This window comes from Tiliqua scincoides, chromosome 3 (genome assembly GCF_035046505.1).
Source record: "Tiliqua scincoides isolate rTilSci1 chromosome 3, rTilSci1.hap2, whole genome shotgun sequence".
Lineage (NCBI taxonomy): Eukaryota > Metazoa > Chordata > Lepidosauria > Squamata > Scincidae > Tiliqua > Tiliqua scincoides.
Genome location: NC_089823.1, coordinates 181,165,543 through 181,309,721, shown reverse-complemented (window position 1 = coordinate 181,309,721; position 144,179 = coordinate 181,165,543). Strand labels below are relative to the sequence as shown.

The following is a 144,179-nucleotide window of genomic DNA, read 5'->3' as shown; positions in this document are numbered from 1 at the left end:
TCCTGCCTTAATATTCTGTGTTGCAATGAATATTCCATTTAAGAGATAACGTGTACATCCGTCTAAATACATCTATAATCCTTCACTATGAAATATGCCTAAAATGACCCTATAATGTGAATTCTGCTAACTCTGAATGTAAAGAAACAATACATAAAGCAATGAACATGGACAATATAAGAACGTGTAAAACAGATGCTGAAAGCACATTCTCTGTAGGTTCACTTAAGAGTAAGTCCTTCTGAATTCAATGGAACTTGCTTCCTGGTAAATATATTTAGGATTGAGAGAGATGGCAATACTTTTTACCTAGGTGGAAGACTGGTCTTCTGTGCTTGTCAAAATAATGATAATAATGATAATGATAATGATAACAACAACAACAACAACAACAACAAGGTATTTATATACTACCTTTCTGGTAATCAGATTAATCCTCTGACTTTATTCAAGGCGGTTTACAAAGGCAGGCGTTTCTAAATCCCTCAAGGGGATTTTTACAATCATAGAGGTTCTCTCTTTCAAGAACCAACAACATTTCAGAATGGATCTTCCTGGTTTGGTCTCACTTCTGGCCTCCAGTTTTCCTACACACGCTGGCAAGCAGCTCCATCTCTCACATGGAGGGCAGCCAAGACACTTCTTGCTCACACCAAGAGCAGGTGGAATCACTCAGCTCGGCTTGTCATCTGCTTCAAGTTCTTACCATTCTCAGCCATTCAGGGAGCTGCCGGTGTCCTTCTGAAGTTATCTTCGGGCTAAAGGAGGCTTTACCCTCTAGACCAGACCTCCTGCCAATAGGACTACTGTGTAAGCCAGTGTATTAAAAATCAAATGCATATTTTCTTATTATGGCATTAAAAACAATTCAAGTGGTCAAATATTCTTGCACAAGTTCACATTGTATCGAGAGAACACTGGTTTCGCTTGGAGCTTCTTTCTTACTAGTTGAAAACAGTGAATGTATTCAATACTACGTATCATTCATTGGTACTTTTTCAGAGTTATCTAGTTTAAACTACAGCAAAAGTATAATTCCTATCAGACTGCAGGTCGGTCCCTCATCCCCAAAGTGGACAAGAGAACTCTTGACATATTTTCAAAGTTCCAAGGGCTGCAACTCATGTAGGCTTGTACTTTAGTGCTCTCTAGTGGTTGAGAATGCTATCCTCTCCTGAAGGAGAAAAAAATTATAAGGCACTCATCCTCTTGCAAATGGGAACACTTTAAACCTCACCTGTGTATAGCCAGAAGGCCAATTCACATGACCATTTTAGGATTATGTTTTTGTGTTCTAGCTGGGTTGTTTCCTAGATTAAACTGAGTACAGGCTCAGCAAATTAGTCTTATCAACTGGCTGTTGAAAGATCAAGTCACTCATTTGTACACAAGTTAGGGACATTGTTTTCAGAGCTCAACACCATGGAAGCAGAACAGACTTGTGGAGGCGGATTCATCATGCATATACAGCCAGTGTCAAATAACTGAATAAAACCAAACAGTGAAATGAAGAAATGCTTTATGTTTAGTCATTGGCTCAGTAGTAAAGTAGCCTATTCTCTGACTGATAGTCGCATTCCAAGATGTCAGGCAAAGATATATTCCAAGAATTTGACTTGAGATGGACAAAATGGGATTGGGGGTTTGATTCCCTACCTTGATCCAATATTCTAAATGCTCTGAGTTGAATTATTAGTTCATCTATGCTACAAGTTATATTGAGTGAGCAGGGCAGAGGTCACTCTGAGAAAGAAACCTGGGAAAGCTGTCTGCTGTATTTTATTTCATTTACTTTTGTCATCCTGCTGTGCAATCAAAATTTCCAGAGCCGCTTACAAATGCATGGATACCTCTGAGATTTTAATGTCCACACCCTAAACATATTTGTAATTCTTCCAAGTCATGGGGTGGGGGAAGATAACTTTTGCAAAACAATCCATCCTCTTGATTTTTTAGCACTTGATTTTAACAAGTACTTCATCAGATTCTGTATCAAAGTGTGGAAGGTCCTGAAAGGTCCTGAAAAGGGACTAGGTAAAATTAATGCCACACCTGATAATTGCTGCATACACTGGCCCTGGCAGGCAGGTTGGGCTGTCCCAGGTGCTTACTAAGTTGTATGGAGCCAATGTGCATCCTACAGGTCACAACCTTTGCAGAGACCTGTCAATGACAGAATGTGCTGATGTCATGAACTGACGTCTTCAAATTTGTGATTGACTCCAGAAAACACTGCAATTCCAAATCTGCCACAATTGTATTCTGGTTAGAGCTGACCCTTTTCATAGACAGAGAAAAGAGGAGCCTTGGTTGATTTGTGGAGCTTCATGAAATCAGGTAACATTTTTGGGGGTGGCTTACCTGTATGGGAAGTAACGTAGAAGCATGTCTTTTTTGCTAACAGAAAACTCAGCTTGTTTGTCCCAGAATGCACTAGGAAATGATGGCAGCAGCATTTAAAGCACTGCTGCTGCAAGTCATACTTGACAGTTGCCTCTTACCAAAATCTAAAATTAGATCTTGTGGACCGCTCACAAATTGTCAAAGACTTGTCCCAAATCCATGCCAACACCCTGAAATTTACCAAAGGTATATTTGGTAAACATATTCAGGCCAGCATGAATTTATGGTGTCAATGCAGCAATCAGATACAGTGAATTGATGGCCCAATCCTACCCAACTTTCCAGTGCTGATGCAACTGCAGTGCTGCCCCAAGGTAAAGGAACAAACATTCCCTTACCTTGAGGAGGCCTATGTGACTCCCACCCCCTACTGTAGGATACAGCACATGCCCCATTGGCACGGCTGCACTGGTGCTGGAAAGTTGGATAAGATTGGGCTAAGTGTGCATGGTTGCATTAAGCACACTTATGCTTCCAGCTTCCAAACTCTCCCCCTTTTTTTCTTGGACAAGGAGAAACATTGCTGCAGGCTTGGCTTTAGAGACCTGCCAGAGGACTGTGTATAACACCGTTTGATAAACCTGTTGTATTGCCAACACCTGTGTAAAACCTGAGTAATCAAGTTTTAACTGACAGCGAAGTGTAAACTCAAAGATCTGGTCCATATACCACTGGAGGGTAACTTGCCAGCCACTCATAACATGCATCTTTTCTTCCACTGTGCTATGGACCAGTTACGTGTGGAAATCATATGTAAGCAATTCTACAAGTCTAAAAACTTGAAATTAAATAAAGCAGTACAAATTACTTCCACCACCTTTGCTCATTGCAGAAAACCACAATTTGCTATGCTGGATGAAGCAGGAATTAGAGCTGCTGAATAAGCAATCAAGCATGGTTTTCATCTTAATATATGCAAATGCGTATATATAGGTGACATAACTTCCTCAATCTACTTTGCCCTTTATTCAGTTCCCCTTCCAATATTTGTATTTCTAGTATCACCACTGCAGTCTAGTAAACCCCAGGATCAGAGTACAATGACACCCAAGCCCAAGTGTAAGACTTAAATAGATTTACCAACTATTATAGTTCAGAATCATACAATTTAAACCAGTGATATTAGTTTAATCAATGCCTATTTTAAACAATCCTTAATGGGATGTTCAGTGATTCACTGTATCTTTTCAAATGGTCCAAGTGTTGGGTTTGGACAAAGAAGGCCTGGGTCAAAGCCCAACTCAGATATTAAGCTTATAGGTGACCTTGGCTCAATCACTATCTCTCATCCTAGCCTACTCACAGGGCTGTTGTGAGATTAAAAGGGGGGACAAGCCATATCCCACCGCCCTGACCTCCTTGGGGGGAGTTGGAGATATATAAATGTACAAAATGAAAATAAACTACAGTAACAGGATGTAAAATCTACAGTTCTTTTGAACAGGTCTATCTCTGAACCCAGTATCATACAAATGCATGCCTATTTTCTTCATGCAGATCAATAGATGTAACACCCTATTTCTCAATTCTGTAAACAATTTGCCTACTTAAAATTTTTCCAGCAAAACAAAATAACTTGCAGTGGCAAATAGAATTATAGGTCTGAATCAAAACAAGGCACAAGCAACATCAACCAGCAGTGTTGTGTGCTTGGGATGCTGGCCACACACAGAGAAAAAGAGGTTCAGTGGCTCAGGCTTCAGAGCATGACAGAGAGCAAAATCCCCCAGTGTACAATAATTTCAGACAAATCGGCAAAATTCTCTGCAATTTCCCAGAGTGAGTGCTTATGGAACAGCCTAAACATGTTCCATTCCAAGATTCTGAGTTGTTTTCATGGGAATCATAACTTCACAAAGAATGTTGGGAAAATGCTGTATTTGTGAACACATAGTTTAGCTGTCTTACAGATTAATAATGGAATAATACAAACAGAAAAAACAATAATCCAAAACAGGAATAAAATGACTCTGGTGCAATTTACATGTATTACTCAGTGGTGTGATGCTTTGGACCTGAGAAATGAATGCGAATGAAGCAACTATGTGAACTGTCCAGAGAGTGGGTCATGGTTAGGAAGAAAGACCCCTGCTAACTGGGCAAAGAAGCACCATTTAGAGTGGTCCTCCTCTTACATTTTGCAACTGTCCCTCAATCCAGCATTGTCTTTTCCATTGGTTCTTGTGGGTGTCTCTTATGCATCTCTTTTAGATTGTAAGCCCTTTAGGGACAGGGAACCATTTATTTACTTCTTTAGCTTTGTAAACTGCTTTGCAAACTAATTTTTGCTGAAAAGTGGTAAACAAATAAGTGATCATAATACAGGTCGGCCCTTTTTATCTCCGATTCAGTAACCGTGGATTTGATTTGGTTATCTGTGGGTTCCAAACCTGTGGGGTCACCCGACCTGAACCTCTGGTCGTGTCCAGAGGAACCTCAGAATACCTTCTCCAGGCATTTTAGTGCAACTTCCATTTCTCAGAGGAAACCGGAAGTGACATTTTTATGCCTTTATAAGGTGTTCTGAGGCCCAGGGAAGCCCCGCGCATATCAATTTGTATTTAAGGTCCAGCTTTCTCCTGTTTCTTTAAGATGATGATGCAGCACACTATGTGGGTCAAACTATACATTATTTTATGCATGTGTGCTTGCAGCTTCATGCTTGTTTCTTCTATATATAAAGAAGAAAGTAGCCCAAATTCATGGTAGCCCAAATTCATATTGGGAGTAGGGGAGGGATTTAAGACCTTTGCTCAGCCATATTGCAATCAGGGTTGTCCCAGTCCCCGGCCCCACTGCATCAATCACCTGACTTGGGAAAAAAATTCCTATTGTTGCCATGGAAAATTTTTTCCCCAGGCAAAACAGGGAACCAATCCAGATTGAGATTATGGCAGGGCAAAAGGCTAAATTTGCTCCATGCCTCTATTTTGCTCAGATGTAAGAAGGGCACAGATCCATACACATGTGTAAAGTAGTTTACACATATTCCTCAATGCCGTAGGCTCATGTCACTGTGAGAGTATGTGTTTAGATAAATTGTAGGCAGATATGTACAAAACTGTCCTCAAACATGTTTTGCTTTCTCAGAAAATTCAAGTGTCAGATGGATTTCCCACATTTGGATATCATTAAAAAGTTCAAGCTTGATTTTATTTTTAGCTAGCTAGCTATAGCTAGATAGAGGGATGGAGGGTTTAATTTGTCCCACGTACGTCTGCGGATGTCCAGAACAGGTGCTTGGAGTCACCCGTTGGCTGGATAAAGGCTATCAAATTGAATCTCAGTCCATAGAAGAAAGAAGTTCTGTTGTTCTGCTTGATGTACAAGAGGTGTCATGGTGCCAGTGCCTTTCATCAGCTTCAGCTGATTCCCATGAATTCCAGATTGGATTACTGTAATGCACTGTGTGTGGAGCTGCCCTTGAAGTATTTAGAAATTGCAACTGGTTCAAAATGCAGTAACCAGGCTCTTGACTGGGACTGGTCACTATGATTGCATCATCCAATGCTAAAAGAGTTGCACTGGCCACTAGTCACCTACTGCAGCAATTCAAATCCATTCAAGTTGGGGTTTATTTGTTACAAACTTGGGATCAATTCAGGTTCACCCATATTTTCTTAACGTTCCAGTTCAGTTCTCCTTCAGACACCCTGAAAAAGTGGTTTGGCAACCAGTTCAGATATATTGACCTATCTTTTGGACAGATAGAACCATTCTGAACAGATTAGATACATTTTGTATAGAATAATATCATCCTTGCAATGCAATTTGGTAAAATTAATATAACTTGAGGGGTAAAAAAAAATACTGTTATTTTGTTATTTTTCATGGCTTTTTACAAAATATACACAAAATAATTTTTTTAAAAGACAAAGCAATCAGACAAATGAGAACTTAGTGCCTAATTGTTGAAACACTTATTTTGAACAGGACTTCACTTTTTGTTCAGGAATTTGGTTCCAGTCCAGGTTCAAGGCAACCAAGAAGTTCTGGTTCAGTGGGAAACAAAAAAAAAAAAAACTTATTTTGGGTTCTGGTTTCAGGTTTGGCTCAACTCTCTAATTCTAATCCTAGAGGGAACCATTTATTGATTCACAGTCCAATCCTATGCACGTCTATTCAGAAGCAAGTCCCATTCATGTCAATAGGGCTTACTCCTAGGAAAGTGTGTATAGGATCGGGTTGTTATTTTGCTATATAACCACTCTGTGAACAATCTTTTGTTGATAATAATATTCTGAAGCTAGTTCTGTAGATTCCAATTGGACTAATTTCCAAGTAACTTTGCCTAGTATTTCACTCTAAGCTGCTTCAAGTCATTTCCAGTCCCTGATTTGATCTAATAAGGCTACTGCAATATCCAACTTCTAAGTTCCCAAACTCAGTGGGAAGTTTACCCCATGTTCACTGACAGCAGTCTACTCCATTGTTCATCTAAGCACATCAGAAATGTGTTCAAGTTCATCTCTTTTATAATTAAAACCTTCTGTCTTCAAGTTTTCCAAGATAAGGTACTGACAGATAAGCCACTCTCTGAGCCACTGACAACTCTTCTTATGTCTTTCTTCCTATCATCCTACATCCACCACAAGCCATTAGCTGCTTGTTCAATTCCAAATTCTGTCTTAGGTAGCACATATCACAACAAAGCAGATGCTCAGTCCCATTGCAATCCACGTATTCACGATTGATACACTTCCCTGAATGGAATTGCTCAACAAAACCATTTTGTAACTTGGCAAAAAAAGACCAGATTAATAGTTAGCTGTGTGCTAACACAGACTCTGACCCATCTTCTACAGACAACAGAGAGGCTGTCATCAGCTCTCTCTCTCACACACACACACACAATGGGTCAAAGCCTAGACACACCTAGGGGCACACTGCTGCTTTGTGTGGGTTCTCTCACTAGCAGCACTGCACAAGGTGCACTGTTCAGAAAGTGTGGATTACACTGAGAACAATGGCTTGGATCCAAAGGTGCCATTCATTAGTGGAAAGTCTCTTCTGCTCACAGAAAGGATGTTTCTGACTAACAGACATACTACATGTTACAAGAAATGCGCAACATGGCTCAGGGTTTTATTTGTTTGTTTTTAAACAACAACATGTGGGGGGTGGGGTTTGGGGAGCATATGGCAGCCAAAACAGGGCAAAATGATGGCAGCGGAGTCAAAATTCATGCATGGAACCAGTGGCATAGCTAATGAACATGTAGCCCAGTGCAGAGCTCAAGATTATGCCCTGGAAGTGATGTCACAACCGGAAATGATGTCACACTCAGGCTTTTTAAAAAGTGCAAATTGGGGGACAACCTGCCTCCTCCCCCCAGCAGTTCACCACACACTTGATCTGCCACCTCTCCCCAGCCAGTGGCATAGCTAAAACATCTATAAGCTACCTGGAATCAAAGAAGATTTTGTAGCCCACTCCATGACAAGATCAAATTTAATTAAGTAAATAAATAGAAAGTGTGCCCCTTATTGGTTAGAGACACTGTGTTGGGGTGAAGAGGGATGGTTATTCTCCCCCTGCTAAATATAAGAGGAGCACCACTTGAAAAAGTGCCTCTTTACACTTTTCCATTACATGGAAATGAGAGCTGACTCATATTAACACCTTAGTGGTTCCATGCTGTATCATAACAACATCTCATTGGCTCTCAGAACAATCAGTCTCATGGGTCAGTTTTGAGTTATAGAAATCCACTTTTTGTTCCATAAGGCAGTTGCGTTTTTGTTTTCTGGTTAATTGGCCATAACTTTTGATAGAATACAGATATTCAAATGGGGTTTGTTTCTTTGCTTTAAATTACCTTTCCAATGATGTATAACATGATGGTATTATTAGTACATACCAAATTTTTTTCACAATTTTGGCCACCGGTGTCAAGTTCAGCTTGTTGCCCCTGCTAAAGCTTGTTGCCCGGTGCAACTGCTACCCCCTGCACCCTCTTAGCTACGCCACTGCATAGAACACATTCAAGATTGGACCAAGGTTTTTTATATTGTTATTGTTATTGTTTATCTTATTTTTACTGCTAGTTCATCCTCTCTTTTTGTTGTATTTTAATAATCTTACAGCACAATCCTATTCATGTTTACTCAGAAGAACACCTCATGGAGGTCAATGGGATTTAGGGCCTGATTCTGTCAGATCCAGTGCTGGCACTCCATCAGTGCTGCTGGCCCAACTGTCACAAAAAGTGCTGTAAGGCACTTTTGCGCCAGAGTTACCAAAGTACTTCTGGTGCCGGGCCCAGCAGCAGTCGGTACTGGGCTGCGGTACCAAAGGGCACATGACGATCGGTCCCTGCAGTATGTTTTACCAAGCCCTGCTACCATATCCTAACCCCCTCCTGGACCGGGAGACCCCATGCAGGTCTCCTTGAATCTGTGCCCACCCAATAGCCGGCACAGATCTGAAGAGACCATTGAGTTGACTGGGTCTTGCATGAGGTAAGGGAACATAAATGTTCTTACCCCAAAGAGACCTGGCAGTGCTTTCCTGGCCCAATTGGATGCAGCAGTTGCCATTTCAGCAGCGCTGCATCTCTGGGCACTAGGAAAGCTTAGGATTGGGCTATTATACCTAGACAAGTGTGTATAGTAGTGCTTCCCAAGCTCCTACAAGGGAGTTGGGATCATTATAAGTTGTTGTGGGGGAGGGGGAAGGCATGAGCCCCAGGATCATGCTGTTGCCTGAAACAGGAAGGTTTTTTTTAACCTACCTGCAGTCCTGGGGAGCTGCAGGGAGCCCTCCACAGGGGTCCCCATGCCTGCAAAACCGTAAAAGAAAAAGAGAAGAAAAGGGCACTTCTGGTTTTCACAATTGTTATATAGTGGGTCTCACGCATCAGTAGACTTGATTAAAAGTTCCATCATAGTTTATTCATACTCCAAATGAGTTAAAATCACACACCCACATACACAAATACCCCAGATATATATACAACTCCAACAAGCCTACATCCCTCTTGACTGGACAGCCAATCACATATAATCTGTTGCTTTTCCCACAGGTGATAATACTCACATACATAACACCCCTTCCCCCCCAGGGTTGTTTAGAATCAACACACATAGTCCTCCAAATATCTAGGTCGTGTACGTTCTCGTACAGAGCGACGCAACACTGGGACTGAAGCCTCAGTCTCCCTTGTCAGCTCTTGAGTATTCTTTGGAGCCGATAATGTCACTGTAGGAGGACTCTCAGAAGGTGCCCTAGCATCAATGGGTCCAGGTGGAACTGGAGAAGGCTCCAATTCCTGAGATGTAACGTCCTGACTGGCACCTGCACTGGGCACATCTTGTTGTTGATCCCTGGGGACAGGGGACAATATCACTGGCGCTGAATCAGACACTCGACGACGCATCTGATCCAGATGACGACGATAAATCCTCCCATCTGGGATGGCCACCTCGTATGAAACTGGATCCGTAGCCCGAGAAACAGTCGCTGGAATCCATGCCGGGCCATATGCATAATTCCTGATATAAACTGAATCATCAGGACTGAAGCTGCGTACTGGCTCTTGTGTCTCCACAGTTGGCAGCTTATCAGTCGTTCTATCAGGATGCAATCTGTCCAAACGGGTTTTCAAACGCCGTCCCATTAAAAGTTCAGCTGGACTACGACCTGTAGTAGTACAAGGGGTCACTCGCTGGCCAAAAAGAAATGCTTCTAGCCGATGATCCCAATCACCCTGGATAATATGAGACAGAGATTCCTTAGTAGTCCTCACCATCCTCTCTACCTGGCCATTCGTGGATTGATGGAAAGGGGCTGATGTCACATGGCGAATCAAATACCTGCCTATAAACTCTTTAAACTCTGCAGACATGAACTGTGTAACATTATCTGATACGATAGTGTCTGGTAGTCCATGGGTAGCAAAAATCCTACGAAGGGCCCTAACAATTGCCCGAGAAGTCATAACTGTGACTGGTATAACTTCCAGCCACTTAGTATATGAATCAACTAATAAAAAGAAATTCTGGCCTTGAAATGGCCCTGCAAAATCTATATGTACCCGGGACCAAGGAGTGCGAGTGGTCTCCCACTGCTGCACTGGTGCTCTCGGGGCTTCTGGCCGGGACTCCTGGCATGTTCTACAACGATTTACCCATTCTTCTATGGCAGCATCTATTCCTGGCCACCAAACATAACTCCTTGCCAATGCCTTCATTCGCACAATACCCGGGTGATTTTCATGTAAAGCCTCCAGAACTTGATTTCTTAATTTTGGGGGGATAACCACTCGACTACCCCAAAGAAGACAACCCTTATGGGCTGAAAGCTCAGTCTGGCGAGTAACATATGCTTTAAACTCTGCATCTATATGGCCTCCTGGCCACCCCCTCCAAACCCAGTTAAGAACACAGGAAAGAATACGATCTTTAGCAGAAAACGAAGCTACAACAGAAGCATGTAATGGTGGTTCTGGGAGGGATTCTAGAAGCATAATACCATATGCTGGAGCCGGATCTGGTCCGGAAACAGGCAATGGCAGACGACTAAGAGCATCTGCATGTCCAATAGCCTTCCCTGGTCGATAATACAAAGAATACTGATAAGCTGACAAAAAAATAGACCACCGCAATATGCGAGGGGTCAAAATCTGTGGTGTTTGCTTATCAGGGACAAAAAGGCCCAACAGGGGCTTATGATCTGTTATAATGGAAAAACAACGACCATACAAATAATCATGGAATTTTTTAACCCCTGCCACTATTGCTAAGGCTTCTTTATCTATTTGAGCATAATTTCGCTCAGCTGGGGATAAGGTCTGTGAATAATAAGCTACAGGTGCCTCTCGGCCATCCTGCAGTTTATGACTAAGAACTGCACCAATACCATAAGGGGAAGCATCACATGCCAAAACCACAGGCAGTGACTCATCAAAATGAGCCAATAAGGAATTAGAAGTAAGTAGTCTCTTCACTTCTTGAAAGGCAACCTCCTGACATTGACCCCAAACCCATGGAGCCCCTCTATCCAAAAGGCGATGGAGTGGCTCTGCCACTGCCGCCTTATGAGGCAGAAAAGAATGGTAAAAATTTAAAAGTCCTAAAAAAGCCTGTAGTTCCTGCTTAGATGTAGGAGGTGGAGCATTCACAATAGCCCGCACCTTCTCGGGAGCAGGGTGTACCCCATTTGCATCAATAAGGTACCCCAAAAACTCCACCTTTGATGTCCCCAAAATACACTTCTCTCTTTTAACCCTTAATCCCACTGAATGAAAGCGACAGAGAACTTCCCGCAGACGACCAATAAATTCACTATCTGATGACGCTGCTATCAATACATCATCAAAAAAAGGAATAACCCCAGGTATTCCCTTCAGAAGTGTATCCATGAAATTTTGGAAAATTCCTGGTGCCACAGAAACCCCAAACTGAAGGCGCTTAACTTTAAATGCACCCCGGTGCGTCACAATGGTCTGGGCTTCTGCCGTATCCTCATCAACAGGCAACTGCTGATAAGCTTGAGCTAAATCCAATTTCCCAAAAACCTTAGAACCTGCAAGAGAGGTCAAGAGATGGCTAACAACTGGGACTGGATATGCATGCTGCTGCAGGGCCTTATTAATAGTACATTTGTAATCTGCACAAATCCTTACATCCCCGTTTGGTTTAAGGGGGGTGACAATAGGTGTCTCCCATCGTGCATGAGACAAGGGTTCCAAAACTCCCTGCTCAACCAGACGGTCTAGTTCTTCCTCTATCTTGGACTTTAGTGCGAATGGAACTCGCCGTGCCTTCATACGTATGGGCAACATAGCTGGGTTTAACTGTAAAGACACTGGGGAACCTGTATAACAACCAAGAGTTTCCTCAAAGACCTGGGCAAACTCTTTACAAACTGCCTCTAGATCCAGTTGGCCCATACTCTGAACCCCAGTTACCTGAATACCCAATGGGTCAAACCAGGCCAATCCCAGCAGGCTAGTACGGCGTCCTTCCACAACAACCAAATCCAAAAGCCCATCAAATTCTTTATAACGGACTCTAAATTTGCCCACACCCCGAACAGGGACATGATTTCCTTGAAAATCAGTAAGCAATAACCCTGCAGATTCCAACCGGGGACCATTTTGGGGGCAAAGGCGCTTAAGGGTATCCATAGAGATGATGGAAAGTGCGGACCCTGAATCTACCTCCATTTTACACGGGGACCCTTGAATCTCCACCATCACATGTATTTTTTCTCTAGTGGTCAACTTAATACTCTGCACAGGATAAATGGAAGTAGTATAAAGCTCCTCCTGAAGGATAGACCCTTGATGGATTTCTCTACTACTGCCCCCTACTACCAGGGGAATTCCCCCTGCTGGCTTACTGCGGCAAACTCGCGCTAAATGTCCCCACTTTAAACAATTTTTACATTTAAAATTCCTATAACGACAGTTCTGACGTTCATGTGCTTCCCCACAGCTTGCACAAAACCCCTGACTAGGCGTCTCAGAATCTTGCCGGACCCTTAGTCGGGAAGCTGGTACTCTATGATGGTTACTCCGTCTCAGTCCTTCTCGATGAATTTGTAACACCTCTCCCCTATCGGCACCTTCAGAAACAGCCTCCTCACAATGATTTACAGCTGGCTTAAGGGAGGGACATAATTGTTCTGTAATGCCCTCAGCTTTTTCGAAGGACAAAGCTTCTTTGAGAGCTCCTTGGAAGGTCAATTCCTCCTTTGCAAATAACTTCTGCTGTAGTTTTATATCTCTTAACCCACAACAAAATTTATCAAGGAGTGACTCATCCAAATTATGGAACTCACACCTCCATGCCAACTGACGAAGAGCAGCTACGAACACAGGGATGGGCTCCCCAGCTGCCTGATTTCTTTTGTAGAAGGCATGACGCCATGCAATCCGAGAGGGTAGAGATGAAAAATGACTTTTTAAAAGAGTCATAATGTCTCTATAGGAAGTAGTCCTTAATTCATTTGGTGCCACCAAACTTTGGGCAATTTCAAATGTGGCAGCCCCACAAACACTTAGCAGAGTTGCCCTTTTCAAAGCAGCCTCAGTAATTCCTCTTGCTTCTAAAAAAAATTCCAAACGTTCTGCATAATTATCCCACAGTTCAGGGAATGCAGGGTCAAATACCTCCATCTGTCCTTGAATGGCTATCGTTATCTCTCGTAATAATTCCAGTTGCTCAGACTAAATCCCACCTTCGTCGCCAGTGTTATATAGTGGGTCTCACGCATCAGTAGACTTGATTAAAAGTTCCATCATAGTTTATTCATACTCCAAATGAGTTAAAATCACACACCCACATACACAAATAACCCAGATATATATACAACTCCAACAAGCCTACATCCCTCTTGATTGGACAGCCAATCACATATAACCTGTTGCTTTTCCCACAGGTGATAATACTCACATACATAACAACAATGAAACCAGAAGTGCCCTTTTTTCCTTTTTTTTTTACAGAGGGCAACCTGCCCCTCCCCCCCTGGAGCCTCCAGGACTGCAGCACTGGGTGCAGGTAAATGTAAAAAACCCTCTCCCTACAGCAGTAGTGTAATCCTCGGGATTGTGTTGCTTCCTTCCCCATCTCAGTGCTTCCCAGGCAGGTGGGTTGCACCCCACCAGTTTGGTAATCACTGGTGCATAGGATTGCAGCCATATTTTGACAAAACTTCCAGCATTTAATATTCATGTGGAGAGGAGCAAGACTTCAGGATAGACCTCAAAGTGGCTTAAAAGATATTGCCCCTATTCACTTGAAATAGTCCCATGTACAATAGGGGAATTGACCTCTCCCCTGTTGCCAATGTACCTTCTGCTGTGTCCCCTGGAGGGTATGTGTTGAGTACCATCAGCAACACTGCCAACAAGCACTGAACACATGCAAGGTGTCTCCCTGCATTTTGAACAATTGGAATTTCAAAATCTGGGGGAAACCCCTCCAGGCTTTGAGCACTGCAGATAGTAATCCAGCAAGTAAATAAAATTATGCATATGCTTGGCACCTCATTTTCTGTTTGACAGAACCTGTGTATATTGATATGTTTTTATTATTGTTGTGAATTGCCTTGAGTGTCCTGTAGAGATAAAAGTGTCAGTTATAAATTTTTAAAACGTAGATATAAAAGTTGTGCTTTTTTTCAAAATTAAATTTTTACAGACTGCTTTGTTACATGGACATGAAAGAAGGGAATAGTAGCAGGGATGCAAAAGCTACAGAATATGACCTGGGATGCCCAAAACTCTATATAGAATTGAAATCACTGAAATTCCCACCCAATCTACCTTGACCTTTTAGCGTTTCCCCATATATATTTGATCTTTCTCAGTCTAATTAACACAGTCTAATTCTAATTCACATAGGACACATATACAGGTATGCATCATTTAACAACAGGGAGACATTCTGCTAGCCCCATCATTATGTGCATTCATTGTTGCCAGGCAGGGGCTAGGAGAGGGAAGTAAAGGGGGTAATTTGTACCCGGGCCCAGGGTCAAAAAGGGGGCCCAGGAGCCAAAGGAGGGGGCCCAGAAATTTCCCAGGATCTGACATTTTCCAATCTACTCAGACTTGTTGCCCACATGGGATGTTGGGGATACTACCATGAGCTTGTGGCTACAGCTACTGACAAGCAAATGTGCCAGGTGGAGGAATGTGTACGTGACACTCCTTAGGACATTGTTAAACCTGGGAGGAAACTGGCCTGCTGCAGTGACTGTTCGGCTTGTGGATCTGCTTACCATGAAGGAGTGTATAGGAGCTTGGACACAGCTGCAAGAATATAGCTGGTGCAGAAGCATGTTTTGGCACGCACAGGACACTTTTCATTCAAGTGTGAGCCTAAATACTATGATGCTAATTTCCTGCATGATTTTCTATATTTAAAAGATTTTAGAGAGACTCAGGAGTGTGTTTGGTTTTCTGTATTACTGCATCTAGCTGCCAATGCCACATAGGTGGGTAGACCTGGGCTCCAAAGACTTTCCTAGTTGTCTTCACCCTCCCCCATTCTGTTCCCCCGCCCACATAGTGCTCACCCAAAATAAACTTTGTACCCCCTGATAAAATTCTTCTCAGGGGCCCTGTTGCCAGGATAACCACTAATGGCAACCAGGTTGCACCCCAGAATGCCTTGTGGGACTAGAATACAGGAAGGAATGCAGTTAGTTCCATTCCTGCCTGAGAAATCATGAATGAAAAATGTGTGGAAAGTGCACTAATGGTTGAGCTGGCAAGGAAGGACTTAAGCAAGATAGCCCGGTGAGTTCAGTGGGACCGTTGTCGTAAATGTGGTTGTTCATTTGCCAGAACAGTGCAAACCTGTATATGTGCGTGTGCATATAAAAATCATTCTTCTTTATATTTGAGTTTTAAAGGCACATCAACACATAAACAGATATTTAAGCATTATTGGGCAGTCCTTACAGTCACTGACAATGATGTTAGCGTCATGTTTTGCCTTTGTCAAAGGAACTGTATGAATATTCATCGCAAAATAGAATTCTCTTAACACAATTTTTCTTGTAGCTATTTCGCATCTGACAGACATGATTATTTTATTCCTTCCTTTCGGAAAGAATGAGGGTGGGTAGTTGCAGACGTAGCGGCCACATTACCTGGGGTTGGATTTTGTGGGGGGGGGGGAAGGGTTCCTGTGACATTTGGGTGGCACAGAATCAGAAAGTTCTCATACAATATACAAGGTGTTTAGTTTTTTTTTTTCCTTTTCTTTTTACTAGAGCCAAAAATAGTGATAGAGGAAAAAGAAAATAAAGTTTCAAACAAGCAGTATAGGGTATGTTTATATATTATCTAACACAACTATTCATCCAGCTGCATGCTTCTTCTTTGTGACATCTGATGCAAAATGAAATTCAAAATGGCTGCCTTATTCTGGCTGCATTCCTTTAGGAATAAAGTTACACGGAATTCAGTGGAGTTTCATTCTCAATAAATATACATAGGGTCGGAAAATGCCCTATCTTCCAAAAGGGAAAGCGCACAGTTGTATAGCTAAGTGTATTGCCTGCTCCCTGGGAAATCTTTTTTTATCTCCCTTCTGCTCTTCCTTGGTACCTTGAGGTGATGGCCTCTAGGTTTTGATAACACTCACCTCCCCTGGAAACTGCTTTGGGTGGCAGCCTCTCCCAGCTATCAAGCCAAAGCCAAAAACATGGATCAGGATGTAAAGATGTGCCCCATCTCCCCCTTCCCCACCATGACTCACACGATGCAATCTCAGGCCCGTTCTTTTTCATGTGTTGCTCATCATCCCTTTAAAATAGCATTTTTTTTCCAATGCTCCGCACCAATGTGATGAACATTTTTCATGTATTATTAATGCTTTTCTTTGTACACTGTTCCAAAGAAGAAGGTTAAAAAAAAAGTTTTGATTTATTCCATACCTTAAACCCAATGTGACAAAACACTGAGATGGCAGCGGGCTCTTTCTTTCACCACGATTTGAAAACTGAACTTAAAAGTCTGGAATTACACTCAGATGCATTTCTCTCTTGTAATATTAACATTTTTTTTATTACCTGAACTATTTCCCCTGTCTCCCTTGACTCCCACAGCAGGGACTCTCATATTATTTCCCGCAGCGTTCCACCTCCACTTTCAGAGATGTGGATTTGAGGAGCTGCCCTACCGTTTATCAAAGCTTTCCCCTTGGTCATCAGAGAAAGAGGAAGAGAGGCTTGTCTAGTTTGGGCAGGTATGAAATTGTCAGCTTCTACTTTTTTCCCCCTGGCTTCTTCTTCTTCCTCTTCTTTGTATTGAGTTATCTGTTCACAGATGAGTAATCTCACTAGAACTGCTGGGATGATGATCTTCGTGCAGCACCTCTGGCAGCTAAGCCAAGGGCTCGTAATAGCAAACTATATTTATAGCAACACACAAATGCAAAACGGGGCATATGGTGGAGAGAGCCGCAGGATAAATGGCATTTATTGCACACCTTGAACCACCACACCAACTCTTTGGCCGCCGGTGGACTTCTGTCAAGAACAATTACCTCAGAAATTGGAGCAACCAAACCAATTTGGGTTGATGGCTATCTTTGAAGTATAAACCATTACAGAACATTCCCATTTTGTAAATAATACTAACAATTTTCCCATCAGGAAGAAATTCTTAATGGTCAGGGTAGTTCAGCAGTGGAAGAGATTTCTGAGTGGGGTGTTGGATTCTCCCTCCCTGGAAATCTGAAAGCAGAGGGTCAACAGGCACCTGCTGGAGATGCTCTAGGATGGTGGTTTTCAAACTGTGGGTCAGGACCCACTTGGTAGGTCGCAAACCAATTTCAGGTGGGTCCCCATTCATTTCAGTATTTTATTTTTAATTTATTAGACTTGATGCTCCCATGATATGTGACTGCATTTGGGGAAATATTACAGATCTATACTTTTAATAGGCTACTCTGCATATGCTTTTAACAATGATAGTCAATGGGGCTTACTCCTGGGTATGTGTGGGTAGATTTGCAGCCTAGGATTTTAAAAATTTTCTTGCTCAATGATGTCATTTCCTTTCATGACATCACTTCTGGTGAGTCCTGACAGATTCTGTTTCTAAAAAGTGGGTCCCGGTGCGAAAAGTGTGAGAACCACTGCTCTAGGAGAATTTCCTGCTATAGGCAGGGGGTTGAACTACATTGGGTACAATCCTAACCTCTTATGTCAGTGCTTTCCAGCTTTCCAGTTTTTCCAGTGCTTTCCAGCACTGACATAAGGGCAATGCAGCTCTGAGGTAAGGGAACAAACATTTCCTTACTTTGAGGAGGCCTCTGTGAGTGACACCCAACTGCAGGATGCAGGGCATGTCACACTGGCACTGCTATGCCGGTGCTGGAAAGCATGGCATAAGAGGTAAGGATTGTGCCCATTGCCTTGTATGTCCCATCCAACTCTATGATGCTATGTTTTTTTTTTCTCTCCAAATTGTAGAACTGGGGTCCCCAAATTACAATCCACAGGCCACATCCAGCCCACTAACACATTTTGACTTGTCCACTAAACCCAGTGGTATTTTAGGTACATGAAGCTTCGCTGCTCTTTCTTCCTTTTCACCTGTCCAGCCTGTCACCATGCAATTTCTTCCTCCTGCTGGATGACATGACTGCTGGACTGGGTGGCTTTTGCTGAAAGTCCAGCAAAAGTATTGTATTGTTATTTTCACTAATAAATGGGCAAAAATAGGGGGAGAGGGAAAGGAGAGGCTGTGCATCTCTCTCCTGTGAAGGAGAGAGATACACAGCAAGCAGCCACGAGGCTACACAAATATTGCAAATATTTCCTTCTGTTGTGAAAATTGTTAGTGTTATTTACAAAATGGAAATATTTTCTAAAATTGCCATTCTCCAGCCCACCACAATAGCAAGACAGAATGATGTGGAACTATAGCTGAAAGTCTGGGGATCTTTGGTGTAGGATCATTATTTCATCTCCTTCTGCACATAAACACTGGCATGGGTTAGAGGAATCATGACATACAATTACATCAACATCCAATGACAAATACTGATGGAACCCTTCCAGTGTTCTCTTAGCCTAGTGACAGCTGTGAACAGGTCCTATGTAGCTGGGATAACATTAAATAACCCATTGGAAGAGGGACAATTGTGCAGTTCTTATCCACAGAATTGGAACCACTGGCAAGATTGTGTCAATTTTTGGGTCAGGACCTGCAAAGCCAACCCCTCCCCCACTCATGTGGGTGGCCATTTAAATGTTGTCGTCACTATATAAGAATCACCCATGAATCAGCAGCTTCCTTATGATTCAAAGTGAAGTTTCAAGCCCAGTCAAATTAATCACCTGCATTTTAGTCAAATGCTTAAATCCATATACATTTTCAAATGATCATTCTGAAGGGGAGAAAGGGCACTTTGTTTGTAGCTGTGTGTTTCCCGTCACCATCTTAGAAGGAGTGTTCTCTCTTCTCTGACGGAAAAGGTGAAATAGTTGTTCCGAGAAGGTACCTGGTAATCAGTTTTTGTAAACACTTGTTTTAAATTTAATTTTCAAAACCTTCCCAGTTAATTGGGGTCTCTTTTTTAATCTGTCAAAAGATTTGAAATCAATTGATTTGACTGACCTTCCAATGAAATGTTGCTGTCCTACATGCGATGATAGTCTGTGTGCTGTTGGAAAGAACTGATAATGTCTTAGAGCAGAGTCGGAGAGAGGTGCTTTGTTGTGGTTTACACATGGTGAAGTCACAATTAAGTACTGAATTCAGTTCTACTTTGCACAAACCAAAACCCTTTGAACAGTCTAAACGTTAGGTTGGAGACCTGAAAGTGCAGGTGGTTTATGATTATCATACACATTAAAAAACTTACACTGCTGTGTGTCTGAGGAGACCCATAGGGCCATAGGCAATCAGGCAGCCCACTGGTGAGTAAATAAAAAATTGGGTCAGGCTGGTGTAGTGGTTTGGGAGTTGGATTTAGATCTGGAAGATCCAGGTTCAAATTCCCACTCAGACATGAAGGGTGACCATGAACCAGTCTCAGACTCAACTACCTCACAGGGTTGTTGTGAGAACAACAAGAGGTGAGAGACTATGTACACCTCCCTGAGCTCCTTGGAGGTGTGCAAAATAAATAAATACAAATGTGCAAAATAAAAATAAATACAAATGTGCAAAATAAATAAATAAAATTTTTTACTTTCCTCCTGCTGGCTGTCCAATTGCCCCCCCCCCCCCAACACTGGATACCGCACCAATGATGGGGGTTAGGATTAGACAGTAAGCATATGGAGAGACAGTCATCTGTGGCCAGTATTTGCTTCCCCACCCCCTTTCTACAAACCTGCAAAGGGAAGAGAGGGCAGTGCTCAGCTCAGCTGCATAGTAAGAGACTACTGATGATAGCTTCTTCATGTATGATAAGCATCACACAGTAAACTTTTAAGTAAACCCTATGGTAGGGTTCCTGATTGTCTAAATCTGTCATCACTTTGATGTGATGCTGGGCCCAATGGACTGTAACCCAAAAGGGGTGTGTCTAAATCCCAGGAGTAATTTGGTTCAAGGTAAGTTTTGACAATGTAAATCCGGGAGACATTTCTTATGATACAATTCTGCTTTTCATCCGAGTCCCTAGATCTTAAACAAACACAGTGCCACATGTTCACAGCCCTTTCATTCAGATACTAGGAAAGGAACAGTTTATACAGAGGTGTTTCATAAATCAAAGTGACACTTACAACAATGTGAATGCTCAGTCTAGGTGATGAGGTTTTTCTTCTTTTTATAGTCATTAGAAAAGGAGACCAGAGCTGGTGGACTAGTCTCTGTGTACAAATGACTGATGGACTGGGGAGAGATCAGAAACAATCTTGTAGACAACAGACGAACAGAGAATATTTAAAAAGCAAGGAGGGAAGAGAGAAGCCCTGCTGAAAGATTAAAGAATAGAAAGAAGTACAAATGAGCAAATCAATTATTGTGTGAAGATTTCTGGAATGTTGTTTAATTCATATTGGTCTGTGCTATATTAGGTTTCCTCACAGTTTTTTTAATCGATGTTTCTTTTAGGTCCTTCTGTAGAATCTGATTCTATAGGTCTGAGCAATCCTTTGAGGGTAAGTGTTATGAAATGGAGGTCTGATCCTGTGCATCATTTCTTAAGGAACTAACTGGGTTCATCCACACGGTCATATTGATTTCCACCAGGATAGGGAAGTGAGTAATGCTAATATGAGAGAACCGCACGATTAGGTGTTCAGGAAGTCAGAGCAGTTCTTTGTCCGAACTGAAATGCACTACTGGATAAGCAGATAAATGAACTCAGAATGCTGGTGGAACAGACTTCACCACCTGGGCAATTTTGCTGCTAAATTATCATATACATGCAACATGCAGGCAAATATGTCTCCATGCTTTGGCACTACTGGGGCTATTTTCACTTTACAAGTGCGACATGTTTAAACTGTTTAACAAGCCACTGCCCTCTTTAAACATGGAGTAGCTGAGAGCACAAGCCTAACCAGGTCTACTCAGAAGTAAGTCCTATTGTGTTCAGTGGGACTTACTCCCACGAAAATGAGGTTAGGATTGCAGCCTAAGGGCGCAATCCTAACCCTCCTTCCAGCACCAACATAAGGGCACCGCAGCTCCAAGGTAAGGGAACAAACATTCCCTTACTTTGAGGAGGCCTCCGTAAGTGACACCCGACTGCAGGATGCAGCACACATCCCATTGACACAGCTTTGCCAGTGCTGGAGAGTTGGTTGAGATTTGGGCTTAAGGGCACAATCCTAACCAACTTTCTAGCACTGGCATAGCTGTGTCAGTGGAGCACATGTTGCATCCTGCAGTTAGGGGGTAGTCATGGAGGCCTCCTCAAGGTAAGGAAATGTTTCTTCCCTTACCTCAGAGATGCATTGCCCTTACCTTGATGCTGGAAAGTTGTTTAGGACCACGCCTTTAGAACGCAGTCCTGAGTACTCAACAGCTGGCGCAAGTTTCTTGCGCCAGCTGAGGAGTGTCACAAACATGCCATAACATATATCTGCACCTCCATTTGAGTTGGAGGGCCAGCGCAAGGATCTGCACTGACCTCCCCATGTCAGATCAAGACCCGGTGGAGATGTTCATGCCAGTATGGGGGTTTGGGGAGGGCAGGAGGAGGTGTTTCAGGGGTATTATGGGGAGGGGGAAGAGCAGGGAGTGGGCAGATGGGTGGGCGGGGTGGGCCCAGGAGGGGAGTGGGACCAGCCTCCAGTACTTAGGCCAAATCCTACCCCTTCAACCCTAAAGTAGATACAGCGCAGGCCAGCCAGCCAGCCTGTTCCAGAGCAGGTTAGGATTGGGCTGCCAGCAGAATAATTGGAAGTTCCCTAGTTTGAATTTCATCTCTGTCATGAACTCACTAAGTGGTCTTAGGCAAGTCCCTCATCTTCAATATGGTGATAATATCACCTATGTAACTTACAGGGTTTATGTAAGGATTATAGCAAGATTATACCTAAGGGGAAGAGCTTTACACATTCCAAAATGCTCTACAAATACTTGGTATTATTATTATTATTATTATTATTATTATTATTATTATTATTATTATTATTATTATTATTATTAAAAATATTTCTTCAGGTTGTCATTTCACTGTTATTTCCCAGAGTATTTTAACAGGGGCTCCTCTGGACATATTCCAAGGGTATTATTCATATCAGAATGTTTTGTGCCATTTTATTTGGATTGTTCTTTGTTCCATTTGGATCAATGTACAGCTTGATTTGGTAAATGCCCATTAGAAATGTGTTTAATTCAAAGTTTTAAAACATATTATAACCCAATCCTATCTGAACTGCCTACATCGTGATGCAGTGGCGCCAAAATGGCTGCCGCTGTATCCAGTGCAGGTAATGAGGCTGTTGGAGGTCTCCCCGAGGTAAGGAGACTTTTGTTCCTTTGCTCCAGGGAAAGCCCCAGCAGCCACTATGGAGCTACTCAGTTCTGCACCAGCAAAATCGTTTCACATATTGGGCTTCCTCACGACTGAACCACATGTAATATCCTTTCCTTTGATTTTCTAGTCAAGTATCCTCCACTTCTGCAGGCTGGAGGAACACATGTGCCAAGTGAGGACTGCAAATCAAGTGAAGGCTTATAAATGTTTGGTAAACTGCCATGCCAAACAACTGGCCAAAGATAATCCACTAACTGTTATTTTCACATGAAACAAGACCATTCTTCATTTTACTTACAGCACATGGGTGGCACCATTATGGGTCACCCTGATCTCACAAAATGTAATCCAGTTGCTAGCATGAGCATCACATCAGAGCCAAGGAAGGAAGGGTAATTATTTCTAAAACTATTATTATTCTTCATTAATAGTATTTATATACCGCTTTTCAACAGAAAGTTCACAAAGCGGTTTACAGAGAAAATCAACTAATTTCACAACTAATGGCAACTAATGGCAAACAACTAACAAACAACTCTCTTTTTAAACTACGAAATGTAAAGTCAGTCGTAATGTGGTCCTGTCTGTCTCACTAAATTTTCTAGTGCAGTGGTTCTCAAACTTTTTAGTCCAGGACCACTTTTTAGAATGACAGTCTGTCAGAACTCACTGGAAGTGATGCCATTAACCTGGAAGTGACTATACCAAGTGACATCATCAAGCAGGAAAATCATTTTTAGCAATCCTAGGCTGCAATCCTATCCACACTTACCCAGGAGTAAGCCCCACTGAATATCATTGTTAAAAGCATATACATTGTTGCCTATTAAAAGTACAAATCTCCCCAGAGATAGTCACATACCATGTTGGCATCAAGTCTAATATACTAAAAATAAAATATTGAAATGAATGGGGAAGTTGGTTCACGACCCACCTAGTGAGTTCTGGCCCACAGTTTGAGAAACAGTGTTCTAATGGATTACAGTTACAAACTTTTGCAGTGCCAGCCTATGCATTTCTACTCAGAAGTAAACCCCATTGAGTGTGATGAAACGTTCTCTCAGGTAAGTGTGTATAGGTCTGTAGGCTTAGGGTTGGTAGATATTGCTTTTGAACTATTTATATTTTCCAAAGATTTAGCAGCTGCTAGGATGGTGGTGACCAAATGGTAGGCATGGCCCAGGGAACTTTCATTCCAGAATGATATAGACCAAACTTTCATCACACTCAGGCATCCAGTAACCAACTTAATATATAGTTGATATGAGTTTAGGATGCACACACCTAGTACAAACCTGGAGCAGCATAAAAAAATTGAACCACAGACCTAAAAAGCTAAACTAAAAAAAAAAATAAAGAGGTTTCAGTATAACAGTTCAAATTTATTAAGTGCTGTATAATTTTTGCAAAGATGTAGCTGAAGTGATGCATAAAGGTACATCTTAATAGAATGCATCAGAAGTGGAATCACCCAAATATGATCTACATTTCACTTGATCAAAGCATTTGTGAAAAAAATAATTAAAAAGTAAAAGCCTTATGCAATGAGATTTAAAAGAAAACTTTGGAGGCTGACAAGATACATCTGGTACAACTTCAAAGTCTTTCAAACCACATATAATCAATGTTTGTCAATAGCAGTTTTGCATCCTTTAATTTATCAGATTTGATGAATCAGGTCTCTGTCGAAATTCAGTGCACCTCATCTCACTCAAGGACACATTACATAAAGCAGTGTTTTATGACATTTCTTTCATCTTTCTGTCTTTCTTATGGAAGAAAGTTACCTTATTATGGAAACTTTTGTAAGGCTGCAAGCAGAGAAACAGTGAAGTTTAGAAGGTTGCATGCACTCTCCATATAAATACACTTGTGTTAAGAATTGCATGATCGAATGTAAGAACATAAATACGGTCATACTGGACTGACCTAAAGATTATGTCCCATCTCTGACATTGTTCCAACGTATATGCTTGAAGAGTTTAATGCTACAAAGGTATTAATAGAATATATTTCATTCTACACCACTGGTTTTCAAAGTATATTGAAGATAGCTCTAAGGTTCTTATTTTTATTTATTTTTCACATTTTTATATCAAGCTTCTTCCAAGGAGCTCAGAGTGTATAGTTCCCTCCTTTTGTCCTCACAACAATCCTGTGAAGTAGGTGAGACTGAGAGACAGTGACTGGACCATGGTCACCCAGGAAGCTTCATGTCTGACTGGGGATTTGATTCTGCATCTTCCAGTTCTAACACCAACTCCTAAACCACTACACTATCCTGGCTCTCTAATTCCTCAATGAAAAGATCAGTAATGGTGGACAAATACCTGCAGAAGACAGCATTGGCCTCATTAGTGATCTTCCTTTAGCTTCAGGGAAGTTAATCTGTGCTTTAGGAAGCATGTTTTCAAGATGATACCCAGCCAAACTGGTCAGCATATTGTATAAACTGGGTCTATGTTTGTGTCCAAGTCAAGGTAGAATCTGGAAGAGATAGTAAAATCCAACAAATGGGTAAATCAGTAGTATCATCACTTTAAACTGATTGGTTCATCAGCCAAATTGAACACCTGGCATTTTCCTGACAAAATGAACATTCTTTCTTTTTCTATAAGGGATGGGGAAGCTATTTAGTTAGCAAGACAGGTTATTCAGAGGAGGACAGCTTAGATTTTCTTAACATGAGACTGATCTGGTTTAGATGGCCTGTGAACTAGGCATTGCCTCTTCTTTGGATTCCATAATAGCTTTACAAGCTGTACATTTTATAAATAGAGACACCACTATTCTTCCCTCCAAAGCGAAAATAATGCCTCTGGAATCTCTAGAGCAAAGGCTGACGTTAATTTCCCTATCAACTAGAGAAAAATGGGGTCAGTAAAATAAATAACTTAAAAATTACAGCATGATCTCAGTGAAATACTTGTATGTGCTTAAATCTGTCCCACTGGAATTAATGAAAAATATAGCGCTGTTTCTATGCATGTTTACTCAGAAGTCCTACTGTCTTTAGTGAGCTTGCTCCCAGAAAAGGGTGCATAGGATTACAGCCTTGGACACATTGAGGGTTTCGTCTGCCAAAAGGCAACATAAACATTTCATTTTAAAAATACAACAGCAAGCATTGAAATAACCCTGCATCTCACTACGGTCCTAATCTATCTCCCAGTTTAGGAATCAGATTACTGAAACTGGTAATCAGTTCTGAAACATTCTGCTTGAAGAACTGAAGGCTGATAAATACGTCTGTTTCCTCCTCCAGACTTGCCTCAAAGAAGACTCCTATTGGGAAGACACTCTGGCAGCACTTGTTGGATCAGGGTAATCAAAATGGAAAGGATAGTTAATAATTTGCAAGACACAAACTTGCTCTTTCACTGCTTCAGGTTGACATTACGGGGGGGGGGGGGGGAACAACCTGGAAACAAGGAAAAGCTTGCTCAGAAACAGGAGAAAAGCCCTGATATAGTAAGGATGATTAATTGTTTTGTCTATCAGCTTCTTCTTCTTCTGATTGTCTTTGTTGGGAATACACCTGTTCATGTAAGTATCTGATTAAAGGATTTCTTGAATATGAATGAATAAATCATGTCAGAACAGTACCAGATGCTTGCAGACCTGAAAGTTGTATTATAAATCAACGAATGCATTACTTCTGTAATTTTATGGATTTAAATTTTATCTAAGCATGAACAGGACTGGGTATATGAGCTTCGACCAACCCAGTAGGAAGGAATCTGTTTGAAATGGAGCACAGCATTTAGCTAATGTAAAATTAGTAAGCACATTTCCTAGCTTTGACCTGTTCAGCATTATTCCTTTTACAACTCTAACAGCCCAATTCTATCCAACTTTCCAGCACCTATGCAGCCATGTCAACAGGATGTATGTTGCATTCTGTGGTGGGTTGGGGGGATAGTCATGGAGGCCTCTTCACGGTAAGGGAATGTTTGTTCCCTTACTTTGGGGCTGCATTGTGGCTGCATTGTCGACGGAAAGTTGGATAGGATTGGGTCATTGTTCTTGATCCCCCCCCCTCCAAAATGAAAATTCTACATTCATGATTGCCCCCTATGTTTCATTTATGAAACAAGCAAGCTTGATTATATTTAATACTTTTCCCTGGGGGCACATCTTACATATTTTGAAAACCAGTCTGAAATGTTGATGTCAGCTAATGCTTCATTCATGGAAATGTTGTGAATGACAATAGAATCTAGACTTTATTTTTATCAGCGTTGCTAAAATGCAAAGCTGTTCTACTGTCACTGAGAAAGAGCACTACAGAATACACAAAAATCAACCCAATCCTAACAAAAGCAGCTGCATTGGAGCAGCTTCCTCTGGATCCTGTGGGGGTGTTATGACCATTAGAGGCCCCCTTAGGGTAAGGGAACACACCCTTGTCCCACGGTAACCCCCAGCAGCCACCATGGGTCAACATGGATTTGTGCCAGCAAGTCTGAGTTGATCCATGAAGGTGGATCAGGCATGGTAAGGGCATCAAGAGTAGGCATGCGCCAGTGCTCAACCTGCCCCCACTCCCAGGCTCAATCTGTCTTTCTCCTGCTCCATCACCTTTCTGTTCTACCCACCCTGCCTCGTTCAACTCCTTCCTGCTGCCCTCCAACCTTCTGCGGCAGCTTACCTACACTGGTTGGTGTCCATTTTCACACAGACACATTTTCCATTTTCACACAGACCTGACCTCCATTTTCACACAATCTGGCTTCCCTCTTCACACAGACCTATCTTGCCAATTGCAGTGGCGGTGGCCAGGCCCCACGCACTGGCTAGTTGCATTTACAATGGCTGTGAAGCTGTTTACCCTGGTGAAACACGCATTCTGCCAGTGTAAAGGCCCACTAGGATTGGGCCTCGTATCATTTTAAAAATAACGTTTAAAAATCGTATTTAACTTCTGTCATATCGATCGAAATAAATCCTAGAGGGAAAAGTGTTGTGACCGCACCATGATAACTTTCAGACCGATCCTATCTTTGGCCAGCCATTCGTGTGCAGCAGTGCCTCTGCTGCATGCTATGGGCTGGCAGGCAACCATAAAATAATTTTTTACTTACTTACTGTGCTGCGCCATGGCCCCCAATTGATCTATGCAGATTTGTACATCCTTCTGGCTGGAGCAAGTCTGAGTGGGCTAAAGGGGCATATTGAGGCTGAAGAGGATGCATAGGATGTCAGCGGGGCTGACACTGCCAATATCCACCTCCCTATACTCCCCCAACATGCCCACAGCCAGACCCAGTCCCCTCTACAATCCTCCTCCTCCCCGCCCATAGCCCTCCCTGCCACCAAGTTACTTTCACTGGCAGTGGCTGGGGAGTCCAGCTGTTTGCACTGATCACCCGATTCTCTATACTGTTGCTGAAGCTCCAGCATCAGTGGCCTGGACTTTCCATTGATGGAATGCATGTTCCATCAGTGGACATCCTGGATAGGATTGGGCCATTAGTCTGCAGTCTTTCTTAGTCTTATTATTAATATTTTTTAAATACCACTTTTCATTTTAAAAAAGTTTACAAAGCAACTTACCCTGCAAAAAGAATGAAAAGATGGCTCCCTGTCCCAAAGAGCTGAAGAAGCACCAGTAGCAACTTCTTGAAAGACTCAGTGCTAAGAGAACTAGGCATGATTATTACCCTCCCACTAAATATAAGAGAGCCATTCTTACAAGGTTCTTCTTTGCTCAGGTAGTAGGGAATAAATGAATAGACACCCTGTCCTTCAAGTTAAAACCCTCCTAGAATGTCTTATGTAATAAAAGTTGCATCACCCATCCAGGAAAAGTACAGATTCTCCTTTTTACAAGAAAATCTGACTCTCATATGAACCTACCATGTCAGAAATTCTGGCATTGTGTATCGTTCATATTGAGAAGGTGCAATATATGTATGGCCTGTAAATGCTCATAACAATCTTTCAGTGCAATCTTATACACGTATAGTCAGAAATAAGTTCCATTGTTGTCAATGGGGTTTACTCCCACAATGGTCCTTCCCATATGAGTAATACTGTCAATTCTTGTTAACTGTTGGGGTTAGGTTTCTGAAAAACCTATAACTGAATCCCTGATCCTATGGGGAAAATTGTGTCAGAATCCTGCTGAGCCTCTTTGCTATACAAGTATATGAACCTGAATCTTAGCACTATGCTTTGCTGCCATTGTTGAAATTGTTGTTGAAACAGCGTAAACCAGTTAGCACTTCCAATTAGCACTTAGCACTTAACTGTGACTAGTTAAGGGCGAGAACCACTGAGAACATGTGGAAACTTGTTAAGCCGCAAGAACAGAAGCCACAAGGACTGCCTGAGGCCACTCAGCCTTCTTTGGGCTACTGCAAATGAGCAAAATGAGACACAAATAGACCTTATTGATGTGGATAAGCAAATCAGCAGAATCAGAGTCTGCAGGTAACAAGGATTGACGGCACTTCCTGTTTATATGACAATCCTACTTACTGGTACCTAGCAGCCCAGTCCTGAGCTGCCCAGCATGCAGGGCTGCAGCGGTGCCGAAAATGGCTGCCGCCACATCCAGTGTGCTTCAGGCAGCCACTGGCGGCTCCTTGGGAGAAGGGGACTTTTCGTAGACCCAAAGGTCACCGTAGAATCAAGAGCCTTCAGGTGAGGTGGCCAGCCTGACACGGAAGCTCTGGATCCGGTGGAACTTTGGTCCCACCTCCCTCCCACCCTGCTCCCTTCCTCCGCCTCCCCTCACCCTGGAACGCATCCTCCCTGCCTCCCCCCATGCCTTCACCTTCCTCTCCACTGCTCGGCAGTCTGTGTAACTGCCGAGCAGCAGAGCTCCAGCACTCACCTGCTGCTAGCCCAGCTCCGGACAGCGCTAGGGCCCGCAAACATGCCTTGCAACAAGTTTACGACAGTGCGAGCCGGCACGCTGAGCTCAGGATTGGGCTCTAAGCCCTGAACTTTGGAAGACTTTTGAGCAAACCAGGCTTTAAACATTTATGAAATGAGTTTGCTCTTCACAGGTGATTTACTGAGCATCTGCTCTTGCATGCAAGAAAATGTCGTCTGTTCTATTGCATTGTAACTGATTCGTCTCTAGAGGGAGAAAGCAAGTTGCCAATTCAGCATTGTTCATTGATCAAGGAAGTCCAATATGCTCTTTTTACAGGATAGGCCTGGCTCTGCCTGAAGCTACAGGATTGCAAAATGTCTTAGCTAGATGCATTAGCAAATGTTGCACTGATCTCTTAGAGAGGGAAAAATTCTTTCTGACCCCTGAAGGCAATCAGCATATGCCCTGAAGCATGAGAGTTCCCTTACAGCTAAAGAGTCTTAATGGGTTTCCATAAGCTTCAAGTCGGGCTGCATAACCTGCATTCTCAGCACAGAGAGCAAAATGTTTCATGATGCAGAAATCCTGTGTCAGATTCATAGAAGGACCCGCCTTTCGGGCCATAACCAAACAGGCTTTGCTGTACTTGTCTTTAAATTAAATCTCTCCTGCAGAAGAACACAAGTGCACATCCTCAGCAAAAGCAGTGTAAAATGTTGTAAGTTCTCACGGCAAAAATGATATAAAATGTTGTGACTTCATGATACAGCATCTCAAACCTGTCAGCGCTACAGCACTCACAGTTTAGTGTCCTTTTCTCCCAACCGCTATGATGATTGAATTTAATTTCCTGATTTCTCCGCTTTTTATATCTCTAAAGCTCAGTGTTGCAGGGCAAACGAGAGAAAAGGGAGAGCTGTGGCAATAAGAACTGTATTAGGAATTCCAGAGCATGAGAGCAACTGCATTGCAATGTGTACTCCCCAAGCAGGGAGATGTTCCAAGGGCAGCACTATGGAGAACAGATCACTGGAAGTTTATGGAGTCTTTCAAGCATTTCCTTTATTGAGAAATAAAGAGGTTGAATAGTGGCAGACTCAGGGTGGGGGGTAGGGGGCAAAAGCCCCAGATGCCATATTGCCTCTTCTATACAATGGTTAAAGGCAGGCTCCTACAAATCCCGGACTGGGGGCCATATCAAGGGTTTGGTGAAAGCCTTCCACTCTGTGAGTGGAGCATACCATTCCATCTCTGTGCAGCTCTTATTCCAAGTACATCTGGGCGCTGGGATGCTCTGAGCAGCTGCATCTGCTTGAATGTCCCATTGCAAAACCTTCTGGAAAGCCGAGCAACAGTCATGACTGCCCAGAGATTCCCATAGCCCAGATCTACTTGGGGTGAGTGCCACATGGAGATGGAATGGATAGCTCTGGTCCAGTTGGGGATCGGTTTTTCATTGGACAGCGGTTGCAAGTTTGGCAACTGCTAGTTTAAGGTATAGGCACTGTGTCCTCCATTGTATGTGATCAGCCTGTGAGGAACTAGCCTAGGTTTGTGGATTGCACAGGTGCTGTTACACTCATACAATTTAGGATACAACCCTGTGTCAGGCTACTGTTGAAGGCAGTTTCTTTAAAAAAAAAACTGCATGGAGGCAGGTTCAGCAAATGAAGATCTGTTCCAAGGGAGAGTATTTTGAATGAGATTGCCATTTCACGTTGTTTTCACTGCCTCCGTAGTTTAGAAGTTCTTCAATCTTGCACCACCAATAATTTAAAGGAAGACTATTTGGCTGTCAAGTTTACCTCATTTTTTTCCGTACAAAGTGCAATACAGTTCTTATTTCTGGAGTGAAGTTCTGTTATAACAAAAGCACCTATAATTTCAACTAAAACCCAACAGAAAGATGTAATTATATATAATTGCCCTTCAGGGAAAAGTGGGTGGGAAGGAAGCAGCCAGGAATGGGCCACAAACTAAGATATCTCCAGATTCCACTCTCTGAAGTTGTCTTTGTAAGTGCTCTAAATGGGCACAGACTAAAGCAGTGGTCAAAGGTTTAAAGCTACCTTCTCCCATCCCCAACTTAACTGGCTGAATAAATAATTAGGAGTGTTCAGTCAGAAGTGACAGCCCCAAGGTGACCCACTGCCCAACCTGAACCCCTTCCACTGCAGCTCTCTATGAGTAGAGGACTTGGCATGAAGGGTAGCCCAAATCTGTTTGTCACTCTCTGCAACACAATGTAAGCCACATCCATTACATCATATGTGGGCTGGCTGTGCCCTTCAGCATCAACCCAATGCAAAGTGCTTAGAGAAATGTTAATGAACACAAAACATACATCAGTGGTTCTCAAATGCTTTAGCACTGGAACCCACTTTTTAGAATGACAATCTATCAGGACCCACCAGAAGTAATGTCATGAACCTGGAAGTGATGTCATGGACAGAAGTGATACCATCAGTTTAGACTTCAAACCCAAGCTGTAATCAGCCAAGGGTTCCCTTACATGGCACACTGATGCTATTATTTTGCATAGCTCAGAATTCAAACATTCCACCTTGGAAGTCAAAGCAGAACACAGACTTGGATCCTTCTCTAACCACACAGCTTCCCCCCTTTCCAGTGCCTCATCTTCCCACCTATTCAGGGCAAAGCACTATGCCTCTCTCCCACCAGGAGCCTGCCCTGCTCAGCAGCTCTGTACCCTGTATTTGCAGCTCTGTATTTTTCATGCTGACTGAGCTAGGTGCTACGGGACCCACCTGAAATTGGCTCGTGACCCACCTAGTGAGTCCTAACCCACAGTTTGAGAAACACTGACATTCATCATTCATTGGCCTATTCTTGAGGTTCTTCCTAGTAATTGAACTCCCAGAGCACTATCTAGGTTTCCTTATTCAGTAGCTATGATACTCTCATTAGCTTTCTCTTATTTGTTCCATTGTTTCCATTGTTTCTTCCAGTGACTGTAGGATAGTTTTCCAGTCCAATCCTAAGCTGCCTGGAGTGCCAGAGCACTGGGACTGCCGCGGTGCCAATATGGCTGCCATGGTATCCTAAGTGCGCCAGTCAGCTGGCAACGGCACCTCAGGAGAAGGGGACGTTTATCCCCTTTCCTTGGGTAAGGAAAGTAGCCCCACAATGGGATTACTTGATTTTGCTGCAGTCCCTGGGCTGGTACAGAATCAAGATCCTAGGCCATGAGGCCCAACAGGGGGCTCTGGATCCAGCTCCACGGGTCCTCCACTGGAGTTGAGCTCTGCCGGTCCTATCCCCCTCCTGCCTGAGTCCCTCCCCCCACAATGCCTCCTCTTCACCCTCTCCCCACCTTCCCGCACTTCCCCCCCTTGCCCTGGAATGCCTTCTCGTCGCCTCCCCATATACCCCTACTCACCTCTCTGCCTCCTGGCGATCCAGCGCTAAGGGCTCGCAAACATGCCTTACAGCATGTTTGCGACAGTACGCACCAGTGATAACAACAACAACAACAATGTGATAAACTTGTACACCAAGCTCAGGATTGGGCTCTAAGCTCCTTATGGAAGACTTTAAACTGCTTTTCATGTCTAACCCCTTGGGGTTCTTTCACCTGAATCTTACACTGAAATGAATAGGAAGACTAATTTAGATTAAATGTGCAAGATTTCTCCCAAAAACTTCATTTGTTGCTTTATTGTGTTCTGGAATGTCAGGTTCAAAGGATGATAAGGTCAGTGCTGGAACCAGTTGTTGGAGGCCCTGGGGAAAGAACCTGCACTATGCCTCTCATTTGCTCCTTAATGGCACATTGAGTGCTGCCACTGCCACCAGTAACACTGAGATACCTGGCCCACCTGACCAACCTTGGCACCACACCTGGGTGAGATTGGACATTTTACTGGGACCCTGTAAAGAGCCTGCTATTCCAAGAGTTTTTACTCTTCAGCTGTTTTATTATTATTATTATTATTATTATTATTATTATTATTATTATTATTATTATTATTATTATTATTAACAGTATTTATATACTGCTTTTCAACTAAAAGTACACAAAGCGGTTTACAGAGAAAAATCAAATAACTAAATGGCTCCCTGTCCCAAAAGGGCTCACAATCTAAAAAGATGCAAAAGAATACCAGCAGACAGCCACCAGAACAGACACTGCTGGGATGATATGGGCCAGTTACTCTCCCCTTGCTAAAAAAAGGAGCACCCACTTGAAAAAGTGCCTCTTACCCAATTAGCAGGGGTTTTAAAAAACATTTGTTTAAATTGAAAGGTGGAATAGAAATTTTAAAAGGAAATAAATGGCCCCGAAATCCTGAAGCCAGTAGTCTTGCTCTAAGCATTGTTATATTTTGCTGTCTTCATTTTCCAAATTGCCTTGGTTTCTTGTTTCTGACAGATTTAGCATTTTAGTTCCTGGATCCATGTTGAACAGTAGAAACAATCGGTTTTGTGAAATACCAGTACCTTTTTTCACTTCTTGTCATACTTTGAAAGACAAGCCCTCCCTCTTCTGGCTACATAGAATATAGCATGCCTTAAGAACGGAGAAGAGAATAAAAGATTCCGTGCTTCAGCAAGAAGCACATTTTACTTTCATAGATACATAGTAGTTGTTTTCTGACATTGTATAGAAGCTGATGGAATGTATTGATTTTATACATATATACAGTAATAGACTATATACAATTCTGTATAATATCTGCTATCCTAATCATGAACCCATGCTGCTAGACATTCTGTCTGGGCACCCAATATCACTGTATTATGTTATGGAGAGAAAGGGCAAAATCACACAATCATGACAGCAGATCTCCAGGGTTTCAGGAAGGAATGTCTTGCAGAGACTCCTCAAACGTTCATCAAGATCTATTTGCAATTATCTCCATAAAAATTGCAATATACTGCCATGTAAAAAAGGGTTCAGGTGCCTTTGCCATAATAAAGTATGTCCAGCATGGATGCTTATATAATTCCATCCAAGTTTTCAAAATGGGGTACTTAATTTAAATAGCTTCTCACACAGATACCTAAGTGAAGGCAAATCTGTCTTGTCTTATTTTTTTTCCCCTCTCTTGCAGCTTTCAGGAATCCTGTCAGCATTAGTTGATCAACAAATTGGTAAGCAATGCGCTCTCTCTCTCTCTCTCTCTCTCTCTCTCTCTCTCTCTCTCTCCTGAGCAAGAAATTTAAATGTTAGCTTCATTGTAAGCAGATGAATAATTGCTGATTGCAGTGCAGATCCTTTTTGTTAGATTACAGACATGAGTTTGGTTCAGGACCACGAGTTCTAGCAACCTCTTCAGCTATGAATTTAGAATTTATTTGTGGAGCTGGGTGTCTTGCCCACTGCCCACAATTTAGGTGACAGGGTGCAATCCTAACCAACTTTCCAGCACCAAGATAAGGGTGATGCAACTCCTAGGTAAGGGAACAAACATTGCCTTACCTTGAGGAGGCCTCTGTGACTGCCCCCCCCCCAACTGCAGGATGCAGCATATGCCCACCGGCACAGCTATGCCAGTCCTAGAAAGTTGGTTAGGATTGTGCCCTCATTTTTTGTAGATCCTGAACAAATAAGCTACAAAACCATAAAATCAGAATAATATATAACTCCCTGGGATGACTAAAAGATAAGTAGCAGCCCTAATGAACAGAGGTGATCTGCACAGTTATCTTAGATATTGTTATGTAGAGTTAAAAACTGTGGAAGGAAATATTGTAAACTGCATACTTATTTCTTTTTAATATTGATAATAGGATTTGTTTGTTTGAATGTACATATTTTATTAACTTTCCAGGAAGGAACTGGCAGCCCAATACTGATCTGCCCGGGATGTGAGGCTGCAGCGGCGCCGAAAATGGCTGCCACCGCATCCTACATACTCCAGGCAGCCACTGGTAGCTCCTCTGGAGAAGGGGACTTTTGTCCCCTTCCCCTGGGTAAACCAAGTAGCCCCACAAAGGTCAGCAGTGAATCAAGAGCCTCTATGTAGGGTGGTGAGCCCAACATGGAGTCTCTGAATCTGTAGAGGGAAGCTCCACCAGTCCTGCCTCCCTCCGTCCCCAGTCACTCCCCCCAGAATGCCTCCTCCACTCCTCTTCCCCTTCCCTGGAATGCCTCCCCCCACACACACACACACTTCCACTTATCTCTTCGCTGCTCGGTGGTCCACGCGACTACTAAGCGGCAGAGCTCCAGTGGCTGCCCAGCAGTAGTCCAGCACTGGCCAGAGCTGGGCTACCACCTGCGCTCGCCCACAAATGTGACTTATTTGTCGGCGTGCACTGTTCAAGATTGGACCTTGGGTTAGGCTGTGGCAGCAAAAACAACAAAGCATTTTGTAGCAACTTGAAGATTAGCCAGTTTTTTTGGCTTCAGTTTTCATAGACTGGTGGCTAGTCTAAGTTGAAAGGAATGGGTGAGAAGGAAAGCTGGCATGGCATCACGCTGGGAATGGGACAAAAGCAAAAGAATGAATTCTAAGTCTGTTGGAACTAGATGTTTTTGCTTGCTTGCTTCCTGTTTGATCTGTGTATAGTCAAATATGCATGTTCAGAGTGCTCTCCTCCAAAAGAAACTGCTACTTTAAAGCTGCTCTGGAACTCAGGGAACAGGAGAAACACAAAATGGTATATAGAAAACATCTTGATTGAAGAGGAGTAAATAGTAAGAGAAAAACAAAACAGGCACAGATAGAATCAACACTAACTGCAGCCCCGAAAGTTGTTTGATCTTCTACATTCGCCAACAGCCTCTTGCTGTCTGTATTCCCTGTCAGTTAAACTTCTTTGAACTAGCCGATACATGTATAAGAATATCAATATGTTCTGCTTGGCATCTTCAACCATTTTGTTCCAAATGCATTTGCCACTCAGGCTTGGCACTCCCTCCCTGTTCTTCATATTTCACAAAATTATAGGTGTGGTGCACGTATTTTTATTATTTCTTAAGAATGCATGCTGTTTGTGATGTTCATGCAAGGCCACTGATGTCGGGGTGGCATGCCAAATGCTGTTCCAATGATGTGCCAGCCTCTGTTCGAGTTGAGCACTGTTCCTACTTCCACATATCCTCTTCCTGCCTGTCCCCCTCTTCCTTTTCCAATCCAGTGGAAGGACGAGCAGTGGAGGCAAATTGGCAGATGCAGATGGACACCCCTCACCAGTTTGCTTCCTGAGGTGATTGCTTCAGTTGGCCTCATGTATTATGCACATGCATTTTTGTTTGTAGCTTCACCCTTGGACTGCTGAGAGTAGTTCATAAATCCTTTTAGTCAAACCAGGCATGATACTAGTTTAAGGCCCAAATCCTAACCCTCCTTCCAGCACTGGCATAGCTGTATCAATGGGACGTGTGCTGCATCCTGCAGTTGGGGGGCACTCACGGAGGCCTCCTCAAAGTAAGGGAATATTTGTTTCCCTATCTAGGAGCTGCATTGTCCCTTATGTCAATGCTGGAAAGTGGGTTAGGATTGTGCCCTAAGTGTCATTTAAACAGCAGATGTCAAGAGCTGTGTTTGAGCTGACTCTTAGCCATTCTTTGTTTTTTTATTTTTTTTATTTTTTTGCCTTTCCATAAACACATAAACAAACACACACAAATACGCACATACAAACATTGAGGTTGCAGGATACCATATGCCAATTAATTAATAATTCGTTCTACCAATAATTTCTTATATCTCTTAATATAATCAAAAAAAGAACAATTATAAAAGGGAAAAAATACAAAGAATACATATTCATCTCTAAAAACCCTGTTTCATATTCTCTATACTTTCATCATTTCCATCATCATAATTATCTCTCCCTTTCTTTTCCCATCATTCTTTATGTTCCTTCTTTCAATAAAATCTTAAACTCTTTTATTTTTATTAATACAACTTTTGTTGTTGGCAACCTTCAGTCTCGAGAGACTATGGTATCGCGCTCTGAAAGGTGGTTTTGGAACATCGTCTAGTGTGGCTGAAAAGGCCAATTCGGGAGTGACAATCCTTTCCACACTGGGAGCAAGTGCAGTCTGTCCCTGGTCTGTCTCCCTGGCTATGGGCCTTCCTTCTTTGCCTCTTAGCCTCAGACTGTTGGCCAAGTGTCTCTTCAAACTGGGAAAGGCCATGCTGCACAGCCTGCCTCCAAGCGAGCCGCTCAGAGGCCAGGGTTTCCCACTTGTTGAGGTCCACTCCTAAGGCCTTCAGATCCCTCCCTTAGACAACTGCAGGAGAAATGCAGGGAACAGCGACAGCCACTCTTTATAGCCTTCATAGATCTCACGAAGGCCTTCGACCTGGTCAGCAGGGATGGCCTCTTCAAGATTCTCCCCAAGATTGGATGTCCACCCAGGCTCCTCAGCATCATCCGATCCTTCCACAAGGACATGAAGGGCACTGTTGTCTTCGATGGCTCCACATCAGACCCCTTTGACATCTGAAGCGGCGTGAAGCAGGGCTGTGTTCTTGCACCAACCTTGTTTGGGATTTTCTTCGCTGTCCTGCTGAAGCATGCCTTTGGAACCGCAACAGAAGGCATCTATCTCCAGACCAGATCAGATGGAAAGCTCTTCAACCCCTCCAGACTGAGAGCAAAGTCCAAAGTCCAGCTGAAATGTCTGCGTGACTTCCTCTTTGCCGACGATGCAGCTGTCACTACCCACTCTGCCAAAGATCTCCAGCAGCTCATGGATCGTTTTAATACAACTTATTCTAATACAAATTACTACTAAATACTTATCATAAATCTAATTATAAACAAATCTACCAAACCACTCATATATTACATATCCATTACTTTCTAAACTTAACTTTCTAACTTCATATCATTTCCCCATCTATAAATTCCAAAACAATGTCAAACAAATTTAAATCTAGTTCATCAAAATTAACCTATAAAATGGCTACATACATTTTCTCTTCTCTCAAATCAAATATTTCACAACTACCAAATCATGTCATTATCTTGAATATCAATTCAAATCTTGCATATCATCTCTAAACTTTTTTTCTCTTTTCTTTTTCTTTCTTTTCCTAATAAACTTCATGTCAACATCTTTCAACAATTGCTTCTTGAAAATCCATCCTCTTCTTGCTCCTCGAAGAACTCCAGTTCCTGATACATTCTCTCCATCTTTTGACCAATTTCTTGATCAGTCCCTTCAAGATCTATTTTTCGTGGTTTCTCCCTTCCAATCCGATAGTTTTTGAATTCTTATCTTCCAATTTACCCCATCAGTTAGTAACTCAAATTGTTGATTGTTAGTTTTCTCTGGTGTTACTTCCAATTCACACGGCTTAGATACTTGTTGGTTTAAAGTTTCCGCACTAATTTGTATTTGTAAAGTTTGAATCACCTGGTTTCTGCTCATCACAAGCAGATTCTCCAGCTGTTTGTGGGTCAGGATCTGCCATCCTTCTAGGAGTTCCATCATTTCTTCTCGCAATTTTCTTTTAGTCCACTAGATGTCAACTCTCTTTTACTATAAAGTTCCTTTTGTTGTTGTTTTTTCCTATGGAATTTGAAGAATTTCTTTGTCTCTGTTAGTAGACACAACAAAGCCTAATCACCAGTTCATATTTCACGAAATCCTGCCGTGGTGAAGAATCCAAAATAATCCAAAATCCAAAGTCTAATAAAAGGAAATTATATCCAGTACAGGGTTACACATTTATAAATATATATTGATGAAATCAAGCTCCATGTAATACCAAGTGCTCAATAATCTTCTCCGCAGTAAAGTGGAGGAATTCCTCCCCCTCTTTGTTCTTTATCTTCCAAAGCATTGAGCTACATCAATCCTTTATAGCCGGAATTTGCATAACATAAACAGCACTTACTTAGTTCTTCCAAACATCTTCTTTCAGTCAGATGGTATCTCCACAGGGGTTCAGCAGCTTGTCGTGGAAAACCACATCGCCTCCTTTACTGCCTTACCAGCAAAGTCCTGAAAAAGAGCTCTCCAATTGAGTTTCCAGAAACTTTAAAAGCCGCCAGGATAACAGTGCTTCTCCTAGCACTTGTTACCAGGTCTCTAGACCTGCAGTTTCAGGTGAAAAACAGGTAATCTCCAAGAGCTGATCCTGGAGACTGTCATGTTTTGTTCGTTGCTTAGCCCCTCCCCCTCTCTGCTTAGCCCCTCCCCTGCTCTTAGCCATTGTTTGAATGGAGTAGGGGGAACAAGAATGCATGGACCCTCCTCATTCTTGATTTTAATTGATTAATTTAAGGGAATACAGTCTACATGCCTAGAACTGCCTGCAAAGTTTTCGCTTGTTAGTTGAACTAGTGGTGGCTCTGACAATTGGGACACCCTGGAGCAAAAAGTATGTAAGGGTTCTCTAGTAGCACACTCTCCCATGCTTTGGAAGCATGTGTGTGCATGGGCTACCACCCCCAGGTTTTCTGGCGATGGACAGATTACCAGGTGGTAACCAGGCAGTGGATGGGATTTAGTTCTTCACCACCACCATTACTCATCTGCCTCATAGAAGGAGATGGAGCAGCCGTTGAAGACAAGAGTTGGGGGACAGAGATTTGTGCTCTCCACCAATTTGATTTTTCCGGAGCAACTGTTTCAGTTGGCCTCATGGAAGGACCAGTGCTATCCCCCAAAGTTCAGAACTGGAAACGATAAAGGGATTGTTTACCTATTTTGCCAGATTTTGTAACAGAAAAAAATAGTCATAAATTTCTGCACTGCTGAGTCAGGAAATCTACAAGGACACTGGACAGAAAATATGGAATGAAATTCATGATAAATGCTTTCCAGAAGTGAAAAAAACAAATTTAAAGAAATGCCAGGTCCAGTGTTTTCTGCTCAATATTTCAATTCAGAAAAGAAAGTGATCGTGTCACTGGCTCTATGCCAACTCTCATTACTGAAAGAAGGGAAACCTATTACATCTTTTACAGACTCTCATACAGAGCTTGACTTGAAAAAGAAATGTTTGCAATCATGGTTTATTGTGAGAAGATCCATTAGTACACAGTAGTGGAGCCAGGGGGAGAAGCTGTAAGTGCCGCACGGCTCCAAAACTCGCTGTGTAAGCTGCCCCTTCTCTTCACTCTTGGAGCCTGTCTGGGGCAAAAGCAATTTACAGCTATTAACCAAAAGCAATTTACCCAAGAGTTATTAAGGAATTGAAGAATGACGTTGCTGAGCTCTTGATTAAAATATGCAACTTGTCCCTCAAAATGGCCACGGTGCCAGAGGATTGGAGGATAGCGAATGTCACGCCTATCTTTAAAAAGGGAAAGAGAGGGGACCCAGGAAACTATAGGCCGGTCAGCCTAACATCTATACCGGGTAAGATGGTGGAATGCCTCATCAAAGATAGAATCTCAGAACACATAGACGAACAGACCTTGCTGAGGGAGAATCAGTATGGCTTCTGTAAGGGTAAGTCTTGCCTCACGAACCATTCAGAATTATTTGAAAAGGTCAACAGGCATGTGGATGCGGGAGAACCCGTAGACATTATATATCTGGACTTTCAGAAGGCGTTCAACACAGTCCCTCACTAAAGACTACTGAGGGAATTAGAGGGCATGGTCCCTCTAACACGGTCCCTCACCAAAGACTACAGTCAGGGAATTAGAGGGCAGGTCCTCTCCTGGATTGAGACCTGGTTGAAGACCAGGAAACAGAGAGTGGGTGTCAATGGACAATTTTCACAATGGAGAGAGGTGAAAAGCGGTGTGCCCCAAGGATCTGTCCTGGGACCAGTGCTCTTCAACCTCTTCATAAATGACCTGGAGACAGGGGTGAGCAGTGAGGTGGCTAAATTTGCACCAAACTTTTCTGAGTGGTGAAGGCCAAAAGTGATTGTGAGGAGCTCCAGAAGGATCTCTCCAAACTGGCAGAATGGGCAGCAAAATGGCAGATGTGTTTCAATGTCAGTAAGTGTAAAGTAATGCACATTGGGGCAAAAAATCAAAACTTCACATATAGGCTAATAGGTTCTGAGCTGTCTGTGACAGATCAGGAGAGAGATCTTGGGGTGGTGGTGGACAGGTCAATGAAAGTGTCAACCCAATCCCAAAGAAAGCCAATTCTATGCTTGGGATCATTAGAAAAGGTATTGAGAACAAAACAGCTAATATTATAATGCCATTGTACAAATTGATGGTAAGGTCACACCTGGAGGATTGCGTCCAGTTCTGGTCGCCACATCTCAAAAAGGACATAGTGGAAATGGAAAAGGTGCAAAAGAGAATGACTAAGATGATTACTGGGCTGGGGTAGCTTCCTTATGAGGAAGGGCTACGACGTTTGGGCCTCTTCAGCCTAAAAAAGAGATGCCTGAGGGGGGACATGATTGAGACATACAAAATTATGCATGGGAAGGATAAAGTGGATAGAGAGATGCTCTTTACACTCTCACATAACACCAGAACCAGGGGACATCCACTCAAATTGAGTGTTGGGAGAGTTAGGACAGACAAAAGAAGATATTTCTTTACTCAGCATGTGGTTGGTCTGTGGAACTCCTTGCCACAGGATGTGGTGATGGCATCTGGCTTGGACGCCTTTAAAAGGGGATTGGACAAGTTTCTGGAGGAAAAATCCATTACAGGTTACAAGCCATGTTGCGTATGTGCAACCTCCTGATTTTAGAAATGGGCTATGTATCAGAATGCCAGGTGCAAGGGAGGGCACCAGGATGCAGGTCTCTTGTTATCTGGTGCGCTCCCTGGGGCATTTGGTGGACCGCTGTGAGATACAGGCAGCTGGACTAGATGGGCTAGATACAGGAAGCTGGTCTGATCCTGTGGGGCTGTTCTTTTGTTCTTACAGACACAGACCATAAGAAAATGTCATGAAGGCACCTCTAACTGAAGCCTCAGTTAAGAGAATGAACAATCTTTCCTTATAAATCTTCAGAATTATGTTCTGAATATTGCCTACAAACCAGGAAAAATGTCATAGCCATAATGGGCACACTATGCAGAATAATAGATAATGGACACACTACCTCAGAGGCATCTGGTGGGCCACTGGACTGGATGGGCTCTTGGCCTGATGCAGCAAAGTTTTACTTGGGTTCTTATATACTTAGTGTTTTCCCCTGGGGGCTGGGGATAAGAATAGGCCCTAAGTTTGGCTGTACTTGTCGTAAGAGGCGATTAAACAGCCACAGGTAGATGGGATTCGTCAGCCTGGGAAGGCAGCTCATCTGAGAGAAGGAAAACTCTGATCCCAAACCTCCACTGCCTTGTGGCTACATCCAGTTATGGAAAAGGCTTCAGGAGTCAACCTCGAGGCAAAATCCGGAGCCAGAGTCCCTGAGGCAGTTCATGGCTGAACACAGTCACGCTCTGGTAACTCCTGCGACGCCGCTGGAACCAACCGTATTGGCCTCTGCCTTTCCATTGGACAATTTCAGCGATGTGGAGAGGAGGGATTTGCTGCATGGGTAACAGCCTATCCTCCATACCTACTTTACCCAGGCTTCGCACACTGGAGAGGACACTCTGTTCCAGAACCATCATTCAGAGCGTGACACCATAGTCTTCCGAGACTGAAGGATGCCAACAACAAATGTTTACAACTGGTAAGAATGCTAAAAAGGAAGATTATTGAGAGGAGTAACTGCACATAATACCCAGGACTTTCCAACTGATGGTCAAACTGTGGGTCACAGTTTTTTAAGTCTCGTAAAGCTAGGTGGGTCCAACAGAGTGTCATTTTAGAAAGTGGGCTCTGGTGCTAAAAAATTTGGGAACCACTGGTCTAATGATATCTTAAAGACTATCAGATTTATTGAAGCATGAGTTTTCATGAACAATGAAAAGTTTCATAATCTATGAAAGTTCATGTTAAAATAAACTTGTTTGTTTTGAAGGCATGACTAGATTTATTTGTTTTTGCTGCAACAGGCTCAGAACTTTTCAAACAATTAAAGCAGGAAACAAGTCAAGAAACAGAGAGATTAATGGCCCAATACTTTTAGATATTTACGATGGCACATCTCCCAATCCACTGCCACAGTGGCACCATAAATGTCACACTACCATCATGTGCATTACAGCTGTTGGCACAAATGGCTGGAGGCTCCACGCATCTGCAAGAGACAGACCCAGGTTCATATTGAAATATGTAAGGTGCTAGCAGAGCCTGGTCAGGGGCAGGGGAGGTTTGGAGAGGGGACTTGGGGGGGGGGAAGGAGCAGTTTGGGGGCAGCGGAGGGTGGATCTCAGTGGCAGCCACACATGCCAGGATCCTATCCCCATTTTCCTTTCCTAAAGTGCTCCCTGCCTCTACTCAGACTTACACCAGCAAAATAGTTGTGTTGGACCCATTGATGGCAAGACAGCCTACAGAGGGATAAGTGAGTAAAATACGTTTTCACTTACCTCTCCCAGGCATCCGGTTTCCCCACCATCACCATAGCATGCAGCACATGCTACAGTAGCGTGGTTGCATAACATAACATGGTGGGGATAGAAGTGGGCTAAAAATGATGGGAAACTTTATTCGGGTTACAAAGAAAGATTAGCCCAAAGCCAGATCACAAATGTAAGGAGAAATTCATTCACTCATTTACAAATTTATATCCTGCTTTTTCTCCCAAGTGGGCATTCAAAGCAACATTCAAAGTTTGTTCCTTACAAACTTAAGGAACATCAAAGGAAAATTAGCAGAGAAGAATATATTCTCAAGATAATTAATGGTAGTTTCATAATCATTGAGCTCAAGCCTGATAGGTAAAATTGACTGGTTTCCAAACTTTCCAGCATCAGAACCCACCTAAAAATGTTTCACTTTAACAGCTGCTCAAGCCTTTGTGACTATAGTAGTGATTGGGCAGCAGTCCACCCCCCCCCCAATAGCAGGTTATTTAACCCTTGATGCACATAGCTTAATCTACCCTGTCAGTTTCACAAACCACCCAAAATTGGGTCATGACTGGGTCACTCAAAATTGGGTCAAAAGTGGACCGTGACCCACAGTTTGAGAAATGCTGGTCTAGTGGGCCATGGCACAATGCTCCCTGTAGCGCAGCAATGCCTTATTGGGAGCCCCCAGAGGCCGCTTCCAGGTGTACCGGGTCTGTGACCCACTCCATCGGCCTCAGTGGGCCCCAGAGTTCCCCACAGAAGTGACTGGAACCAACTCCCAGTTTGTGGACGCAACTTCTGGTTTACTTATGCAAACTGAAAGGTGCTTCCAGTTGCTTCAATCGTGCATTCTGCAGCCTGCAGAAGCCACAGATTGGGTTATTGGCTCTGTGCAACCCAAAGTAACCTCTGGGGGCTCCCAATATGGCAGTGCGCTACTAAACAGGCATCACACTGACCCTGCACATGCCTGATCTTGTCTGATCTTGGAAGCTAAGCAGGGTCAGGCCTGGTTAGTACTTGGATGGGAGACCACCTCAGAATACCAGGTGCTGTAGGCTTACACCATAGTCTTTCAAGACTGAAGGTTGCCAACCATTTTGCCAAAGGGAACATCACATTGCAACATACTGCAGAGAACAAGGTGGATCGTGGCACTAAAAAGTTTGGGAACCGATTTACTAAAGCAAAACCTTAATAAGTTAATAGGCCAGAAGATAGTGAACAGAAATGTGTTAATTGCTTGACTACTTTCAGCAACATAAGAAATGCAGATGAAAGCATAAGCAGTTTAAAAGATCATCCAAATCTCAAAGCTAATTTCAAGCTTTTATAGTCAATTCCTGCCTATCAAGGATGAGGTAAAGAGAAGGGTCTTCCCCTCCTTTTTTTTTGTACTGAACAGAAGAAAGTTACTCTTTGAAAAATATGCATGTAGGATGTCTCATTTAATTTTGTGTAATAGTCACATTTCAGTGACAAATGTCAGATCACTGCATCTTTAAGTGTGTTAAGGTTTTTCAGCATTTACAAAGAATGAAGGCTTGGATTCCATAGTATGTTAAAATAAGTCTGTGTGTCAGAATTTGTGCATTAATTATGTGCTTAGATTTGGAAAAAAAAATACTGCTTTTACTAAACCTATGGCTTGTTATGAATAATTTAAATGAATGGAACAGAAACATTTCTTCAATAAGGAAATTGAGGGCCCAATCCTATCCAACTTTCCAGGGCTGATGCAGCCACAACATAGCACCAAAGTAAGGCAGCAAACATTTCCTTACCATGTGGAGGCCCCTGTGACTGCTCCCCCACCTCAGGCAGCGTACACCCCATTGGCATGGCTGCATCAGTGCTGGAAAGTTGGATATAAATGGCCCTTAGATCCATAAGTACATTTAATAGTTGGTAACTAATAAAGAATTTAAAACATTTTTTAAAAATTAAGCAAGTAAGAGATGTCCTCGCTAGCTTAGGTAACTCACCCTGCAGATTGAATTACCACCTCTGTGCACAGGTGAATTTCACCTTTCAATTAATTGTAAAGCATGATATTTTGTTGTTGAAACTGCAAACGGCACTTTTGGAGTCTGTTCTTGCTAGGTTGCAACAGAATCAATGTGAAAAGGAAAACCGAGAAGTGGAGACTATTATGTAGTGCAGGGGTGTCAAACCGTTTCATACAGAGGGCTGAATAGCATTCATGATGCCTGCTAAGGGCCAGGAGTGATGTCATTAGGCAGGAAGTGATGTCATTAAACAGGTCTTAACCAAAAATAAGCACTTTTTTCACTTAGGAGCTCATTACCTGCAAATGACAGAAGAGAAAATATGCAAATCTTGATCATATGTCAAAATATTAGAGAGCCCAATTTTCATGTGGGCTACTGCCTCTGTATGTTTTTATGTTTCGTACCTTATTGTGGACACCAGGATAAAATGGGAAGTTAGTTTATAGGTTTCATTTTTAAATGATAAAAAACTTCTGCCACATGCATTCTATTGAGTAGTAAAATACTGTTTCTTTGTCCATTCTGGATATAATATCACCTGTTGATGAATACCTCATAAGCACAGTATAAATGTATCCTGTGCCATGACAGACCTGGGGAGATGTGGGTTTAAAATCAATTACCTGCTCCTTTTGTCAGACTTTACCATTTGTCTGAAGGTTTTTTTGAGGCATTTGTCAAATGCAAATAAATGTCACTTGCCAGAACATTTACCCCTCTCTTATCTTAATGGCCTATCTGCACCTTTGAAGTAGTACGCTCTGCAAGTCTAGACTCTTTACTCTTATAAGGAACCTAAGTTGTAACCTCTGTTAACTTCTTAAATGAAATTCTTGCTCAAAGGTACTGTCACTTCCCAATTGATCATGGGAGTCATGTTCATATTAATGCTGATCTGAATTTTCTTTTCCTGCATTTTTGACAGTTTTCTTCATTTTTTGGAAGGAAGAACAAAATGTTTTGAGAAATAATCTCCTTTTCTGTGGCAGGAAACACATTTTGAGAAAACAATCTTTTTCAGGGGTGGGGAGAGGGAGATTTTCCAAAGATGACTAGCTTCAAGGGGAATAAAAAAGACTTTTCCCACTTAAATGGCTATCCAGGCCTGGCCCCAGGAGCGGCGGGGCCCAATGTAGAGCATTTTTGTGGGGACCCCATCCTGTGGGCTGCTACTCACCAAGCAGCCATGGCAACTGCAACCACAGCAAGTCCACGCTGATGGTGCTGCATGCAAAGTGTGGCACCTGGCAATACAAGTTGGCAGTGACGTGAAGACATTACCACCAACTGCTTCTGAGAGGCACATTTCATGCCATGTGAATCCATGGTTGGGTGGGAAAGCCAGCAAAGCAGTCCACTCTACGTCTCAGCATGGACAATTCCTTGCCAGTGTGGTGGTGGTGCCCCCCTCCAAAGTGCAGGGCCTGATTCAGCCAAATTGCACTAATAATAATAATAATAATAATAATAATAATAATAATAATAATAATAATAATAATAATAATACAGGTATTTATATACCGCCTTTCTTGGTCTTTATTCAAGACTTTATTCAAGGCAGTTTACATAGGGAGGCTATTTAAATCCTATTAAATTACAACATCCAGAACTCTAGACCAAGAGTCCAAAAAACATGGTTACAAAATGTACCACTGGGGTGGTAGCAATAGATCAAACACAATGACTCTCAGTATAAGTCCCCTGCCCAGAGAGGTAGATAGATATTTATCTTACTATCTATGCCTTTCTCTTTTAATACATACATAATCCATTCTTGAAAACAGCCCTTATAGTGAAAATCTGGATGAGTACAATTCTTACATTAATTTCAATGGGAAAAATTCAAACTTGTTCCAAATCCATTAATTCCAAGTTTACCCCAATATCACCTTAAATGTCTATACCATAAGGAAAAAGTTGCATGACCCAGTAAAATATAATAAATAGCATTTAAGAAATTAAAATTGACGAGGAAAATGTTTCAGAAATTCTAGCATCATATTTAGCACCTCACGCTTTAGTTGCAATCTATGAGCAACTCTCTTACGTTTCACCTATTTTTCCACTTTTCCCATGAGTTTTTTCAGCTTCTTCTGTTCTTTAGAACCCATATTCACAGTATTTTGTAGAAACAATGCACAAAAATAGACACCCTGTAGAAGAGAGCATGTAATGCATGTGCCTTGAAAGCATGGTTATGCGTTTCCCATCAGGCATTGCATCTCATATGAAGGGTGCTTCTTCCCCAGCTGTGCTCAGTCCTCCAAGGGTCCTGAAGAGCACTTTCCTTGAGGCCTACAGGAGCACACCCAAGAAAGGGGATGCTTCTGGACTTCTGTCCTACTAGAAGAAATCCAGCATTTGATCCAATGTCCTGAAACTCCTTTTGGGGCACGTGAAGCAAATTTGCTCCCCTCGCAGTCTCTGGGATTCAAAGTGGAGAGGAGGTGTACCCATAGGGTAAAATGGGAGGGAGACCTTACCCTCTGTGAAAGACTTGGTCCTCCTCACCCCCAACCATTCCCGAGCCTTATATAAAAAAACTCGGAATGGATAAAGAGGAATGAATATGTGCAGTATGGATAAATGAAAATTTGTACAGTGAAAGAGGGAAGAATGTAAACGAAATAAAGAGCTTCAGTTCAAAACATATTAGAATACTTGAATAAATATTCAAGATGATACATCATTTTGGTAAAGACAAAAGTCTAGATGTGAGAACCAGATGCTACCAATATTACATGAGGCTTCAAATTCTTCACTCACATATGCATTTTGCGTATTTCCCATCAAGGGTACCTTCTTTTCATTTCTACCCCTGTGTTCATGATCTCTATTCACTGTCTCTTCACACCCTTCTTATTACTAAAATACTAATGTTTGGTATTAAACAAATACTTGTGTAAGTGTAAATGTAGAGCTAGATCAAACAGTCACAGCAGTTTGTTCTTTTTTAAATTAGCTAGTTTAAATGATCTGAAATCAGACCTTTCTTTGATACTTTTTTTTTGTAATCTGAAAGCTTTATGGGTGGAACTCTCATCACCAATTACTGAACAAAATGACCAAATAAACCAAAAAAGAATATACTCAAACAAAGCAAACAAAGAAAGACCACCAACAGTGCAACACAGACTGACATTCAAGTTCTGAATGGTTGGGGCTATCATGTGGTTAGTTCACATGATGTCACCTGAAATTTCAATCCGCACTAATAAAGGTAAGTTACACAAAACAAATCAAGGAGATGTCCTCAAGGGGAAGAAACTATAAACTCAAAGATGTTCTCAAAGCATCCAGAAATGGAGTTATTGTTCACAAAAGGAAGAGGCCCTATTTGTTTCATCTGTAGAGTATCTGGATGACATCCAGACCTTAAGAGCACATGTGGAGCCAAAGATACCTTTACTTAGACAAAGTTTAATAAATAAACAGAAGAAAATCTAACTTCTGCAAAATCCTCCCAGGCAATGTCAGCTTGAAGTCTGAACCCCAGGCAAACGTTCGCTTTGTTTTTCTCTTGTCTATTGTATTGCATTAAACTTTATTTGCTCGGTGAAGACAATGGCCTTATCTTGGAACGAGATCCTTATTCCTCCGCCCGGCGTGCACTCCTGCAGCACTTTCATATTGCAAAGACTCGACTCTTGTGAAATAATGAGCGAAGAAAAGATGTCTTGACTTGACATAACGATAAATGAGGTGAAACTTTTTTTTTCCCGTCAAGAAACCAGGGTTGGCGCATAGAAAAAAAGAAGGTTCTATTTTAATATGAAATATAAAGCATCCATTGTACAAAAAAGTATTTTTTTTTCATCAGAAGCAAAGGAAGAATAAAGATAAAGGCTGCAACAGAAAGAATGAGTTGAGAAAACTAAGATAATGCCATTGATAATCAGTTCAAGGCGAAGCGTTATCCACCAGGCCACTGGCCCAACCCTAGGGGAGAGCTTTTAAAAGTGTCCCTGTATGCATTTTCACTCTCCTCATTACCATACCTGCTCTTTGAAACTCACCAGTGGTTCCAACAAACTGCAGTGACACCTGCCGGAAAGAGCGGATGACCCGTCTTAATCAACTACTTCTGTGAAAAGTCTACGGAAAGAACTGGCATCCCATCTTCACTTTGCTGTTCTGAATGCTATTTGTCAATGGGTATCCTGAGAGCCATGGCTATGAACAAAGATCTGTGTCTGTGCATTGGAAATGTGGCACCATGATCAAAGTTAAGGAGAATCTCCCACTTGTTCCCTTTGTTCGTGAATATGTCCCTTCTCTTCTATCTCGGCTACAATAATTATCTATACAGTACTAGGATTATTCCTAGTACTGTGCCCTGAATGGGATCGGGACCCTGCAACAGTCTGCAGACTCCTAATAAGGCATTTTTTTGTTCCCTGAAGACCATAAGCAAAGTCACAATCAGCTCACAATAGCGTGCAAGTAGACTAGAATGATGAGGTTGACAGAAGGAAGGCTTTTTTAAAGTAAGTGGCCTCTGACTAACGCAGTGAAATATAAGTAATTTGCCTCAAAAGTTGAAATGTCGTCTTAAACCACTAAAATCAATAGAAACGTTGCCACTGACTATTCTGGAATATGGACTATATCGTAAGAAGGAATTTTGTTCTTCAGGCATATGTTGGACGGGCTAAAATTTTAATGCATATTTAGAATTAGAATTGTATTAATTTTTTATATTTCAAAATGTTACATTGATTGAAATGTCACTTTTAATACAAATAATGGATATCTTTTTACGTGTGAATGTAGCTTCACAACTCAGGGCCCCATCCTATCCAATTTTCCAGCACCGGTGTAGCTGCAGTACAGCCCCAAGGTAAGGGAACAAATGTTCCCATACTTTAAGAGGGTCTCTGTGACTGCTGCCCCACCACAAGATGCACTTCATGCCCCATTGGCACAGCTGCACCGGCCCTTGAAAATTGGATAGGATTGGGCCCTCAGTTGGTAAACATATGTGTCCCCAGTTCTCATCAGGATGAATGTATATGCATGCATTTAAGACTAAAACCCAATTCTCATGTCACTAATGTGATAAAGTTGTCATATCACCTCTGCATGGTGAATATTTCATTTGAATGGAGCCTCTTTTAGTGAGAGCTGCTATTTTTACATTCACATGAGATCTAGTTAATCAAAAACTCACCAGACAGGTGACTTCTCATCACTTAGTTTAAAGTAGAAGCTATTCTTGAAATTATGCATAATGGGAAACAGATATGGTTAAATCACTGTGTGGTGATTTTTCCATGACAGGTAATGGGAGAGCTAGTCTGCAGTTTCACTTATTTCTGTTGCATGCAGTTAGATATAGTGGAGGAACCTGTATGGTCAAGGACCTGGAGCATTAGATTTAGATGTGAAATGGAACTGTGAAATGAAAATTACTCATGAAACTCATCGGGTAATTTAGGCCAAGTCATTATCACTCTGTCAATTCTATTTATATCAGAAGACTATTGGGAAAGTAAAATGACCTTCAGAAAGAATGACAAAGAAATGCTATAAATCGATCAGTCATCAGAATTTTAGTTACTCAGTTCCAACTTTCCTAACTTGCATAAATAGTATGTCCTTATATGTCCTTATATAAATAGTACACCCATTTCTTTTCAGTTCTAATATCAATACGTATTTGGCTATAAAGTTATATAGATCCATGTATTTCCTGTATTACAGACTTTTAAAATATGATTTTATCATTAAATTAACACTATGTCTACATTTGCTCTATTTTACAGATGATGAGTATTATTATGAATATAATGATGAGTATACGCAACCAAGACAGCCGAATGCCGGATTTGGAGATTCCACTGCATATCCTTATTGGTTCCATGAGTACTTTGGCTTTGATGGTATTTTATTGCCTGAGACTTTTTGGTGGGAAATGGAAAATTGGTACTCCAGGTGTAATAGTACTGGCTGTGTTATTTGCCATCTTTTTGTGACTATAGTATTATCCAACAAATGCCTGTCAATGTCAGGTTAAAGAAATTATTGCATTCCTCTGAGAAACCATCTGAGCTTCGCAGAACAAGTTCTGACTTCACAGAACATTTTGGATTGCTGCTGATAGTAATAAATTGTCCTTTGCTTTTGGAGAATCGTAAACATCTTTGTTCCTTTGACTACAAGTTATCTTTAATGGTTCCATATCTCCTTGGAACTAATCTATTTCGGATCAAGTTGTAAGATATATTTGTGTCCAGAATGGAATTATGGTTTGGCTTGATCAGAGAAGGGCTGTAGCTCAGTGGTAAAGCACAGGTTTGCCTTTTCTGCAACACTTTAAATCTTTCCAGCAATTTTGTTGTGCTCAGTCCAGAAATACCAGTGCAGGAAACTGTAGAATGCAGTAGTTTTCTAGGAATGCATAGTTTCACCTGGTTTAGAAGCAGCCAGCAGTGATCAGTCTGTGATCTATGCTTATTTTGCCATTTGACTGCATATAGGAAATTTGAAAATCAATTTTAGGTTTGAGAGAACCAGTGGTACAACCATATGGGCAAACAGCACTGGACTGGCAACAGATGGAGAAATAATAGATTGGCAATAATTTCCATGGTTTCCATGATATTAGCATAGCCATACATGCAGCAGACTAATTACAAAATAAATTTCCCATTTTATTTTACTATTTTATTGTACTAGTAAATCCATGCCATGCTAAACCATGCCAGAATAATGGGATGTGTGAAAGAAATGGAAACAGATATACATGTCGCTGCCCAAAGCCGTATACAGGGTCTAAGTGTGAGAGGGGTAAGTGTTGTTTTATTACTGATTTGTAAGCCTAGATTGAACTTTGTAATTCAATTTGTAATTTGAACTTTGTAATTTGTAAATCACATTTGATGCCTATTTTTATTTAAAATTTTGTTTTACAGGCACATAATAATTGCATTATCCAACTAATCTTTTTGTGTTGACTATAATACAGAAGTAGAAAATTACAAAAAAAAGTACAATAAAAGTAATTCACATGGGTATAACATCTTTTAGAATTGTGTATTTTGTATTCAACTTAAAATTTAATTTAAAATAATTTAAAATTTAAAAAATATACATACATAGAGAGAGAGAGAGTGCGCGCTGATTATTATTTCAAAAGTTATTTCAAAGGTTTATTACATTTTAATGATTTATGACAAGAGCCATCATTTTATAAACTCATCTGATTTCTTCCCTTGCCCCCTTTATAATAGGTAAATATGCTGTTAGTTCCAAATCATCATCCACTACCTATCAAACAGAGCAACTCTGGGGATGCTCAGAATATCAGAGCTAGTCATTTTCTTTGTTTTTTTTCCACCATTCCTTCTAAAAGAGCACCATAACCAGACACAGCCAAAATATTAAAAGTTTGCCAACTGGAGAATATTCCATCTACATTCCAGTCAAGAAAGCAAGGGTGAATTTTTCTTATAATGCTGGCAGATTTGAAAGAGATGCAAGTTTAAAATGTCTCTTTCATCTATATGTTTTATGTATTACTCATATTCGTAGGTTTTTCTGAGATTTCAGAAAAGAAGAGACCATCAGCGGTGACACCTCACACATATGGTCACATGCATATTTTTGTTAGAAATATTTTAACAAAAAATCACTTGCATTGCTTGTCATATGAGGCTACAGAAGGCTCAAGGAGGAAAGGAAATGAATGGGATCCAAACTAGGGGGGAAGGGTACAATGTAAGAAACAAAGCAGAATTAAGCTAGGTCAGTGGTTCCCAACCTTTAGAAGCCTGTGGACCACTGAGGCAAAAATTGAAATTGTCATGGACCATTTGTGACTGTGGAGAGTCTGATCTCTGCCCTCTCTGGTGGTCTGACTCCCAAGCACTCCCCCATGGACTATCAGAGAAGGAGTCATCTGCCCACAGCCACAGATGACACTTTAATGGTTGTGGCAGTGGGCATTCCATTCTCTGCCCTCTTTGGTGGTCCATGGGAGACTGATCACTTCCAGTGTCTTGCATGCAAGCAAAAGTGATTTTTTTTTTTCCTGAGACCTCGCGGACCACTTCTCAGAGTCTCATAGACCACTTGTGTTCCCCGGACCACAGGTTGGGAACCAGTGAGCTAGGTGGTCTGCTTCATTATGTGCAGGGAGATGAGGTTGTGTAAGGTTTGGAAGAGACAGGAACAAGGTGCAGGGGAAAATCTTGGAAGACCATTGTAATTGCAAGGAATTCATTTGTGTCCTCAGGACCCTTTCTGTCCCTTTGAATCATTTAGGGGTTAGGGGCCTGCTGTACTAAAGCTTCTGAAGAGTACAGTTTATCTCATCCTTATCCCTAAACCAGGCATACCTTCTGAGTTTTGTCAGTGCTGTCTTAAGGCAGTCCCAGGCAGAATTCTAGGACTGGGCACCTGGAGGTGAGTGCATAGCTAGTTATAATTCCTTGCTAAATTGAGGGAAGCATTATTTGCCTTTCTTTCCACCTCTGCATATTTATTTTGCCCTTGCTTATCTCATCTTGGAAAGCCCTGGGCACTACTCCAAGGTTGAATGCCCGCAATTGAGGGGCCCAGTTTGAACCTCTATTTCCTATGGTTTTCCCCTAATATTTTGTTCCTTTCCTCTTATCAGTTGGGGTATAAATATATTAATGGCTGTTATTAGCCATAGAAAATGTTACCTTTGAGGAGACTGGTTATAGTCGCTTCCATGAGGTGACTCGATCATGAACGATGTAACTCAGTTCATGAAAGTATCTGAACCTTGTAACTCAATTCATGAATGTACCACAAGATGAACCACATCACAAATGAAGTTTCTAATGAAGCAATGTAAGTGTATAAATTGCTATCCATCCATGAACAACATTATCTGAACAGGGCAGAATACAGCAATGAATAAATGGATGCACAATCAGATGATCACCTTAACTTGCTTTTCCAATCTTCTTTTACCATATACTATAGTGAAAAACTCATGTGAAGGAGTCAACTGCAATAGAGGAGACTGCCTTTTAAGTTTAATACCACCTTATTATCGATGCAATTGCAGACATCCCTACAAACCACCACTTTGTAACCAAGGTGAGCATTCAACTTGAAAGACATTGGTATTATCAGACACTAGCTACCAATCTCTAATGCCATAGAATTACTGCTTCTGTTCCTGACGTTCTACATACCGTATCTCATCTAAGCAAAACCTGGGCAGACCTATCCTAAAGGCGGTGCTGCCACTGGGTGCAGTGGCACCAAAGCGACTACTGCTGCATCCTGCAGCCCCACGGCAGCCACCAGAGGTCTCCTTGGGGAAGGCTCCAAGCCCCACAATGGGGCTTCTCAAGTCTGCACCAGCTGTTTTGCTATAAGACCTGACAAGGAGTTCAGGAGCTTCACCCATCTCACCCTGGTTCCTCCCTCCACCCTGTAAAGTCTCCCCACCCCACACCCAAGGCCCTCACCAGTGTCCAGAGATCTTACCTAGCTTCTGACCAGCGTCTGATGGTGCTGGACTCAGCACCAACTGGTGCTGGGCTGGCACCGGCACTGATTCAGCACAGGGTGTCACACAGGCATGCCTTAAGGCACATTTGTGACATCTAGTAACAGTGCCATGTTCATACCACCAGCACTAAAGAGCTCAGTATTTGGCTCTTAGTCTCCACATTTTGTGACTGGCTATTAAAATGTTCCTTAAATTCAGGCAAAGATGCTTGTTAGTAACATTTGCATCCTGCCCCTATTTCACAGTGTTCAGGTTGTCTTGCATGGATTTATGTCCTCATTTCATGATTCAAAAGCTCTTGTAGGCAGACACGGACCAACGCAGAAGTTTAAAATTGGCAGAAATAAAGACTGCATTGCATAAGCAGACCTGCCTTTCTGCATGTGCAAGGCACTTTGGATTCAACCCAGTGACATGTTCAAAGCCACCAAGCTTGTGGGATGAACAAGAATTCCCCACATCTGAATTGTCTACTAATAAGCCTTTGTTTCCCCTCCCATTAAAGTGCTCCTAAATGGTCTAACAGCCCTGTGTACCACACAAGCTACTAACCTTACATAAAAGCCTTGTTCTGTTTTATTCTCTGAATGGTGACAGCAATCTCAGCTTGCCGGCCAAACCCTTGTAAAAATGGAGGCACCTGTCAGAGAAATCGAAGAAGATCCAAGTTCACCTGCAAATGTCCTGAACCTTTCCGAGGGAAGTTTTGTGAAATTGGTGAGGAAAATTTCTCCTGGTATTATTTATAAGTGTGAATATATAGACAATATTTTGTCCACACCATGTCAATCCTCATCTTATAGGACCTGAAGATTGTTTCAAAGAAAATGGCTTCACATACAGAGGAAACATCAGTTGGACAGTATTACAGAAGACCTGTCTTCACTGGAATTCTCCTCTTCCCTTAGAGAGTAATTACAATGCTTTTATGGAAGATGCTGAGTTTTATGACCTTGATGACCATAATTTCTGCAGGTAACATACTGTTCTCACAGAATGTATCCAGAGCCACTGCGCTACCCAATTAAGGACCCAATCCTATCCCACTGTCCAGCACCGATGCAGCCATAATGCAGCCCCAACAAAAGGGAACAAACATTCCCTTACCTTGAGGAGGATTCCATGACTGCTGTCCCACTGCAAGATGCAGTGCACGCCCCATTGGCACTTCTGCATCAGTGCTGGAAAGTTAGACAGGATTGGACCCTAATACAACTCTTGAAGAAATGCTAGTGATTGTTGTCTAAGTTATAAACACTAGTAGGTAAGCACTGTGAACCACGAACATTCTATCATAACTAAAAATACTTGTGCTCCTTGGACATGTAAAATCCCTGACAGAACTTGATAGCACTGCATATGTCAATGACATCACAACTTTGTAACAGTGTGGCCTTCTATGAGAACGTCAAAGGAAGGCACAGCATCCCCTCAGGTCCAATTATTGCTTAGTGAAGATCTTCAGGTGTTTTATATTTTAGGGTTAACATTTTTCAGTTTTGCTATCTTTCAGTTCTCCAATTAGTAACATCTTCTCTTGAAACATCAGACTCTTCTGACTAGAGAATATTGAAACCTCCTTCCTTCAGGAATCCAGATGGTGACGAAAAGCCCTGGTGCTTTGTCAACGTGGATAACACGCTGAAATGGGACTTCTGTGATGTCTCCCCATGCTCAGCAACAGGTAGAGTGGAAAATCTGCACTCTAGGAAGCATGGTAATTATATTGGAAAAGTGCAAAAGTAACTCAGTTTGGCAATCATTGTGAATTTCCTGCCATCTAGAATATAGCCTATAAAATTAGAGTGATTCCAGTGTGATTTTTTAAAACAGTGTTCTTGAAACCCTGCCCAAGACCTGGTGATAATAGGATCTGTTTTTTGTGGAGCCTGAGAAGTATTCTGAACAAACAAGAGGTTCTGGGCTATCTATTGTCTGAGGACTCAGAGGGAATAAAATATGAAACAGTACAGCAGAAAACAAACCACTCGCAGAATGAAGGAGTAATGTTCTTTTAGAAACTACATTCGTGCACAGAGAGCGAACAAGAGCTTCGATACTGCAGATTGATATTTCTGTGATAGGCAATTTCTGAGTTGAAAAGTGTCTTTAGGAACACAGGAAGAGGACATTGGTCCATTGGGGCCCAAATTGCTAGGATACCAAATATGTGAAGATTGCGCCTCATTTAGATGCTGCTGTTGTTTCAGTATCAATGCTTAAGGTGGCAATGCCATTCCAAAAACCCATGGGAAAAGACACCATTTCTGAGTAATAGCTCATAATATTCTGACCACAGCAACAATTATCTTTCCAAATGCCTAGTTAGGATTATGCTATGGTTATGTTCTGTCAATGGTCAAAACACAGTTTGCAAGTCCTGTGTGACTTTTAGCAAGTCCTCTTGTGTTTGCCTGTGTACCTTTCTGTCCCTTCCCCTGACAGTGAAGGAATTACTTATGATGTTCATTTGAATGGTGGTGGATAAAGTGAGAGTTTTTACAAAGAAGATGGTCAGAGGTTATTCCTAATAACATTTCCAAATACTTGTTGCTTGCTTTTTACTGCTGCAGAGTCCTCAGGTAATACAGAACTCTTCACCAGCCATTCTGAAGGGGATAACCTCCCCAGTACCTGTGGACAATCAGAGATAGCAAGGCCATTCAAGAGGATCTATGGTGGTGCCAAAACAACGTCTGGGAAGCATCCATGGCAAGCGTCTCTTCAAAGGAAAATTTCAATGGGCATCTTTTTGCCAAAAGGACACTATTGCGGAGGAGTACTGATTGAACCATGTTGGGTTCTTACTGCTGCACACTGTATCTTGTAAGCATTCCTGCTACCTTCAGGTGATAAACTGTTGCATGTTGGACAGACCCCAAAAAGATCGGACGTGATTGGTTAACTTGCTTTCACTTTGTAGGTGCGATGAGGATTCAGTACCTGTTTGCCTTAATGTGTCTGTGCATAAGATGGTCAGTTTTTCTCATATAACTATGTATCTTTAATGACAGACATCTTTTTAAAAGAAAGCTTCCCTTTATCTCAGCTTCATGGTGGTGATAGGCTGTATCTTTGTTTCATACAAGTTAATGTGGTGGAGATATTTTCTATGATGCCAAATTCTGATAGAGGGGTTAAATTATCTTTGAGGTCTCTTGCAGTCTCTAATTTTGAAGGTGTTTTATTTTATTTTTTTTATTCTCAATAGGACAGAAGCACATACCCTCCAGGTGTCTCTTGGGGAACAGGACCTCAACAGGAAAGAGTATCATGAACAGAAGTTTGATGTAGAAAAGGTCATTAAACATGGACACTATGAAGAAAGGGAGGACATCCCATACAATGATATTGGCAAGTTCCCCATTTCATGGCATGTATTGCTCACACACATTCCCTCCATTGCTGCCTTTGATCAGGGAAGATGGAAACACTGGGCGTTTGCTCAAAAACGTTGAAGCAGGCTAAATAACAAGGTGAAATATTCTGACTAGCTCAATCCTATCTGCCAGCTTCCACCAACAGAAGTGCCAGTATCCAGACAAAAGCTGGAAGACAGGACTGAGCAAGCCAGAATATTTCACCTTGATATTTAGCCTGGTGTGCAATGCATGGTGTGCACTGTCATGCTCACCGACACTGCTGGCAAGTACAACAAGGGGGTGGGGCCCTGTCTACCAGCACAAGGTGAGTCTTTGGTAAAGATGGGTGGTGGGCAGGGAGGCTTCAATCAAAGAGCTTCAATCAAAGTATTACAAAGTAAGAAATTCAGATCAATTGGTTTGGGGAATTTTTTGTTACCCCTGCAGTTCCCAATGGCGCATAGACGCACCATGAGGTCAGTAAATAAAATGAAATGTGCAATGCAAGCCAGTGCATGTTTACTCAGTAGTAAGTCCTATTGGGTTCAGTGGGACTGACTTTTAGGTGAATGTGTATAGGATTGCTGCCTTAACGGTACTTAACCTTGATTAGGTATTGAATGGCTCTAGTAGGTTGGTTAGCTTGGGTTTCATGAGGTTAACCTATTCTTATTCACTTTTACACTTACATTTTGGGCACAATAATAACCCCTTATGTCAGTACTTTTCAGCACTGGCATAGTGGTGCCAATGGGACGTGTGCTGCATCCTTCAGTTGGGTATCACTCACAGAGGCCTCTTCAGAGTAAGGGAATGTTTGTTCCCTTGCCTCAGAGCTGCATTGCCCTTATGTCGGTACTGGAAAGCACTGACATAAGGGGTTAAGACTGTGCCCTTTGACACTTTCAGAAAGGCTTCCATATAGAATAAGTCAGATTATTAATAATTCTCATATAGAACATGAAAGTAGAATGAAATGTAACCAGAATCTACATCATTTTTCATTAACTCTTTCACTTCCTGCTATTTGTAAGTTCATGACGACACTCTTCCCTCCAGCTTACCTCATCCACAGAGATTAAAGGAACTGGGACTGTTTTTTAGTATGGAGACCTGCCTCTTTCTCTTGCCCAACTTCCAGTTTCAGCCTACTGCAACTGCTTTTAATTTTTTTTAACAAATGAAAAAGTAGTAAACATACAAGTAGAATCATGAGGCTGTTTGTCTTGTCGTTTGGCAACTCTGTGAAAAGTAATATACATGTAAAAACCAAAACCTACAAAAGAAGAGAATACACCCCACAAGAAGAAGTATTCAAATAACAACGCTTGATAATTTGTTGCTTTCTTGATGGAAGTCAGAGTGAATGTGCTATCAAGTATATCCAGTAATATTCTCTTCCATTTGACATACAGCTTTGCTGAAGCTGAAACCAACTGGGGGTCACTGTGCAGTGGAAACAAAATATGTCAAACCTGTGTGTTTGCCTGATTCTGAATTTCCTGATGATACAGAGTGCTACATATCAGGATGGGGAGATACTGAAACAAGTAAGCTACAAGTAAGCTTTGGTGGACCATACAACAGATTGTAGTGAAGTGACAGAGCCTGTATTAACTTTTACATTATTTCCTCCTGCACTCCCAACTCACCCTTTGCTGAGCGCCTTCTGCTGCTATGGATATGATGTTCATCTGTACCACTTCCTAGCTAGATCCCATACCCAAGAAGTCTCTCATTCCATGTCTGGTGGGGGCCTATCTGTTCTGCAAGTGTTGAACAATGGAAGAAACAGAGCCAATTGATATGTTCCTTTTTTATATGAGGAACTCTTCAAAAGGAGATGTTTTACACTTGTTTGTTTCCGATGGCTTGTTTCAAAATGTGCTTGAGGCATTAGGGTGATTAGATGAGAGTAATAACTATAGCAAAGGCAACCCTAGTCTTCGGTTCTTCTCTCTGGAGGAGTAAATATATGTTGTGGTGCAAAATTACTTTATAGTATATTCATCACATCAAAAATTGTTAGGTATATTGGACCATGCTTTTCAAAAATCATAGAGATAACTTTTAAAAAATCCAAATGCACCGCATCAGATTGAAGACAGATACAACATTTACAGAATGATCAGCCCTGTTGGAAACATTCCACTATGTCATTCAGGCATACTTTTCACTCTCCAGTGTTGAACTCTAAAGAAATTGGTGCAGAAATGAGCTGTGGACAGTGATTGACTAGATCAGTGGTCTCCAAACTTCAGCGCACTGCGTGCCAGGAATTTCCATCTGGGCATGGTGCAGTGGTGGGGAAGTTTTCACATAGCCTCACACCAGGCAGCTGCGTCTGCTCCCTGTCACCCCAGACCATTCTGCGCCCCAGTTTCCTGGGGGAAATGGCTACCCAGCATGAGGCAGTGTGAAGAGCGAGTGCAAAGAAAGGAGGCTGTGGCATGGAATGGAAAGCCTTTGCCTGGACAGATATTCCTGGCACACTGGGCCCAGGTTTGGAGGTCCCTGTTCTAGACCAGGGGTGCCCAAACCCTGGCCCTGGGGCCACTTGCGGCCCTCAAAGACTCCCAATACAGCCTTTAGGGAGCCTCCAGTGTCCAATGAGCCTCTGGCCCTCCGGAGATTTATTGGAGCCTGCGCTGGCCTGACACAACTGATCTCAGCGTGAAGGCAACTGTTTGACCTCTCGCGTGAGCTGTGGAATGAGGGCTCCTTCCACTGCTTGCTGTTTCACATCTGTGATGCAGCAGTGGCAGCAAAGGAAAGGTTCGCAAGGTTTATAGGCCTTGATCTATTGCAAGACCTACATTCATTCATATAAGTTCATCATTAATATATTCATTTATGTAAATCTATGTAAATTTATTCAAATTTTAAATGTAAATTAATTCTTTTTTCCCCCGGCCCCTGAGACAGTGTCAGAGGGATGATGTGGCCCTCCTGCCAAAGACTTTGGACACCTCTGGTCTAGACCAAGTGACTAACCATCCTACTTTGCCTGCTTTCCCAGTTTTGCAGAAAGAGTCACAGTCTTATTTAAGACATAGCTACACTTTCAAGACCCAATTAAATGTAACCAGATGTCAAGCAGAATACGCACAGAAAAATGTTACAGACTCTTATATGTGCCCATACCCTGTTGGGAATGGGAAGTGTCACAACAACTTTATTGAGTTTACAGCAGACCTTGATTCAGTCCACTGTCAGATACATCTGTTAAGCAGGTAACAAAGCTGGACGCATGAAGATAGGTGTATTTGTATTACTCACCCTCACAATGAGAGACATTTGAGAGTAATGTTCCAAGATGTTGTGGAAGAGTAACTCCAATCCAGCAAAGAGTCACATATGTTAGGGTGTCCCCATTTCTACAAGGATAAAGACATCATTTTATGTTTTTACTCATTTAAATCAAATTACTGGTTTTACTTGGCTATTCCCCTGAATTCCTGGCTGTAAATAACATGACTAATTTTACAGCCTGATGTTTGGGTGAGAAGGGACTATGAGGGCTGTTCAGGGAACCTGTTCAGATGAAAACACCATTTCTCATCATCATCCCAGTAGAACAAGTTAATCAGTGAAGTTAAACTGCAGGTGATGAATTTTTCAAAACCAATGCCATGGTTTTTATAAAGAAATAATTTTGAAGATGAACTTTGCTGAAAATTCAGAATGTGCAGATCTGTTTGGAGTAAAATAAGAAACAATATTTAGGCCAATGCTCTCTTACACGCCTTGTCCCAGTTTCTGTCACATGTCACTCATCGTCTTGACTACATTAAAAGAATAAAAAAGAGCGAATGAGTCTATATGCTCCATTTACAGATTCTGAGCCATAACTAGGAAATAAATCCAGGAAGTGTGACAGTATTTTCCAGCCTATTGGTTTGGATAAGTTTTTGATAAGCAGCATCTGGATTTTTGGATGCAGATTGAAACTGAACTGCCAAATCTATTCAAGTTCAGCTAAACCTCTGTGACATGCTGTGAGTTCTTTGGAAGGAAGGAATAATTCTCGTGCTTAAAAATAAGATAATGAGAGCTTTCTGAAAAATGCATTTTCTCACTTTTTCACTTAATGAGTCTCAGTAAAATTGCAGGTGGACAATGTGTCAGCCGTGTTCCCGAAAGTACCCTGATGTTTTATGAGCACTATAATCCAATATGAAGTGTATACATCGTTTGATATAATTCATATTGAAAGTAACAAGCACCCAGTATGCAGATTTGGTAGATTATGTGCTGATGATATGATTTGATAAAACATCATTCTTCTGTGACACTGTCACCATCCTAGAACATTCACAGTCCACAGTCTATGAAAGTTGTTTTTGCTGTTAGTGCTTAATCTGTTTTTGTGTCACAATGGGCTGCTCCGATATTATTTTGTTTGTTTGTATTCTGTCCTTCTCCCAGGAACTCAGAGTAGCTCCTTCATCTCACAGGAAGGCCTTTAGCATGTGCTGTCATCCCGGGCCTTATGGTGATGGATTGTGAGATCTGCCATTGTAAGGGCTGCATAAGATTGGTTCATAAGACATTCAAACCTGGGTAGACTTTCAACCCACTCCTATCTTCCACCCCACAGAGAGACACAGTGGCACTGAAACGGCTTCCGTTGCAACCTGTGTGGGAAAGGAGGCCGTCAGTAAGTGTCTTGGGATAAGGGAATATTTGTTCCCTTGCCCAGAGACATCCTGGCACCTGCAATGGGGTTACTTTACATGCCATGAAATGGGGCTACAAGCAAAATAGCTGGCACAAATCCAAGCACCCCTGTCTCAGGAAATCAGACCTGGATATGGGGATAGGGTACAGTGGAGGCCTCTGCCACCATTCCCATCCCCCTCCCTGTTCACCCTCACTTCCCCGTTAATCCCCTCCCCACCTTTGTACTGCCTCCTCCTGCCCCTCCGCTGGCTTGTCGAGAACTTACCTTCTCTAGCAGGGTCAGGCCTTTAACTGCCACCAGCAGGATGGTGCGGTGCAATAGCACACATGCTCATCCTGCCAGCAGAGGCTAGGATAGCACTGTTTGTCTCACCTATTCATTTCCAAACCCCACTGTATGAGGAATGACACAAACTTTTAACTGAATTCAGTGCATAGTTTCTACCTTCCAAGAGACAACCATATTTTAAGCCCTGGGGGGAGGGGGGAATCTATGATACCATATATTGAAAAGATTTATCAGAGGCTAGATGGGAAGTAAGAATTTCTTCATTTTCCTGGCATTCATCCTGCAGGTGAAAGCTCTCATCAGCTGTTAGATGCCAGAGTAAAGCTGATTTCCCAGATGCGGTGCAATGCGCCAAGCGCATATAATAACAGACTGGATGAAAGCATGCTTTGTGCAGGAAATCTTCAGAGAAGAGCTGATACTTGTCAGGTCTGTTGCTTTTTCAGTATCTGAACACTAATTTCTCTTTTAAAAAAATGTAAATAGGCTATGCAGAGTAATGTCTAGCAGGGTACTACATATGTATCTGCTTCTTGTATCAGATACATTACAACAGCCTCCTTCCTTTTAACCTGATGTGAAAGGCATGTCCTTCAAACTAATAGCATCTCTTCTAGTGACAGGCAAGCCTATGGGAAACTGAGAAGTTCAACTGGTATAAGCCAGAACAAGTTGGGAGCCTTATCATCTTATAAGGTTTCTCCCAATGCATCTAATTCACATGATCCATGCCTCTCTTTTACAAAAAGCATAAAACCTTCTGCTTCCTTAGCAGATGTAGGTTCTTTGGACGTGATGTGGATCTGGACTCTTTGCATTTATTTATCTACCAATAAATAAATTTTACCATGTCTATCCTGCCTTACCAAAATAGGTCACAGAAGTTTGCAAGCAAGATCATTTATTTAATTTTACATTGAATTTTCCTAGATTTTGTAGATAGCTGCAATGCTCCCTACGCTAATCCTACCACCTTCTTGTCCTACTCCCTTGATAAAAACACCAAATATTATGCAATTTCTGGTTTAGGCATAAAATTCTATTGTTGACCAATATTTTTTGTTTTACTGAAATTAAAGAAATTGTATTTCTTACTAGGGAGATTCAGGCGGTCCACTAACCTGTCTTAAAAATGGCTCTTATTATCTCTATGGAATTGTGAGCTGGGGAGATCGATGTGGATTGAAAAATAAACCAGGAGTTTATACCCGTGTAATGAGATTTCGCAATTGGATCAGGATGAAAATTCAACGCGAATCCAGTTCCCACAGCTAAGAAAGACCTTCTAGAACAGAAGAAAGGTAAATCTAAGACATACTGATTCATTTGCAACAGAATTCTAGGTGAGACAGAGTTACTGATACCTTTGTGACATAAATATACATTCCAAAATAGTGCTTAAGCAAATGGATTTCAAGCTCTACCGGAAAACTGAAAATGTGCCGTGTTCTAGTCACAATATGAACCCAGCACATTCTCTTAGGATCTTGGCTTCTACCAGTTTATGCTACTGCAGCTGTGACCATATAACCTATATAAGAACTATGCATCAAATATGTATTTATTTACATTTTTATCCTTCCACTTTTTCAAGGAGAAGTTCAAGGATGGTAAACACGCTCCCATTTTATCCTCAAAGTGGGTGAAGTAGGTGATATTGACAGTGTCCCACCTGATGTTACTACTAAGCCTAATGGGATCTTGGATCCTACTATTCAGGTTCCAAATCAACTGCTCTAGCTACTGCACCACACTGACTCTTCCCACGACTGCAAGCTACATGTGATCATTATACAGTTAGTTCTCATTATCTGCTAGGATTAGGTTCCTGGAAAACTGAATTAGTGGATACTGAATCATTGAGTCTATGGCACTGGTTCCCAACCTGTGTTCCACAGATCACACGTAGTCCATAAGACCCTGAAGAGTGGTCCACAATATCTCAGAAAAAAAAGATCGCTTTCTATCACTTCCAGCATCTTACCTAGCAAGTGCTCCCCAAAGGGCTGCCAGAGAATGGACAGCCTGCAGCCACAGCCAGCAATAAAAACCACAAATATTCTCTATTGATAATAAATCTAATAAATCTTCTTAAATGACAAATTTAATTGCATTTTTATGGTGCAGAGGGATGGAGGGGTTGCATGTAGTCCATGACAATTCCAATCTTTGCTTCAGTGGTCCGTGAACTCCTAAAGTTTGGGAACCACAGGTCTATGGGGAAAATAGGGTTAGATTCCAGGTGACCCTCTTCACCATACACCCTATGAACTTTATGGACTTGAACTTTATCTTCTTGAACCGCAACTGTCTCACAGCAACCACCTGCATGCTTGTAGCAGTGTTGAGCCCAAAGTGCCCCAGCACAGTATTCATGGATAATAACCAGTTGCAGATAATGAGATAATGCACCCCTCGGGCAGTACATGCCACCCTTCCACCCTTCATTAGACCAATGCCGTGTTCCAAGGCACTGTATTGCTCCGCTTGGTGTAGGAAAGTTTGGGGCATTGAAGTGGGACCGCCCCTTGTGGAGTGATAAAGATTCCGATTTTGGAGCATTTCAGATTTCGGAATTTCAGATAAGGGATACTCAACTTGTACTTGGATGTTGTACTTGGACTTGTACAAGTTCATTTAAGTGGGTTTAAGACTGAAGCCTATACCTATTTCTGCCTACACAGAACCCTACTTTCACAATCTTACATGTCTTTTTCATCCATACACTCACCCATTCAAAGTACAATGAAGACTCACACTTGAACAGGCACTTCAGAACGTTCAACTACAAAGGAATTCAGCAAACAATGAAAGTTGAATATCATCAACTGTGCCCAGGAGATATATTAAAATGTCCTAAGGAATTATTTATGGAAATTGAGTCCACTGATTTATTTTCAATACAAATAATTGTACTTTCAGCAAATCAGGGTTCTAGTACAAAGCTGAGCCTGCCAGTCATCTAGTACTTATCTCATTTGCTGTCATAAATAAATCCTAACTTCTATAATACATTTAAAAGTCACTTAAAGTATTCATGCAAAAATACAAAGATCAATATTAAATTACTGACACTAGGGTTTTCATTTAACAAACAAAATGGCTTTTTGATGCCACCCTCTATGCTTCTGAGGGTCAGGAAAGCTCAATATAGAGCAAGCTGAAAAAACATATGCATTTTCTTCTGATATGTCCATGTCTGAGTTATTTCCTAATTGGCTGCATTTTTCTTCGCTTGACTTGCAGAATTTCCGCTGCATCGGGGTTGACTCTGACTTGTTGGGATCCTTCTCGTGAAAATTGTTCCTGTTAACCAAAATAAATTCTGAATATCAGCAGCTGAAGGTTATGTAATTCCCATTTATAAAAACAGTAATTAAAAATGCATTATTTGTTTTTCTTAAATAGCAAAATATTAACAGGACGCTGAATTCATCTTTTGGGTTTGATAACTTGACAATCTTGCATATTGCCTTCCCTGTATTAAGGAAAAGAGTTTCACTTTTGCACTACTCCAGCTTAATCCCAAAGTGATTGTCATCCAAACATTCAGAACTGTTGTGTCCCCAAAAGTCTCTCTGTGAGTGACTTGAGAAATTTTATGAGCTGCTCTGGCCATCTCTAAGCAACTTCAAGGCAGTTGCTGCAATTGACATGATGTGAGGCATGCTTATCTTATGGCCAAAGTAGACATCAAAAGGCATGTGTACAGTGGTATAGTGTTTTGTTTTTAAATAGCATGCAAGGGGTCTCAAAACATGACAAAAACCACATGCGACTTTAGCACTTTTCCCTAGTCACAGTTTCAGTGCTGATTGTGGCTCCTCCATGTACTATTAAATAAGAAAGAGCTTCCATAGAAACAAGTGGAAATGTTTTTTTAATGAATATAGCACATGGGAGAGGACTGCAGTCATGACTGAAACTTCAACAGAGGCATAATGCTAAAGGCAAAAAAAGAAGGATCACAACACCTGCCCTGCCCAGCCAAAACAAACAGAAAAACAACTGGTTGAAGTGGAAAGGGGAGTAGCTGTATTCCTGATGCATTTTGATGAACTAATCTTTCCCACAAACTTCAAAAAAAAAGGATACAAGGCAACTCCTCACTAAACAAAATGTAACCTTATTCTGCTCAATGGATTGATTTAGAGTTTCAAAATGTACTGGAGGGCACTTCCAGCACTACTCCACTGCTCTAAAAATGTTGCAGGTATCTCTATTGTAGATGGCTCATCTTTGCTAATAATGTTTGTTCATGATTTGTGTGAATACTTTTCATGATGGAAAGACCCATTTTTTTGTGTTGCAGCTAGCAAAAACTACAGTACTTACAGAACATCACCTTTAATTCAACCTCCCTGCTAATGGAATCTGAAACTGCTGTAGCAAGCCTAAGTTCTCCTAAGCTGATACACTTTTGCAAGAAACAGATAGGGTCAAGAGAAGAGTGGGATACAAACACTCCACCTTGCATTTTGAGTTCTGCATCTTAGAGTGCAATCCTAACCAACTTTTCAGCAATAGTATGTGCAGTTGGAAGGCAGTCACAGAGGCCTCTTTAAGGTAAGGTAATGTTTGTTCCCTTACCTTGCAGTTGCATTGTCCTTACCTAGGTGCTGGAAAGTTAGTTAGGATTGTACCCTTAGATGCTTAGGAAAGGGTGTCTGTTCATTCACTTACAGATTCTGAATCATATTGATCCAAAGTTTCTTGAGGTTCCATCTCCTGAGCATGAGCCAGCTCGGCAGCCCTTCTTGCCATTTCCACTCTGTAAGAACCTGGAGGGGTCCAGCCAACTCCTTTGATCCACTTCAAATCAGATTTGTACTTGACCTGTGCATTTAAAGACATAGTCCTCAGGATATTAATCACTAGGCTCTTTCTAAGACACCACACACACATACACACACACTTCAAATCTGGCAGGAAGTAAATTGCACAGATTAGAACAATATCTTGGCATACAGCTTTCTCTCAGTGACAGGCCTTGACTCTTTTTTTTTCAGTAGCTAAGCGTTTTGTAATGCAGACCTATTTAGCCAGATTTTTTCACCCTTGGTTTTATCTCAATGCAATGAGAAGGGCCCTTTCAATTAAAGCAAAAATGTCCTTTAACAATAGCCTTGCTTGCCATTGTAACAGTGGCAGCAGGCACACAATCAATCTCTCTCCAGTCGATTAGAACAGCTTCACTCCGAGGCAAGAGACCCCTCCCTTCCCCCTGAGCATGTGAATGAATTCAAAGGGAAGTGATTATCACCTCCACTTTGTATTCTTTCCCTGCACTCTGGGTGAAGGGAGGGATTGCTGCCTCAGAGTGAAGCCTTTCTAAGTGCCTGGACAGAGATTGATTGATTGTCTGCCTGCTGCCACTCTCATGCTTTGCAATGGTAAGACAAGCTATTTTTAAATTGCTGAGTAAAGGGACATTTTTTTTTGGTAATGGATTTGCTTTAATTTTTGCATCCACAGAGGTTCTGGGAACGGAACCCTTGCAGATGCTGCGACTCAACCTGTAGTCACAAAGTGAGAAATGAATTGCAACATAAAGGGAAGGCAGAATAGCCTGCCTGTGCACTGTATGTCAAAATTCAGTCTCTCTTTTTTTAAAACAAAAAAATCAATTAAGCTCTCTTTTGGTGGTGTTTTAAAAATTGTTTCCTCTTTATTATGAAAAAAAAACCAAAACAAAAGAAAGAAAGAAAGAAAGAAAGAAAGAAAGAAAGAAAGAAAGAAAGAAAGAAAGAAAGAAAGAAAGAAAGAAAGAAAGAAAGAAAGAAAGAAAGAAAGAAAGAAAGAAAGAAAGAAAGAAAATAGTATATATAAAAATGCAAAAAAATTATTCAGCAATTTAGGACCCAAGTGGTGCAGCATGGTGTATGGCTGCTGTAAAAAGCAAAATGTCATAGAGCACAGCCTGGCTGCCATTTGTCTAAATGTTGATGACGTTAAAAGGTCCTCTCTTGGTTGCTGAATAAATGCTGGAAATGTGGGAACAAAATCTGAAGAGGTGTAATTTTTCCCTAGCTCCTACAATTTCAGGCATTTGTCCATATGCTTACTCCATACCTCCTCCACCTAATTTTTTTCTACTGTCAAATCCTTTTTAAAAAAAAAAAAAAAAAAGTGAAATTATGCAAAGTTGTGGAAGTTCTGACCATCAAATTTTGGTCTGAATTTTTTTGGTATAGAGCAGACACTGGTTTCCCTCTAGAAGGAACACGGTTCTAGCTATAGATGGCGAAAACAGTCGGTCTATTCTGCTTTTAGACATTTTCCTTATGTAAAGGAACATTGAGAAGAACAAAGAGAAACCCAACTGTGGGCAACTTGCAGATTCCTCTGCTAGATAATACACTTACATCACTCTGGAGTTTATAGGCTTGTTTGGCATGCTTCAGGTTTAGCTGTTCTGGGTCACAGGTATAATGATGCAGGTGCTGTCTGTAGTTCACATCACTTATCAATTGCTGGCTTTTCTTTGCATGGACAAATCCTGGCTGATCAATTCCACTCTGGAAATGTACTCTGTTTCTGACAAAATCCCTCTTGTATTGGTTGTCACTCTGTAGGTGGCCCATCTTGAGGAAATGCCTCATTTTGGGGTCATCATTCACACTGCGAAATCCAATCTGTTGACCTCTATCTCTCAAGAAGGACTCTCTGTACTTGAACTGCAGAGTGTTGAAAGACATAAGATTGATTCCCTTACATGCAAGCACCTTGTTACCACAATATTTCTAATTGCTAGAGGCAGTCTAAAACAGTTTTGTTGGGGGGGATGTCGGTGTTATTCAAAAATAAAAATTGGTTAATTTTGTGTTACGTGTTTTTATTCCAAATTAACATTTTAATTAATTTTAAAACATTTTTATCAGGTGTAATCACTGTCAAATAGATGGTATATATGTGTTTTGTTTTCACCGTTTTAAACTGCCCCTACTTAGTACAAAATTTCAATGTGTATACATATACTGTAGTTTATTTTTGTATATGTCAGGGCTTTATCATTGATCCCCAAGAAACAGAATTGTTCTGTTGAGATACATTGAAAATTAAAGGTTCCCTCTCCCCAGATATTGAATAACATACACAGGTATATTGATGACAGCATACTATGAAAATACAGGTTGGCCCCCATTATCCGCAGGTTCAGTATCCATGGATTTGAATACTATGGATTCCAAACCATGGAGTGGGAGACCTCTAGTCTTCCGAACCTGATCAATCTGGAGGTCTTTCTCAGGGCCTAAAAACACAACTTCCAGTTCTGTGCTGAAAACTGGAAGTCATGGTGTTTGGTCCTCTGAAGGCCTCAGAAGGCCTTCTGAAGACTGGGGAGGCCATGTCCTCCGCAGCCCTCAGACGGGCCTCTGGACCAGACCAAGCACTGCTCCAGTTGTGTTTGGAAGGTCCAGGTAGCCCCCAAAACTGCAGATTCAAAAATCCATGGATTTTAATATCCATAGAGATTCCAGGAACAGAACCCATGCAGTTAATGAGGGCCAACCCATAGTTTACAATTAGACATTAACAAGCATGGACGAAGAAGAAAGAAATGGTGTGAAACACAAAAATATATATATTGTATCTGAGCTTCCATGAAATTCATGAATCTTAAAAAAGCACTGTGTGTTTGAAATGCATTGATTCAACAGGACAAATGTGCACATGGCTTCTTCTGGACCACATAATGGCCATCTAGCAGTTCAAGATTGGTTTGAAAAAATTAGTATACCAGTGCTCAGTCATACCAACTTTACATAGTACAGGAAAATGCAAATTGATGCAAGTTTCCACAATGTATTGTCAATATTTTTTTTTTCTATAACATTTATACAACTGCAAGTCCCAGTTGCACATTTATCATATGTTTGCATACACATATTTGACTTAAACTGTTAAGGGGCCAGGCTTTTCAGTAACTTGTGAAATGGTCCTAAGACTGAATCCTGTGAAATTAATTCTTCTTACATCACTGGCAATTTCTCTGGAAACTTTGGCGGTCTGGAAAGGGATGGCATCCAATCTAAAATCATAGCCTGCTGCCCGTGCCTGCTCCCAAGATGTTTTATATACTTTCTGCATTAAAAAGGGAAGAAAAGAAAGAAAAATGTTATTCCTTCTTTGTTTACAACACTGCTGTTGTGGCATTAATAAATACACATTATTGGCATTGTTTGTTTCAGGGTTAGTTGCAAAGGCCCCAAAGATTTATGATTGTCCTGCAGTCCTTCATTTCCTGTGGTTGGCAAAGAATCCTACTGGTTAAGAGCTCCAAATACCACAGTTAGGATTTTGTTTTACATTTTATGCATATATTGATTTGAGTTTATTTAGTTTATGGTAGACACTTTGATGCATCCTCCACATCAATACTGCATTGACATTGCCCCTCTTGTGTCTTATAAAACATCTCCTAGCAGCATCTTGGGTTTTACTGCAAAGGCTCTACAGTCTCCATTATCTGTTAGTTCAAGCATTTCTAATGCTTTCTGAGCTAGCTCCATACCCTGATGATTTCATTAACTCATCTAAAATAATGAGATGCCTGATACAAATATTGGATATGACTAAGGATATGAACTAGATTCAAATTCTGAAGTGAATATGCCAAGTCTCATTTTCATCCCAAGAGCTTACATCATTGTGCCTGAAGTGATTGTAATTCACACAAATGTCCTGCTATATAGGTGTTTCTCAAGTTTGGCCATTAGGTTTAGAAGCACAAAATATGCACACAGCATTTTTTAAAATCATCCACAAGATACAGGATGCTAATAACTAGAGACACAGGGCCAATCCTGAGCTGGGCCAGCGCCAGCCAGACACTGCCCAAAGCCAAGGAAGAGCTCCAAGCAGCAGTGAAGGCTTCAGGGCAGGGGGAGGGCGGGCCAGAGGGAGGAACCAGGTAGGAGGGGGTTTATTTATTTATTTATTGGATTTGTATTCCGCCTTTCTCCCCGAAGGGCACCCAAGGCGGTTGGACTGGTGGAGCTCTGCTCCACCAGATCCTGAACTCCTTATTGGGCCTTTTGGCCAGACATGGAGTGTCTCAAGTCTCTGCCTGCAAAATAGCCAGTGCAGACTTGCCCCATTGTGGGGCTTGCCCCAGGGGAAGGGGACAAAAGTTCCCTTTCCCCAAGAAGACTTCTGGCAGCTGCTGTGGTGCCAAAGGATGTAGTGGTAGCCGCTTTGCTGCACCTGGTGGTGCCGCCACCTTTAGGACTGGGCTGACAGTCGGTTCATTTAATAAGTGAGGACGTCTTCTCCACATGAGAGAGAGAGAGAGAGTGATGCACTCAGGCCCCCAATTCACATCCTATAGGTCACCAAATAACTTCTGCTGACTGCATGGTTGTGATTTTATGTGATAAAAATGTATCGATTGACACATTTCAACTCTTTCAATCAGGGCTCAAATCTTATCCAACTTTCCAGTGCAGAAACAGCCACAGTGCAGCTTCAAAATAAGGGAACCAATGTTCCCCTTTCTTAAGGAGGCCTCTGTGACTGCCCCTCCACCACAGGATGCAGTGCACATCCCATTGGTACAGCTGCATCAGCTCTGGAAAGTTGAAAAAGATTGGGTCCTCAGTTTCATTCCTGGGGAAAGCAGTGGTGCTTTCCACAGAAAGGTGACAGCAACACTTTTCAACGGGCTAGCTACTTTGAATGAATTTTGCAAGAGTTCCTAATTAAATGGTTGCATTACTCCCTCCCAGATTCCAGGTCCTATAAATGATCAGGGATAATGTATGAAAATTCCATCAAGAACAGATTCCAGATAAATCCTTAAATTTATCTGAGGTATTTACAGTGCAAGAACTTAGAATGATATGCCACCACAAAAAAAAAAAAATTATGGGCAAAGTTACAGAGCTGGAAGAGCCGTGTTCCCTTCCCAACTGTGGCATAAGCCCAAACCTTTTCTCCCAACATGATAGCTTTATATCCAGCAACCACTAGCAAGTCCTAGTCATTTCCTGTCTCTCTCTTTTTTTAATCTGCCAAAGCTTTTGCCTTGCTGCTGAGCATCGTTCTGTAACACGGGTCCTTTGATTTGAAACCGCACGCATCGTTTTACTTTATCACAGTCTGCACAGTTTTTGCACTCATCCTCACACATTACATTCATTTGATTTATGGCTATCTTTGCAGCTTTACAAATACCAATGTGGGTTTTTTTGTGTGCTATAAGGTCAGTCTCTGTCTCAACAGCTTTCTATGTGTGGTATCTGATCCAATTGTGTGTCTACCAAAAACAGTTTCATTTTTAATGAGAGGCCCCCAACTCCTCCATCTCCCCATGCTCTCCCTGACTGTTTTCAGTTCAGATGCATGCTGATCTATTTTAATGTTTTGAGAAGGAATGGTACATATCAGACTTACAACTGTGACATTCATCTGTGCATGGCAATACAGTTCTAACTGCATGAGCAATAGATCTCACTTATTCTTTTCTTTTACCGTGAGTAAAGGTTTGTCAAAGTACAATGCAAAATGCACTTCCTGCTTCTATCTCTTTACGAGGCTAGGACAGCCTTCTAACACCATCCTGTTCTATTTTGGATTCCAGTAATTAACCCCATGCATTATGCCACTGAATTAAATTTTTATATTAATTAATATTATATTAAATTAAATATAATTTATCTAAACGGACTTGCTTACATACACATCTGAAAATGAATATGCAAATCCACCAATTAAGTGCAGGCTTTAAAAATATGATCTATAAACTTAGATTATTATCAGACTACAGAGGGACCAGATATATACATATACATGGATTAATTTATTGTTTTCCTTCTAATATGTATAGCCTAACATTCTCAAAAAAGAAAAAAAGCAGCAGAAAAAACTAAATATTTAAAAAAGTTGTGACACACAAAAATCCTAGCATCACCAAAATAATCAAAAACAGTAATCAAAAAATCAAAACCAACAGTAGTCAAATCTTATTAAAAAGTGGGATACAGGCAAGGTCCACTGCAATGGAACACTTGCTGCTGCCCATCAAAAGTTTAGCAGAGATTGAGCCAGGTGAGTTCTTCAGAGACTATTGCTCTTCAGGAGACTATAATAATTATAAGAATAATTCAGATTCTAGGTATTACCTCTGAAAAGGCTCAGTCCCTTGTGCCCTCCTACCATATATCAGATGTCAGGGAAACTAAAAAAAAAGGCCTGAGAAGTCGATCACAGTGCCCTAGGTTGGTTGGTACATGGAGAGTTGATTCTTTAAGATATGCGGGTCTCAGCTCATTTAGGGTTTTAAAGGTCAAGTCCAGCACTCAGACAGCCCAATCCTATGCTGCCCTATACCATGCGGTGCCGGTGGCACCAAAATGGCTGTCACTGTATTCTGTGGGGCCAGAGGAACAGCCAGATGACTCATCGGGGATAAGGGAACTGGTTCCTTCATCCCATGTAGAATTCCAGCAGCTCCAATAGGTCTTCTTGGATCTGCGCCAAACTATTTAGCTGGCACAGAATCAAGGAGACCTATGTTAGGTTATGTGGCACTGGAGGGGGAATAGGATTTGGCAGCTGTCTCTCGCCCCCATCCCAGGCCTAAACTGCCCTCTGGCCCTCCTCCTCTCTGCCCAGTTTTGTCCCCTCCCTGTATTCTCCCTGCCCCAAAAAGACTTCCCACTTTCTGGTAGGGGGGACACACACTCACCAGCTGGCACTCCATCATCCTGTTGGTGCAGAGGCCCAGCTCTCCACCAGCAGCGAAGTGCCTTATGGCAGTTGCATGATAGCCATTGCCAGGGCAGTGCACAGACCGCCAGCGCTGCCCTGGCAAAGGAATGGGTTGGAAATTCAGTCCAGAATACTGGTTCCCAGTATTGAAATACTGGGAACCAGTATTCAGGATACACAGATTCAAATGAACTTCAATGATACATATGAAAATATTAACTGTACAACGGCAAAAATAAGTATTACTTACATCACTGATATGGAGTGCATTCAGGCGTGCCCTTATGAAATCAGGATGGTCAGGAGGCAGAGTGTATCTGTGCATGGAATCCAAGTACCCAGCTCGGTACAGCCGCTGTGAAACCAGATTATATTTTATGTATTTTCACAATGGTAACAAATAGTTTCCAGGGACTAGGATTACCCAATAACTTTTACCAAGTATGTATGTCAATATCACAGAGGCTGCAAAACTATTAACACTTACGTGGGAGTAAGCCCCATTGACCGTAATGGGACTTATGTCTGAATTGAAACACATAAGACTGGGCTCTTTATCAGAGAGACAGACAAATAATTTTGCTTTATTAGATGAGACCAAGGGGCCCTTTTAATTCAAAGTCCCACATCTCTAAAAGATCACAAATAGTGCAGGATGTGTGATTATGTGTTTTCTGAGTGTTAATGCAAATCTGTCTACCATATGCCCACAAGGTCAACAATCATTGGCCATTTACAAATAATTATACCCTTTAATACAATAAAACTTTAACCTACTTCATTACATTGAATGTAGCTATTCTTAGCATGGGTGACATCCAGAGAATCAGGCACTGTGGTGAACTTCAGACTATCTGGTTTTTGACGATACTTTGTCTAAGAGGAAGAAAAAACAACAAGAGCAGCAGTTAAAAACTAAATTAAGAAATGAAGATTTCAGATGACTGGCACCAGGCATTGAGAGATGCCCCATCATTGTTATACTAAGGGCGCAATCCGAACCAATTTTCCAGCACTGACATAAGGGCAGTGTAGCTTCGAGGTAAGGGAACAAGCATTCCCTGACCTTGAGGAGGCCTCTATGACTGCCCCCCAACTGCAGGATGCAGCACATGCCCCATTTGCACAGCTATGTCAGAGACAGAAAGCTGGTTAGGATTTGGGCCTAAGTAAACTACTGTATCACGGAAACAATTAAGAGCGCAACCCTAACCAACTTTCCAGAACTGATAGAGCTGTGCCAATGTGGTGTGCACTGCATCCTGCAGTGGGGAAGCAGACAAGGTGGCCTCCTCAAGAAAAGTGCATGTTTGTTACCTTACCTTGGGTCTGCATTGCGGCTAGGTTAGTGCTGGAAAGTTGGTTAGGACTGCATCCCAAGTTCCTTTTTTAAAAACCACTGAATCATTAAATCTGCTCTTTATATGTGTCAAAGTGAGGAACCAACCTGTCTAACAGAAGTGTGTGTTATATATGTATATAAAGTTTAAACAGGAAAAAGGTTCTTTAATTCCATGTTTGACTTTCCTGCACAGCTGATCAGTGTGATTCAAATAAATTATGGCACAAAGGAAAACATTGAGTTGTTCTAGCAAAGCTGAATTTGTACTCAAAATGTCTCATCCTGTTATGCATAGTTCTACAAACCATAGCTTGGACTGTTTCTGTGTTAATAAGTGATTCTGATCAGAATACATCACTCCTGATGCAATTTTCAAACTATGCCTCAACTGCTTAACATTCCATTCCTGAGTTGCTGCCTTTATTTACTACTACTTGTTTTTGTTGTTGTCTCCTGTTCAGGATAGAAAATATGCAGCAGGATGTCACAGGTGGACTTCTATCTTGTAACGTATGCCTGTTGTATAAACAGGCTCACACATCAAAAGGAAATGCTAAGCTACATCCATAAGTGTCATGTAACAAGGAGCCTTGATGGTAAACAATTCCTACATTCTTACCATCCCATGAAAGATTTATCAGTACCTCACTGATGAGTTCTCCAGCCTTCTTTACATTTTCTATCTGAGGGGATCTCAGAGCCACCCAGCCAACCCCCTTCATGAAGTTCAGGTCTGATTTGTAGCGAGACTGTCAAATAAAAACACAAACACCTCTCAGATTTCATCAGATTTTTTCCCGAATACAAATAACTCCCTGTTTTGTATTAACATTTTCACTTTTCTGCTTTCCATGCATACATCATCTCATTAAGCCAAACTGTTTGCATTCATCCATTCCTTTTGGAATTAAATAATATATCATACACAAGATACAAAAGGGGTCCCATAACTGAATTATTATAATTGACAAGTAGCAAGTAGTTGATATTAGCCCCGTTCCAAAGCTAGTTTACGATGGACAAACGCAGGAACACAAATTATCATGTTTAAGAAAAACATTTTGATTAACACTCTCTCTCAGATGGGTAGTAATGTTTTGCTGTGCTTGATGCAGTATTCCTGACATAAAGAGCAAATTCAAAAGTGACAAATTAATCCCGATTCTTTGATCAAGTGAAATATGACTCAATAAGGTCAGATGAAGGTGATGAATTTAGGAATGCCAGCATGCTGAACCAATAAGTTTTTGGGTATGTAGAGGAAAAAAATAAAAGATTAGGCTAACAACCCAGGTTTGTCCCGGGCATACACTAAACAGGGAATGAACTATTGGTTGAGCATCTCTTATCCGAAGTGCTTGGGACCAGAAGCATTTTGGGTATCAGATTTTTCCGTATTTTGAAATACTCGCATATACATAATGAGAGATCTTGGGATTGGGCCCAAGCCTAAACCCAAAATTCATTTACGTTTCATATACCCTTTATACACATAACCTGAAGTTAATTTTATACAATATTTTAAATAATTGTGTGCATGAAAGAAGGTTTGTGCAAGAGACACAGTTTGTGATTTTATTTCTTTAGGCAAAAAAGTAAAAAAAAAAAAGTCATGTTTGCACTGAAAAAAGTTCCTCATTTCAGAATATTCAGTATTTCGGAATTGCAGATAAGGGATGGCCAACCAGTACAGAGTATAACTATGATACACATATTATCAAACATCTGTTTCCTAGATTCACAGTTTATGTATTTAGGTGTCCACTTGAAAAAAATCTTAGAGATCTAAAAATGAAAAGTGTGAAGCAGTTGAAGACCAATTGAAATTACATCTTCCCTGTGCATTCTGGTTGTTACCTAAAGCAGAAATTCAGATGCACTCCAAGCTAAACTTTCTGCAGTGTGTGTCCTTTTAAAGTATACTGTCTGGTAGTTAACATCCAAGTATAAAGTCTATGCCTCTATCAAAGCATAGAAGAAAGAAGTTTAAGGCCCCCTCTTAACACAATAGCTAAGCCCCACATTGATGGATAGCTTTTTAGTTTGGGATCCCCCAGTTTGTGCAACACATTGCCTTTCTCTCACCTAAAAAAAAAAAAAAAGATGAAGAACAAAGGCAATTGGTACATTTGCTACACAGAGGAGAATCCAACAGGGATTTTTCCATTTTCTCGTTGGCTTTCATTGAAGAGATAAAGCATGCAGAGTTCTTTCAACTTGCCTTTTGTTGCAATGTAGAGTTGAGTTTGGAATGTTATATTACGGGTACAGTAAAGTAAGGAAGCGGATGTGGACGCACTAGAGCTTTGATTTAGGCCCAGACTCCTATCAATGGCATTTCCAAAGATATATTTTGCTCACCCATACCAGCTTCTGCTAGTAGTTCTAAAGTTAACAAAATCTTATAGTTTAACCCAGTGGTTCCCATACTGTGAGCCGCTGCTACTTGGGAAACCACAGAAACCAACCAGAAGAGTCACAGAATCCTCAAGAAAAAGCTGCCACCCTATACACTGTATAGGATTGCAGCCCTAATGAGGAGCTACGGCCAATGGCCCAGGAGATCAAGTGAGCAGTCAGTTGAAAAAGTTTGGAAACTACAGATTTAACCTCTCAATAACATTCTAAGATCAATAAGTAACCAAATTCCTGAAGATGTACAGCCATATGCATGAAAAATACCTGGCTTTATTTTTAGTGAAAGCACAGCAACCCATTGCCTTGATTCACCACTAAGGGCACAATCCAAACTGCACCATAGGCCAGCACAAGTCCATTGTGCCCGCCTCTGGGTGTCACAAAAGTGCCGTAAGGCACTTTGTGCCACGGAGAGGCTGGCACACGGATATGCACCAGCCTCCAGAGGCCAAATCAGGCCCAGCTGCGCTGGCAGACAGGTAAGTTTGTGCTGGCCTGCCTCAGCAGATGCAGGGGTTCAGGGATGGAGGGGGAGGGTGAAATGGGGGCATTCCGGGGCAGGGGGAGAAATGGCGGAGGGCAGGCCTGTGGGTGGGCCAGGCCCGGGAGGGGATGGTGCAAGGATCCAGCACTTGTCAACTCCTAGCCCCCTCCTGGATGGCCTAGCCTAGCATCTGGCCGCTCGGATCTGCACCACCTTTTTAGGTGGCACAGTTCCGAGAAGCCCTATTCGGGCCACTGCCGCATGACACGGGATAAGGGGAAGTGATTCCCCTTGCCCCAGGTTGCACTGCAGCCAGCCCCAATTCTGTGCTGAATATAGCACAGGTAAGAGGCCTGCCTCTTCCAGTGTAGGATAGGATTCAGATGTAAGCTATTTCTCTGCTGGCCACCAGAGAGGGATCTCTTCTTACCTCACTCTGCAAGAGATGAACTCTCTTTGCCCACTTCATCTTCAGGTCTTCAGGGAGCACTGTATAGTCATGAAGTCTCTTCCTATAATCCTGGTCACTCGCTAGATTCTGGGCTTTCCTGGCGTGGACTAAGTTGACCATGTCTAAAGGCAGATGGTATTGAGAACTGATATCCTTGGATCCCTTTTTGTATTCCTGCTCACTCTGTAACTTAGCGGCATACAAGCAGTGTAGGAGCTTGTTATCATCAAGAATACTTCTGACACCGATGTGCTTCCCTCTCTCCTTAACAAAGTCATGTTTGTACTGAAGCTGTGTAGAAAAGGAAATGCTGTTTAGCTTGCAATCATGAATTCTAGATCCTTTAAAAAGTCTAGCTAACCATAGGAAAGTCAAAGAGAATGCAACAGATAATTTGAAATACAAAACTCAACATATAAGAGAAATGTCATTCATCTTAACTTTGGGGTAGAGGTGGAGGGGTGTTACATTTTCATGTTTTCTAACTAACAAAGGGCACAATTCTAACCAGGTCTACTCAGAAGTAAGTCCTATTTTGTTCAATGGGGCTTACTCTCAGGAAAGTGTGGTTAGGATTGCAGCCTGAGGATTAGTCATATTCCAGTATGAACAGACTATCTCTTGAAGAGATATAAAGTAGGGTAACATTCAACAACTATAACTTTCCATTACATTACAATATAGTGCAAGACTATGTTGAACACCTCACTTTTATAACACCTCATTAGAGAACAGAACATTCAACATTTTTGTTACATGACCATATATGTTTTATTATTACAAGTGAAGGAATCAGACATTAGTGGTCCAATTCTATCAGTGGATTTATGGCAACAGGACATTGTCCCACTGGTGTAAATTGGAGGCTGCTGATACATGGAACATATCACTGGGTGACCATTTCCCAGCTGCCACCACAAACTGGCAACAGCATCACAGGCCCATTGATGTGCACTGGAACAGGTAAGCAAGCCATGGGGGTGATTCGTGGCCAACAAGGGAATAACTGGGCATGTTAGGGGGAGAAACTGGAGGCATGTCGGGAGAAGGAGGGGTGGCTATGGCAGTGGTCACGCATGCTGGAACATATCCCTTCTATACAAAACCTCTCCATCCTTTTTCTCTCCTCAGACATATGCCATCAAAATGACTGTCATATATCTGTGGAGACCCACTGCCAACCTGTAGGCTTTATGTAGAGATAAATTAAAAAGTTTTTTACTTGCCTCCAGTTTGCTTCAGATTACCCTCCCCCACCACAGCATGCAGTGCATGCCTTTTTGTTGTGTTGCGTAGCAGGGGATAGGATTGGGCTATGAGTCCCTATGTATCATACTGATTTACTATAAATACATACAATATTTACAATAATAAATGCAGGCATTTGGAAGAGGTAATGAAGAATGAGCTTGCAAACTTATACACATTTACCTGGTTGTAAGACTCATTGAACTTAATGGAGTTACTTCAGCGTATACATGCATAGGATTGCAGTGTAAGTCACTATTGTTGGACTAAACAAGTATGTACTTTACATGGAGACTGCACCATCAAAATTTCAGTTGTAGCATCTCGGAAGTATGATGCATGCAGTACCATGTTTACCTGAATGAGGTATCCATTCTGAAACCAAAACCTTCTTCTTTCTGAGATTGATGGGGGCACCAGCAGAATGAGAGATATTATGGTCGGATTTATCGTACAATCATATTTGGGAGTGGCTGGGTTGGTGAGAAACTCAGACATTCAGAAACTCTTACTGCAGCGGTTCCCAAACTAGTAGGTTGTGACCCTTCAGGGGAATCAGAAAAGGTCCATTCCTCCTTAAGGGAGGTTTTTTTTTTACTTGCCTGGAGGGTTTTTGATTGGGAGTGATTGGGTTTTTTTACTTGCGTGGAGGGCAGTGCTGGTCTCCTGTAGGGTCTGGGGGGCTTGCAGCCCCCTCTGATGTCCTCAGCAGTGTTGTATGCAGCACTTATCAAAAGCTACTTCTGGTTTTCACCCTGCTCCTGCAACTATTTACCATGGCCCAAAATCCAAGTAGGACTTTGGGGACTGCTGTCTTACTGAATTCTTCCGAGGATATAAGTCTAAAGAAGCTTTTGATTATTCCATTGAATTTTATGGAAAGTGTCTCTGGACTAAAACTTAGCAATCTGGCAAAAAACTTCTTGCTGAGTAAGACCTTATACCTGATATTTCAGGAATGTTTAGAAATGCAGAGAATACAGCCTGCTTGCTAAGTAGCAGTAAATCCATTGAAAAAAGATGGGCTCCCCAAACCAAAAAGACATCCAAATGGATACACCAGCTCTCCAAATTCTTTGATGCATGCTTGGCTTTATATTTCCCTTCACTGTACCCATATCATGGGAATATGCAAGGTAGTAAAGAGTGTACAGATATTTTCATGAACTAGTATTGTTTTGGATGCACTAGATAAATTAGAACTGAGCATCTAAAGGCACTTTTTCTCCTGCAATTCCCATTGCAAGGTCTTCAGCATGGCTTGGCTTCTGATTAAGAGTGACTCAATTTTTTTAATTCACACAAAGAATCTCATTCATAAGTAATATATTCTGTCTCACATCCTTGTCTCACATGATTATGGGGCTGCTTTAATTCAGTAAAATCTGCTTCAGACAATGTATTACATGAAGTTAACAAAAATTAGGCAAGATGGAAGGCTGCATAATTCAACTCACATCACTGGCAATTTCTCTTGAGGCCTTGGCAGTCTGGAAAGGAATTGCTTCCATTGTCAGCTTGTAGCCTTGAGCACGGAGATTATGCCAAGATTCCCTATATTTTGCCTAAAGTAAAAACGGCAACTTTACATTTCTTGGTTAAATTTTAAAATGCAAGTAAATCAACAAGAAACCTCCTATTGCTTGTTGTATAGAGTTAACAAGATATCTCACATCCAAATCTTTTTTTAAATTAACTACAAAAAGACTATCAAATGAAATGCAATTAAAACAATAAAAGTGATAATTACTTATACAGATTGGACATGATCTGGTTCTAGAAGAGGGCAGATAGAGATATAAGGTGTCAATTGTTTGTGAGAACCATGAGCCTGATCCGTAGACCCATATACACTTGGCTGTAGCCCAAGGCTGCAATCCTAACCACACTTTCCTGAAATTAAGCCCTATTGAACAAAATAGGACTTACTTCTGAGTAGACCTGGTTAGGATTGTGCCCTAAGTAGGCTAACAGAAAAACCAAAGAGATTTTCTCATCCCACAGCAATTCCCTGTACACCTGAAAGCATTTCCAGAAGCCTGGGCATGGAATACTGCAATGGGAAGAAGAAGTGGACTAGCAATTCAACTCACAAATGGCACCTCCACCTGACTGTAAGCAAGTCTCCCATCTCCTGTAGCCCACCCCCATATCATGCACCCCAAACCTTGGGTATGTCCCCTAAACCTTAGGAGATATTTTGGAGAATGTAAGGGGCTGCTGTGGAAAGAAGAGGTAAACAGCTAGTTAAGATACAAACAATTTACTCTGATTTAGGAATCCCTCATGGCCAGATCAGGTCCACCTTGTCAAGACCCCCCACAACCACATACACATACATGAAATAATCAAGCTGAGATTTCACAGAGTCCATTCCTACATGGAACAGGACTGGAAAGGACTCCTTTAATTGGACATTACAGATCGGTAAATAAATGAAAAGGCCCTGCTGACTGGTTCTTGAGAAAACTAAAGGCTCCCAAAATTAGGTAAGTGAAAAGCCTTTCTTACCTCCTCTCCTTGGTTGGCATTTGCCCCTCCCCTTTTGCTCTGCATATCCTATCTGTAAGAGGAGGGTCTTACTCAGTGATTGCTGGAGAAGAGGAAGAGACAGCACAGGCAAGTACATACCTCACTGAGGTTGAGTGCATTTATCCGTGCCCTTGTAAATTCTGGAAGACCCAAAGTTACTGTGCAGTGATGTAAAGCATCCTCTCCAGCTGCTTTGTAGAGGCGCTAGGACAGATTTTGAAAAGTGCAGTTAACAAAATATCCCAATATTGGGATAAATGCTATCAAGCTATACTTCTAAATACGCTAAAATTAAGATTAACTAAACAGAGTAAGGGTACAAACCTCACCAACTTTCCAGCACTGACCTACCTGCAATGTACTCCCAAAGTAAGGTAACAAACATGCCCTTACCTTGAGGAGGCCCCCTTGACTGCCTCCCCACTGCAGGATGCAGTGCATGCCACATTGGCATAGCTATGTCAGTGCTGGAAAGTTGGTTAGGATTGTGCCCTAAGACTGCAATCTCAAACACACTTACTAGGAAGTAAGGTCTCAATGAACATGGTGAGATTTCCTTCTGAGTAAATAGGATTGTGCTGTTATATTAGCATACAGTGATATTTTTTTTTCTGCTGTTTCCCCAAATAATTTAAATTAATTCCATGCTTCTCATAGAAATAATTGTGCCAAAAATCTAGCCAGAGTGGTTATAAATTATCACATATTTATACCAAATATGAATATATGATTAAACTGTAAGTGTTCATAAATACACAATTAATTAGTAAGTTTTAAAGGTAAAAAAATATGGTGTTCGTAAAAGGCACAGAGATAAATAATCATTCATGGTAAGAATCTAAACAAACTCTGGCTATCACCCAACTACAGAAATTTTAGTCCATTAATTGTTAGAGTCTTAGATGAATTTAATTAATGAATTGATGGCACAATCCTGTCGGCAGGCTGTTGCAGTTCTGTTGTAAATCATGTTGCAACAGCATAGGAGTTAGTAGAGCCAGTGGGAAGGCCAGCACCACTCCACCAGTGCAAATGCAGACCTCAGTGCATACTGGAGCAGGTAAGCTCCATGCTGGATGGCAGGGGTGGTGGAGAGAGGGCAGGAAGGAAATATAATAGGGAAGGGTGGGGTGGGGTGGGGAGCACTCAGGGGGGTGGCAGGATTGGTAGCAGCAGTGCATGCCATATCCTATCCCCCTTCTCGGGCCAGATCCTTTAACATAGATCCACTAGAACTTTTGAACTGCCAATTTAGCAAGCACAGGTCCTAGTAGGCCCACTGCAGCCCCAGTCCATGAGGACAAATGTCCCCTTACCCTGAAGAGACCCCCAGACTACAAAATTGCCCACAGGATATAGCACAAGCCACGCTGGCCAGGCTGAATCAGCACAGGGGAACTTCAATGAGATTGGCTATAAATTTGCATATGACAGAAATAATAATTCTAACAAAAGAAATGCTTTCAAATTATACACACATCAAGCAATCATCCGAGAAGAGGCATTCATACATTTCTCTCATGTATGAGGAGAATACCCCTTAAGATGGTGCTTTTAAATCAGTTAAGTATTTTAATTTTAAAAAATTTTTTAACGTGCTTCCTGATTGATCAGGGACCATTTTAGCCAATCAGAATGTTTTCATCAATCCATCTAACCAATTTATTAAATCTTATCGCTGTAAATAAAATACTGCTTAGGATTCCAAACCTATACATTAAGACAGAAGCATAAACTGTCTTCCATATCATACCCTGAATGGACCATGATGACAAAGGCTCTGTTATAGAAGATGCTATAAGGTTAATGTCTATTCCTCAGTTCCTTAATTTGATATCTCCAAGAACATTCAGTAGTTGTGGAAAAAGAATGCATGAACATTTTTTTTTAAAGGAAATTCCCAATTTGGGGTATATCACCTCTCAAATATGATTTTGCTTTGTTTTAGTTTAATGGTGCAGGCCACCTGAACATTTTTGAAAAATCAGAGAGACGCTTCTTGGCCTCAGGTGCATTATGTCGGCTCCTGAACAAATTATTCACTACCATACACATTAACCATCAATAGGCATATCCTCCTAGTATGCTCCTTCTTTGCATTTCTTTGCATTATGGCTGCTTTCAAGTACAAAAAGAAAGCCAGCTGCATGAATTCATATCAAATTGCTGCTCTGATTTTTGTTGTTTTGTTTTAAAGTAGCAATCTGATTGACAAAATGATACTAAATGTTTGTCCGGGAATAATAAAAAATGATCTAACCATGCTAACGGATAAATCGATGATGCCTTTTTCTCCCCTTTTGATGTATTATATTTCTCAGAGTGAGCTTTTCTCCACCCTCCCCAACTCATTGCATTTTAAACAGCATATTTTCTGATCCACCTTAGCAGAGCCTACCTCATTAGCAATCATATTGCTGAATTTTGCATGAAGGAGGCCAGGAGAGTCTGTCACTGATGTGTACTTGAAGGAATCTGGCTGCTGACGATATTTACTCTGAATTCACACACAAAGAAAAACAAATACAAAAGCTACATTATATGATAAGGACATTATTTTCCTAACACCATTGGTAATTTTTCTAGTACAGGAGTGGACAAACTTTCAACTTTAGGGATCTTGGGCCTTTAACAATTGTGTAGGAGACCTGCACCTGCTGAAATTCCCTCTTCTATACAATTGATAAAGGTCTAGGACCTTTATCAAAAGGTCTAGGACTCCTAAAGTTGAAAGTTTGCCCACACCTGGTCTAGTACTTCATAGTGGGTTCCACTAAAGATCTATTGATCTCTATACCATGGCACCCACATGACTGCTGTCCTCTTCAATGAAGCCCCCACAAAAACACCAATCATGAACAGCCTCTGTGTGATGGTGTGTTGGAGATATGACATACAAGCAGGTATTCTTACCTAACTTGATATAATACCCAAGTAGTTCAATAGTAACAATTATACTAAATAAAGAGTCAGTGGAAAGCTGGCTAACAGCCCAATCCTGAGCTGCCTGGAGCGCCCAGGCTCAGCGGCATCAAAAGGGGCTGCCACCGAATCCTGCGCCTCCCGCGCTACCGCAGGAGGCTCCTTGGGAGAAGGGGACGTTTGTCCCCTTCCCCCAAGTAAGGTAAACAGCCCTGCAATGGGCTACACGCAATGCTACATGAGGAAAAGGGGCTCATGTAGGGCACACAGCCCTCCACATGCGCCCCGGATCCTGCGGAGCTCAGCTCCACAGATCCTCCTGCCGCCCGCCCCCCAGCATGCTTCCCACCCACCCCTCAGCACGCCTTCTCCCCGCCCCCACTGGCCTCTCCCCTCCCTGGAATGCCTCCTCCACGCCGCCATCCACACCCCCCACCTCCCGTTCCGTGGCTCAGCGTTCTGGGAGACCGCTGAGCAGCGGAACCCGGGCAACGGCCCCACGCTAGCCCAGCACTGGCTGGCGCTGGGCTAGCACTGGTGGGAGCCCAGCGGTGAGTCCTGCGAATGTGCCTTATGGCATGTTTACAACTGTGGTCGGCGGCACAGAGCCATGCCACCAACCACAGGATTGGGCTGTGAGTTGGGGCTGGGTCTGAAAAACACATTTGATGATGTAATTAGCCTTTCAGTTCTGATAGGCTAAAAGAGAATCACTCAATCAATGTTGTTGCCCTAATGGAGAGCCACGGCCAATTGCCCAGTAGTTCAAGGAAGCTACTAGTTGAAAAAGTTTGGGAACCGCTAGTCTAAAGGATTGAAGACCAAAAGGGAAAGCTGAGGAGGATTCAGCTCTCCTACAGGCATGCCTTTTTGGTGTAAAAAATAAACTCTTTGTTTCCTATTGTATACATGAATAGGGCAGTCAGCTGAATAAAAAATGTGACTGCTCCAATCACATTTAGTTTGACCTCCTTATTTCACACATCTTGCAGTAGTTGAGGAAGGAACAATCCAATTCATACAATGAAAAAAACCTTTGTGATTAACAGCAAAGTTCAATGCATGTCTACATAGAAGTAAGGCTCTCTGAATTCAGTGGAACTTACTTCCAGGTAAGTATGCATACAACTGCAGCCTTATGAATTTTTTGGAGAGAAAAGATCGGAAGATGGAGCTTCTCTCTCTATAGGCCACTTACGTAGAGTCACCTGGGTTTTGAGAAACAGGGTTTTACATCTGAAAACAACATAGGCTTCCTTTCATCTGGAAAGGAACACTTCTCTCTAAACAGGCTCACCCTAATGTACCAACCACTAGAGTCCTGATTATACCTCAAAAAGTTTGCAAAAGTAGTTAGCAAGGTCTGCAAAACCTTGAACTCCATTCAGTTCAACCAGGACATGAATTGAGTGATCAAATAAAGAGGGAGGGTGGGGAAGGGAGCCCACCCTTAATCCAGGGAGTTACTTTGCCAGCCCATTTTTACAGAGACATCTGGCAAAACCTTGTTTATAGCGGAGAAATCAAAACCCTCTTTTGTTACCTCACTGATGAGTTCAGAAGCTTTCTTCTTTGCTTCAATCTCTAAGGCCCCTGGTGTAATACAGGCAACTCCTCTCATAAAGTTCAAGTCAGACCTGTATAAATTCTATGGGAAACCAATCAAAAGTAATTAATAGCATAGAATATGATTGGCAGTATAATCATTGAAATGCATTTGTTAGAAGTAACATCTGCTACATGAGTCTTCTGTAGCATTCAACCATACTGGAATTGTATTTGCACAGGAGGACAGAATGCCTATACCTTTAACCACTGTATAAAAGAGGGAATTTTAGCAGCTGCAGCTCAATATGGAAGGATTTAAATAGCTGCACCTGCCAAATTTTCCTCTTCCATACAATGGTTAAAGTTATAGGCACTCTTTCCTGTATTTGGTCACTCTGTATTTGCATGTTTTGTGTACATGTGGTTCCAAATCCACATAAGTGCTTATGTAGTGAGAGAGAGAGAGAGAGAATTTCAATGTAAATATTGTTAACAAAAGAATACTGGTTACATGCCTTCCAAAATAATTCCAAAATAATTTCAAATGTGAAAAAATGCAAATTGTTATGAAAACCCTTGTTTCTAAACAAACACCAAGAGCCCAATCCTATGCCTGTCTACTTAAAAGTAAGTCTCATAGAATACAATAGGACCTCTTTTCAAGTAAACACATGTCAGGCTGCAAGTCTATCTATACTTCCCTGGAAGTAAGCCCCACTGAACACAATGAGACTCTCTTTTGATGGACTAAACTGTAATTGTTTTAAGGGGTTTTTTTTTTCTAATATTGAATTTATTTTTATTGTGCTTTAATGTGTTCTTTTAAAATGCTGTTAGCAAGCTAGCAGCCCAATCCTATCCACACTTTCTTGAGAGTAAGCCCCATTGACTCTAATGGGACTTACTTCTGCATAGACATGCGTAGGATTGGGCTGTCAGTCCATTCCAGAAGCGTGAAAGAACGATATAAATATTTTAAATAAATAAATACATTGATATACAAGAGGACAAACTGGCCAATGTATGAATGGAGATTGATACATATTATACAGCATAAAAATCAGAGTAGCTAATTGTTCAAATTAATATCTGCAATATTTGGTTCTTTTCCTCTTCTGCCACATACCATCACAACCCCATTGTCATGTTAAAAAGGCTGTATGGAAAATTTCATTTACCTCACTCTGTAATTTATAAGCTTTCTTGGCACACCTCAGTCTAACATCTTCGGGCAAGGAAGTATAATCATGAAGCAGTTGTCTGTATTCCTGATCACTGACCAAAGACTGTGCTTGTCTGGCATGAACTAAATTGACCATATCTAATGGCAGGTGAAATTGGGTCTTCAGATGTTCAAAACCTTTCTTGTAAGTTACCTATGAAAGAAATAAAAATAAATAATATTGTTGTATTGAGGTCATAGCTTAAACTGGAAATCTTGTAACATTTCTATGATTTTGTTACTATGGTTGGAGGTACTAACAGCCCAATCCTATCCCCTTCTGGCCCACCTGTGCTGCATGCTATGAGCTGGCTAGGGACCAGGCAGCCCAGGAGAAACAAGCATATACTTTTTACTCACTTTCCTGTAGGCTGCCTGATCTCCAATAGTTTCCTCAGACCTATGCCAGCTCTTTCCCTGGCAAAAGTCTGAAGAGCCTCTAAGGCAGCTCCAGGTGGAAGGGGGATAGGACCTGGCAGGCGCAGCTGCCACTGAGATCCACCCCCCTCCTACTCCTGAACCACCCAGGCCAGCACATTCCCCGCCCTGATCCGTCCTCCACCACCAATTTACCAGTGACTAGGTTTCGCTGGCTGCTGTAACCTGTGCACAAACCTCAAGGTTTGACAACAGCGGCTCACAGAACAGTGGACTGGCTGCCATGCCTTACACTATCAGACCACAGGATCTGACAGAAAAAGGCCCAGACAGGATTTGGGCTGTAACACTGCTATTAATGACTCGATCCATTGCTCTGTCCAAATGGCTTTGGACATCCCATGCACAATTCATAATCACAGAGTACCTTCTTCCATTAACATGAAAGAGTCTCCTCATGTAGAAGAATTCCTCCATTAACCTGAAAGGAGAACTCCTAATGAAGTCCTACATGCACACCAGAGGCCCTGTACCCACAAAGAATTAATAAATTGAGGCAAACATACATCATCTTCAGATTACATTATTGACATGAATAAATTGGTTGGTTGGCAACCTTCAGTCTCGAAAGACTATGGTATAAGCCTACAGCACCCGGTATTCCCAGACCGTCTCCCATCCAAGTACTAACCAGGCCTGACCCTGCTTAGCTTCCGAGATCAGACAAGATCCAGCATGTGCAAGGTAACAGTTGCTGATGAATAACAGTTGCTGATCAATAAATTGCCAGCTCAAAAAGAAGTGTTGATCACTCAAAAAACCTAGCCAACTCCATTTCTCATAACAAACTATGGCAGTGGTTTTCAAACTCTCATGGAGAGTTTGAGCCACTGTAAGTGCTTGCAGAGGTGGGGGGGAGACAGCGGGAGTGGGTGGAAGGCAGCAGCGTGATCCCCAGGATCGCGCCACTCAGGGGGTCGTAGGGGCCTGGGTCCACTTACCCAAGCCTCCTGCAGCCTCCCCAGGGTGCGGGGAGCCCAGTGCAACCTTTGGCAGGGCTCCCTGCAGCAGTGAAAGTGAAAGCGGAGTGATCACGCCCCGCCTCTGCTAAAGCGGAAGTGGAGCACGATTGCTCCGCTTTCACTTTCACTGCTGCGGAGAGCCCTGCCAAAGGTCGCACCAGGCTTCCCGCACCCCAGGGAGGCTGCAGCAGGCTTGGGTAAGTGGACCCAAGCCTCCTGCAGCCCCCTGAGCGGCTCGATCCTGGGGATCGTGCTGCTGCCTCCTCCCTGCCTCCAGGTTGCCCCTGCCCCTTAAGGGGGCAGAGGTCAGGACCCACAGGCTGGGACGTCACGATGCCCCAGTTTGAAAAGCCCTGAACTATGGACACAATCCTAACCAGGTCTACTCAGAAGTAAGTCCTATTTTGTTCAATGGGGCTTACTCTCAGGAAAGTGTGGTTTGGATTGCAGCCTATGCCCATTAGAAAAGTGTCAGGGCACAATCCTAACCCCTTATGTCTGTGCTTTCCAGCACGGACATAAGGGAAGTGCAGCTCTGAGGTAAGGGAACAAACATTCCCTTACTTTGAGGGACCCTCCATGAGTGCCCACCCAAGTGCAGGATACAGCACATGTCCCATTGGCACCGCTATGCCAGTGCTGGAAAGCACTGACATAAGGGGTTAGGATTGCGCCCTCAGTATATGAGCAACTTTCAATCCCTTCACTTACATCACTCTGTAGCAAAGCTGCATGCACTGAGTGAGAAATGCTAATATCGTCCAAACCATAGGAGCCAATCATCTGTCCTTTCATTTTCTCAAATGCTTCCTTGTACTTGTACTAAAGGAGAAAACAAAGGGCATGATGAGTGAAACACATCAAGAGTAATTGCATTACTTTTTTCTGTCTTCTCAGAAGGTAGGCTTTTTAACGAAAGAAAAGGCAGCCAGATGGCCAGTTCAAGCAGAGGCAAAAAAGCATTAAAATATGGGTTTTAAAAAGTAGATTATGGGTTTAAAGCCCCAAGTTATATATACTGAAACAAACATTGTTTTGTGAAGAAACAGAGTATGACTACTAGTACAACTGCAGTGTCGCCTAAACGCAGATATATGACCCCCTTCTACAAGAATATAATGCAATGTTGTTTTCCATCACTTTATAATGGACCATCTCACATGACCAATACATATTCTTCCTTACAGTTAACTGCATTGGATCAAACTAAGATGCAATGGTGCAAATACCAATTATATGATTTCTACACTGACTCTTTGTAATCTAAGTATTTTTCCAGAGTTACATCATCAGGGCATTTGTTGATGTTGTTTGCCTATATCTATTTATTTCATATTTTTATACTGCCCCTCTTCCAAGGAGTTCAGTGTGATGTACATAGTACCTTCCTCCTTTCGTCCTCACAACAAGCCAGTGAGGTAGTGACACTGAGAGATAGTGACTGGCCCAAGGTCACCCAGAAATCTTCATGGCTGAGTGGGGATTTGAACCTCGATCTTCCACATCAAAGTCCAACTCCATAACCACTACACCATCCTGGCTCCCTGTAATAGCCAGTACATCTACAGTAGATCAGATCATCATGTGCTTAAACATGTACAACCCTTGAAAATCATGTACCAGATCATATGTATCATGTATCAGAACATGCATTGAATGTACACATGTACAACTGATTAGAACTGTATAATTCATGATGTACCTCTACCTCTGTTCAACTCTATCCTCTGTACCAGCGGTCTCCAAACCACAGGTCCACTGTGTCTCACAAATGCCTCCCCCACATAATACTTACAGTTCCAGCCACAGCTGCTTATCTTTTCAACTGATCACCCCAGAAAAATACTTCAGCTTCTGCTGCCCATCACCCCACCAGGCTATGCGTCTAGATTTCCAGGCAGAAGTGGCTGCCCAATTTTCTGGGGTGATTGGCTGGAAAATGGGGCTGTGGTGTGGAACAGAAAGTGCCGCATCGTGTGGGGAAAGCATTTTTTGAATGCCAGATCCTCCCTGAGGGCCGGGGTTTGGTGCCCACTGCTCTAAACAACAGATAAGGCAAAACAGAGCTAAGATCATGTATTTTCATGCCTACGTTGCTATACTATATTACAAATTTAAAGGATACAGAATTGTATTTTTAAGAAGTGAGGCATGTCAGACAAACAGCTCTAACAACATTTCTTCATCGGTAAATCTATGTAATTTTCAGATTCTCTTATCAGCATCACCTTGGTTTGGTATCAGTCTGTTCAGACACACAAGGTAGAATTCACCAGATATTGTTCTATTGTCTGCACCCTTTGCGTTATTATTAGAAGAGCTGTGGTCACATTGAGTTGTAAGGAACAAGTGCAAGATTCTTTTTATTTAAGTGTTTTTTGAGAATGTGCCACTGAATTGAAATTGCTAATGAACAAAATGTTCCAAAAATATTATCTACACTTTTGCCAGCTTTACATATCCAGGTTGATAGGATTTTTATCAGTTCTGGGTTTTGCTTTGTTTTATATCTGTTGAATTCTGTTTTACAAATTTTCTGTTTTATGATAGCATCCTTGAGAATTGAAATATTTGCCATTTTATTTTCAAGTTTGCTCTGCTTCTTTGATGAAGCTGCATGTTCTTTAGAGAGCGCCACTACACACCGTTGATGTCACCAAACCCTAATATTTGTTTCCTACATAATTAAAGCCAATTCAGAATCTTTGAGCATACCCATAAAGTTAATATTATGTATCCAGTGCACAATACCAAGCACACTTGCAAAGAATTTCATCTATATTTAGTTCAGTCACACAATTTATTGAGATCATCTGGTGCTCTTCACATCAAGACTTCAAATGTTTGCTGTCTTTCTGCCTTCCAGGTGTCCAAGCAAATTGACCCCAGCAGTGTTTTCTTGATAAATATTCCCCTAGTTTAATAACACACACTATTGCTATTAAAGCAACTTACATCACTTATAATTTCATTGGAAGCCTTTGCTGTCTGGAAAGGAATGGCATCCAATTTCAGTTTATAACCTCCATCTCGCATCTTGTTCCAGGATTCCTTGTAGCGAGTCTGTTTGGAAACAATAAATAGGAAGACCAGCATGCATTTATTGACAACTGAAGCTCTTTCTCCCCATAATATGCATGAATCTATGTCTAGAAAGAAACGCATATTCATTCCCATGCTTCTGGTTATGGCTGATACAGCTTTAGGGCAATTTCCATAGGGTAACAAGGACTTGTGATGCTGCACAAGTCTTCATTGTGGACACTGTATTTAAATGAGTACAATCTACCAACCACCAATATTTCAGGGAGAAATGAATGAAGATTCACAGCAATGGTGCCCCCTTCCTATTAGTTGCTACATTTATAGGGAGGACTTACTCCCAGGCCAATTCATGACAACTTGTTGATCTTTTTGATGAAGTTACTTTAAAAAAAAACTAAAAAAAACCCTCACAACCTGTGTTCCCATTACTAAAAGTAAGGAGACAGAAGTACACAGACATAAAGCCAGTCATTGCTTGCAGAGGTGCAACCTAAGCAAATCAACAGGATCAGCCTCAGGATATGGCGTGATAGAAAACCAAACATGTTTTTTTCTACCATTATAGCTATATAATGAATTCCCAGAAGTCAATATGTTCTTGGAGGTGACAGCATCCCTGCAAGATGTGGCCCCAAGGAAAATCTTACCTCACTGATATTCAGGGCATTTTGTTTAGCTTGAAGGATCTCAGGAAGTTCTGCAGTTTGTGTGTAATGATGCTTCATGTTCTCTCCATGCTCCTTATACAGCCTCTGTAAATAGAGAAGAATTTTACGTAGGGCACTTGCTACAGGTTCAACAATTGCTAACACGCAGAACACTAAAATGAATGCTGTATGAAATCATCCTCCTTCATAACTGAGAAATAGCACTGGCATGCAAGCTACCTGAAATAAGCAACAGAGCTAATACATCTCCATTTTGATATATTTTGACATATGATTCATTTTGAATATCAAACAACTGCAACCTGTACCACTGAAAAGGTCAATGTGTGTTCATACTATGGGTAACCCAAGAACAGGAATCTTCAAAAATCAAGAATGACAAGATATAAAAATTCAGTTGCGAAAATGGTGCTCACTGGAATGTCAAATAAGATTTAAATTGTGACAAAGGAAATTGGGACCAAATCCTAATCAACTTTCCACTACTTTGACATAGCTGTGCCAATGAGGTATGTGCTGCATCCTGCAGTTGGGTGGCAGTTTGCTCCACCAAACGCTGAGCCTCTACATCAGGCCATCCACCTGACACGGAGGCTCTGAATTCTACATAGACCCTTGGGTCGTCGTAGAATTGAGCAGTTCCATTGCAGGGTTATTCGCCTTACCCAGGGAAGGGGACAAAAGTTGCCTTCTCCTGAGGAGGAAGCAGCGGCTGCCTGGGGCATGCTGCATGCAGTGGCAGCAATTTTCAGCGCCGCTGCAGCCCCATGCACCAGGCAGCTCAGGATTGGTCTGCCCGTGGTGACATTGTATGTGTGAACCCAACCCTCAATTTGAGAGTAAGAGTCACTTGAATATTGTTGTTTATACTATGCATCCCACCAAAAGACTGCTTACGAGAAAGAAAGGGCTCCCAAATTATACAGCACTGGTCCATCTCCAAATTACAAATATGATATGCTAACTGGATAAGAGGCACTTTTTAAGTGGGTGCTCTTCTTTTATTTAGTGGCGGGAGAGTAACTGGCCCTCCTCACTCCAGCACTGTCTTTTCTAGTGGCTGTCTGCTGGTGTTCTTTTGTATCCTTTTAGATTGTGACCACTTTTGGGATAGGGAGCCATTAGTTGTTTGTTTGATTTTCTCTGTAAACCGCTTTGTGAACTTTCTGTTGAAAAGCGGTATATAAATACTGTTAATAATAATAATTAAATAATTAATCAAATATCAAATAATATCAAATAATTAAATGATATTTAATATACAAAACTGTACAACTCTGATTGGGCTGAAAGTGTATCTGTATTAATCCACATTAAACATTCTATGCGTGGGATTCCTACTGGGTTCAGTAGAGAATGGAAGGTTTCCATTCTAATTAAAGGTGGCCTTTATAAGATTTACCTGATTAGAACACAAGTTTTTTTTTTTTTTGGTTCCTGGAAATGTTCTCAGTGACAAGCAGTGAGTGTGAGAGAAAGCCACTGCATCAATCAGGTCTTTCAAAGAGGATACCACTCATATCATCATAATGTATATACATTATAACTTACATCCACAGCCTGGTTATAACTAATTCTAGCCTGGATCATCTCAGGAGTGTCTTTAATACTGGTAAACTTCAAAGCATATGGATGCTGACGGTACTTCTTCTGTTGAGCAGAAAAAGATCAAAGCTGTGAATTTTGTGCTGCTCTTTCATGCTATTTGAAAGAAAAAATCATAGGTTGCTTGAGATTAGAGTGAATTTGTGAACATAATTATTATTCCTCTTTCCTCAGCTTTATATTCTAGGTACTTTCAGATTAATATTTGTTTCCATTTAACAATAACCTTTACCGATTAATAGTAAAGAATTTCCACTTAAATTTGAGGAAAATATTTCAAGATGATCTTACGTCTACTAAAAATACCCAAAGTTCTATGACTAGAATGTCTTTTCCGAACTCTGAAACACAAAGAAGCACCCTGCCTTATCAGACCCTTGACAGGAAATAAATATATCCTACCACAGTAGGTAATAACAGCAATATGTTCACATACTGTTTGAAGTTTTATATTTTCTTTTAGCTTTACAATATAGTAGACTGAGCAATGCTCACTGACGTATTTCAGATAGATTTTTTTGCCATTGTTTGTGGCTTTGGGAAACTTCCAGAGGTTGTTTTTGTTGTTGTTTGTTATCATCTTGACACAAACCTATCATCCTGTGAAACTGGACCATATAAAATTTGTTGCATAGCACAAACTATGCACATATAGACAGAAGTGTGATTAAGATTGCAGTCTTTTTACTTGACTTAGCACATTTTTTCCCCAGAAGCTATAAGTGTAACCCAGCCACATTCTTCTACACCGTTTTTATTTAGAGTGAAAGCTGATTTTGGACTTCAGCTCTTAAATTGCATATCAGATTAAATAGACACACATACATACCTCCAAAGTTTTTTTTTTTATGTTTGTTTTTTTAATCAAGAAAACCAGTTCACAAAAATGGTGTGGTCAAGGATCCAATGAATGGGTCCAGGAAATTCTCCAAACTTGATTAGAGAATCATGAATGAGCACAGTGAATCTTGAACTCTGACACATCTCTCACCCGCTCTTCATCCTTCATACACAGGGAATAAGATTGATAACACCAGTGGTGTAGCTAGAAGTCCTGCCCTTCGGAGCCACACTGGGTGGTGTGAGCAAAACAGCGGCTAATGCCTCTGTTTTGCTCCCACCACCTGGAATGGCTCTGAAGGGGAGGGGGAGGGGCCACTTGTACACTGCGGTGAGGTGCTCTGCAAAACTTGTTGCTTTGCACCCCCTCTGGCTAAGCCACTGGATAACACAATCCTATGCATGTCTACTCAGATGTTAGTCCGTCTAAATTCAATGGGACCTTGGCTGCAATTCTATACATACTTACAATTGAATACAGTGGGATGAACTTCTGAGTAGACATGCATAGGATTGCACTGGTACTCCTAGATAAGTATGCACAGGTTCAGAACCAAGATCATTTCCGAATCAACTGCAGTTTCCCACTTCATCTGAATTTAGGTCATTAAACATCTGATTTATTCTAACCCAAGATCTGAAAACTGTGGTTAGATCCTAATTTATTTGAACTTATCAATTAGAACAATCCAGGTTCCTGTGTTTAGTCAAAATGGGAAATCGCAAGTCATTCAAAAGTGGAAAGGGAAGCTGCAATCTTCTCCTTTTGCATATGGAGGATGAGGAAGGAGTGTGGAAGCCTGGCTTATTACAGATCATTTATGATAATCTAACCTAAAAAGTGCATATTCAAAAACTGCAATTCAAAATGCTGGGGAAAAAATACAATTTTCCTTTAATAAAAAAAAGTGTTACTGCAAGGGAAGGTAGATCCCACTTGCATAAGAAACTGAAGCTGGAGACAATATTTTGACAGAGACATTGTTTCCTGTACATGGTGTATATATTTATTTTCTCTTGTCAAACAGTTATTGAAACACTATTAAAAAAAATACAACCATACAAAACCTGTGAGCAGAGTGAGATGTCTGTGTGCACTTTGGGCAATGAAGATACTCTTATCTTCAGCTCTCTTACAGCTCTCTGAAAGCACTTATTGTTCATCTCCAGCCCGGCTGTATATAAAGGCCCTTAAGGGACACTGCATGACTGTAAATATCAGGGATGGAAACTTTAGTTTCTCAAATGTTTTAATTGTGGTCGAGATACGTTAATACTGTCCAAGATCATTACTGAGCTGCATTGTTGCTCTTGGTTGACAAGAAGAAGAGCTTGTGTAAAAGTAGGTTCTTACTGCCACAAATATACCTTCTGTGGCCTTCTCTGGATTCACTTCATTAAAAAACATAGGCTAGTAGGTAGCAATTGAGTGCTGTTTGATTGTCATTATTATTCATAATATCATTTGTTACCTACTTTGTTTTTGCAAAGGCTATATGAACTCCCACTGTTTTTTGTTTGGTATCTGACTTCCCTCTAATTACCAGACCTATTCCTGGTTTTGAGTACTTTCATGTGGTATGCCTTTTTCTTTCCCTTTTGAGTGGAAATTATTTTAATTTTATACCGACATTTGGCACGCATTATGCGACAAGTTTTGTTACGTGCTGTCATGAAATCTCACCTCACTAATGAGTTCTCCAGCCTTCTTAGCCTGCTTCACATTTAATGACCCAGTGGCGATCCATCCAACTCCTTTCATCCAGTTCAAATCTGCTCTGTATCGGTTCTGACAAAAGAAAGAGAAAATGGCCCATTGTTGCTGCTGACACATTTAAAATGCCACCTAAAGAATTCACACATCAGAACACCAGCTGAGCCAAATTAGTGCTTGCATTTGTTTTATCTCCTTCTCTGCAATTGTGGGTGGAAATAAGAGGGAAGAAAAAAAATAAGAGAAGACATGGTAGTATTTCTACGAGCAAACATGTTTTGCTATAAGAGTTAAATGAAAATATTTTTAAACCTATTCTGTGCCAACTTGCTAAATGGTCTCTGTTTCAATCAACACTGCAAAGATATTGAGTTGTAACCATTGTGGAAGAACATTTCTGCAAGACCTCTTAGCACACTGGCAGCCTTACCTTATGTATGGTGACTCTAAAGTGACAGGGCTTACTCCCAAGTATTAATGAACAGGGTTGCAGCAGTAGCTTTAGACATTAGAAGGAAAGTCCAAATGTGCCTATGTGAGCGATTTGCATGACTGCGGGCGCAATCCTAACCAACTTTCCAGCATCAGTGTAGCTGCAATGCAGCTCTGAGGTAAGGAAACAAATGTTCCCAAACATTAAGGAGCTCTTTGTGACTGCCTCCCCACCACAAGATGACCTCATTGGCATGGTTGCACCGGCACTGCAAAATTGGATAGGATTAGACCCACCGTGTGCTCTACCGATGTGCTGTCCAGAGAAAGAATGCATATCGTATTTCCACACAAATAGATGTGTGAGCTCTACCTGCACATGTCAACATCTGGATTAAAGAATACAGGATTACTTAAGCTAAATTATATCCTTGGGTCCACATATGGTATAGAAAAGAAGGAACAAACTATCTAATCTTGGTAAACATACCATGCAATCTGCTCCATGCTAGAGAACTACTAGTATTTTAAATGCAAATGTATTTTAAAAGTAAATGTATTACTAGTAATAATGTAAATGATGATATCTATAAAATGATGGATCATCTGATCTGCCCAGAGATTCTGCTGTTTGGTTGCCCTACCAAGCTTACTCCATATGTTCAACATCTGAATGTTTCCAAAGTTTCCTGAAATGATTCCCTGTTGCCATACTGAAAATGTGAATGAAAACAATTGCTTACTAAAAAACCCGATTCAAGAACTCCATTCTGCACTAGACAGACTTGAGTACTGAATCCAGTTCTATGCATCACATTTTAAAGAAGGATATTAATAAGCTGGGTTCAGAGAAGCACAATTACATTGAGGGGTCTGGAAACCAAGTCCTATGAGAAATTGTTAAAAGAGCTTGGTATGTTTGGCCTGGAGAAGATTAATTGGAGTTATGATAGCCATCTTCAAGTATACAAAAGGCTATCATAAGAAGAAGGAGCTGACTTAGGGACCATTCCTATCCAATTTCAAGTGCTGATGCAGTCTTGCTAATGGGTCACGCGCTGCATCCTGCAGTGGGGGGGGGCAGTCATGGAAGCCTCCTCAAAGTAAGGAAACATCTGTTTCTTATCTTGGAGCTGCACTGCAGCTGCATCAGTGCTGGAAAGCTGAATAGGATTGGGCCCTTACTCTCTGCAGTTCTTGAAGATAGAACTAGAACCAATGACTTCAAGCTATAGGGAAGCAAATTAAGGCTAGATGCTAGGAAGAATTTCCTAACTGTAAGAGCTATTCAGCTCTTACAGTCAGCCACATGCTTGAGTAGGCTCTCCTTCACTGAAAGTTTTCAAGCAGAGGCTGGACAGTAATTGCCTGCACTAGACAGTGATTTAGATTAGATGACTTAATAAGATTCCATGATTCTATAGATTACATCCAAAATGTACATACTAAATTATGAGTAAATGTAAAATACATCTGTAGAAATTCCTCTGATTCCTTATTGCCTTCAAAACTTGCCTGCTAGGCATATACAACACTTACATCACTCTGCAAGCCATAGGCCCACTTGGCCCATTCCACTTTCATGTCTGTAGGTAAGGCAGTGTAACGGTGAAGGATCGTCTTATATCCCCTGTCAGTCGCTAAACCTTGAGCTTTCTTGGCATGAACGAGATTGATCATATCCATGGACACATGATACTGAGTCTTTACATCCTCAAATGCCTTTTTGTACTGCAAATCACTCTGCACCTTTGACACATGGAGTGAGTGAGCCATCTGTGAGTCTTCGCTCACTTCCTTCACTCCAATCAACTTCCCTCTACTCTTCTCATAATTTTCTTTGTATTTTATCTGCGAAGAAAGAAACATATCACAGGTACAATAGCGCAAATACAGGACTAATTGCAGAATTGGATTAAGATAAACAGTCCAATTTTATAAGAGTTCAACGCCAAAATGTAAATATTCGCCAAAATGTACATATTCGGCACGCTAGCCCTAGTAAAACTACGCAAGTACAGTCTTAATAAATGCATTTGTCTTTTTCTGTTCACCATTCATCATCCTGAGTAAAATACAAGGCTGGTCCTAACTTTATGTGAACAGGATGATTTGCAAGGAAAATTTGGGGTATCATAAAAAGGTAGAAAATGTTCAGTGATTTAAATTATTATTGTATTTCTGCAGAGATGGGGCATCTTGCCATGCTCCAGGAGAGGTTAAGCACAAAATGTCACATGGTGCTTTTTGAATCCCAGTTGGGAAGGAAAAAAAAGCTATTGTTCCATTTGCTGGGAAATGATAGTGGGAGTTTAGTTCTTTCCAACCGAACAAGTTTCATGAGGTCATATCAAATGCTAACTTAACAAGTTAATTGTACATTTAATTTTCTGTTTTTACACAATACATTTTCATATCAACTTTACCCTAACAAAGTTCTGTATTTTAATATTCTGTATTATACAGGGATTTCAAAAACAGAACTGCTTAAATATGATAATGTGAGTGCAATCTTATACATATTTACTCAGAATTTTGTCCCACCATTTTCACTGGAGCTTATTGTGTATAGGATTGTAGTTTAAAATATTGCTTCCTATATATACATAACACAGAAGATAATAAGCAAGATTATATGTCTTGGTTGGATTTGGATTTTGCTGGGATAAGGGAGTTCTTGGTTGTCCCAGTACAGTGATTTGGCAGTCAGGCAATGTAAATCCTAAGTAACCTTTAAGTCAGATCCCGAAGTCTTTCATAGGGACACATAATATTTTCCCAAGAAGAGAGCAGGTTCCCATTTGAATTGAATCAATACTCACATCACTTGCCAGATCCCTCTTTGCTTTAGCTGTCAGGAATGGAATTGCATCAAGATGAAGTTCAAATCCCTTCTCCTTCTGGTTCTCCCAACTGCTCTTGTAGAGTTTCTAAGAAGATACCAAAACTGTAATTAATTTTTGTACAGTCACATGCCAGGGGCACAGCAAAAGATACAAAAAAAGATCAGATCCTCTGTGTTTCATGTACTAGTAAAACATATTGTTAGGAACCACTCCTCCTTCCATAACGCTTGTTGCTGACTGCAAAAATGTAGGCGCCCTTTTCAGAACATCAATATTACTTTATTAAAGCCACTATTCAAGCAACGCTAGAGCTCATAAGCTTTAATCTGAAGAGTCTGTCCCAGGATACCAAGAAGTCCTACTGCAGTATGTGCTTACTCACTGGATAAATAGGTTTAGGATTGCTACATTAAATGGTCTTTCCTTCTTCTTAGGGAACTATAGTTCTCTGATGGGACCTAAGGGTCTTTTTCTCAGACTCTCGCCAAACTACAATGCCCACAAATGTTTGCCTATGATGCTCAGAATTCAAAGTGACCCAGAAGCCAAGACAGTTAAACTAGAATCAAACCAATATCAATTTGCAATGTAGAACAGTCCTAAGGGTTTCTGAAGTATCAACAATTATTCACTGAATCATTATTTCAATAGCATGACATCAGAGTATGCAAGTATATCCATACCTCACTAATATTTGCTGCATTTATCCTGGCCTGTATGAAAAGAGGCTCATCTTTGCTGATGGTATAATTATGAAGAAAATTCTCTTTTCCCGACCTGTATGCAACCTTTTCAAAGAAGGCAGATAAAATAGTATCAGTACTCATCATAACTTACTTTATTATAGTTTATCCCACAGAATTCAATAGGGCTTAAGAACAAGTAACTAAACTTAAGATATAACCTCATAATTTTTAAAATGCCTGAAAGTTAAACTTTATTTTACATTAATGCACAATTATGGTGATTGCTAAGAAGAAAATAAAGAGAACAACCACAAATCCAAGGGTTACCAAGAATCTGAAAAGTATTTGAAAGTCTGGCTGAATCTAGAGAGACATGGTTTCCTGTTATGTCTTAATCCAAGCCTATCCACAAACCATGATTTGTCTGACGCAACAAACAAGTATCTCAAACCAATATTTGAAGCTGGTTTGTGCTAACTATGGTTTTCTGTTACATCAGAATTCACAGACCATTGGTAAACCACAGATAGGGCCATTATCAACAGGTTGCTGAAGCATGGAGATTGAAGTCCATTCAATCCAATGGGAAACGAAAACAGACAAGCAGTCCTAAACTACTGGTTTTCTTTATCTTTCTTTCTTTCTTTTTCTTTTTTGTATGCCTGGAAGCTCAAGTCATGGCACAATTCCCATATGGTGCTGTAATCAACAAAAACCATGGTTTTGCATTATGTCAAAGCCCAGACAATGACTACTTCATGCCAGCATTGTCAGCAATTGTTAAGCAATTTCACTTTTAAGCAATTATCTTCTTTATGGCCCAAACCTAACTCACCTTTGTGGTGGCGTAAAGGCATGAATGCCTTTATGATGTCACAAACAGTGCAGCACCAGCAGCCATTTGGGGATGCTGCCATTTGTAGTGGTGATGGCCCCAGCAGACTGCCATACATGGCAACCTGTGCTGAGACAGGTAAGACGTTGTGGGAGGCAGGCAATGGGCAGGGGGCTGAACAGGAAGTGATGGGAGTGTTTCTGGGAAGGGAGAGCAGAAGGCAGAATGGGCAAGGGACAGAGTCGTTCCCAGAAACAATGCACTGGGATCCCATCCGTGTTCCCTCTAAACTTCCACCTCCCATACTCTCCTCGGAACTATGCCAGTAAAATGGCTGGCATGGATCCAGGGAGACCCATTTAAGCAGCGGAGGCTAAACCCAGGGTAAGGGAATTTTGTTCCCTTACCTTGAAGTGACATCTGTGACTGCCCCCTCATAGCATGTAGCACATGCTCCATAGGCAGAGAGGTTCAGTTAAGATTGGGCTATTAGACTATTAACTGGTTTACACACATAACACTGGTTGTGGCCCATTAGCTGATGCATGTTTCAAAAACACTAGGTAAGAACTAACACTGAGTTTCCCTATTATACAAAAGCAAAGTCCAAAAGGACTGAAAAAATTATATAAAATTAAATATATTTTTAAATTCTTTCCTAAGTACCACCTAAACACCTAAAAAGCATTTTTAAAATCATGCGATATACAGATTATTTAATACAGACACCTGGCAGAGTAATTTTGCTAGGTAAGACCGGCAGAGTAATTTTGATGAAAGTTAGAATAGCCTCACTGGGGAAAGAACAACTACAGAGGTCCGTGTGCAGGTTCTAAAGGATCCAATTTAGTCTTTTTCTCTCTAGTCATGTGCATGGCCTTTATTGCCATAGTATCTGAAACCTGGTCAGCACGCATCTTGATACCCTTTGGGTTTAAAGGCTTTCTACCAGTGGAAGTAGAGGGAGTTCAAAAAAATCTTAGAAGTATACCTCAAACCTATGTAAAGCAACAGCAAATGCTCATGGCTGGATCCTATTGCTTTTTCAGCAGTGGTGCCTATCCCCAAGAATTACCAGTTTTAATAATAAAGAATCAGTGTGGAGAGAAGGTAAGGACTCACATCACTCTGCAGTTCCTGGCTTTTCTTCGCATGTTTGATCTGGGAACTGTCTGCCACACTTGTGAACTTGAGAGCATCAGCCTTCTGTCTGTACTTTTTCTAATTAAAAGGCGTTTTAAAGAAAGTGAGACAGGTATCGTTACCACATTTCTCAAAGGTTGAAAAGTTTTGCCTTCCACTCACCACCAGCACTGGCAACAGCAATGCAAGCTTTTCATCTTGCATCCAACTCAGAAATAAAGACTTGCACCTTTGCAATGTAGGAATTTGCAAGAATGGATTGAGATACACAAATGGCAAAGAAGGATATCAGAATTTCCCAGGTATTTGTCTATGACTCCTCCCACAATTGAAAGAGACATATGCACTGGTTTGCCCTACATACATTTTCAAAATACAAAATCCTGATAAGTTCAAAAGTTTATTACTTTACAAAGTCTGCAGGATTTACTCAGCCTAGCTTAATACTATGAGTTGTTTCTGGATGAAGTCTCTTCTTGACTTTGCTGCTCTCAGGTACATCGCAAAAAAAAAAATTGGGCGCACAGCCTTTTCAAGGCAAAATCTGTTGATAAGAAAAGGCAAAGTCTTTTAAATATTTTAGTTGATACTGTTGTGCTAACAACTCATGAACTGAACACACTAATCTATGCCACTGTGTGCATTTGTATGTGTGCCTCTATGTGGCATTTCTGTGGGTAAATGCTCTGAGTTCAACTGATGGGTGAACACATCCATTCACCCTGCGGCGTTCACCACTGAAGAAATGACTGAGATTTGTGTGTTTTTTTTCAATTTTTATTGAACTGCATAACACTTCAAAGAGATGCTCATTATTCCATATTTAAGATCGAGGAGAACGAGACATTTTAGGAACTTTTTTTTTTTTAAATCATGTGCAGCCCAATATGAAGTATAATGAAATGTCAGCTCCTAGCTAGAAACACAGAAGCATCCCATACTTGTTCATTCTCAATTGATACAGCCTTTCCACAGAAATAAGAAACCATATCATCTGATCCTCACTGGATTCAATACTTCTAGCAGTGAGTATTTATGTGGCAAATCCCAGCAGTAGATGTCAGTTTGCAAGAAATTAGATCTGAGCATTGCAGCTTCTTCCTGTCTCTGCTCAGAGTTCAGTATAGCCAGTTGTCAGGAAACCACAGCATCAGAGTATAGTCCCTGGCAATTTTAAATCGTCTTAACTAGCTACTCTTCTTCCTTTTCACACTAGGAGCTTTGATAAATGCCTCTTAAATTTTTTTCTGATTTCAAGATTTATTAGATAAGTTTGCAGAAGCTGGGCCAGAAACTTGATTGCAAGGTAGCAGTTGTGTATGGTGGCCTGCCAGGGTCTTGCAAAGTCACCAGTTCATATTTGCCATATTAGCAATTGTAACTGCCATATTTTCAAAACTTACAAATATCAACTTCCATCTTCATGAGGGTTCAGCAAGACTTCAGCACACTGAACAGTGAAATCAAGATACTTACCTCACTAACAAGTTCTCCTGCTTTCTTTGCTTGCTCTATATTGAGACTTCCATCAGATATCCACCCGACTCCTTTCATCCATGTCAGATCTGACTTATACTGAAGCTTAAGAAAAAAGGAAGTTCATTTATCTCACGGATTAAAATTAAAGAGTCAGTGTATCGCTTAGAATGCAATCTGAACAGCATTCTGAGCTGGCACAAGGCACATTAGCGCCAACTCAGGAGGTCTGTTCCAGCCTGGGAGGGCCAGATCCAGACCCTGCGCCAGCCCAATTTGGTAAGTTTTCAGGGGGTGGGAGAGGGTAGTGGGAGGGCATTCCAGGGGTGGGGAGGGACAGTTTTAGGCAGGGGGGTGGAACAGGAGATGGATGGGGCCCAGGATCAGCCATAGCAGCACAGGCTGCATCCTACCCCGTCCCTGACCTGAGCAGCCTTACATGGGCTGCTGAGATTTGTGCCAACTAAAAGGCTAAAAGGTGCATCTTTAAAAGGCAGAAGAAGCACTATAGCAAAGGAGCCCTACAAGTTCCACATCTTGAATGTTGTCACCAAGAAGGTTCTCACCTGCCAAAAGCACTCAGGGTGCAATCCTAACCCCTTATGTCAGTGCTTTCCAGCACTGACATAAGGGCAATGAAGCTCTGAGATAAGGGAACAAACATTCCCTTACTTTGAGGAGGCCTCTGTGAGTGACACCCAACTGCAGGATGCAGCACATGTCCCATTGGCACCGCTATGCCAGTGCTGGAAAGTACTGACATAAGGGGTTAGGATTGCACCCTCAGTGTGTAATGAGAGATGCAGGAGAGCCTCTCCTGGTGATCTCAGAGCACAAGCAGCTTATGCAGAAGAAGGCAGCCCTTTAGGTGGTTCATGGATTGACTAATCTAAAATTTTGTCTGAATGATTAAAAGGGTGAGTCATTCATAAATATAATCAATGGATTTTAGTAACACTACTACCCTCATTAGGTTTCTGTAATATAAAAGAAATGCCTCAGTTCCTACCTCACTCTGTAATCCATAGGCTTTCTTCGCCCACTGTGTCTTTAGATCTTCTGGAACCACTGTATACTCATGGAGTTTCTTCCTATAGTCAAGGTCACTAGCCAGAGATTGGGCTTTCTTTGCATGTTCCAAGTTTATCATATCCATGGGTAAGTGGAAATGTGTTTTATTCTTCTCAAAATCTTTTTTATATTCAGTCTAGGTAATATCCATATATTACATTTAATATAACATAAAAGAGTAATGATGGAAACAACTAGACTTTTACAGTTCTTTCATCCTCACACAACTCACAACCTTGTGCTTGCCTTGAAAGATTTCAGTTTTGGTCCAATCTTTTTGCCAGTATTGTGAATACACACTTAAATATATGCACAATATAGAGTGAATTATAACTTTTAAGTTTCACTTGCCATAATTTATTGTCTTTATTCTCATTATTTCCATAGCACCTAAAATGTTTAGCACTTTATATTTTTGTTCTAGAAAACGTAATAGCTTCTGATGTACCTTTTCTTCAAATTTAGACTCAGGTATAATACCAGAAATCTCCAAATGATGGGAGCATACTGGGAATGTGACATCTGCTACATTCTCCTTTCATCCATGCAAATGAGCCCCTCCCTTCCCTAGTATTAACTATTGTGTAACACCATCCTTGTATCAGAGCTAACCATGGTTAATTTTTAAACCTGGTTCTGCAAACTCTGATTAATGCTCACCACAGATAGCATTAACCAGGGTTAATGCTGGTGCAGATGTAGTTGTGCTGTTGTTTACGCACTGTAGTTTATGCTAATCAGGACAGAGAAAAGGAAACAAAATATATATATATATATATATATATATATATATATATATATATATATATATATATATATATATATAAGCACAAAAGCAAAATAATAATGAGGAAGCAGAACTGGTAAAATACTATTTCATAATTGAGAAAAAGATTTTTAATAATGAGAAAAAAATTATTTACCTCACTACTCATCTTTGCTACCTGCAAAGAGTGCAGAAGTCTTGAGTCTTTGGTTGCCAGTGCTTTGCCTTTTGTTTTCTCATATTCTTCTTTGTATTTAATCTTTAAAATGAAAAAAAAAACATTTTACTGTAAATGAAATTGATCATTTCTGTTGCAATGAAGTTCACAATGGTGGACGTACTAATCAGGATGCTACCCAAAGATTTTTAGCCTATTTTATCCAGTATGCTGAATTTTCTGACTCGGAGAAACATTCACTCTTTTTAGTCTTTTTTACTTAAGACACTTTAAAGAAGCCATGCTCAATAAAGTTAGTCAGAAATAGAAAATACTGTACCATTTCTTCTACAGTTTATCAGAGTTTTTGACAGAGTAACTTAAAATGAAATCTGCAACTTAAAACCCCAAAGCAGCATGATTTTACTTCTCTATGATTTTTTTAAAACTTTTCTTAAGAATATGTCCTAGATAAATACATATAACCTACATCACTGGCAAGATCTCCTGAAGCTTTGGCAGCAAGAAAAGACATGGAATCCAACTTCATTTCAAAGCCTTGGCCCCTGCTTTTCTCCCAGCCTTCCTTATATTTAATCTAAGGGGGAAAAGTAATATGTTATTAATAAGAATAGAAAATAGGAAAGAAAAATGTACTTTATAAACTGTAAACAAATTAAGGGCCCAATCCTATCCCCTGCCAATCCATAGCAAGCAGCTCTTTAGCAGGAGTGTGCGCTAAATGATATGAGGGGAACAAGACAGTCCCGGAGAGGTAAGAAAGAGAAATCTTTGGTGTTCTTTGAATCGACACCTAAATCAATGTTGCAGCAAAGTCAAAATGGAAACATGTAGTGCTTCTTTCTATACGGCTTCCACATCTCATGTTCATTATTGCTATATATTGTTATACTGCTATAATTATATTATAGTCCACAAACATGTATCTTTTCCTTACCTCACTATATAATTCTGCATTAGCTTTAGCCTTGACTAACTGTGGGACATCCTGAGGCAAAGTGTAATGTGTTTTGGTTTTCTCATACTGCGCCCGATAGTTCAGCTGCCAGATAAACAAACAACAAATTCAATGTGTCTGATATAATAACATGCAACTCTATACAAATTGTTAACAACTGAATACTTTAAACAAAAGCAATTATTTAAATGATCATAATAAAATATTAAACAATATAAGAAGATGATTAAGAGCCCGATCCTGTGGTTCGTGCCGCGCCTCCGCGGCGCAGACCACAGTTGCAAACGTGCTGTAAGGCATGTTTGCGGGGCTTTCCGCCGGGCTCCCACTGGAGCTAGCCCAGTTCCAGCCAGTGCTGAGCCAGCGCGCAGCGGGCGCCCAGGTTCTGTGGCTCAGCTGTCTCCATGACAGCCAGGCTGCGGGGCGTGTCTGGAGGTGTGGGGGGAGGCGTTCCAGGGAGGGGGGAGGCATTGCCAGGGGCGTGAGGGAGGTGTGTCAGGGGGCGGGGGAGAAGTTAATCTGTGGAACTGAGCTCCGCAGGATCCAAGGCACTCGGGCAGGCCTGCTCGCCCTACACGAGCGCCTTCACTTTAGCTGCAACCAAACAGTCACCACTAAAGTGAGTAGCCCCATTGTGGGGCTGCTTCCCTTACTCGGCTTCCCTTACAGGGCTGCTTCTCCCGAGGAGCCTCCCGCGCTACGCTGGATCTGGTTGGAGCCCTCCATGGAGCCGCCGGGTCCTGCAGCTCCGGGCAGCTCAGGATTGGGCTGTAACTCTCCAACTCTCCATTCCCAAGTTTTTTCAAGGAAGAGTCTACACAGTAGAACGTTTTTTCAGCATTTTTTTTAAGATAAATATTTATATTCTGCCTTTCTATTGCAAAACGTGATGCCCAGGGCAGATTACAATTCAAACATAATTAGAACTAAAGCAGATGCCTAAGAGACATCTTTTTTGGTGGCTCTCACATTTAGCAGTGGGAGAACAACTGTTCCTGTTCACCTCCAGCATGGTGTCTTTATAGTTTCCAGTTTTTTCTTTTTGTTTTTAAGATTGCAAGTCCTTTGGGGCAGGAACCCATTTTTTCATTTCTTTTGCTTTGTAAGCCACTTTGGGAACTTTTATGTTGGACAATGGTATATAAATATTTGGCCCATTAAATTCAGTGGGACTTATACTGAATAGACATGCACTGGATTGCAATATTAGGCCCTTAGGACAAATGCAAGGTCCTTGTTCACCTCTCTAATGGTTCTCATGCATTGATAAAACTATTGAACAGTGGCTTACATCACTGAGTTGCTGTGCATTGATTTTCGCTTGAATGATCTGAGGTGTGCAAGTAACAGAGCTGTACTTCAACTTATCTATACTTTGCCTGTAGTTTACCTACATTAAAAACAGAAAACACACATACACAAGAACATGTTTAGTATGCAAAGACACACACACCCCTCAGCACCCAGGGTTGTCTCAATGCCACCCTCACCCAGCCTGTCCCACCCTACCAGCCAGCACCAACTGAATGTCAGTTGCCTCCAGTACCACTGCTCCTCCTTCTCCTTCTGTGGCTTCAAAAAGGAAGAGGGGAATGGAACAGGAGAAGACATATCAAGGAGAGATGCTCAGGTCCATCACAGTGCTCTCTTCCATATCATTCTCCCTTCCTTTTTGAATCTAGGGGCTGAGAAGAAGCACGGTGGAAGTGAAAAGACATACAGACAATGACACCCCACCAGCAATCTGCCTAAAGAGGCCTCCTCAGTCAGCTTCATAGTCTAACCAGCCCTATCATAAAGCATTCTTAAAACTTTGTAAGCAGCTGTTACATAGCAAAAACAATAGTATCTAGAACAGGGGTGCTCAATAGGTGGATCGCGATCTACCGGTAGATCGCAAGGCAAAATGAGTAGATCGCGGAGTGCAGACCCTCACCTTCAGGTGCCTCTGGGAGGAAACGCCGGGAGTAAGGCCCATTGTACTCAATGGGGCTTACTCCCAGGTAAGTGTGGCTAGGATTGCAGCCTCACAGCCTAATCCTAGGCATGTCTACTCAGGAGTAAGTCCTGTTATACTCAGTGGGGCTCAAGGTACACCAACATACATTGTACACATAAATGTTATATGTTATGATGGCGCGAACATTGTAAAAAAAACTCTAGTAGATCTCCGAGCCTTGCTGGGTTTCAAAGTAGCTCTCGAGCCAAAAAAGTGTGAGCACCCCTGATCTAGAATATTTGCAGCAAGAACTAAAAATAAAAACGACATGGCTTTTTTTGTAGTGCAATTCAAGGTCAAATATTTATATAAAATTAACTTACCCTTCTGTGTCTGTCTTTTTCAATCATTCACTTTTACTTACAAAAGTGTTTATTAAGCAAGTGCTCAACCTTGTCAATTGCAAATGGTGTTAAATTATAGTTTAGGAATATAAGAAATACAGTAAAATGAAAAATCATTAAATGTGACAATGAATCTATGGTAAGCATAATGGAAAATATTAATAAGGGAAAATCTTATTTCACAATCAGTGACTGACAAAGTCACAATCAAGTAACTTGCTTGAAGGCATTAGCAAAAATACAAAACTATATGAAGCAGTATATTAAATGCACAAATTAGGCAAAGCAAAATACCATGGTGATGTTTCCCTTTAAGGCTATTCCTTCCAAAAAAAACTCTGTGTCACTCCACAGGACACAATTATTATTCCTGGTAGGCCTCAATTAACATTCACCCTAGTTCATTACCTCCTAACTAAATTGCAAATTGCATGAGACTGAGAGCATAATCCTAAACACTCACTCAGCTGGTGCAATGGTCACTGACAGCTCAATCCTATGCATGTCTACTCAGAAGTAAGCCCCATTAGAGTCAATGGGGCTTACTCCCAGAAAAGTGTGGATAGGATTGGGCTGTGAGTCAGCCAAGGGTGTAATGAAGTGCTTTAATATCATGTTTGCAGCAAACAGGCAGTTAGACTGCACCAGCAGGGAGGCCGGAGCCATCCCACCAATGCTGCATTCCGAGCCCCCAGCCCCCAGCGCAGACAGGTAAGGTGCCAAGTAGCTCAGGGCCATGGGGAGAGTGGTGGGGAGGGGTCTTTTCTGGGCATGGGCAAGCCTGAAGAAGGGGTGGATCAGGTTCAGGAGGAGTGGTGAAATGAGCGGAGGCCTCCTCCACCATACCTTAACCCCCTTTCTGGACCAGTCAGCATGACATGGAGCTGCTCAGACTTCCAAGGAGATCCGAGGAGAGCCTAGTAGCCCCGTAGGGAAGGCTGGGGCTTACTCAAGGTAACGGGGGGGAATATCCCCATACCCCATGGAAACCTCCAGCTGCTTCCTAACCTGCATTGGATACAGTACAGGCCATGCAGCCTGGCTGTGCCAGCACAGGTTAGGATTGGGCTGCAAAAAGTTGTTCATTGTGAGGGAACTTGTTTAGAGAGAAAAGGGAGCTGAGCTGAGCTGAACTGAAGTTCTGCAAGCAAGACTAGAGAATTATAACAGAGAATGCACCAAACCACAGTTCCCAGACTTTCATCCCTAGCCCAACACATGTTGCTGCAACCTTTCTAAAGGTAAGTAGCTCTGCTCAGTACCTGGATGGGAGAATATCTAAGAACCATTATTATGGCCTATGAATTACAGCACAGATGAAAGATGGGATATAAATTCAATAAATTCTTCAGAAGGAGCAGCATGGTTGAACTGGTACAAAAGTTTATAAGCTTACAATAGGGGATATGCTTTATGAGGCAGAGGTAGTGATGACTTTTGCATTATAACCAAAATGGACAGAACTGATACCAGTACATTGCTTCTAAATACAGCAGATTCTATATGCCAGTTCCAGTCTTCTGAGCATTCATGATCCCACCAGCTGGAAAACAACTTCTTTCTTTTTGAGCTCTGCTGTCATCAGCTATGTTTATCACCACAGTTAAATTATTGCCTTATACAGACCACATGAATCATTCTCCCTCCCACAGGGGACACTGAGCCATGCAAACAACAGGGTGAGAACTCAGAAGGCTATTTACATCTTTCAAAGGGACCAGCTTCCTTGTTGTTTGATATGAAGGAGTGAGCGTCGCTGGGTAATTGTAGTCAACGTTGTCATGTGTGTAGTCAGACGTATAGGCTATCTGGAACAAAAAGAACCAACTTTTTTTAAAGCTGTCATTTGCTCTGAATAATTATCACAGGAGAAAAAAGAAAAACAATAATATTAATATTAAACACCAGACACAAAGTAAGTTCAGTGTCGTCAATGCCAGAGAAAATGAAATTATTTGCATGGTTTAGTTGCTAATTGATTCTTTTTCAGCTACACAATTAATCCAGTGCCAACTGCAGGAGCGTTAACTTAACTTCCACCTGTGACACATCCCTTTCATCTGTCTGCAGAGTTCTTGTGCTTCTTACAGATCTGTAAACAACGCACTTCACCAGATGATATGTAATGAAATGACATCTCAATGAAGCCAACACAATTAAAGCAGCCGTACTTGTTCATTCAAGATGGCAATGTAAAGGTGGCTTGACCCCGAGACATTTTGCAGGACCTTAATTCTCACAAGTAGCAAATGAGAAGAACTCAGCATTTTGCAAAAATAAGCATAACTATTTCCTGGCCTAAACTCAAGGTTTGTTGTTGCAGCAACAAATTCAGTTCCAAGGGGGAGTTATATCCATTACTGAACCACTGAAAGGTCTCAAATTACAATGTCACATCAATGATGCAGTGACACTGTGCTGACATACTCATCTAAAATGCACTAACAGCCTATTTGTTTCTTTGTTACTTAAAACAATTTGTCCACCCCTCCCTGAGGACATATAGAAGTAAGCCTATGGCTACACCTACATTTAATTATAAAAACAACAGTTAGCTTTCCTTAATAATATATGGTCAACAATCTGAATTCAAACAACTTACATTGCTTGCCAGACTTCCAACCTTCATGGCATGCAGCATACGCTTGTCCATACCGACACCTTCATAATGACCTTTCTGGTTCTGGTAATGCTCTTTGTATTTGAGCTGCATGCAAAAGCAAATCTTCCTTCAGAATTAAAAGGCTGTCTTTCAATTATAATTACAACAAAGAGGATAATGCAAACAATATATCTATATCTATCAAATTCAAACTACTAGTACTACATATATGACAGTTAATTGTCAGGTTGGTACAATGATTTATATTCTTGTTTGAGAACAAGGACATAATTCTCTCATTTTACTACAATTCTACAGCTCTAAAACTTACATCACTTAAAAACAAATCCTTTAGATGTTAAAGACGTGAAAAGAACAATTTTCAACACTAGGCGCCCAATCCTATTCCCCCATCACCTGCCACCACACAGCTGCACTGACAGAGCACATGCTACGTACAAGAATGGGGAGAGCGACTAGATGACCTGGAAGAGGTAAGGAAAAATGTGTTTTACTTACCACCCCATTGGCAACTTGGCCATCAATGGGTCTCGTTGGACCTGTGCCAGCTATTTTGCTGGCATTAAGTCTGTGGAGAGCCGGGGGCATGTTGGGTCAGGAAAATGGGGATAGCATCACAGTGTGCTCTGCCGCCTATGGAATCCCCCCTTCTGCCCTCAGAATATCCCCTGGCCATCCCACTCCTCCCCTCCCACCCTCAAACAGCCCTTTTACCTGCACCAACATGGTGTCCACAAGCTGCTGATGCATGTCAGGGACCACTAGCCATTTAGGTTGACAGCCCCACAGTGTATAACAGCAGCACACCATTTATGATGCCAGTTATTGCACTTATGGATTCAGAGCAGGAGTTCCACTGCTGTAAGGGCCCGTAGGATTGGGTTATGACTATATGGTTCCTGTTTTGCATACAATATATGCAGATGGTTGACCTCTAACAAGTATTTCGGTTCTTCCATGTCCAACGCATGATGTCCAGTGTATTTGCAATTTTAATTACATTCCCAATCTCAATTGGTTTTAATTATTTCCTTGCAAATGTTTTGAAGCATGCTTCACAAGAGAAGCGAAGCTATTGTGACACCTTCTGTTTATAAAGACTACTATGCTTGACTTCAAGTGCAGAAATACATAGCGTACTAGTTAATATAGTGCTATTTTTACACCCGCAGTTGAATACATATGACTTGCCTATGTTCTGTTCTATAATTAGCAACTCAAACAGTGTTGACTGATTAAGAACCCAATAAGAAATAGACGTAAGAGATAAAGTAAAAGAAGGATGAGACAATTAACATGAACAATTAGCAGGCATTGTTTGATTGGATTAGCAATGAATTGTATGTAATCTCCTTCTCCTATTAAGTTTTTTAATATTCCAATTCCCAAAGCTGCTGTTACCCAGGTTTCATGCTCTTATCTGGACTTCACATATGTACAAACTGTGATTCCAGCAGCGAGTAAGTTAAGCTTTCTGAGAATTGCATGCAAACTACTGAGGACTTACATCACTGGTATATTTTGAGACCTTGCTAACATTCCTGAACTGAGGAGTTTCACAGTAGTTAATGCTGTGGCCTTTGCTGTTTTCCAGATCCTTTTTATATTCCACCTTAAGAATCAGTGAGAAACAAAAATAGTTTAATTAACAGTCAATATTAGTTATATCCAGAAATTACAGAAACAGGATTCTAGCATGAGAACAAATAGTGCATATGCAATACAGCAAAACAAAACCTTAGGTTGTTTAGCATGCACACCAATTTGAAATCTCCAGTATAATCTTATACATGCTTACTCTGAAGTGAGTCCCATAGTATTCAATGGCAGGGCCTAGGAGAGGAGGGTAAAGGGTGTAATTTGTACCAGCATCAGAAAGGGGACCCGGGAGTCAAAGGAGGAGGCCCAGAAAGTTCCTGGGGTTCGACATTTTCTATCTCACCTGAATTTGCTGCCTGCACATGATGCTGGGGGCACAACCATGGATATGCAGTGGCAACTGCTGCTGCAAGCCATACACATCGGGCCCAGGAATGCATCCATGACCCTCCTTAACACAGTGTCAAATCTGGGAGGAAACTGGCCTGATGCAGTAGCTCTTCAGCTTGTGGATCCAGTAACCACAAAGAAGTGGATAGGAGCTCAGGGACCCAGCTGCGGGGCTACAGGTGCTGCAGAAGTTTATTTTGGTGCACACAGGACATTTTCCATCTTAGTGTAAGCCTAAATACAATGATGCTGCCATGGATTTAATATATTTCAAAGATTTTAGAGAGACTTGGGAGTGTGCTTGGTTTTCCATAATACTTTATTTAAATGCAAATGCTGCATGGTTGGGTGGACCTGGGCTACGCATCAAGAAGCCTGGTACATCTGGACTCCAAAGACTATTCTGGCTGTCGGCACCCTCCCCCTGCCTTATTTTCCCTCCGTTCTGTCTGCCTCCATTGCGCCTCTTCCCCTTGGGGAAGGGGCCCAAAAGAAACTTTGTACCCCCTGATAAAATTCCTGTCAGAGGCCCTGTTCAATGGGACTTGCTCTCAGATAAGTATGTACAGGATTTCAACCATATAGTGAAGCTAGGGCTGTTATCACAAAGAGAAGCCCATTGAAGGCCGAACTAGGCCTAAGACCTATTGACATATCTGAGATTGAATCCCACAATTAAATGGAACGTAACATCACTTAACTCCTTGGCAGCCCAATCCTAACCAGAACTGGGGCCGCATGGCCTATGCTGTATCCAGTGCTGAGAATTCAGCAAACTTGAAATCTCCTTGGGGTGGTGGTAATAAATAATAATAATAAGCTAATAAATAATAATGATAATACAGGTATTTATATACCGCCTTTCTTGGTCGTCAGATTTCTCCTCAGACTTTATTCAAGGCGGTTTACATAGGCAAGCTTATTTAAATCCCTGTAGGGATTTTTACAATTGAAAGAAGGTTCTATCTTTCAAGAACCACAACAATTCAGATGTTTCTTTCTGATATGGTATCACATTCTGGCCTCCATCCTCCCACGCTCAGAGCAGATGGAATAACTCGGCTCAGCTTGTCAGCTGCTGCAAGGTCGCACGGTGCCGGTGGCCTCGAACTGGTGACCTGCGGATGTTATCTTCAGGCAAACGGAGGCTCTATCCTCTAGACCAGACCTCCTGCCCATTTGTTCCCTTTCCTTGTGTAGAGCCCAAGCCTGCCTAGTGGGGCTACTCAGATCTACACCAGCTAAATTGTCTGAGAAGCCTCATGTAGGGCTTTCAGACCCAGGACAAGGGTTAGGATATGGCAGAGGCCTATCTTCCACTGTCCCTGCCCACCTCCCAGACCTGAACCACCCCTCCCCTCCACCCCAAAACATCCCCTCCCTGCCTCTGTTCCTGCCTTCCCTGTGCCACTTTGTGCTGTACTCGTCAGTGCTGCTCGTGGCAGTTCCTCAGGACTTAGTATTGGCAGGATGGCACAGGCCTTCCTGTTGGCACTGCTTACTCATGGGGTATCGAAGAGCGCTTTTATGACACCCAGCACCGGTACTTGCCCAAATTAGTATCAGACCATAAATTAAACATGTCAAGATTGAACTTGAGACCAAATCAAAACACAAAATGTATTTGAAAGAAGTGATTCAGACAAAAAGTCTGAAAATTTTCAAAAGAAGTCCAAAGATTTTGGATAAAAGCACAATATTTCCCAGGTTTGGGCAGGATCACCCATCTCTAAGCTGTCACTGAATGCTGCTTAAACTAAAATTAAAATCAAATTGCTTTCAGAAAAGGCCAGCACTGACATGAAAACTATGTCATTAGTCCTTCACAAATATTCTTGCTATTCTAATTTCCAGAGGGGTAGTTGTATTAGTCTGTTGCAGTAAAAACAACAAAAGAGTCTTGCAGCACCTGAAAGGCTAACCAATTTATTGTATCATAAGCTTTAATTCATCCATGCTGTCAACTAATCCTGCACTGAATTTAGATTATTAGTCCTTCCACATGCAGTACAGGATGTAATTTACAAACTATGGTGTGACTGCTTTTATGTGCAAATTACTAGTGTTGAATGCAAATAGTTTTTCTCTACAATATATACTTCCATATAAATCACATATATAATATTTGACCTTACCTCACTGTACAGCTTGTTAACATCCTGAGCTTGTTTAAGAACTAAGTTTTCTTGAGCTGAAAGGGAATGGTAGTGCGCTGCTCCTTTCATCTTTGAAAAGTCTTTCTTGTATTTTATCTAAAGAGAAAAGGAAAAATAAGTCCTGTGGTAACATCTATTGCATGGCCATTCTTTTGCTTGATTGCTTGCTAAAGGCAGAGATGACCAGTTGATGTCTCTCCAATGAGAGCTAATGGCTGAGGATATTTCCCTGAAGGGCAGTAGTCCTTCAGAGTAGATTTGAAGTACTCACCTACAGATATCTACAGGATCTGAGACCACTGTTCCTTTGATGCATATAGCTGAATCTGCCCCATCAGTTTCATGAATCACCAAAAATTGGCTCATGACAACTGGTAAGTCCAGGACCCACAGTTTGGGAAATCCTGTTTTAGGCACATATACTGTTCTGATGCTTTTAAAAGTCAGTTAGTACAAAACGTTTTCCATTAACAGCGCAATTCCATCTTGTGCTGGAACAGGCAGGCCAGGAGGCCTGTGCTGTCTCCAGCACAAGATAGGGGCCCAAAATGGCTCAGTTGGAGGTAAGCCGCCACAGCCCCAATGGGTCTCCTCGGATTGGCGCCACCTCAGGAGCTGGCATAAGTCTGAGGAGAACAGAGTGGCTTCCAGCCGCTCTGTGCTGCTTGGGAACAGGGGCTAGGATCCGGCATATCTGCCGGGTCCCAGCCCCACCTCCTGCTCCCCGCCTGCCCTCTCTCCACCCCAGAATGCCTCCCTCCTGCTTCCTCCCCACCCTCCCCAGACCCTTGCATCTGCTGAGCTTGGCCAATGCAAGCCTCCCCTTTGAAGTCAGTGCAGAGACTGGGTGCAGCCTCCGCAGGCTGGCACATGTCCCTGCGCCAGCCCAGCAAACTCTCAAGGAGGCGCAAACATGCCTTACATCACGTTTACAAGCCTCCCAGGCCAGCACAAGGTGCAGTTTGGATTACTCCCTAATTGAATTTATTATTAGAAACTTAGAACCCAATCCTATTCTTTCCCTGCCTAAGCAGCGGCACCAAAATGGCTACTGCTGCAATCTGCAAGGGAGGGTGGCAATTGTGGACACCTCTTCTGGGTAAGGGAACAAACATTCCTTTATCCAGGAGTAAGCCTCCATGGGGCACGGGAGCCTAATCAGACCTACACTAGCTCAGTAGCTAGTATAGGTCCTTTTTGCAAGCAATCAAGCAAAAGAATGGCCACCCAGATGGACCTGCACCATTGGGACTGGGTCCATAAAGTGGATTTGGATTCATTGGCAGCTGCTGCCTAGCCCAACCTTTCCCTGGACCCAATTCACTATCCTTTGCTTGCTCCTCGCCAAGTTTCACCCCTCCCTGCCCCCGTTCCACCTCCTCCCACCCCCTCCCACCTCTCCCTCTGAGTTACTGCTCTGGGAAGGCTCTGGCCTTCTCGCCAGCACCCCTGGCTGCAAGCTGCTGGAGGCTGCTGCATGCTGCTGGAGTGGAAGAGGCACTAGTATGCTGGTACATGGGTATATGATTGAGCCATTAAATCAATATCTAGCAATTAGTTGGTACATGAGAATGCTAAGCTAGCACTACATTATGTTGAAGAATTCAGTAGTTATCAGTAGTTTACTTTTACATTTCCACTCAGAGGGTCGCAGACAGATGGCAGACATTCAGCAAAGTCTTCTTTCAGCAGTGAAGGTTACTGAATAAAAGTATGACTTAAAGGTCTAAATGAAAATTATCTTCAAACCATTAAACAATGGATGATCTTGGATAATTTTCAGATTAAATAATATTATGCTGCATAATCATATGAGAAAGGAATTTTTCTGCAACTATGGCAAAGGTTCCTTTAGGCATCCCCAAGAGTTCGGTCATGCCCAATGGGATTTTTGGCATTTTTTCTTTCAACAGTTGCTTTTAAAAGTTCTTTCAGTTTCAAAAGTGATTTTTGTGGTGGGGATGAAACTTGTCCTTGAGAAATTCAAGGCTAAAGGACTCTTAGATATGTGGAGCTAGGTGGTAGTTCTTTGGATCCTGGCATAATGGAAACAGTTACTGCAGTTCTTTTTTAAAGGAAAAGAAAATATACTTTGCAAGTTTTTAATATGTCTGAAGAAAAAGAATGTTGTGTTTACTCATGTGTTTGCTTTCAAACCTCTGCAGGTCATCCCAGTTCAGAAAATAATAAATAGTCCGATTTCAAACATGCATATAAACACATTCTCCTGTTGCCATTTGCAGGTCTATTAAAATAGCATCTCCAATCAGAAACAGTTATATTTGGCATCACTGAAAGTGCCACAAGAATAGTTAAGAGTCATGAGCAGTCTTGCTCTTTTAATAGGTTCCCATTCCTTGCTCAGATAATATGACACATTGGGGTTATAATAAGCGACGTACTGCATCTGGTTCATCTTAGTTGATACTTCTTGTTTTATACTTACATCACTAGCCAAGTCATTTGCCTTCTTAGCACTTAGATATGCTGGAGTGATCATAGCTGGAAAACTGCCTTTCCCTCTGTGTTCTTCATATTCATCCATATAATCCTGGATAACATTCAGTAGTTATTACTTACATGCAGTGTGTTGCTTATTTTTGTATATAGTAGCCTCCTCATCAGCTTTTCTAACCTGCATACATAATTCACTCTTCCCTTACATCAGGGGTGTCCAAACCTGGCCCTGGGGCCACATGTGGCCCTCAAGGCCTCTCAATGCGGACCTTAGGGAGCCCCCAGTCACCAATGAGCCTCTGGCCCTCTGGAGATTTGTTGGAGCCTGCACTGGTCCAACACAACTGCTCTCAGCGTAAGGGTGACTGTTTGACATCTTGCATGAGCTGTGGGATGAGGGCTTCCTCCAGTGCTTGCTGTTTCATGTCTGTGATGCAGTAACAGAAGCAAAGGAAAGGCCAGCCTTGCTTTGTGCAAGGCCTTTTATAGGCCTTGAGCTATTGCAAGACCTTCATGCATTCATATAAGTTCATCTTTAATATATTTATTTATGTAAACTTATGTAAATTTATTTAAATTTTAAATGTAAATTAATTCTTTTTTTCCCCTCCTGCCAAAAACTTTGGACACCCCTGCCTTACATCATTACATAGTGAAGAAAGTGGGAAAGAAGTCTTGGGGAATAAACTCCGTTTACTCCCAAACTATGGGAGACAGAGTTGAAAACAAGTTAAAAGTATTACTCATATAACATTGCCAATTTGTTTAATGAGCTGCTAGCTTGGATTTAAAGCCCAAAGCTTGCTAAAGCTTCCAGGGTATTTTGCACACAGGATACCTTTATCTTTCTCCATTCATCTCATCTACTTTCATAGTTTTTCCACCATAATGGTGCATACGTCTTATTGAATATGACAAGTTTCCTAATAAACAAGAAATCCATAGCTAGAAGGATGTATCTCATGACAACATGCAATGCAGAAAACAAGTCCTAAGTCATCTAATTTACCAATCATGAACTGACATTGAGATATCTCAGCAAGACATGAAGCTACAATTGCTCATATTTTTCTCACAGAATATGGTACTGTTATAAACACTCTTCATTTTGTTCCGTGAAGGGAAATAATGTTTTCAACTTGCAACAGAGTTCTCAGTACCATATATGAAAGCAATTGGCTGGATCCAATTGGAGTCATTGGTCAAATGGCAGGAATATCTGTCATTCAAGGAAGAATCCTCAACATTTTATACTATTCTAGAGCATCTCCAACCCCTGACAGTGGCAACTGAGAGCCCAATCCTGAGCTCATACCATCAGCACTCCGCCAGCGGCGAGTGTCACAAACGTGCCATAAAGCACATTACGGCTTTCGACGTTACGCCAGGTCAGCGCCAGAGGTAGCTCAATGCCAGCCAGTGATGGGCGAGTGCCAGTGGATCACCAGTGCTTCATCGTTCTGTGGTTGCGTGGACCACTGGGTGGTAGAGAGGTAAGTGGGGGCATGGGGGAGGCAGGGTTCAAGAGCGGGGGAGGCAAGGGAGGGTGGGGAGGAAGCATGCCAGGGAGAGGGAGCGGAGCATGAGGGAGGTGGGACTGGCAGAGCTCTGCTCCTCCGCATCCAGAGCCTCCATGTCGGGCCACAAAGCCAGAGATGGAAACCCATGATTCTGTGCCAGCTCAAGGGCTGCCGCAGAATTGAGTAGCCCCACTGCGAGGGTACTTCCTTTACCTGGGGGAAGGGGACAAATGTTCCCTTCCTCTGAGGAGCTGCCAGCAGCTGTCCTGTTGTTCACAGGATGCCATTACAGCTGTTTCGGTGCCACAGCAGTCCTGGCGCAATGAGCAGCTCAGCATTGCGCAGTGAGATGTGCAGCAGGAATGGTGAGATATATAAGTCCCATTCTGCTAGTAGAATCCCAGTTACACGAGTAAGGATCCAAACCATTAACTTTAAAAGCAGTATTTACATTCTTGCTTACCTGACTAAATTGGTCTATAGTTTCATTAGAAGCACCAACAGAATGGCTTGCTTTCCCCTTGAATTCTTTTTCATATTTTTGATGATACTTAACCTACAAACAAAGAAAATGAAAGGGTGTGTTAACTGTGCTGCTCATATAGTCTGAAGGCCCAAAGTAGTGGTTCGGAAATCCTCGATGCAGGTGCTGGATTATCGGCTTGCTATGAATGGGGTTGCACTCCCTCTGAAGGAGCAGGTTCGCAGCTTGGGGGTCCTCCTGGACTCGCAGCTGCTCCTGGATTCCCAGGTGGCGGCTGTGGCTAGGGGGGCCTTCGCTCAGCTTCGGCTGGTGCACCAGCTGCGGCCGTACTTGGATCGTGTAGACCTGGCCACGGTGATCCATGCCACGGTGACATCGAGGTTAGATTACTGTAACGCGTTCTATGTGGAGCTTCCCCTGAAGACGGTTCGGAAACTACAATTAGTGCAGAATGCGGTGGCCCGTGTGGTCACCAGAGCCAGGCGGTTTGACTCTGTCAGTCCGCTTCTCCGGGGGCTACATTGGCTGCCCATTTGTCTCCGGGCCCAATTCAAGGTGCTAGTTTTGACCTTTAAAGCCCTATACTGCTCTGGGCCAGGATATCTTAGAGACCGCCTACTCCCGTACAATCCGGGTCACCCTCTCAGGTCATCAGAGAAGGCCTTTTTACAAGTGCCGCCACCCAAGGAGGTCCGGGGGGCAGCTGCAAGAAATAGGGCCTTCTCGGTAGTGGCACCAACATTATGGAACTCCCTTCCCCTTGATTTGAGAATGGCTCCCTCTCTTGAGAGTTTTCGGCGAGGCCTGAAAACATTGTTATTTATACAAGCCTTCTGATTTCCGGCCTTCTTAACATTTTTATAGATCTTGTAGCTTTTTTACAGGCTTGATTCCTCTGTGACTTGCTCTTTTTATTCTGTCTTTTAATCTGACTACTGTTTTTATGGCCTCTGTTAATGTGTTTTTAAATGTTTTTATCTGCTATGTGTTAATGTTTTTTAAAATCTGTCTTTTTTTACATGTTGTTAGCCACCTTGGGTCTCTTTGGGGAGAAGGGCGGGATACAAATAAAGTTTATTATTATTATTATTAGTAGGCAGCAAAATGGTAAAGCCAAAGATAAAGCACCAAGTCATTACTGACCCTTGGGGTGACGCCTGCTTCCAGGACATTTCTATGGCAGACTGTGAATGGGGTGGTTTGCTACTGCCTTCCAGTCATATTACCTTTCCCCCGGCAAGCTGCGTACTCATTTTACCTTCCTGAGATCCCAACTTTCGCTGGGATTGAACTCAGGACATGGGGAGAGTTCTCAGCTACAGTGCTGCAGTACTGTGACCTACCACTCTGTGCCACACAAGGCTCATATCTCAGTATATACCATTCCAAAATCTTGAATCCATGATCAAGAGTAAATTTTGGAAGATGACCAAATCTCTCATGGGGTAGAAACCTTCAACAGGGCCCTCTGCCAATGGTTTTAAATGATAGGAATGCACATGTGAGAGAAGATGATCCATATAATAAATAATAAATATAATAAGCTAAGCTATACAGGATGGTGGAAAACTTTATAGGAAATTATTATCTCCTTAAATTCATCCCAGGAACAAACTGGCCACCAATCTACAGTAGACAAAAAGGGGGGGGGGGGTATAAGTCTACACCCAGCCCCAATTAGGAAGCTGTGTTTTATACTACCAGGGTCTTCAAACTAGCTCCAAGAGGAGCCCTCCATACAACATATTATAGTGGTTAAGATAAAAGGAAATCAGCACAAACAACAGTGGCAAGATCTCTGACCTCCAGGAAGGGGTTGCATGCAACATACAGATGCAGTAATATAGAGCACAGGGGGGCACGACGCTAAGTTTTGCAGGATGGCTCAACGAGTTGTGCAAGCTGCCCCTCCCCCTTGCTATCAGAGCCATTCCTGGCAATGAGAGCAAAGTTTAAGAGTTGCCTGTTTTGCTCTCATTGCCGGTAATGGCTCTGATGGCGAAGGGCAGCTTGCAGTGTGTTGAGTGCTGTCCCCCCCCCACTCCATATTTACACTACAGATGTTGATAACATGCTCTCCTGGCCTTGCTTACCAACTGAGCATCCATAAGCAAAACCAGATCCAAGAATACACCCATACTGTGAACCTGACCCTGCAAGGGAAGTATGATCCCATCAAGTATAGCATTCTCACTTCCCCTGTGTACCTGGACTGCCAAACATCAGCAGTTCTGATGCATGCCCTCAGCCCAACTGAAAAGATAATAAAATAATACAAGACAATCAACATTCCCATTGTAGCTTACTATAACCCATTCCTTGCTGATGTAAATGGATTGACCCAGCAATGAATGAACTTTTTCCACCACAGGAAATCTGGACTTCATTTTTGCATGACACAGTATGTTTTCTTGCAATACTTGTCAATATAAAGCCCATGGTTTTGAAACTTACATCACTAGCTAGTTCGTTGGCTCTTTTAGCTATCTGATAAGCTGGAGTGATCATAGCAGGAAAGCTCCCTTTGCCTCTGTGTTGGTCATACTCTTCTGTATATTTTATCTAGAAAGAAAGATCAAATATTTTTTTACAAAAAATCATATTACCAGAGACATAGAGAGAGTTAAGCCCAGTCCTACTGGGGTCAGCCAACAGCAGATCTGCACACTTGAGAAGCAGCAGTAGAAAGGCCAGAGGCTTCTCACAAGCATCAATGGATCCAGAAGGACCTGCCGAGGTAGGAGATGCCAAGGGAGACAGGACAGGGGTGAGGGAGGGCAGAACAAGGCAGTAATGGGGGCGGAACAGGATGTGATGGGGAGGGGGGAAGGTGAGTCAGGTCCAGGAAGGGGGTAGATTCAGCAGCAGTGCCAATCACTGAACCCTACCCCATTCCCAGACCCAATCCTGTGTTAGCCAGAAGAGACATTTGCAACTGTCCTCCGTGGCAAGATGCAGCGGTAGCCATTTTGCTATTGCTGCATCAGCTGGATGAGGAAGCATAGATTCAGCTGTTAGGAATGGGAGGGTGAGGCGTGGGAATCATTTCTGCATTTTCTTCTTTTTTTCTACTTACATCACTCATGAGCTGGCTCCCAGACTTTGCATGGAGTATATCTGGGGTATCCACCACACTGGTGAATTTGGAAACACGGTCTCCATGCCCTCGTTTATATTCCACCTATAAGAAGAAGCAGAGCAAAGACTATTTCAAAACTCTGAAGCCTGCCATTTTACTGCTGACAAAAAAAACATCTGAAGGCAAAAAAAAACAAATCCTCTCAGTACTTGCTAATTAAATTTCGCAATATTTGCCCCTTAATATAAATTCCTCTGTGCAAATGCAGATGAACTCGCACCTTGTATTTATACAAAGAGATTGAAAGGACAACATATTCTGATGTTATTTGTCAAATGAAGTGCTGTGATTTGACACTGATAGCTCAATCCTAGCTGGACAGTCCACCAGCAACTGGGCTGTTCACCAGAAAGGCAGCTTTAGTGGCCAATGGAGAGATCTCCCACAGTCAGCAAGTTGGAAGGGGTGGTGACTGAAATGGAGCAAGGAGGAATGGGGAGTGTCTGAGTAGAGAGGGGCAGGCAGGATGCAGAATAGGGGAGACAGGGAATGGATCCCGTTGGCACCAATGGCAGTTACTTTGAGGAGACCTCTGGACAGCACTCCCCTGCTGGATGCAGTGCACATTCTGTTGGCACAGCTGCATCATTGGGGGAGGGGATTTAGCTAGGATTGGGATGTGAGCCCATAAAGTGTCAAAGATATTTATTTTACATCCTGCCAAAGTAGTCAATTGAGCTAAGGGCCCAAACCTATCCAACTTTCCAGCGCCAGTGTAGCTGCAATGCAACTCCTAGGAGATGGAACAAATGTTCCCTTACCTTGTGGAGGCCTCCATTACTACCCTCCCACCACAGGATGCAGCACACACCCCACTGGTTGGAAAGCACACACCAAGGTTGGAAAGTTGGATAGGATTGGGCCCTCAGTCCAGTATTATTTAAAAATAACCTGCCTTTCACCCTTTGGGGAATTCAAGGTAACTTACAACATTACCCAATTAATATTCCATAAAGTTACCAGAAAGCTTGTAAACTAAATGGGAACTTCAAAAACATTGTTTGGATGTAACAGCTTCCTTCATCTGCAAGCATGCTTAATAATTAATAATGTTTAATCTGAAATGTTTTTATTTTCAATTTCTGCTAAAGGATTATATGCTATTCTTAAAACAACAACCACCACAGGAGTTTCCTTAATGTTAGGCAAGGCGAAACCTTTTATTTACTTTGTTAATCTATTCTAAATTGCATGCACATTGTTAATTAAAATAGCAGGCTGGTTTGTTACTGATATCAAGCCCCAAGAAGAAAGTGCCCAAACAGGAAATGCATCCACCAGTAGATTGTTAACGCTATGTATGAGCTGAAGATAGCACAGACACCAGTGCAAGCAATAATTCCCATCCTCTGCCTTGAATTTCCTGTGATCATTTCTCAGGAACACCAATACTTCTGGTTAATAAGCAACCAAAAAAGTAGTAATGCTCAAAATAAACAGCTCTTTGCTATTTAATCTCATATTTCCAGTTCCAGTGTTATGAATATTGCTATATTGTCTTCTCTGAAACGCATATGTGAACTCACATTACTGGAGAGCTGAGTGGCCTTCTTGGCTATCTGATAAGCTGGAGTAATCAAAGCAGGAAAGCTGCCCTTTCCCTTATGTTGTTCGTATTCCTCTGTATATTGAATCTAGGGAAAAACCAGAGATTTAAAGTAAATGTTTATCTCCTCTAAAATGTGTTTATTACAAATGCTATCCATAGTTGTTTATGAAGAATCCCATGAAACTCAGTATAACATTGGTTGAACCAAGCTTGAAGTGGCAATCCTATATACGTTTACCTGGAAGTAAGTTCCTTTGAACTCATCAGGAGTAGATAATCACAGGCTTGCACTGGGGCAGCCCAATCCTAACTAATTCCCCCACAAGGTGATGCAGTGGCATCAACACAGCAACTGCTGTTTCCTGCATAGAAGTTTCAGCCTCTGAAAGCCTCTTCAAGGTAAATGAACATTGGTTCCCTTGCCCTGGGGTAAGCCCCTACTGGCCTAGTGGGTCAACTCAGGCCTGTGCAAGGTATATCACTGGCACAAACCTGCATGGACTGAAGGTAGATGGAAACCAGGAAGGAGATTTAGACTTTGCAGATGCTGTTGCCGAACTTGCCCCTGTCCCAGTTCCAATCCACCCTTCTCCCCCATAACTTCCTCATTCCACCCAACCCCACCTCCCTTACATCCCCTACATGTACTTACTGGGGCCGGTGGACATTTGAAGGCCAGCCTGCACACTCTAGCATTTTGCCTTTTTTGACAGCTGGAAAACTCCACATGCTGCCAGAATGCTTGTTCTGGTGGCATATGGCACCAATAGGATTGGGCTGCAAGACTTCTTCTGTAGCATGACTAGGAAAGGCACATTTTGTAGGCACTTTATCCAAGTACCACTCTCCATGGCCCTACTCTACTGATTGGACTAGCACCAAGAAACATAGAAGTTATAACAGTCCCCATGTCATTTGCATATACTGGGTCCAAAACCATGACACCAAAGCAATCTCTGTTTGAAAGTAGTTTCATTCTGATAGCAAAAACAACAGTCTTGTTGCACTTTAAAGGCAAGACTCCTTGTCCCAGTTCCAAGGACAAGCTCCTTGTTTGTACTGTTTTTACTTAATTATTTTTACTATTGTTTTAGTCCAGGGGTCTCCAAACATTTTGGCCAGAGGGCTGCATCAAATATCTGGCATGGTGTTGAGGGCCGGAAAAAAATTTAAATATAAAATTTATATAAATAAATTATAGATGGAACTTAGATGACTGAATAAATGAATGAATGGGCTCATTCCTTCAAACTCTCTGGCCCTTAGAACACCCTCCAGATGCAACCAGAGCACAGTTCCAGTCATGTTTGGCCAAGTGGGCCGGAGGCTTTCAGGGGACAAGAGGCTGGCTGCGGGCCGGATAGAGGCTTCCTACGGGCCACATCTGGCCCCTGGGACAGGGTTTGGAGACCCATGTTTTAGTCCATAGCCATAACAAAAGTACATGGGCCTGTGCATTCATTTTCAAAACAAATGGCTATGAACATGACCAGGTGCTTGGAAAATATATCAGAAGGTCAATGAACCACCAATGAAATCAATGGAAAACAAAAAAGAATGACGAACATAATCAAACGGTAGCTAAAATAAATGAAAATGAGTGTAAAGGAAAACAAATAAAACCTAAACGAATTTTTCCTCTTCTAAATGCCTATTGATATCTCTCTGAAAGTCACTTGGATAGAAATTTGAAATAAATAATTTTAACAAACGAAACAAGCTCACTGGATTAATTACTTATTTTCAAGATGTCCTGCATTCAAACCTACCGCTTGAATTATTCCACAAACTGATTTCATGACTGATTAAGTGGAAATCTCATGAGAGACCATTTCCAGACCAGTTCAGTACAACTGCTTTAGCTTTAGTTTGAATGAAGGACAGTACAACATCACATATTTTTAAGCCATACATATCTCTATTATAATTACTATTTCTGTATGATCTTATTCTACTTTCTAGGTCAACTATTGTCACAATATAACATTTCTTTCATAATAAGTATGTAATAAAGTGCAAGGTCACTTACATCACTTAGAGTTTTCTGTGCTTGGGCTATCCTGACCATTTCTGGATCTGGGATTGTTTCTGAGTACCATGATTTGCCTTCTTCATATGCAGTATGGTAGGAGTTCTAAAAAGAATATAGTGTACCATGAGAAATTGATATACTGGCAAACTTATTTATTGAATTATTTTTCTAAGTGAACCTCTTGGTGAACTACTTTTGTTGAAAAGTGATATATAAATATTCTTAATAATAATATTTGGATATGGTTCAAAATAGAGGATTCAGAGCCTGATCCTAAACAGTGCACATCAGCTCACCGCTGGCGCGCACCGTCACAAACATGTCGTAAAGTACGTTTGTGAGCCCTCAGAACCAGCCCAGTGCCAGAATTATACCAGCACAAGCCAGAGCTGAGCTAGCGCTGGTGGAAAGCTGATGCTCTGCAGCTCGGCAGTCACCTGAACCGCTTGGTGGTGGAAAGGTAGGTGGGGCATGGTGCGAGGCGTGGAGGAAGTGTACTGGGACGGGGAAGGTGGGGGAAAGGTGGAGAAAGGGCAGGGAGGAGGTGTGCCAGGGGAAGGGAGCAGGGCGGGAAGAGGGCGGGACTGGTGGAACTCAGCTCCACCAAATCCTGAGCTCCATGTCAGGCCCCATGGCCTGACACACAGCTCTCCAATTCTGTGGCAGTTCCAGAGCTGCCATAGAATCAAGTAGTTCCATTGAGGAGCTACTTCCTTTACAAACGTCCCCTTCTTATAAGGAGGCCGAGGCTGCTGCCCGGGGTGTTGGATGCCGCAGCAGCTGTTTTTGCCATTGCAGCAGCCCCGTGCTCCAGGCATCTCAGGATAGGACTGCCCATGTGTGATTAGAAAACCTTTCTATAGTAAATGGAAGGCTGAATATGGAGATTCATTCCTTGCTTATCTCACTACCACACCAGCCCGCATGGAAAGTCTCTGTTTTTGCACAGAAACACTTAATTTACATGGGGCTTGCATGGGAGACATTCCCAGGGCTCGTCTGGATTGTATGTAACCACCGGTGAAATGTGAAAGTCACACATTAATCTGTTTGATGCCACTTGAACTAACTTTCCGATTAATATCATTTTGTACAAGGTGTCAGTTAATTAGCTAACTGGGAAGACAGGCCGAGACAGAAGTTAAAATGAATACACCATTCTAAGCCCTTCCATAAAGGCATAACAATCTTGAGATTAAGTCATTCATGACTCCACCAAGGTTCTGATCTGAAAAACACTTTATCACTGAACTGAATGAGATTTGCAACAAAAGAGCACTTTGGCTCCAGGTCACAGCAAATCAGATGGCTGGAAATGTCAGCATGGCTAGAAACATATTTTGAAAATCAAAGGAAAATATCAATGAGTCATTTGTATTACTGAAATATGGGGCATTAATGAAATACAGGGCAAAGGAATAAAATAACTTCATTTGGTGCACTGTATTAGTCCATAAGAGTCTGAAGGGCAGTACAATCTCTCCTGAATGTTTTGAGTCCCACCTGACTGCTTAGCTGTTCCATTTTCTGTGCAGCTTCTATGTCTCTGGATTTCACATCCCAGTGAAAGACAGACTTGAACTTCTCACCTTCTTCGCGATACTTAATCTGCATAAAATGAACAAAAACTCAGTATTCAGGGGTACAGAGAAACATGACACAGACTTTCCCTTAAAGCAGGGAAGCAGAAAGCAACCACAGCATGTCCACATATCAAAGAATCAAAGTTAAGGTTCAAGTTCTGCAATCTGCACAGGGCACTTCAAACAGACTTAATGCTTACAAGGCTTCCAAGCATTAACCCCAAAACGAAGAAGCAGAATTTATGATAATGGTGTAAATGACACTTTTGTGACATTTCAATTCAAGAATTCCCATTTGGCTTCTGAAATCAAGATATTCTTGTTTTGAAAAAAAAATTGCTGTGAACAAGATAGGAAAAATGATATTAGGGAGCCAATCTCAGGGGCTTATATGCCTATACATACTTCCAGTACAGTATTTAATTGCTGAGATCAAGACTTATGAAGCTATCTGTTAACTACCGAAACTTTAGGGATAAATACCAGTTTCAAGTGTTGAACATAAATATTTGAAACTGAAAACAAAAATTCAGTGTTAAATACAGGTAGGACCCTGGTATCCACTGATTTGGCATCCGCTGATTTGACTCACCACTGATACTGGGGTCGACCTTTAAACGCCTTGTAACAAGGAAAAAAAGCACCAAAATCCAATTTCCTACCTTTGCACTGTTAAATGTTTATAATTTCAATCCATTAGATCCCATTAGTCACCCCATCTAGTGGCTAAATGTGGTATAGTGTCTATATCAATGCATTCTGGGACAACAATCGAAGAGCAAGAAACCTGGAAATGGGTCTTTAAAGATACTTTTCCACTGATTTGTTATCCACTGATATCCTAGTTGTTTTTATCCACTAGGGTTGTGGTTCCCAAACTCCCTGGGATTTCAGGAGCCACAGTAAGTCCTTGTGGGGGAGGGGGGAATACAGTGACATGATCCCCAGGATCACACCATTGCCAGGGGCTTTTTTTATTTACAGGACGCAGTAGCAGCAGCCTGGGTCACGATCATTATTTTTACATTCTCTGTGGCTTAGGAAGGCTTCACCAGGGCTCTCTGCACTCCCTGGAGGCTGCTGCTGTGTCCTGTAAGTAGAAGAAAACCCCCAGCAGCAGCATGATCCTGGGGATCGTGTCTCTGCATTCCCCCCCTCTCCGCCCCTTAAAGGGGGAAAGGCAGAGCTCCACAGGCTGGGACATCGTGACACCCCATTTGAGAACATGTGCACTAGGAGTTCTGGAATGAAACTCCAGTGGATAACGAGACACAATTTGTATTCAGTTTTGAGCATTTAGTTTCAGAATTTGCTCTGGCACAAGTCAAATTCTGAATGCATGTTTTCTTCTTTGCTAAACCTAAGCTACATAGGTTCACTGGCTCAGAGCCCAATCCTGAGCTCGGCGCTCCAGCTTTCTGGATATGCAAACGTGCTGTATCCACTGAAACGCGGAGAGGAAAGCAGGGGCGGGGTGAGAGGCGGGGAGGAGGCGTGACAGGGAGGGTGGAGGCAGGTGGAGAGAGGGCAGAGAGGAGGTGTGACAGGGAGGCAGGGGGTGGGGAGAGGGTGGGTGGGAGGCATGCTGGGGGGAGGGAGCTGGGAGGCAGAGAGGTGGTTCAGTGGGGCTCTGCTCCACCAGATCCTGTCCATGTAGGGCTCAGTGCCCTACACGAACGCATTTACCTTACCATTTACCCATTGTGGGTAAATGCATTTACCCATTGTGGGGCTGCTTCCCTTACCTGGGATAAGGGGATAAAAGTCCCCTTCTCCTGAAACGCTGCCAGCAAGCAGCCTGAGGCACACACGATGCAGCAGCAGCAACAGTTTTTGGTGCCGCCGAAGCTGGGCGCCCCGGGCAGTTCCGGATTGGGCTGCCCGTTGAGTAAATCATCATGGCATGCAAACAGTATCATCTGAGAGCCAGGATGGTATAGTGGTTTGGGAGTTAGACTTGGAAGATCCAGATTCAAATCCTCCTCTGCCAAGAAGCTTCCTGGGTGACCTACCTCTCAACCTCATCTACCTCACAAGGATGTGAGGAGAAACGGAAGGAAAGAACTACATGTACCACCCTAAGCTCTTTGAAGGAAAGGTGTTATAAGTGTGAAAAATAAATGAATGAATGATCATGGACTAACAAAGGCAATATCTTTATCACTGTGCTACAAAACTCAGAGCAAAAAATCAATATGTGGGGGAGCAAGCAAAGCAAAGATGCAAATTTTTGGGAAATCTCATTCATTTCAATAGATTTTGTGTAAAACAACTTCTCAGAGGACTATCTCCAAACATTATGAGCATTATGGGCATTAGGACATTTTTTCCCCCCTTATTTCTTTCTGTCTTCCATATATACAAAGTGTATAAATCATACTGAAAAAAAAGAATATGTTAGAAGGATTGTTTTAGAAAAATTTATTCTAAGTATCAGTAGCAAATCAAATTTGTTCTAGATGCCAGCTTGGCAACTATACATATCAGACAGTTGTCCAAGGCACAGATCATGTGGGAGGAGTTCGGAAAGCAGCCAGTATGTCAGCTCCTGTAAGAAGGATTTAAGTGAAGGCCTCAAGGAATCACTTCCTATATTGTTACTTCGAGTACAGTCACTTTGAAGAAGGTGGGATGAGCAGCATTGGTAGGTGCTTTGTGAATGTCTTCAACGCTCACTGATTTAACAAAATGGCTGAGCTATAGTTGAAACTTCTGAAAAGTAATGCAGATGATTGGGGCAAGGGCAGAACTATTATCACTTTTCAGATTTCACTCTGAATATGCTTACAGAGGGTTTCAGGATCAGGCCCACTAGCCCCACCTTTCCGCGTGCTTTCAGCACAGTGTACAGGTTGTATGCACGGCAGGGCCGGCCTTAGAGTGATTTACTAGATTTCCCCAAATCAGTCCCACTCCTAAGGGTGCCCCCTGCTAGGCTGGCAGATAGTTGGTTATCAATCACCGACTTCTAGGCAAGGCGCCAAGCCTGGACTGAGCAAGCACTTGCATGAAGCTTGCAAAGTCAGCACATGTGACTTTCCTGGCCCCAGAACCCGCCCTTTCAGCTTCCACTCAGCCCAGGCAGTTGGAAGTTTTGCAGCACATGATGCATGCTGCACACAGGATTTTTAAAAAACGTTGACTGCATTTACCAGCAGTCCTTTCTTCTTTGTCCAGGTATGGCTTGGCACGACTTACAGTCTAATCAGTTGCTGTGCACACACTGCATCCACTCCTCCTCCACCTCCTCCACCCAGATATGGATGGCTGCTCAGTGCTGTTTTCTTTTCCCTGATAAATCACAGTGCCACTTGAACAAGCATTCACACCCTTCTTCCTATCAGAGGAAGCTTGGAAAATTTTTAAGCTCTTTGTAAGTAGCTAGAGAGATGAGCAGGAGAAGGAATTTACTTCCTTTTCTCCTGAAGGAAATGGCCCCATAGTCACTCTTTGGGGGAGGGCAGCCAGGGGCTTCTTGCCTTTGCCTGGCAAAGCCCCCCTCCTTCTCAATGAAAAGGTGGGTTTGAGGGGAGAGAAGAAAGCAACTGCTTTCAAAATGTGTCTTGCAGTTTCTGCTATTCAGTTTATTAATAATTTTTGATAAGTATGCTGCTTATTTTTTGTTGTCGGACTTCCTTCATTTTCTTTGTAGAACACATACCTTTGCACTGTATTTCAGAGCCCTATGGAATAAGTAGGTTTTGCTCAAACCTGGTTCGAATAATGGAATACAGACCATATATTTATTTGCTAGATCCTGCATTTCCCATCTTATTGGATATTTCAGATACCATTTTTAAGAAAGTGCCTGACTCTATGGCACTGCAAGGCACCAAAATCTGTTGTGGTGGTGATAACAGAGATAAAATCCCTGCTGTACGTTTGGACATTGCTTAAAAAAAATGTGCTATTACTTTCTTTGTTTCCCCTGATCAATGCCTTTTTGGCTGAGGCACCAAAATCTGTGGTCGTGTTGATGGTCATAACAGAGGTAATCCCTGCTGTACATGTGGACATTGCTAAATAAGAGAACTATTATTCTCTCTCTCTCTCTCACTCTCGCAATTTGTTATTATAAGTTATCCTGCAAGTTATTAATAGTTGTAAAAATTAAGTTATTTATAACATTTGTGATTATTAGTTATTTGTGAACCTGGGGGCCCCCAAAATGTTTCCAATTGGGCCCGCAGCTCCTAAGGCCAACCCTTGATGCACAGGCTCTTTTAAGCATTATGCCAAATATGTGTAGGCAGTGGGACAGGGCCAACAGGTGCAATCCCTCTCTCTACCCTCTACATGCATGTAGAGCAATATCACATACTTAGGAGGAGAAAGGTGTTAATGTGACACTATGCAAGCAGTCTATCTTCTCATTACTTTTTGGTCCACAAAGATTTGTATACGAGAAAGTATGAAATAACAGATGAATTGTAGCCAAACTTTATCTTTTGATCTGAATATACGTGTTACAAAGCAGATGTGTGTTTACTTCCTAGTGTAAGGATCAGTTTCCCAACAAGTACATTAATATCTTATGCACAACAGATTAATATGAGAGTCAGGCTGTCATTATCCATTATTTGGAGCTCAAACTTCCTTTTGTGATTGAAAGGAGCAGGATGTGTTTTAGGTGACAAAAGGAAGGGAAAGTGATCTCTGATTTTGCAAACACAGATGTATGAGCATATGCTAGAAGTTATGGGATCTCATATCACAGCCTTAAAACAGAAATAGAAATTGCTGTTAATCCCAGACTCATTCCAGAGCAGACCTGTCATACACAATTGAAAAGAAAGCGCTGTTGTTCTGGATATTAGAAAATCATGAGGATTATTTTTTTAGTTTATAAGGCATTTTCAAGAATTATCATAAGAAAGCACAATAAAGAATAAGGCAAATAAAGTTGAATGGGTATAATATTTTCTACAGAAAAAAATAGAAATGTTTAAAAACATTTCTATTCTTTTTTTAGCGTACATTTGGTTTTCTCTTTCTATCCATTGTGATAATTAAGAGAACAGGAACATATAAATCCAGAAATTTGTAGAATTATAAACGGGAAAATTGCAACAGTTTTTGAAAGTAAAGAAGTATTTAAGGGAATGTTCTGCAGCTTCAGATGGGTGGGAAAGAAAAACCTTAGCCCCCTGACATTTCACCAGATGTGCCCAACACAACCATGTAAAACTTACTCAACTTTCTATTTTCGTTAAAAACTCAGATCCAAGAACCAGGTTCATTGGAGGTTTTTGAAAACCTTTTTAAAAAAGAGAACCTGGGTTCAGATTCTAATGAATCTGCAGGCACTTTCCGGTTTGGTGTCAAAGACTCAACAGTTTCAGCAGAGTTTTCCTTTGAGTTTTTCTGGTTTATTTGAAATAAAAATTCAAAGGAAGACGTGGACTGTGAAACAAAGGTACAGAAAATGTTCGCATGAACCCCTATAACTGAACCTACCATGCCTTCCACACCTCAGATCAGCATCCTTAGCAATTTTTGGTAAGTAGGGACATGGATTTTCAATGGTATAAGAGATGAGAGAACCATTAACAGGTCTTGCAAGTCCAATTTTGGCAAGGTTTTGAAATGCACAAAAAAAAAGTCAACATTTAACCCTGGGAGGTTTTGGTACTGGAATACAACCATAATCTTTCAATTCCAGCAGTGCCTTATGCTTGCAAGGACATGGATATGCCCATGTCACTTTATGTGCAAAGCATGCCTATTTCTTTGATACTGGAGACAGCTCTGAATGTAGATCTTCCCTGTGTACATGGAGCTTTGCCTAGCACTGAAATGAGAGGCATTTGCTCAAGCATCCTCTCTCTGCAGACCTCAGAATTGTTGGGATGCTTTTAATCAAGCTGATAATGTTCTGTTCTCTTGCTCTGCAATAGAATTCCACAAGGGAACCCTACTTTCTCTAGGATAGCTCAGCCCGGTCCAAGATCTAATCTAGTGCTTGGGCTGCTGGAAAAACATAGATAGTGGGACCAAGTTCTAATAATAATCCCCATAAACCATAACAGATTAAGGTGTGCTTGTGCAGCTTTCATATTGGGGTAATTTAATGTGCTTAATGATATTCTGTAATATAACACACGAGGCAGAAAGGGTGATATCGCTAAACCCTTCTGTAAAGTCTCCTTGTTTTGCTGCAAAGGGTTTGTGAAAATGTTAGACTAATAAGGCCCAAATCCTAACCAACTTTCCAGAACTGGCATAGCGGTGCCAATGGGGCATGTGCTGCATCCTGCAGTTGGGTGGCACTCAAGGGTGGCACTCCTCCTCAAAGTAAGGGAATGTTTGTTCGCTTACCTCAGAGCTGCATTGTGCTTATGTAGGTGCTGGAAAGTGGGTTAGGATTGTGCTCTAAGAATGATCTCTGCTTGGCAAGGATCACCAATGTAATAAGGAGCATTGCTTCTTTTGATATTTCATGATACATGGATTTTATTATTTATAGCCCAACACTCAATAACTTTCCACCGCTGATGCAGCTGTGGCAATGGGGAACATGCTGCATCCTATAGTGCGGGGGGCAGTCATGGAGACCTCCTCAAGGCCTCCTCCTAAAGGCTGCATTGCAGCTGAAATGGTGCTGGAAGGTTGATTTGGATTGGACTGTTAATCATGTCAGCATATAACCAATACGGTATTGGTATATACTGTATAACCTATGGGTGCTGTGATGTTGTCTCCCGACCCCTTATTAGTTGAGATCAACTGAGAATACAAGACAAAAATAATAATTTAGAACCAAAGCAGCCCTACAGGGGGAAATATTGGCTGCTAATACAGTAGTTCTAAGCTAAGAAGAAAAGACAGGAATTGAGGGGTTGCAATGGGGAAAATTGGCCCTCCCAAAATCAATGCTTTCAAGATGAAAGACAAAGTGGAAGAATGCTCCCCTCTGTTCTAGAGAAAAAACATGTGGCCATGCCAGTGAAGTTATTACAGCTGAATGGAACACACATTCATTCCTGCAACATCTTACCTCACTTACTGCTTCAGTCTGTTTTTTCACATTCATATTTAATGGAGTCTCAAAAACACTTGTGAACGTATTGTTTTTTGGATTGTGTCTATAAAAGAAAACAGTGTGCAAATTTAGAAAGCCATCGTTAAGAGACAGACTGTCTTTTTTATATACCCACATCTCAGAAAACTGAACCAACAGTGCAACTGAAAATTGTTTACTTTAAATAATTATCTATATCAATTAATTTCTTATTATATCACTGCTGCGTTTCCAATAATGAAAGAAAATAATAGAATAAAACACAACAGCCACTTCTTCCTTTCAAAAGCCACATTAAACAGGAATTGTTTTTGAATCAGAAAACACAACATCCTTGAAAAAACTTCAGGACAAAAAAATTCCCTGCATTTTACTTATTTTTCAGCATTCACAGCCATTTATGTATTGTGAATTCTCACTGCATAACCTGTATGGAGCACTGAGGACAAAACAGCATTGAAAAAAGTCTTGCCCATTTCTTTCAGGCCCAATCTTATCCCCCCAGCACTGGCAGAGCACTCATACCACCAGCACTGGGTGTTGTAAAAGTACCCTAAAGCACTTTCCAATTGGTGGGAGACACTCAGCACCAATAGAGAAGCCAGTGCCAGTTGGTGCTGAGCCTCAGTGCCAAGACAGTGCGGGTATGGAGTGCAACACAATGCATATCCCTGCTGGCTGGTACGTAGGCTTTTCAGAGCAGGGGGAGGGTGGGGGGAAGTCAGAACTGGGCAGAGAGAGGAAGGGCCAGCTGACGAATCGGGCCTAGGAAGGGGCAGGTATGGCGGCTGAGGATGCCACTGAAACATATCTCCCCTCCCAAGCCAAGCTGCCCAACATGGGCCTCCTCAGTTCTGCACCCACTATATAGTGGGCAGCAGATCCAAGTTCACCCATTGGTGACCGCTGGGCTCTACATATTTGTTCCCTTACCCAGAAGAAACTCTGGCAGCTGCTCTGGACCCACGGGATATGAATGGTGGCCATTTCGGCACTGCTGTACCTCACAGCAGTGCCACAGCTTAAGACTGGGTTGTTAGCCTACTCAAATTTTGAGTGAATTCATAAGAGACCATGGACATATGCCTCAGTATTTCACACAATGCAGTGGTTATGTAATTGATTCATTATACATCAAAGTCTTAGTTTTATTTATACTTTCACCACAGATGGAAGCATGAGATGCCAAAGGAATTTGGAATGTTCTCTTCTACTGGAGCAAACAGGTTTCCAAACAAATAAAAATTTGGGAAAATGACATGAAGGGAAAGTACAGCACTACAATCCCAATCTGATTCCCTCTCACACCTGCTCACACCTGCTATTTGATTTTCTTAAAATTGTAGGAAATCCTTTCACAGATATCCCACAACTAGTTTGGAACTTAATCCAATCTATCTCAAAATGTTGCTGTAAATCTAAATTGTAAATTGCAATTTTTAGTCCTTTGGATATATAACTGTAATATAATAACTTGGTTAAAAAAATTTACATCATTTTTTACTTATACTTTTAAATTGATAAAAACTATAGGTCACAATGTTGCTTCATAAGAAAAAGATGCAAAAGCCACATCCTAGTAATACCTTCACTAGAACCAACCATAACAGGACAATCCTTTGCCTATGTACTCAGAAGTAAGTCCTAAATCAGTGGGATCTACTCCCTAGTAACTACACATAGGACCGCAGCCAAAATCTTGAGCAGCACACTTTTAAATTCAAATGAAGATCTGCATTATCTTGGTTAGTCCTAAAACAGGTATTACTAGAATGCAGCTTTTAAATTGGGCAAATCAACTCAGCTGTCACCCATAAATTACTCAATAATATACCAGAATGTATTTGACGGTCTCAAAGATGCTACAGGACTATTTGGGGAAGTGGAGGAAGATTAATCTGACCATAACTCTGGAATTATCTGTAGACTAATTTGGGGGGAAGGGGAGGGGACAGATAATCTGAACAAATCTTCCGTGGTATCAGAATTCACTCCACTCTGACTCCTGTTGATGGATTGTACAGCCATAATTTTGTTTCACCATAAGACTAAAGACAGAATTAAAACACTTACGCTTGACAGTAAGGCCTTTTCTGGTGGCTAACAAAGTTATTAACAGTTAGCATCATCTTGCAGACCTCGCAGTGAAAGCAGGCTTTGTGCCATGTCTAAAAATAGCAAGGATAAAAAATACAGTGAAAACTATTTCAGTTTCAATGTTATTTACATTCTATTTTAATGTTACTTGTTTTTGAAAGCTTTGGAAAGTTTCAAAAGTTTATTACCAATAATTCTTAATAACCTATTCTTTATTCTTAATAAACAACTATTCATCACCATGAGTAAAAAGCATATGCCATCTGTCACATGTCACTTTTAGAAGATTACATGCCAAATTACACGCTTAATAAAGTTTAGTTCAGAGATTCAGATTGCCCAACGAGAATAATGATTATGACAAGCTACTGAGTTCAGTAAAACACTGAAATGCAGATACATTCCCTGTATAATAATTATAATTATAATTATAATTATAAATCAGTATTTATATACCACTTTTCAACAAAAATGTTCACAAAGCGGTTTACAGAGAAAAGTTAAATAACTAAATAGCTCAGCTGACCATTTTAAAAAGTATTTTTCGGTATATTGTATCAGAAACTTTCTTTGAGACTCAGAATAACAACGTCCAGTTACCTGATCAATACAGTTAATTTTCTCAGCAGGGTAGACCCCAAAGCCACATCTGGCACAAGGCTGAACATTCATCTTGAAATTATCCAAGAAAATAATTTTTTAAAAAAAGATTAGATCAAACTTGCAGAGGATATGATGTCCTATGTAACTCAGTCCAGTCTAATCAGTCAAGTCTAAGACAGTCTAAAAAATGCCCTGTGAAACTCAGTCCAGTTTAATCAGTCCAAGGTTTCTGCCTTGCTTTTGCTGACCTTCTGCTTCAATCTCAGCTGTTGTCTGGTTTTTAAAGCTACCAGTTACTAAGAAGAGTTATTTTGGCAACTGTGTAAGAGTTCATGGGAGGGAAAGAGGCAAGAGAATTCAGTGACACCTTTCTCTAAATAGCAGAGTGAACTCACAGTGAAGTGTCATGATCATATGAGTGAGTACATCTAATTGTTAATATTTAAACTATGGAGTTTAATAGCAGTCAGGATCTCACGATGGTCTTCTAAATATATTTCACTTCATCTTCAGATTATTATCTATTAGCAGAGATGCATCACTATGGAAAGGCAAACATGGCAAGAAGGTTTCTCAGCTGAGAACTATTCCCAACTGATTCAGAATCATTTAATACCAGCTCTTACAGTGTGGACTATATTTTGTATCCAGCTTGAGGATAATATCCATCAGGGTGTCTGACCAGAAAAACATATGACCAGGATTGAAAGGACCATGTCCATTGAAAACATTTTGTGTACTGGAGTCTATTTCTGTATATGCAATATACTGATCTAGATCCAAGTCTGTCTCCAAGTTTACATTATATGAGACAGACAAATTAATGCCCCAATTCAATGAATCTCTTGCACAGGTGGAGCACACACTCCCCCCATGCTATCCATTGCAGCAATAGCACACCTTTCATATGCACTGGCAGGAAAGTCAAATCCTTCCCAACAGTGCCAATGGATGGAGCTGTGCCCACCAAACAGGTGGGTCTGGATTGAGGGGTGGGGAGAGTGGCAACGGAGTGTACTGGGGGAAGGAGGATGGGGCTGGGGTGAGCGGATTGGGCCTGGGAAAGAGGTGGTGCCAGGGAATGCCATATCCTATCCCTCTTCTCAGGTCTGATCTGCCAACACTGGTCAACACAGACTCGCACCAGCAAGAACATTGGTGCAGGCCTGAATTAACCCATAGAAGCAACTCAGGCTTTCCCTGGGTTAAGGAGACAAATGTCCCCTTACCCCAGGACATCTCCCACTTGCTAAATTCCCCTGCAGGATGCAGCGTAGCCTGAGCTGGCACTCCTGCATTGATGCAGGGAAACTTAAGTAGGATCGGGCTGTAAATTATGCCCACAGGAGTTGGCTGGGAGACTAATGTTCTCATCATAATTTCCACATCTCTCACCTGTTTTTTATCAAAGTGCAGTCTGCATTCATTGCAATGAGATTCCTTGGTCATCCTTTCCAGCAGTCTGCTCATGCACTCAGGGGGAAGAATACTATTTGGTCATACCTTCTAATTGCTTTGATGCACTTTTCAATGGTTTGAGGTACTCCCTTCTACCTTTGTTGCACAAAGTTTTGTATTTTTGCACAAAGTATTGCGTCCAGTTCTGGTCGCCACATCTCAAAAAGAACATAGTAGAAATGGAAAAGGTGCAAAAGAGAGTGACTAAGATGATTAGTGGGCTGGGGCACCTTCCTTATGAGGAAAGGCTACGCGTTTGGGCCTCTTCAGCCAAGAAAAGAGATGCCTGAGGGGGGACATGATTGAGACATACAAAATTATGCATGGGAAGGATAAAGTAGATAGAGAGATGCTCTTTACATTCTCACATAACACCAGAACCAGGGGACATCCACTAAAATTGAGTGTTGGGACAGACAAAAGAAAATATTTCTTTACTCAGCATGTGGTCAGTCTGTGGAACTCCTTTCCGCAGGATATGGTGATGGCATCAGGCCTGGATGCCTTTAAAAGGGGATTGGACAAGTTTCTGGAGGAATAATCCATTATGGGTTACAAGCCACGATGTGTATGTGCAGCCTCCTGATTTTAGAAATGGGCTATGTCAGAATGCCAGATGCAAGGGAGGACACCAGGATGCAGGTCTCTTGTTATCTGGTGTGCTCCCTGGGGCATTTGGTGGGCCACTGTGAGATACAGAAAGCTGGACTAGATGGGCCTATGGCCTGATCCAGTGGGGCTGTTCTTATGTAAGTTTCCGTGCAACAGATAGACCTGTCTTGCTAGTCTGTTAACTTTCAGTTCTATCTTCTTTGGCCAATGATTCAAGGTGTTCTTGACCACAGTTCAGGCATACTGTACTATGACAATTCCACTTCAGAGGCTTCCAAATACTGTGGTGCTGGAACTGGCAATTCTGCAACTGAGGTTGAGGGAATACATGGATTGAATATGGAATTTAGGCTTGTGGACCTAAATGCAAGGGAGGGCACCAGGATGCAGGTCTCTTGTTATCTGGTGTGCTCCTTGGGGCATTTGGTAGGGCTGTGAGATACAGGAAGCTGGATTAGATGGGCCTATGGCCTGATCCAGTGGGGCTGTTCTTATGTTCTTAAGAGAAATGTTAGCTAATATTTTAAAATAGCAAACACTTGTTGAAAGTGCTTATTGCACTTTTACAGCACAATTTATTCATGTCTACTCAAAAGTAAGTCCCATTATGTTCAATGGGGCTTACTCCCTGGTAAGTGAAGTAAGGTAGGATTGCAGCCTTACACAGTTTGAGATGTGCAGGAGGGGACTGGAGACAATCATAAGAGCCGGCAGCTTACCTTTAGGAAGTGGAACTGAGGAATTATGTGAATAAGTGATGAGGCCAAACCACCTGCTGCTCAGTACTCCTGCTGCAACTTGCCTCCCAGGTTGTTGTGCCTTGCTTGCTACCCTCTTCAGGTTCCTGCACATGCGCAGGTAACCCATCACAGTCAGCCAGCTCAGAGCCCAATCCTCTGCATGTCTACTTGGAAGCAAGCCCAGTCTAGTCAATGGGGCTTACTCCCAGGATAGTGTGGATAGGGTTGCAGCCTTGGAGCCCAATCTCCTTCGTGTCTACTTAGGAGCAAGCCCTACTGGCTTAGATTTCGGAGACAATTGGGCTGCTGCAGCCTTGCCAGGAGGAGAGAGGAGGATAAGGGGGCAGGCAAGTAGAGAGAGGACTGTGATGAGCAGAGGAGAGTAAGCGGCGCAGGGCAGGGGAGTGGTGAGCAACTGGTT

General features: G+C 41.8%; 2 protein-coding genes across 2 annotated transcripts; one reads left to right on the top strand and one right to left on the bottom strand.

Annotated features, from left to right (window-relative positions):
* The first annotated feature begins 49,169 nt into the window (after positions 1-49,169).
* HABP2 (hyaluronan binding protein 2) lies at positions 49,170-65,085 on the top strand. The gene is made up of 12 exons (XM_066621460.1): positions 49,170-49,203; positions 51,749-51,865; positions 52,662-52,772; positions 54,939-55,055; positions 56,074-56,193; positions 56,280-56,451; positions 57,066-57,160; positions 58,050-58,302; positions 58,688-58,830; positions 60,254-60,388; positions 64,097-64,239; positions 64,909-65,085. The coding sequence occupies exons 1-12, from the start codon at positions 49,170-49,172 to the stop codon at positions 65,083-65,085; spliced, it is 1,617 nt and encodes a 538-aa protein (XP_066477557.1).
* A 1,602-nt stretch (positions 65,086-66,687) lies between these two features.
* On the bottom strand, positions 66,688-141,166 carry NRAP (nebulin related anchoring protein). Its single transcript, XM_066622254.1, has 42 exons — positions 140,946-141,166; positions 140,322-140,416; positions 138,225-138,312; positions 131,148-131,252; positions 129,642-129,746; positions 127,590-127,697; positions 126,001-126,105; positions 125,379-125,486; positions 122,904-122,996; positions 120,910-121,014; positions 118,443-118,559; positions 115,826-115,930; positions 114,298-114,402; positions 113,399-113,503; positions 110,644-110,742; positions 109,332-109,436; positions 108,864-108,971; positions 108,374-108,475; positions 107,389-107,586; positions 106,380-106,484; positions 104,883-104,981; positions 102,923-103,027; positions 102,216-102,323; positions 100,933-101,244; positions 98,932-99,036; positions 96,354-96,452; positions 94,782-94,886; positions 94,045-94,152; positions 91,801-91,911; positions 89,646-89,843; positions 88,463-88,567; positions 86,396-86,494; positions 84,097-84,201; positions 82,923-83,030; positions 80,197-80,508; positions 77,509-77,613; positions 76,300-76,398; positions 75,773-75,877; positions 71,788-71,895; positions 70,176-70,487; positions 68,494-68,646; positions 66,688-67,116 (listed from the first exon to the last, which is right to left on the bottom strand). Exons 1-42 carry the CDS (start codon positions 141,015-141,017, stop codon positions 67,015-67,017), a joined length of 5,196 nt encoding a protein of 1,731 aa, XP_066478351.1. The 5' UTR covers positions 141,018-141,166; the 3' UTR covers positions 66,688-67,014.
* Between the last annotated feature and the right edge of the window lie 3,013 nt (positions 141,167-144,179).

Coding starts and splice junctions, on each gene's coding strand:
- HABP2 (XM_066621460.1), top strand. CDS start 49,170: ATGTCACCTGAAATTTCAATCCGCACTAATAAAG. Junction 56,194..56,279: donor AGGGAAGTTTTGTGAAATTG/GTGAGGAAAATT, acceptor CTCATCTTATAG/GACCTGAAGATTGTTTCAAA. Junction 58,303..58,687: donor ACTGCTGCACACTGTATCTT/GTAAGCATTCCT, acceptor TATTCTCAATAG/GACAGAAGCACATACCCTCC.
- NRAP (XM_066622254.1), bottom strand. CDS start 141,017: ATGAATGTTCAGCCTTGTGCCAGATGTGGCTTTGGGGTCTACCCTGCT. Junction 114,403..115,825: donor TCTCAAAATATACCAGTGAT/GTAAGTCCTCAG, acceptor TTTTGCATGCAG/CTCAAATACAAAGAGCATTA. Junction 75,878..76,299: donor GCTACATTCAATGTAATGAA/GTAGGTTAAAGT, acceptor CTGGTTTCACAG/CGGCTGTACCGAGCTGGGTA.